The sequence below is a fragment of the Tiliqua scincoides genome, chromosome 11 (assembly GCF_035046505.1).
Source record: "Tiliqua scincoides isolate rTilSci1 chromosome 11, rTilSci1.hap2, whole genome shotgun sequence".
NCBI lineage: Eukaryota > Metazoa > Chordata > Lepidosauria > Squamata > Scincidae > Tiliqua > Tiliqua scincoides.
This window is the reverse complement of record NC_089831.1, coordinates 21786581-21929445: the sequence shown is the minus strand read 5'-3', so window position 1 is coordinate 21929445 and position 142865 is coordinate 21786581. Positions and strand designations below refer to the sequence as shown.

At 46.3% G+C, this 142865-nt stretch overlaps 2 protein-coding genes and 1 pseudogene across 4 annotated transcripts; 1 reads left to right on the top strand and 2 right to left on the bottom strand.

Annotated features, from left to right (window-relative positions):
- The first annotated feature begins 39316 nt into the window (after positions 1 to 39316).
- Positions 39317 to 120567, top strand: GRAMD1B (GRAM domain containing 1B). 3 transcript variants are annotated; one of them, XM_066639359.1, is made up of 20 exons: positions 39317 to 39485; positions 73912 to 74122; positions 85300 to 85320; positions 88251 to 88274; positions 96046 to 96130; positions 99114 to 99217; positions 99359 to 99454; positions 100408 to 100488; positions 102417 to 102532; positions 103389 to 103548; positions 104692 to 104878; positions 106424 to 106567; positions 107939 to 108057; positions 108202 to 108344; positions 109004 to 109107; positions 109392 to 109595; positions 110049 to 110139; positions 113782 to 113889; positions 115099 to 115216; positions 116145 to 120567. In XM_066639359.1, exons 1-20 carry the CDS (start codon positions 39463 to 39465, stop codon positions 116232 to 116234), a joined length of 2229 nt encoding a protein of 742 aa, XP_066495456.1. In that variant the 5' UTR covers positions 39317 to 39462; the 3' UTR covers positions 116235 to 120567. The 3 variants fall into 3 exon arrangements, with proteins under 3 accessions (XP_066495456.1, XP_066495458.1, XP_066495457.1); XM_066639361.1 differs by lacking the exons at positions 113782 to 113889; positions 115099 to 115216; positions 116145 to 120567 and adding an exon at positions 112413 to 112472; XM_066639360.1 differs by lacking the exons at positions 39317 to 39485; positions 73912 to 74122; positions 85300 to 85320; positions 88251 to 88274 and adding an exon at positions 93144 to 93801.
- Positions 120568 to 125883: 5316 nt separating this feature from the next.
- Positions 125884 to 138092, bottom strand: SCN3B (sodium voltage-gated channel beta subunit 3). Its single transcript, XM_066639686.1, has 6 exons — positions 138021 to 138092; positions 135560 to 135723; positions 133832 to 134057; positions 131385 to 131523; positions 127228 to 127326; positions 125884 to 125984 (listed from the first exon to the last, which is right to left on the bottom strand). The coding sequence occupies exons 1-5, from the start codon at positions 138073 to 138075 to the stop codon at positions 127263 to 127265; spliced, it is 648 nt and encodes a 215-aa protein (XP_066495783.1). The 5' UTR covers positions 138076 to 138092; the 3' UTR covers positions 125884 to 125984; positions 127228 to 127262.
- A 2020-nt stretch (positions 138093 to 140112) lies between these two features.
- LOC136662572 (5S ribosomal RNA) lies at positions 140113 to 140232 on the bottom strand (annotated as a pseudogene).
- Between the last annotated feature and the right edge of the window lie 2633 nt (positions 140233 to 142865).

Sequence of the window (142865 nt, the reverse complement as noted above, 5' to 3'; positions counted from 1 at the left end):
TGAAACCCAGCAAGACCTGGAGATCTACCAGGGGGGAAGGAAGCGTCTGACAGACACCCCCTTTAATGTATGGAGCCCCTGCTGGAGTCTAGTCAGTTTCGTCAGTTTTGTTGCTGCATGCCTGAAGAGCAGCTAAAGTGTCAGTTTCAGTGTCAGTTTAGCTAAATGTGTCAGTTTCGTCTAGTCACTAGACGAAACTGACATATTAACAGTTTGGAGAGACAGGACTCCGCTATCTACTCATTTTGCCTCGCGATCTACCGGTAGATCGCGATCCACCTATTGAGCACCCCTGCTCAACTTGATAGACTGAGCTAGTTAGAAGCAGTTGACATGAAGTATACACCAAATATAATTCTGCCGCACTGAAGTCAGCCAGCCACCAGGCTGAAGCACAAGTAATTTTATAGCAAATTTCACACAATAGTATTATCTACAGATTTGTAAACTCAGAAACTTCCTTGTGATATGAGTGCGATTTCTCATCTCCTATGAATAATGGTTTGAGTTCTAGACTTGAATTTCAGTATAAAAATGGAACATTTTGCAGCTTGATGGTAATCATCATCTGTTATTTTCATCATCCTCCCCCTCGGAAGATTGAATATGTATGTGAAGGGAACAAATAATGTATGGGCGTGTGTGTGTGTGTAATTATACATAAACAGAAAAAAAATGACCTGGTTTAGATGAAGGAATCTAGATCTACTCCAAGCCTGCTGTTGCTAGTAAAACCTCTACGTTCAGTCCTCAATCCAGGACACATTTTCCTGGCAGTAAGTCTTATTTGTCAATGGAACTTCTTTCAGAGTTGATATGCATAGGATTATACTGGGAGCTAAACAGAAGAGGCCTGTCTGTCTGTCTGTCTGTCTGTCTGTCTGTCTGTCTGTCTGTCTGTATGTATGTATGTATGTATGTATGTATGTACTGGTTTTCAACAAAAAAAAGCTCTCAAAGTAGTTTGCAAAGAGTGATATGCAATACTTAACTATCAGCTATATATTGGGGTGGCCAAATTTGCTTTACATAAGAGTCACATATGATAAGCTTCAGATGTTTGAGAGCCATGATATTTAAGAACTATGATATAAGAGAGACTATGAGGAACGCATGGCCAGCAACATTAAGGGGAATAATAAAAGCTTCTTCAAATATGTTAGAAGCAGGAAACCCGCCAGAGAAGCGGTTGGCCCTCTGGATGGTGAGGGAGGGAAAGGGGAGATAAAAGGAGACTTAGAGATGGCAGAGAAATTAAATGAGTTCTTTGCATCTGTCTTCACGGCAGAAGACCTCGGGCAGATACCGCTGCCTGAACGGCCCCTCCTGACCGAGGAGTTAAGTCAGATAGAGGTTAAAAGAGAAGATGTTTCAGACCTCATTGATAAATTAAAGATCAATAAGTCACCAGGCCCTGATGGCATCCACCCAAGAGTTATTAAGGAATTGAAGAATGAAGTTGCAGATCTCTTGACTAAGGTATGCAACTTGTCCCTCAAAACGGCCACGGTACCAGAAGATTGGAGGATAGCAAATGTCACGCCTATTTTTAAAAAGGGAAAGAGGGGGGACCCGGGAAACTATAGGCCGGTCAGCCTAACATCCATACCGGGTAAGATGGTGGAATGCCTCATCAAAGATAGAATCTCAAAACACATAGACGAACAGGCCTTGCTGAGGGAGAGTCAGCATGGCTTCTGTAAGGGTAAGTCTTGCCTCACGAACCTTATAGAATTCTAACAGGCATGTGGATGCGGGAGAACCCGTGGACATTATATATCTGGACTTTCAGAAGGCGTTTGACACGGTCCCTCACCAAAGGCTACTGAAAAAACTCCACAATCAGGGAATTAGAGGACAGGTCCTCTCGTGGATTGAGAACTGGTTGGAGGCCAGGAAGCAGAGAGTGGGTGTCAATGGGCAATTTTCACAATGGAGAGAAGTGAAAAGCGGTGTGCCCCAAGGATCTGTCCTGGGACCGGTGCTTTTCAACCTCTTCATAAATGACCTGGAGACAAGGTTGAGCAGTGAAGTGGCTAAGTTTGCAGACGACACCAAACTTTTCCGAGTGGTAAAGACCAGAAGTGATTGTGAGGAGCTCCAGAAGGATCTCTCCAGACTGGCAGAATGGGCAGCAAAATGGCAGATGCACTTCAATGTCAGTAAGTGTAAAGTCATGCACATTGGGGCAAAAAATCCAAACTTTAGATATAGGCTGATGGGTTCTGAGCTGTCTGTGACAGATCAGGAGAGAGATCTTGGGGTGGGTGGTGGACAGGTCGATGAAAGTGTTGACCCAATGTGCGGCGGCAGTGAAGAAGGCCAATTCTATGCTTGGGATCATTAGGAAGGGTACTGAGAACAAAACGGCTAGTATTATAATGCCGTTGTACAAATCGATGGTAAGGCCACACCTGGAGTATTGTGTCCAGTTCTGGTCGCCGCATCTCAAAAAAGATATAGTGGAAATGGAAAAGGTGCAAAAGAGAGCGACTAAGATGATTACGGGGCTGGGGCACCTTCCTTATGAGGAAAGGCTACAGCGTTTGGGCCTCTTCAGCCTAGAAAATAGACGTTTGAGGGGGGACATGATTGAGACATACAAAATTATGCAGGGAATGGACAGAGTGGATAGGGAGATGCTCTTTACACTCTCACATAATACCAGAACCAGGGGACATCCACTAAAATTGAGTGTTGGGCGGGTTAGGACAGACAAAAGAAAATATTTCTTTACTCAGCGTGTGGTCGGTCTGTGGAACTCCTTGCCACAGGATGTGGTGCTGGCGTCTAGCCTAGACGCCTTTAAAAGGGGATTGGACAAGTTTCTGGAGGAAAAATCCATTATGGGGTACAAGCCATGATGTGTATGTGCAACCTCCTGATTTTAGAAATGGGTTATGTCAGAATGCCAGATGTAGGGGAGGGCACCAGGATGAGGTCTCTTGTTATCAGGTGTGCTCCCTGGGGCATTTGGTGGGCCGCTGTGAGATACAGGAAGCTGGACTAGATGGGCCTATGGCCTGATCCAGTGGGGCTGTTCTTATGTTCTTAAGAAGCATTTAAATTCATAAATATTTACTCACCCTGAACATTAAACATATTTTGTCCAGTTGACTCTGTTTATACCTGATAAATAATTATAAAGCTAGAAAATTTTTATATTAATTGTGATGCAAAAAAGGAGTACAGCCAACGTATTTCTGGAAGTTGCACATTATCAAAGAGCTGCTTGTGTCTCACAAACCACAGTTTGGCCACCCCTACTGTATATAGTCCTTAAGAGTCTTATGTTTATTTTCATAAGGCTTCATGGACTCAGTTTTTCAAAACTCCTCTTCCAGAAGGGACCTGGAGTAGACAGGCTAAGGCAGGCGTTTTGGAAGGGGCATTTATTGAGCTACTGTTCTCTCAGCTTCACCAGAAGAGTTGCTTTGGCAGCTCTGTGTATATGAGTGTGTCTACAATATCCATTTAGATCAGAGGTCTCCAAACTATGGCCTGAGGGGCAAATCTGGTCTGCCACAAGATTTTATCTGGCCATCAGCAACTTAAAATATTTTCTTTCCAACCACACAGTCAGACAGTTAACACATGCAGTTCTGTCCGCTGCACTCCTTTCCATATCACCAGGGTAGTGTCAGCCTAGCTAACCCTCATTTTCAGTCACCTGCGTCATGTGCTTTAAGATCCTCAAACCATAATTATTCAGTTAACCTCAACTTTGCCAATCAAACAATTTGGGACTCCGCATGTCCACTTTTCCACAACGCTGTGAAAAATTACAGTGAGGAAACGGCGTCATTTTTGCACATGCATAAACATATAGCAAACTGGGTTTTGTAATGGATTGGACAGAGACAGTGTGCTATGCCTCGCTTGCCCCCGCCCTATATAAAGCTGATTTTTTTCAGCCCGTGAAAATGTGTAAAATATACAATGTGACTTTCTAACTGGAAAGTTTGGAGACCCCTGATTTACAGGAAAGAGGAAGAATGTGCAGTTTCATTTAACTGAAGTGAATTCCTGGTAGTTTCCTTGGTGAGGTGGTCAGTGATTCGATTCCTACCCTCTAAAGATGCCTGCTGGCAAGCTCTGTTGCAAGTGTCCCTTTTCCACTGCCTCTTGGTTCATACCTGGCCGTATAGGCAGTGCACCTCGGGAGTCTAGTTGACCAGGTGTTTCTGGTTGCCTACCATCAAACAGAATACTTTTGCATTTCAACTTTTTCAGGTTTCACTAGATTGAGGGTTGAAGTGGATCTGGACTCTCAGGGTATCTCCTATTTATACAGCAAATGCAGCATCGATTCCATCACCTTTCACCCAGTCTGTGGAGTGAGTTTTGTTGTGTGCTTGATCCTTGACTGCCATCAACTTTTAAGAAAGGGAAGACAGAGCAAGAAATGCTGTTTGAGAGTTTAATAGTTAAATGGGGTGGGTTAATTTTTACTTATGCTTCCTGCTAACTTGTGAGGCCTCTTAAAAACAACGTGCAGATTGAGAGTTACTTGAAGAGAATTGACTTGTAACCACAAGAAGAGGTATTGAAAGAGGTATTGGGTTTATCACCCAAACCAAGTTTGAATAAGGGAGTCAGGAGTCTATTTGTCAGAGTCTAGCCTCCGCTGCCCTGGGATATTAAGCCCTTGTCTAAGGTTCACTCACTGAGCCGCAGAGGAATGAGGTAAGGGGTCCTCTTGGTTGGTAGCTCTTTATGGTTTGTGCGTTGGCCTCACTGTTGTAAGGAAATGCCCTAAAGCAGCAAGGGGCAGCCTGCAGACAATTGTTTATAGTCTTTAGTATTCCTAGAATTTTTGGAAAATTCCAGTTTCCCCTTGTAAGAAATGAATAATGAGAGAGTTCTCTGTGTGGAGAGGGGGAAGGTATATATTCCATACTATGTATGAAATACATACCACTCTGTATGTGTACCATTCTATATATACATATCTCTCTACACAATGTGAAGTTGGAAGCCATCCTTCCTGTACTTTTGAGCATCTCTGCATTCTTATAATGTATGCCATGCGGCATATGCTTTAAATGGTTATGATGATGATGATGATGATGATGAACAGTATTTATATACCGCTTTTCAACTAAAAGTTCACAAAGCGGTTTACAGAGAAAAATCAAATAACTTAATGGCTCCCTGTCCCAAAAGGGCTCACAATCTAAAAAGATGCAAATGAATACCAGCAGACAGCCACTAGAACAGACAGTGCTGGGGGTGAGGTGGGCCAGTTACTCTCCTCCTGCTAAAAAAAAAGGAGCACCCACTTGAAAAAGTGCCTCTTACCCAATTAGCAGGGGTTTCCTGGGTAACTGTTCCCGGAAGATGTACCTGCAGTCTGCCTTCTCCCTAATTCTCCATGACCTGGAGTTTGAAAATGGGAAAGCGCTGTCCTAAGGAAACAGATTTCAGGAAACAGAACTTTTATACCTTACCTGGGAAACTCCGACTCCCCTGTCACTGTTCTGCAAAGAGTGAGAGTTCTAGCATTGCTTTCTGATTAAGCCACCCAGCTTGCTAGTTTATCCGCTTGGAGAGGTGATTAAAAAGATGAGACAATAATCACCCTTTCTATGTGCCTGGTTCCCAACATTGAGTAATTGCTGTTCTTTTCAGAGGCACTTTTCAGAGACGTTGTCAGTGCTGATGTCTTTAATTGTCAGTTGTCCAAAGAGATTGGGGAAAAATTTCCGCCTCTGAAATATGGTTCACACAAAATTTATGTGAGACTACCACTTCAGCCAACATCTTGTGTGGTCTTAAGGTGCATGGAGAACTTCCTGAAGGCCTTTTGCGGTGAATGCCAGGTTTTGTTGACACTTCAGCCAATAGCCTCTTCGTTGATACCACTTCTGAGACATCCCAGTGACGCAGGTACTCTGTAAAAGGTGTGCAGATATTTGGTTCTTGTCACTCAGTTGATTGAGTCAGGAGCGTCCGGACTTTGCCTTCTAGGCTGCTGGAAGCAGAGTTCTGAAATGTCAGAGAGCAAAACCCTTGCTGACCTTAACTTTATGTTGCTTTTCTGCAGAAGAAATGACAGCTGCTTGAAGCTTAATGTGTCAAAACCAGAGCTGTGGTGCACTGCTCTTGTTTTGTATCTGTCACAAAAGCCCTAATGACCCCAATCATGTCTCATGTACAGTTTGCTTTGGCTGTCTGCAGTCTAAAAAAAAAACACCCTGATGTTCTTAGACTTTGGGGACTCATAAAGGCTTGAGTTTTGATCTTGCAAATTTCAGTTATATAACAGAGATGTAACATCCTTTTCCTTTCCCTCCATTCCGTCTAAAAGTGTGTGCTGCCCTCTTTTCATCTCACCCCCACATCTTAACCTGTTTTCACTCTCCTGTCAGGGTCTCACCTACCCACTTTTTCCTGGCAAGAACACTTAATGTGAGAGAGGAAAGTATATTGATTTGCAGATTGGGAGGATGGCACTCTTCAGTTGTTTAAGTTAATTAATTGATTCTTGACTGCACCCTTGACTGGTGAAAGCTGTTGGCATAAATACTCTTGCAAGGAATTTGGGTGCTGTTATTGTGTGCTACCAAGGGTGGGAGGAATTGCTGATTAACTCAGAGGATGCTTCCCTTTTACATGGCAAAGGCATTGCTCTTTTTTAACCACTTGGGCAGGTTGATCCTAATGCCAGGCAGTGCTGGTGGGCCACACACTGCCCCGGCAATGAGCATCACAAATGTTGAGAACTTAAACAGACCCCTGCAGGATCAGACTAAAGGTCCTTCTAGTGTTGTGTCTTGTTTCTTAGTGAGATTTTTTTGGGAAGTACTAGCAGGATATCAAAGTAATATAACATTCCCCCCCCCCCCCCGGTGATATTCCATGCCATCCAGCCTCTGAACATGATAGTTCATGCTAGCTGTTCAAGGCTGAATGCCTTTGATAGACTCTTTCATCCTCCAGGGATTTGTCTAAAGTCCAACTAAAACCATCTAAACCTACCGTGCAATGAGTAGAACTGGTCATCTGCATGAATCATTAGTAAGCACTCCTCCAGAAATCCACCACTGAGAAGCAACTTCAGTGTAAGTGAATATGCAAATTCACTCTAACACAAGAGATGAAGCAAGTAGTAGCATTTTAGGAACCAGAGCAGGTAACTAGGGCATTGCTGCTGCTGATGGAACCTCTGCTGATGAGGTTTTTGGAACCTCAGATCAGGGAGCTGCACTTTGTTACTGTTAGGAAAGAAACAGCAATGGTGAGGTGGACCAGAAGGTAATGGGGTTCTCGTTATTATGGTCTGGCATATTGAGGAATCTCAAACCAGACCCCTTTGCTTCCCATAAAAGCCATGTGCTAAAACAGGGGTGCTCAATAGGTGGATCGCGATCTACTGGTAGATCGCGAGGCAAAATGAGTAGATCGTGGAGTACCGACCCTCCCCTTCAGGTGCCTCTGGGAGGAAATGCCGGGAGTAAGGCCCATTGTACTCAATGGGGCTTACTTCCAGGTAAGTGTGGCTAGGATTGCAGCCTCACAGCCTAATCCTAGGCATGTCTACTCAGGAGTAAGTCCTGTTATACTCAGTGGGGCTCAAGGTACACCAACATACATTGTACACATAAATGTTATATGTTATGATGGCGCGAACATTGTAAAAAAAAAACTCTGGTAGATCTCCGGGCCTTGCTGGGTTTCAAAGTAGCTCTCGAGCCAAAAAAGTGTGAGCACCCCTGTGCTAAAATGTATTGGCACTTGAAAAGCAAGCAGTGACCTCTTGTGGAGTGAGCCTGTAACATCTCAAGAAAAAATTTTGTCCACGAATTTGACTTCTTTTCCTAGCTAAAATAAGTTGCACGTTTTTCAGCTCCTTGGATTTTCCGTCAGATATGACGTGTTTAGAGTGAAAGCAGAATAGGTCACGTAAGGGGCAATGGTGGCGGTGGTTTTGGGGAAGTGGAGCAAAGTCAGATGTAGAAAATGGGGTTTGCTCAGTAGACTGTGACTGTTACATTTTTGTTCCTCTCTGTTTGTGGTGGAATTAGTACCAGAAAAGGGAGGCTGAATCAGGAACCAGTTAAAGAGATTCAGCAACAATGTCAATCCCCTCCCCACACCCCCACCCCCCGAAATATGGAATGCCCTCTCCCGAGAGCTCACTGGGCACCAACCTTAATATATTCCTGCTGCCCAGCAAACACTTTAATTTGTTCAATCTGTTGTTTCGCTCTTGGTGTCTTATGGTTCTCTTGGATTGGAATGTCGGGTTAGAGATAATACCTTTATGCAATTTTACTGATTACACAATTTTTATTGTCCTGTTTTAGGTTGCAATCATATGCACACTTTGAAATTTTGTGTCTGCCATTAACTCACCAGGTGGCCTTAGGCAAGCCATGCCTTCTGTCTTCCCCATCTGCAGTATAGGGATAATATATGGGGGGTGTTGCATATTCCCTGTCCCTGCATAGAGGGCAGGGGGCATGTTACATACTAGGCCGTGAACTCATTACCTCAAAATAAATTAAAAATGAGAATTCAATGATAGATCACGTTGGAGGGGATTTCTGCGCACACAGTTTTCCGAGTCTCTGTGAGGTGTCCAGATCCTGCAAGATCTTGTGCAATTTCCTGCAGCCAAACATAGAACAAGCAAGATGCACAACAATGAGCTGCCAGTCCAGACCTTCTTCTAGAACACACACACACACACACACACACACACACACAGACACACACACACACACACACACACACACACACACAGAGCTTTTAAGGACATTCTAGGATGCATGATTTGGGAAATAGCAGAGATTTGTGCCTCCCTGTGTTGCCTGCTTTCTCAAGAACTACATTCCCAAATTTGTTCATTCCCACTGGCAGGTAAAGCCAACAGAGTGTGGCAGCAGGATTGGGGAGACAAGCATTACAGTACTCAGTTGGGAGCATTGACAGCCAGTGCTGCTGGTGGGATTTAAAAGCCCCAGAACATATGCGAGTACTTCAGTTAGGACTCTGCTTTCTGTAATGCACAGGATTGACCATAGATTCCAGAACTTGGAAGCAGTGTCTAAAAGGCATTTGTCCTCGGGCATAATTAATATACATCCACACCCTACTGCCATCTCTGGCTATAAAGAACAAATCAGTCACTCATAAATTTGCTTAAACAAAGGGGTCTAAAGATGCTAAATCTTACAGAAGCTTAACCAATCAACCTTCTAATTTTTGATAATGAACAAGGCAGTTTGAGGGGGAAGGTAGAGGGAAGCCTGTACTGGACCTAGAGAAATTACGCTTTGGCACTGCCAAAAAGTACTCATTATTTCTAAAACTTCCATGTAGATCATAATACAGGCCAACACACGTTTTGCTTCCTTAAACGTCACATCAATTCCTGGGTATATTTGGGGTGCTGCTTCCAAAAATGCCATCTGTTTTGCCCTATCACGTCTAGTTTTGGAGATATAGTACAGCCTCATTAGTGAATGGTTCAAGCAGCTTCCTTATGAGGTAGCCTACACCATGGCTTCCTCATGAGGAAGCTGCTTGAACCATTCACTAATGAGGCTGTGCTATATCTCCAAAACTAGACGATAGGGCAAAACGGATGACATTTTTGGAATTGGCACCCCACATTCATATCAAACCACCACAAAGTTTGGGAAGAACTTTTCTGACCCTCAATTTTGTAGGCCTGTGTAATTACTGACTAATCCAGAAGATGAGGTTTTAAGGTGCCAAGAAAGTATTTTAAATATTTTATATGGGCAAACTTTCAACTTTAGGGATCCTGGACCTTTAACAATTGTGTAGGAGAGAGAATTTCAGCAGGTGCAGCTTGTCATCTATGATATGACAAGCTGCACCTGCTGAACTTCCCTCTTCTATACAATTGTTAAAGCTTTCAATGGTAAAGCCACACCTGGAGTATTGTGTTCAGTTCTGGTTGCTACAGCTCAAAAAAGACATAGTGGAAATGGAAAAGGTGCAAAAGAGAGCAACTAAGATGATTACTGGGCTGGGGCATCTTTCTTATGAGGAAAGGCTATGGCATTCGGGCCTCTTCAGCCTAGAAAAGAGATGCCTGAGGGGGGACATGATTGAGACATACAAAATTATGCATGGGATGGACAGAGTGGATAGAGAGATGCTCTTTACACTCTCACATTACAGCAGAACCAGGGGACATCCACTAAAATTGAGTGTTGGGAGGGTTAGGACAGACAAAAGGTAATATTTCTTTATTCAGCGTGTGGTTGGTCTGTGGAACCCCTTTGCCGCAGAATGTGGTGACGGCATCTAGCCTGGACACGTTTAAAAGGGGATTGGAGAAGTTTCTGGAGGAAAAATCCATTACGGGGTACAAGCCATGATGTGTATGTGCAACCTCCTGATTTTAGAAATGGGCTGTGTCAGAATGCCAGATGCAAGGGAGGGGAACCAGGATGAGGTCTCTTGTTGTCTGGTGTGCTCCCTGGGGCATTTGGTGGGCTGCTGTGAGATACAGGAAGCTGGACTAGATGGGCCTATGGCCTGATCCAGTGGGGCTGTTCTTATGTTCTTTATGTTCTTATGTTTAGGATCCCTAAAGTTGAAAGTTTGTCCGTCCCTGTTCTAGACTATTGCATCTGAGGCAGCCAGTACCACTGGGAGACCTAATACTCTTCTACCTCATTTTGTTCCTTGTTTCTCCAGCAGCCAGCAGAGCAGCCATGATGATGATGCCTGCCGATTCCTGAGCCCCCGAATGCGTGATGACAGGTAGGTGATTGGGGGAAACAAGGGCATCAATTTGGAGGGAGGAGGCATAGCCCAATGGTAGAACACATGCTGTGCATTTGAAAGATCCCAAGTTTTACTTGGCATCTCCAAGGGAAAGAATTTCAGGCAAAAAGCTGGTAAGCACCTGTTCCCATGATCTTGTACAGCTGCTGTCAATCAAAACAGGCAATGTGATCAGATCTAACAGGATTTCATTCATGCCTTGCCTGTGAACATCTCCTAGTTTGTTTCATTGCATTCTGCATGAAATTAAGCATTGATTAATATATAACATGATGGTATTTTTTGAAAGTACCAAGTTTTAAAATTTTTGGGCGAGTAGTGGTGTCACCCCCCATGCGTATCACGTGGTGTGGCCCCACACTGCTCTAGCAACGCCACTGCCTGTGTTACATTATGATGATTACATTGGGGAAACTTGTTTGTTTGTTTACTTTTATTTACAAATTTATATCCTGCTCTGTCTCCCAAGCGGGCATTCAAAGTGATTTACAAAAAGTCAATAAAAACAAAAAATCCAATATAAAAATATAAATATTAGAAATCTAAAAAACCTTATTAAAAGCCAGGAGCAAAAAGCAGAAGAACCAGTAAACAACAACCACCCCCCCTCAACCCAAAAAAGAATGCTGTGATCAGTGTGCTATAATGGTTTTGATCACTTCTATGAGCACCTGGGTCATTGGAGGAAAGCTTTTCCTCCTTTCTGTTCTGCTAGTGCAGGGGTGTCCAAACCCTGGCCCGGGGGCCACTTGCAGCCCTTAGGGCAGGGGTGCTCAATAGGTGGATTGAGATCTACCGGTAGATCGCGAGGCAAAATGAGTAGATCGCGGAGTGCCGACCCCCCCTTCAGGTGCCTCTGGGAGGAAACGTCGGGAGTAAGGCCCATTGTACTCAATGGGCCTTACTCCCAGGTAAGTGTGGCTAGGATTGCAGCCTCACAGCCTAATCCTAGGCATGTCTACTCAGGAGTAAGTCCTGTTGTACTCAGTGGGGCTCAAGGTACACCAAGATACATTGTACACATAAATGTTATATGTTATGATGGCGCGAACAATGTAAAAAAATCTCTGGTAGATCTCCGGGCCTTGCTGGGTTTCAAAGTAGCTCTCGAGCCAAAAAAGTGTGAGCACCCCTGCCTTAGGGGCTCCCAATCCGGCCCTCAGGGAGCCCCCAGTCTCCAATGAGCCTCTGGTGACTTGCTGGAGCCCATGCTGGCCCGACACAATGTTCGACCTCTCGTGTGAGCTATGGGTCAAGGGCTCCCTCCACTGCTTGCTGTTTCATGTCTGTGATACAGCAGCGGCAGTGAACGAAAGGCCAGCCTTGCTTTGTGGAAGGCCTTTTATAGTCCTTGAGCTGTTGCAAGACCTTCATTTATTCATATAAGTTCCACCTCTAATACATTCATTTATGTAAATTTATTCAAATTTGAAATGCAGATTAATTCTGACACAATGTCAGAGAGATGATGTGGCCCTCCTGCCAAAAATTTTGGACACCCCTGCGCTAGTGCATCCATTTTGGTTTGGAGAAACCTGTGGCATATGCTTGCAGACCTGTTGTTGTTCCCTACTGAATTGTACTTGCTCATGTACACCGAGTCCCCAAGATACATCTGTTCTGGAGGTTTGTCCAGAACATGCATAGGTTGAAACAGCCACCTTTTGCTGGCCCAGGGCTTTTATCTCTGCACAAAAGGACCACAACAGATGGATTGCACCTGTGCAAAAGACATGGATGTCTGTAACTGGGTGACCCATTGTATTTCACCACTGGGATTGAGTCCATGAGTAACCTCGGGCAGCCTTGCACACTTTTCTTTCTCCGATTCCTCACTCCTGGCGGATAAGATGCGCAGTCACTAGGCCTCAGGCAGCCCATGTTGCAAGAGGTTTTGCTTGTCTAGATGCTGCTTTTCCAGGCATGGAGAGTCATCAGTGGGAATTGTTTTGGTTGTGGATTTCTGCCTGTCATGCTATCGTGAAGCTGTGAATGGCAAAATGCATCTGTTTATTTTTTCATTGGAGCGGAAGTATGTTTGCTCACTCTGTTATGTGGTTTCTTTCCTTCGCTGGACTGACTGCTTTGGATTTATTCAGTACTGGTCTTGGTATCTGCTGAGCTTTTCAATCTTCTTTGTTACACCAGAACATCTGGGAGGTCAATCACTGGAACAGGTATTGCTTGGAAAAAAAAAAGCTACCTGCTTTTCATGTATTTTGCAAGAGAAAGCTATGAGTGAACTTCCCTCTACTTTTAGCCCTGAGGCTTACACAGGGAGTCTGGAAATGGAAACTTCCATTGCCACACTGTCTTTGCTGCCATACAGTAATCAATGGTCATCTTCCCCTACCTCCAAATAAAACTTTTAGTTGGTCTTTCCTTCCCAGCAAGAGAGAGTGCTGTGTAATTTGAGGATAAACTTGGATTCGTATATTTCTGGCTTTGGGGGTTGATTTATTACATCTCCAAACTGCAGCATTGGCAGAAAAGAAGCTGAACATATACAAAATGGTGAAGGTGGAGCAGATGACTTGGTTTTGTTGTTTTGGCCAGACCAGCAAAATGTGTTGTATTGTCACTATCTCCCTTTTTACTGATAGAGGCAGTATACTTGGTTGCACAGGAAATGTGGCTGATCTATTATCTCAACCCTCAGGACTCGAATTTCCAACTTGGTTGACTTATAGCGCAATCCTAACTTGCGCTGGAACAGGCAGGCTAGGAAGCCTGTACTGTATCCAGCGCAAGGTCGGGGCTGACTATGGCTCAGCCCGAGGCAAGGGGAAACTTTTCTCCTTACTCCAGGTAAAGCGGTAGCAGTCCCAATGGGTCTACTCATATCTGCGCCATCTGACAAGGAGGCACAGAATGGAGTAGTGTGGAGCTGCACCGTGCTGCCTGGGAACAGAGCTAGGATCTGGCATAACTGCTGGGTCCTGACCCTGCCTCCTGCTTCCCGCCTGCTCACCCCCAGGAACGCCTGTCACCCGCCTTTCCCCAGCCCCAAAACGCCTTCCTCTCAACTCCTCCATGCCCCCCCCAGACTCCTGCACCAGCCGAGCCAGGCCAGCGCAAATGCACCTGCTGCTGCCACGCGGAGGCTGCATCTGCCCTCCGTGGGCTAGTGCACCTCCATGCGCTTTCGCAGCTTCCTCCCACTGAGGCGCAGACATGCTTTATAGTGCGTTTGCGACCCTCCTGGACTGGCGCAAAGGACATGAGCTAGCCCAGGGCACAGTTAGGATGTGCCCATATGAACTCAGAGACTTGAAACAATTGTTTCCTATTACAAATACAGAAGCCTATTTGTTCCTTCTGACATTACCTTAAAGGAGTGGGAATCACTGCAGCATTGCTACTTTAATAATGTTGAAGACCCAATATGGGAGGTGCTTATGCTAGAGCACTTCCAGTTTCCAAGGGGACTTGTGAAGGAGTCCTACGTATTATAATCCCCTGCTATAAGGTCCAGATCTTCTGGAGTGGTACAAGAGGAGTTTGTCTTGCTGTTATACCATACCATAAAGGTAATTTTAGAAGGAACCTTGACTCAAGATGTCAAGTTGACAGCTTGTATCCCAACAAAGTGAAGCACTGTGGAAAATTATTGTACGACACTCCCTAGGCACATTGTTGCATCAGTCAGTGTTCTCCGCTGCCAGACCCAAGAGCCTCCCTTGCAGCTTTATAAGCAGTGGTTGAGTATGCTAATTCCATCACTACCTGCTTGTTAAAATCAGTTGTGTACTTGGGATGGGTTGGGGTAAGAGGTTTATTTTCTTCCTGAATCAGCTGAGGATATGCTCTCCTCTTGTTTTCTTACCGCAGTGTTCAAATTGCCCCTCCCCATACAGTGAAATCCAGTTCATGTCACATTTGTAATTATAGCAAAGTTGATGGAAGCAGAAGCTGAGAGTCTTTGTCTGGCTCTAAAGAGAATAATTTATTCTCAAGGGCCAATTAATAACCCAGGAGAGGACTTGGCTGAGAACTGCCATTTGGTAGTTGTAGCAGCTTAACCTTTTCCTCAATATGTTTCCCTCCTATTATCCGTCCCCCTGTGGCAGTGTGGATCCTGGGTATTGATAATACAAAGGAGCATGCCAGGGGAAGCCACACCCTGTTCTGAAAGGTGCAAAATGAGCCCTCTAACTCCCTGCAAGGGCTGCCTTGCACCCTGGTTTCTGTCTCACAAGTGCTGTAGGAAGTAGCCCCAGACAGCTTGCTGATGGAAGCACATGCTTCTCACTTCTGTAAGCAGAAGTATGCACAGCCACAAAGACTCCTAAAGGGAGGTCAGGAGGAAGTCCTGAGAGAGAGGAGATGCTAGATGGGAGGAAAGGGTGGGATTATTGGGTATAAAAACAACGCACTTGCTATTTGACTCTGGATAAGTGGCAGCTTAAATAGAATCCTAGAAGGTTTTCCCTTTAACTGCACCCTCTTCTCCTGCTCCGCAGACCCTGCTGGAGAACTGCATCATGTACCAACCATCCAGGATCTCCTGACCTTTGTCCTTACTCACCTAGGGACCAGTCAGACCTAAGAAGTGAGGAAACTCTGAATTCATTCTCTCCCCCTTGGGGACGTTGTTGTTTTGAAAGCAAGTGATGGTTGTGATCTTAAGGGGTCTACGGACAGATGTCCAATCAGCTGGTGGTGTTTCAGCCAGCATGTGGTCGTCTTTAGAAATGCTGACAACATACAGCATGGGTGCACCATACAGCACCAACAACAACATGGGTGTTGCCCTCATCACAAAGAGCAACCATCTGTAACAAGGTTATGAAGGAAAGAGAAAAAGGATTCTTTTTCCAAAAGGGAGTATTTGCAGCAGTACCACACTGAGAAAGGTATAGGTTTGATCTGGTTTGGCCCCAGTTATATAATGTGGCTTATACTGAAGTGCCACTTCCAAAACTCACCCTCAATTTAGACCAAAGTTCAGAGGTCCCTGAAGTTTCTGAAATCATTAGCAGCTACTTTTATAGATTGACCTTCCTCAGGGAGCCCAGAGCAGCGCCTCTGGGTTTTCCTCATGGCCTCCTATTCAGGTATTGATCAATACCAGACCTCCTTCGTCTTGGAGATGGAACAATATCGGTCATCTTCAAGCTCCCAGGTTGAGGATTGAAATAGCTCATGAACGCGTGAAGCTGCCTTTAAATCAAGTTATATCAGTCGTCCATCTACTTCACTGGCTGGCAGTGGCGGAAGCTCTTCATGGGTTCTGGGGTGTGTTTTCCAGCCCTGATGCCAGGGACTGAGTACAGTATAGAACTTTCTCTGTACAAAGCATCTGCTCTGCCAGTAAGATGTGCCACTGCACATTGACATGATTTGCTCTGGATTTGAGGCACTCCAGATTGGAAGCTTTATTCCCAGTGTGGGACTCTAAGCTTTCTCCTGGGAAGCCCCCTGGGTTCTCCTTGAAGGTCTCCTACATGCTACTTGATAAGGAGCTTACAGCTCCATCCTGTTTGTGTCTACTTCAGAGTAAAGTCCGATTAATTCAGTTCCAGGCACCACAGCCACCTGTATGATGAGGTCTTTGTATGTTCTTCTTGGTGCAGCCATTTGTTTATTTTTAGGAAGGATAAAGAGCCTGGAGAGTATTGAAACTTTACAGTTGCGAAGGCATCTTTTCAGAAGTTGAACTGAAGGGGCCTTTGCCCTGGTATGGGTGTTTGAGATGTGATCCAAGCCCTTCTTGACTCTAGTAAAAGGTGTCTCAAAGGCTCAAGTCCATAATTAAGGTCTGTACCTTGTGTATATTTGAGCTTCTGTTGTTTTCCCTGTTAGCTCAGTGGTAGAGCATCTGCTTTGCATGCAGACGGTCCTGGGTTCAGTCCCTGCTATCTTCAGGTGACATGAAGAAAGACCCCTGCCTGAAATCCTGAATACTTGCTGCATAAGAACATAAGAAGAGCCCCACTGGATCAGGCCATAGGCCCATCTAGTCCAGCTTCCTGTATCTCACAGCGGCCCGCCAAATGCCCCAGGAAGCACACCAGATAACAAGAGACCTGCAAGGCTTCCTGGGAATTGTAGTTAAGAACATAAGAACAGCCCCACTGGATCAGGCCATAGGCCCATCTAGTCCAGCTTCCTGTATCTCACAGCGGCCCACCAAATGCCCCAGGGAGCACACCAGATAACAAGAGACCTCATTCTGGTGCCCTCCCTTGCATCTGGCATTCTGACATAGCCCATTTCTAAAATCAGGAGGTTGCGCATACACATCATGGCTTGTACCCCGTAATGGATTTTTCCTCCAGAAACTTGTCCAATCCCCTTTCAAAGGTGTCCAGGCTAGACGCCAGCACCACATCCTGTGGCAAGGAGTTCCACAGACCGACCACACGCTGAGTAAAGAAATATTTTCTTTTGTCTGTTCTAACTCTCCCACCACACAATTTGAGTGGATGTCCCCTGGTTCTGGTGTTATGTGAGAGTGTAAAGAGCATCTCCCTATCCACTTGGTCCATCCCCTGCATAATTTTGTATGTCTCAATCATGTCCCCCCTCAGGCATCTCTTTTCTAGGCTGAAGAGACCCAAACGCCGTGGCCTTTCCTCATAAGGAAGGTGCCCCAGCCCAGTAATCATCTTAGTCGCTCTCTTTTGCACCTTTGCTGCCAGTCAGTGTAGACATTATGAACTGAATGGAGCAACGGTCTGACTCGATATAAGACAGCTTCCTATGTAAAAAGGTTAGATTGTTTAGCTGGCTCCAGGTGCACCCAAAACACAATCTATTCTACTCAGGCCTGTGTCAGGTAAGGAAGGATATCTCAGAAGTGTTCCAGGCCTTTTCTCCCCTGGGCACTTGCCATGAACATTTGCACATGTGTGTACACTCAGTAGGACCTCTTACACCTGGGTGTGTGTCTCAGGTGCTTGTGCAGTCAGTGTAATTGCTGATGGCAGTAAGAGGGGGAAAAAAGTTTGTGCTCCTTGGGGGAATCAGTTTCCCAGGTGCTGTGCTCTGGGAAGGCTGGGCCCCTCCCTGCAGCACACCACATCTGACATCACGTACAGGTGGAGCTGTGCAGGCAGGCTGCTCTCCTTCTTGAGAATTGGAACAGAGAGGACCTTCCCACCTCTAGGTACGCACATAACCAGGAAGCTTGTGAAGGCTGAGCACAGACACCCCAGCAGGGCTTAAATGTAAATATCCTAGCGAGGCTTTCAGCTACTGGCTGAAAATTGGGCTAGCACTGCAGGACTGAAGAGAAACTTGCTTTGGCGACTGGTTGATATTGAGGAGTCCAGTGGCATCTTGCTTAACCTGCTTGTCCCTGGCACAAGGATGGAGTCAAAGATGTTGCTGTCAGATGACTTAACTTACAAGTAACCTGATTCAACAGAGCACTTGCTCACTCGCATGCTGTGGAACCAGCCTCTTTGGACTGGACTCTGAACCAACCTTTTCACTGGGACTCGAAGATTTGGTAGGCTGTTGGCTCCAGTTTGCCTATGGGCTGCAGGCGCCTGAGTTGGCTGGTGCACTACAAAGCACGGCCATGGTCCAGAACCTGCCCCCCAAGAAGGCCTCCTCCAACGTAACTACAAAGCAGGCCTGCCATTTCCGTGTAGCCTCCCTGAGGAAGAAGCTCTCTTTCCTCAGAGTCATGTAAGTATTCAGATGGGGCGAAGGGTCTGTGCTTGGGTGTACACGTTCCTTGATTCATCTGCATGCTTTCATGTGCAAAGCGTGGTTGTGCTTGCAAGCATAAAACTGTAAGAAGAGTCCTCCTGGATCAGACCAAGTTCCCAAAATCCTGTTTCCAGTTGCATCCCATTAGCAGGGCATGAAGTCAACAGCCTTGCTCTGTTGTTTGTACCCAGCATCTAGACGTAGCAGTTCCATTTAGCTGTCATGGCTGATAGCTGTGGATACGTCTCTTCTTGAATTTGTCTAACTCTTCCTAAAACCGGTTAAGCTAATAGTCCTTGCCGCAACCTGTGACAGTTAATTCTATAACTAGGCAGGGGGTTGAATCTAAGGAACAACTGTGATGCTGATGATTAATGGGAGATACTGGGCTGGAACTTAGAAGAGTAGAACTGAATTTTTAGCTCAACTGTACACGTGCAATCTCTCACACTGTACTTAATATATGGAAAAGAAGATTATGGACCTTTTCTTGCTTCCAGTGTCAGGATGAACTGAGTATTGTCTGCAGGTTTTTCAGGGAACAGATAGGAAGGCGGTATGAAGCTGTGGAGGATGAATGTTTATCAGATCTGTCTATTAAAACAAGGGATGGCTCAAGATGAAAGAGAATTGAGCTGGGGAGGGGGAGTGTTGCAGTTTCTCCTGTGCCCTTCTCCATTTCTACAGGAGAATCTCCCTGGGGGTTTACATCAAGCCTTTCCCTCCTGCTGGTTTCTAGTACCAGGCTTACTCATTGACAGCAGCTTGATCTCATGTCACTCCTTGGGTTTATAGTGGAGAGAAAGTTTGAACTGTGGCCTTAAAAATGGAAATTCAGTGCTCTGTTTTCACAAGTATGCCCTTCTTCCCCTTTCCCAGCTGGGAGTTTGAGGGTAGCATGTCAAAAGAAATGTACACAGGGCAAGTGGGGGATTGTACAGAAGACTGAGGATGCGGGGAAAATGGATTTATTGTATGGGGAAGGTGAGAAAAATGGACAAAGGTGAATGAGAATTGAACATGGTTTAAAATATATTTGATAAGGGAGAAAATGCATGTTTTGTAGGTGGCTGGTTTGGAAAAAAAAATCCCACTGTGCCAACAACATAGTCGTCCCCTGAAGGCACATGATTTTCATCTACCACTAACACAGCACATCTCGCTTACTTTGAAGTCAGCCTATTTTTAGTCAGTGGCCAGTTTGCAAAGGCACGTGATTTCAAGATCTCGGCATGCATCGGCTGCTCCATCCATGTATTTGCAAGGAAATAAATGCTCTTGCTGCATCTTGTGAAATAATTGCATGTTCACATTTTCCCTGCGTATGAAAAATGTGATGGGTGAACTTGCCTCAAGTTTTGCAATCTTCTCCAGTTGGTTCCCTGTCTCTTCTACATGCTCAGATGCAACAAATGCCAACTCCTTGAATCCCTAATATAATTTTTTCTGCAAGTGGAGACATGGCGCAGAGATTCCAATAGCCACAGGGAATGTATAACAAAAGATACTGAATTGTGGGGTTCAGACTCTATATTGTCTCAGCTCTGAAAGTGTTAAGATTCAGGTTACAGAGGCCATTGACTTTAATAAGTACAACTTCTTGTGCTTTTGAATTTTCCACTTCTATGTCTCCTTATGATGTAGAAACAACTTGCTTTCCTATTGTTCCTATTGATTAAGCAAGACTGCTTCCTTTGTGAGAGAGTCACAGAGTAGGGGAGAATTTTTGTGTGTGTTTCACTGCCTTTGTCTTGAGCAGCTCACTGTATCCAAGTGCCTATTGATGCCTGGGTGACTGGATATGGGTGTCCCTCTAGAGCCATGGCACACTGGTGTGCCGTGAATGGTCTCCAGGTGTGCCATAGGAGTTTGGGAGAAGGTTATTTATTAGTAGGGTTGTTGGGGAATGCGAGCCCCCAACCAGCAGTGTGGTGTGCCTTATCAATTGTCAAAAATCTGATGGTGTGCCTTGACCATTTTAGTGCCTTCCCAGTGCGCCACGAGGTGGAAAAGGTTGAAAATTACTGCTCTAGAGGCCAAGTAAGACTTCAGTGATAGCATTTGGGTTGTAGGTGCTGAGGAGGGGAGCACAGATTTAGTCCTAGGGCTGGGGGAAGTCATATTGCCCTTGCTGCTTAAACTGTGTTCAGCATATCCCACCTTCCACTGCTGTTGCTGGAATGTACCATGTTGGTACTGTTGTGTTCCCGCTACCGTTTTTAAACTGGTGCAGGGGTATGAATATTCGATTAAGCCATTTCTGCCCAGTGTTGCATATACGAGGCCAAACATATGGCCTCGTATATGCAACAGGGGCCAAATGTGTACATCTGTGGGCCAGGCCAAAATGGGTTAAACATGGCATGAAGAACATGGCAGTAGCAGTGCTGTGTGAACAGGGGTCGGTGGGAAGCTTGTGAGGTTGAAGCCACAGGGCTGAGAAGAGCATGTTAGTGGCTACAGGGATCTGGCAGCACAAACCTATGCATATTTACTCAGAAGTATGGCCCACTGGGTTCAGTGGAACAATCTCAGGTGACTGTATAGAACTGTGGCCTGAATTGCATTAGCGACGCCTAAAGCTCGTGGCCTGCTAACTGCCCGAGGAATAAACTTTTCTAAGTTTCTCAGATATGCTGTCCTCAGCATGCCGGGTGCCGCTGTAAGATCACCCGCTCCTTGTTCCTCTGACGCCAGCATTGTTCCTTCTCTAAGGAAGCAAAGGTGGGCTGTTAATTATAGCATGGAGTGTCGCAAGTCCATGGCTGACATTGTTGAGGAATGCAGGGTTTTTGACAAGAGGTTAGAATAAGATGAATGCCTCCCTTTCTCCTTCTAGCTCTGAGTTTTCGGCACCTGGTGGCCCAGCCTCAGTGGCCGCTTCATTGTCCTGGAAAAACTCTCCGCCTTGAGGGGGAAAAAAAGTTTATTGTCCCTTCAGCATTGTGAATGCCTGGGATGTTCTTGGGAGAGCAGGGGCTGGCTTGTCACAGGCTTTGTTGTGGAGCAGCCCCTATCTCTGGATCTATTGCCTGCTGCAAGACTGTGTTGTCATGCCACTTGTTTTTACCTCCTCTTGGATTTGGCTCTATATTGCCTTGCTGTTCTTCTCTCTCTCCCTACAGTATGTTCCTTCCAGCTTAGGAAAGTACAGACCTAGTGGAGATCTAAGGTGCTGCCAGTGGTGAGGGGCCATACTGCTGCAATGATACCCTTCTGTCCCACAAGACAGAACCCTTGTAGTCTACACAACCATTCTGCATGTAAGGTCTTTCTCCACATATGTCTGTTTCATTTAGGTCCTTCTGGCATATGCCACTTGACCACTGAGCTGTGGCTTCTCCAACCTTGTGTGGGATGAAGTATATGGCTCAGTGGTAGAATAAGTGCATGGGGAAGGCCCTATGTTCAGTCCTTGGCCTGTCTGGGTGAAAGGATTGTGGGAGTTGGGCAGAAAAAGACATGTGTCTTAAGACCCAAAGAATCACTTCTGCTCAGCATAGTCAGTGTTGAGGTAGATGAATCAATAGTCTGCCTTGGTATAAGCTAGTTCCTCATCTATATACAGAGCATTCTCCCCTTGTCAATCAATCTTGAAATGTCCCATTCTTGTAATATTCACTTCCTTTGTCCTCCTCAATGTGACAGTTGGTATGTCCAGGTTTCCATTTTTGTCCCTCTTGTTTCAAATTTCAGAAGTACCCATACCACTTTGCATATAGAACCACTTCCCCTACCATTTCTTTCTCTTTCTCTTTCTCTTTCTCTTTCTCTTTCTCTTTCTCTTTCTCTAAAATGGATTTATACCTTTCATTTTAGTGTAGTTCTGTTGTGGTTTTCATGTAGAAAAAAACACATGTAGCACAAATGCTTTTCTCAGTGGCATTCCTGGGGGTCCCTGCGCCCGGGGCAATCCCCAGGATTCTGCTCCCCCACACCGCGTTTTGCCCCGCTTCTCCGCTCCTGCGCACATGACCTGGAAGTAATTGTGGTGACGTCATCGTCACTGCAATTACTTCCGTGCAGCTGCCTCCTTTGTTCCGCCTTTGAAAACAAGGGGGAACGGAGGAGGCAGCCAAGACCCCCATGGAGCCTTCCGCGCTGCAGAGGTCTCCATGGCGGTGGTCTGGGGCTGCTCCCAGTGGCCACAGACTGCTGCAGTGGAGACTTCCACGCAGTTTGTAAGCTGCGCGGAAGGCTCTGTGGGGTCTGGGAAGCGGTGCACGTCCCCCGCGATGTCGAAGGGGGGGCGCGCTGCTTCTGCTCCACCCCTGAGGGATGCCCTCAGCGCCGGAGCAGGACGACCCGGCTGGGAAGCAGTGCGCATCCCCTCCGATGTCGGAGAGGGCACGCGCCGCTTCCGCTCTGCCCCTCAGGGACACCCTCAGAGGTGGAGCAGGGGCGCCAAGAAGTGCTCCTGGGAGGCAGCCAGATGCTGCCTCCCAGGCAGCGTCTCGACGCCGACTGGACCGCCCCCCTCCTTTATAGGAGGAGACGAGATGGGCGCCCTAGAGCGTAAGTGCCTCTCTAGGGCACCTATCTCCTATCCTCTTATAAAGGGGGAGGGGAGGGGCGGCTCAGTCGGCGCCCAGGTGCTGACAGAGAGGCAGCAAGCTGCCTTTCCGCAGCACTCCTGGGCGGGCCTCCTGGCGGGAGTGGGGGCAGGGGCAGGGCGAGGCTAGGCTCCGAGGCGCCCCGGAGGGTTGGCGCCTGTGGCATTTGCCCCGCTTGCCCCCCAGGTACGCCAGTGGCTTTTCCTTCTTTCTTGGAGAATATGAGAGCCCCTTCCAGAAATGATTTCATAAGGGACAGAGCTTGAAGCCTTTGCTTGTGCTCCGTAGGGCACAAGGATCCATTGTGTAATTGCATACCACCTGCCGATCTTATCTAGCATTTGCTTCTTTAGGACCAATTTCTGAAACAACCTTGTGGAATTGTGGGTTATGAAGGTCATGCTCTTCTACTGGAAAGCAGAAATGTGGAAATATACAGAATTTAATTAATTCAATCCTTTCTTGTGCCAAGGGCTCCAGAAAGGGTGGAGCCTCAGTATTGTCAGCCTCTTGCATGATAGTCTTTTGGTTGCTAGGGTCTCTGCACAAAGCCTGTGGAGTCCTCTTGCTCCTGAAAATAAGAGTCATTCAGTAGGAATTAAAAACTCTAGTTGGAACAGGAAGCGCTAAACTTGTACGCCGGACTGCAGTACAAGCAAAGTATGTCCTTCGCAAAAAGTGATGCCTTTAGACTGCGTATTCCTTCCAGTGAACTTCTGCTGACCTTCCCGTTCTACTACCTAAGATTGTTTCTTCATGATTATAAATGTGGGAATAATTTTGCCGCGCACCATTTGTCTGCAGACGAATCGTCTTGTCCAGAGTTCAGTGTGCTATTTTACTTCTGGCAGCGGCTCTCTCCATTTGCTACGGCCCAGATGTGGATGTCAGAGAAGGGTGGGATGGAGAGAAGATCCTCTTCCAAATGAGTTGGTGCAGGCTGGGAGTGGGCCAGGGAGCTAAAAATAGGATAGAATTACAGGGCTGTTTCACATGGCCAGTTAACCACACGGCAATTTGGCTTAGTAGCAGATCAATTGCTAACAAGTAGTTATTTTTCTGTTAGGGAACACCCTGAGAAAGTGTTCACACAAGCACAGAATGTGGAAAGGGTACCCATAACCTGTCTAAAGGAGGCTCAGATCCTCTGCTATGGGAATGGGTAGCAATCAGTAATGGTATAATTACGAATATTTATCTCACCTCTTGAATATTTTCAGCAACAATCTTACGTAGCCTGTTAGCACCCCTAAAAGTCACAGTGGAGTAATACTGGACCCAACTAAAATGTCATGAAAAATTGAGCAAAGTGTCAAGTTCTCCAGAGCAATTTAGGCGGGACATTGAGCAAAACAATCTTGGTTGTTCCATACTTTGCCATGCTGGATTAGACCAAAGTCCATCCAGTACAGCACTATGTCCAGCTGAGAAGCTCATAAGGGCAGTATGATGACAACATTCACCCCCTGTTTCTTGTTCCTAGCATCTTATGATAAGTGTACAACATCTGGATACCCCTGGGGGCTGGGGGATAAGAATAGGCCCTCAGTTTGGCTGTACTTGTCGTAAGAGGCGACTAAATAGCCACCGGGTAGATGGGACTCGTTAGCCTGGGAAGGCAGCTCATGCGAGAGAAGGAAAACTCTGATCCCAAACCTCCACTGCCTTGTGGCTACATCCAGTTACGGAAAATGCTTCAGGAATGAACCTCGAGGCCAAATCCGGAGCCGGAGTCCCTGAGGCAGTTCATGGCTGAACACAGTCACGTTCTGGCAACTCCTGCGACGCCGCTGGAACCAACTGTATTGGCCTCTGCCTTTCCATTGGACCATTTCAGCGACGTGGAGAGGGGGGATTTGCTGCGTGGGTAACAGTCCATCCTCCACATCTACTTTACCCAGGCTTCGTGCACTGGAGAGGACACTTTGTTCCAGAACCACCATTCAGAGCACGCTACCATAGTCTTCTGAGACTGAAGGATGCCAACAATATCTGGAATATACAGATTCCACTTCTGGTTCTCAAGGCTAATCGCTAGCAATAGATTGTGTTTGTACCTAATTGTGTTCCTTCTTGGCACTTCCTTATTGCATTATTTCATTTGACTTATCAGGATCTATGCGGTTTTCCTCATTAAGAACACAATTCATCGTCAAACATGCATCTTTGCTTTTTAAAAAAGACGTTACTACACTGCTGTTTTGGCATTCTGGTGGTGTTTTGATTGTTTAAATTGCGGCTCATGTTTAATGTGAGTGTCTTGGAAGAGATGTTTTTAATAGTTCAGTTCTAGATGTTTCTGTAGACAATCAGGTATGCAGAATATCAATCCTGCAGAATATCAAAATTGTATATAAAATCTACAGCTATCTTCTACAGCTATGATTCTCAGTGGTCTTTAGCTGTGGTCTCAGGTGAGAGCCCAAAAATTACATTGTGGCTTCCAATAGCACAGACATATCCTGTGTGAAGTAATGGAGCAAGCTGTGTGGCTGCACCTGTGAAATTCCCTTCTGGAGTATGGGATGAATCTGCATTATTTTTCCCCACCTTCCCTCTATCTCATTTTTTCTGAGACCTGACTTATTATGTTCCAGAAATGCCAAGAGCTTAGACAAGGAGCTGCCAATCTCCCTGTCAAGTTACCCAACTTCCCTCTAATCTAGAGTTGTTTAGGAGGAGGAAGCAATCAAAGCAAAGATATCCATGAATGAATCATGCCAAGACAGATACTGGGAAACAGAACTGAAAGCAGGCTGTCCTCTTCCCGCTGCTTTCAGCAATAGGGTGGGTTTCCCACCTGCGCAGTATGTGACAAAATACATGTGGATTTCATCTGCTATAATTATTAGCATTATATTTTGATCCTACTTTTCAGACAAATAATCAGTGGTCTGAGGTACAGGAGCTCCTCATGTCACTGCTCTTTTGCTAGACCCCCACAGTCCATCCCATCCTAAGATTATTCAACAACAAAAATTTTTTTCATGGATGTTTACTTCTCCTGCCACAAATTTCTAACTTGAAAGTTATTGAACTCCATTTGAAAATGCCATTTATTGCATCTCAAAATCTTGGATCGAGTTGCAATAGTTTAAAACTAATGTATAAGAACATCCCAAATAGATACAAAAAGTATGTTAGGTTGCAGTCCTGCACAAGTCAGAAAGTAACTTCCCCTTCACTGTCCATCTCTCCTGGTCTACCTCATGCAATGCAATGAAGTAAACAAATCCCCATGTCCTCCCTGGGTGGCAGGATTCAGGCTTATCTTGTCATCCATCTATTCACCCCTTCCCTTGTCCATTTACCAGTTCACATGCAACTCCTTTCCTGTTCATCATTGATTAGTATCTGGGGGGCAGGACAAGCAGATGCTTCTGTCACTAGGCAGATTTCTCAGTCTGCTTCCTTCTAAACCTGATGCTGCCTTTCAGCTCGGGTCCTTTTGGAAAATGTGTCAAAGACAGCACTTGAGTGCTTCTGCTGATGGTATCTCCACTCCCACTGTAGACTATGTCCTGGCACTGAACTCCACCCTGACTCCCCTCCTCTACACCCCTGCAAAGAATGGCTCCCAACATTGCTCATATCAGTGCAAAATCCAATGCAGTGCTGATAGCAGGTTCCGTGCCTAGATGAAAAGCAGATACAGCCCTTGCACATACACACTAAAAAGACATGACACACAAGGGAAATGAAGCAGAAGGTAGGGGAGGAGATCAGATTGACCCTGGTGGAACCAAGTGGTGACTTTTACTTACATTGGGTCCAGACTAATCTTCCTGGTGTCCTTGTTTGGATAGCGCTGGTTCTATCACCTTGTGGCCCTTATCTCTGTGGGTGGTGGTAGAGGCCAGAGTGCCCTCACCATCACAGTCGCAGAGTAACTAGCAGTTGGAGCAGAGAGAGGAGATACAAGATCCTTACAACTGCATGTCATTTGGTAGAAGACTGTAGCCAGTCTGATCTTCTGCTAGTCATGGTGGTGTTTTGGGAGGTGAAGTCTCCCAGCTATGAGTGCACATGGTGAGAAGGCATAATTGAGAGCAGGTTTCCAATGTATATGCGCTTGCAAGTTCAGACAGTTGGTTTCCTGGTTCAGAAGTGAATATGACAAAGTGACAATCTGTGGCATTAGAACTGAATGCCTTCTAAGTTGGATGTTACCCACTCTCCGTGTGGCTGTACCATGGAAGCCTTTTTGCATCCTAAATATCAGTTCCGTGCAGCTCCATGCAGACAGTCGGAATTGTCAGAAGGGAGGCAGCTGTGGACTGCAGCACTCAGCATGTTTGATGGAGGGTCTAGTGCTGTATCATTCAACGACCACCTGAATCTGGCATAGGCTTTCATATGTGCATGGTTCAAAGACACCTTATTAATGCATGCTTTCCTAAAAATAAGACATGCCTGTGGCCAACAAGATACAAGGTGAGTTTCTGAGTTGTCACAGTTATATTTCCAGGTAGTTATATTTATACACAATCCGACACTTTGGAGAGAACAGCTTCAAAGTAGAGCAAAAAACATTCTATTTTTTCCCCCTGAAGAAACATTTGCTTGCCTAGCTTTCCTTCTGCGATCAGTCGCTTTAACCTTCTGCTGACATTTTGTGTGCAGGCAGGGCAGGGAGGGACATATCCTGGGCACTAGCCCCTGGTCCTAGAAGGGAAAGCAGCCAACTTGCCGTGATTGGTTGATTGGGATGGAGAAGAAGCCCGTCTTCTGAATGAGTCAGCAAGGGAGGCTGTGAAAGAGCGAGAGTGCAAAAGAGGCACCTGACTGATATGTGAGGCTGCACGCACAGATCAAGGCTCATCTTCCCTGTTTGCCAAGGGAAGAACAATCCCAGGGATGGAGCAGGAATTCACAGACAAAGCTGGGAGGCAGAAAGAAATCCCCACGGTGGATCAGTAGCAGAATCTCAACTGCTCTTCCTCCTTGCAGAAGGCTAACCAAAGCTTGCTTCTCATTTTCCCAGCATTCTCTTTTGTTGCCTTGAAGGAAGCCCACCTGGATTAGCCACCCCGATGGCCAAGACTGCCCCTTCTGTTGGTCCTTGGATGCCAGTGTGTGCTTGGAGATAAAGCACTTTAGATGAGAGGGGCTTTGTGCCGGATCGAGGAGGAGTTAGTTTGAAAAGAACTCTTAATGTCGGCTAATCCCAGTCACGAGAATTTGATTCTGATTATTATTAACTCCCAAATCCTTTTGGTTCTGGTCCAGAATTTTTTAATCTTGCTGGGCTGTGTGTTTCTCCTTCACCTCTCCCCCCTTGCAACTTATCCTGTGGTGGCAACAACAACAGCAGTTTCACTGGAGAAACCCGAAGACAGCTGTGTTTTTAAAATTGCATCTCCCATGGGAAAGGAAATTAGTGAGAGGAGAAAGAAGGCAAACTCTTCTGTGTGCAGCAGTCTCCTTCTGGAGTGCGTTCCCTTGTCTTGCCCTTTGGGGCTGACACTTCAGTGCCTTATTCCGAAAGCAAACTTTTTACATTCTTAAAAAGGAAAGAAGATCTATCAGCAATTTAGATCCATTGCAGCAGTGACTTTGCATCTGCCCGTCTCGTATGTGCTGCGTAGGGGTGTGTGTAACTGATCCTCAGTTTCATTTTCCTCCTTTTTCTTTCTTGCCCCCCACCTTTTCAGGGGTTTCAGCTGATATAGCCATCTGCAAGGCGGGTCAGGTTTCTGCAGGGGTTGTTGTTTATTTTTTGAAGCTGGGACAGGATCCTTGCAAACCTTGCAACACACATTGTTTGAGTTCTCAGCACAAGCTACGTGATTCTTCTGCTTCCTTCTTTTCTCACTGCGCTTGCTTCCTGGCCTGCTGGAAATCTTTTTCTGTGAGTTATGGTGATAAGATGGCAGCATGTGTAACCCCAAAACACCATGCACCATAACAAGGTTAGCATTTAACCCCTTGCTGATCAGACCCCCTCTCACTTGCCTCCCCAACCTTGGCTGTCCTCCCCCTGCCTGCTGCACACTTTGATCTGTAAATCTCCCTGAACTTTGTTCTGTTCCGACATCCTTCTCCCTTTCTCCCCTCTGGCCTAAATTGTCCAGAATCTGGACAATTCTGCTACTAAATTGTCCAGAATTGCCTAAATTGTCATGCTTGCTGCTGCTGCTGCTCCTGCATCTCTGCTCCTATCCCTCTCTCTGTCTCTGTTTGGGGTTTGCCAGGGTGGAGTTTCATCAGAGATCCCTCTGCTTTTAAATATACATCGGCTGAAATGTCCCTAAGAAAGGAATTGTCCAAAGACTTGGGATCCAGATCTGGCTTCATCTGTAGAAAGAGGGGATCAGTGTCCTGGATTTCCTGTATTGATTATGTATCTTCTGTATATTGCTGTGTTGAGGTAGGGGACCATGTGCCTTGTGCTAACTTCTCTCTCTCTCTCTCTGCCTGGCTCAGCAAAATGGTCAGTCAGGGTGGGGTTGAATTGGAAGTGGGTGGATGACTGAGTGAGCAATTGGGGGGGGCTATTATAGTTTTCTATGAACCCTCTTCAGGTTAGTACCTGTGACCAGTACACAAGGAAAGCTTTGGAATCAGGAGACTGTGCAGGAACTGTGAACAGAGGACAGTGACACAGACCTGGGCTGTGTCCAGAATGTGACACCTATTCCCCATGAAAAGGATGTGGAAAAATATAAATACCAAATACATCTTCCAAATGATAAAAAACCTGATGTTAACATTCCAAGGGATTGTCATGAAATCCAATACGAATGTTAGTTTGAATTTCTGATCCTTTGGGGCTTGGAACTACAGCCCCCATCATGCACTGCTGAAGAAAATCTCATGTGTTTTCTCAGTGGCTGCAGGAGTGCAGAAAGTCAGCTGTCCCTGAAGGGGTAAGAGGCAGTTTCCAACTCAAAGATGCTGTGGTTGTGAATTCACTCTCCTGCCAACACAGACTCCAGGGCTGCAGCAGGCTGACTTCAGATGCATCCATTTGTCTGCCAGGCATTTTTACCAGGCTCCAGGACCCCTCTCCGGTTCCTACCCTTCATGATACATGCCTGGCTAGTAACCCCTCTTTCTCCAACCCATATTGCTCAGTCCTTGGGCACTTTTTCTCATTATCTCCTTTCCTTTCAAATTCCTTCAAGTTCATTCTGATTTTGTTTCTCTTCCACTATTAAATGGTTTTGCTTTGCAGTGCTGTGATAGGTGAAAGACACGTCCTCTGTGAGTCACAGATAATTCCTTATGATAGTCTTTTGCAGACTTTCCTTCAACTGTCCTGTGACTGGGTACGCAGCACTGTATCCATCACGGTAAAGGTGTACAGTTACAACTTGAAGCTCTGGAGAGTTCTTACTGTATTGATGGGGATGATCTGACAGGGGGTCCTTAATGTCCTCAGAATCTTCACAGAGGTAAGGGCAGCTCCCCTTTGCTAAAACAGAATTTTTTTATTTTGTCAGCACTAGGGTCTAGTTGTATGCTCTGGCAAGCATGGCTCTCCCACCCACCTGCACTCCATTTATACATGCTGATAGTGTACAGCAGGGGTCTCCAAACCCTGGCCCGCAGGCCACTTCTGGCTCTCCTGAGGATTTTATCCAACTCACGAGGTTCCCCAGCATCTTGGAGCTAAAAATAGCTCAAAAGACGCATTTGTGGATTTCCCAGCAAGGGTGTGAATGTGGTGTGTGAAATGTCCTTAAGGGTCTAGTGCAGGGGTGTCCAAACTTTTCGGCAGGAGGGCCGCATCATCTCTCTGACACTGTGTCAGGGGCCAGGAAAAAAAAGAATTAATTTACATTTCATATTTGAATAAATTTACAAAAAGGAATATATGAGAGATGGAACTTACATGAATGAATGAAGGTCTTGCAGTAGCTCAAGGCCTATAAAAGGCCTTGCACAAAGCAAGGCTGGCCTTCCTTTCGCTGCTGTTGCTGCATCACAGACGTGAAACAGCAAGCAGTGAAGGGAGCCCTCATCCCACAGCTCATGCGAGAGGCCAAACAGTCGCCCTCACGCTGAGAGCAGTTGCGTTGGGCCAGCACAAGCTCCAGCAAGTCTCTGGAGGACCAGAGGCTTATTGAATACTGGGGGCGTCCTGCGGGCCAGATTAGGAGTTCCCGAGGGCTGCAATTCGCCCCCGGGTCGGGGTTTGGGCACCCCTGGTCTTGTGTATGAGGTCTAGTTCTAACTTTGTATATTTTAAAATCAGTGCAGTCATTTGGTTCAGAAGCTCAGTTTGTGGTTTCAAAGTTCCTCAGCTGGAACAATGTAATCCAAAGAGAATGATGTTGCCATGCCACATCTGGTCCCTTTTGTTACCCCAGGTGGATTAGTGGAGTTGGGTGGACCCTCTCCTCTTTTTTGGCACTTGCTTTCTCATTCTACGTGCGTATGCATGAGTTTTCATGCAGTTTACCCTGTCATGCGTTTTAACTAGTGCTGCCACAACCATAGCTTTACTAAGGGGCAGAGGAAGGCTGGGTTTTTTTCAGTCTTTCAGTACATTCCTGTGGGTGGAATGAGGGATTTTAAATTGTATTAGTGGTTGCTTAATCCAGATCCAAAAAATGTGCTTTTGCCGTTTATCAGCCCTCACGTCCTTGCACTCTCCGTTGTCGCGGAGCTGGTGAGGCATCCTACAGTGCTAACCGGCATGTTTACTGGCACATGTTAACCTGAAGTACCGTATTTATCGGCATATAACACGCACAGGCGTATAACACGCATCTTCATTTTAAGAGGGAAATTTCAGGAAAAAAATAAGGGTAGCTCAGAACTTTTTTTTATTAATATTATTACCACATATAAGGTAAATAATGTAAAAGGACAGTAAAAGCAACTGTTTTAACAAAAGAAACTTGGATATTTTGTTTTTACAAAAGTTTACTCAGAAATCACTATCTGGGAAACCAAGAAACTCTTCATCTTCACTGCTATCTTCAAAATCGCAATGAACACTGCTGCTTTCACTGCTACTATCTTCATAAATCAGCTCATCTTCTTCACCATCCAAAGCATTACTTATGCCACCTCACCTCAATCCCTCCCCCTCCCCTCCCCAAAGAAAGGGTCTCCACTTACCATATTCATCAGCTGCCAGCGGCTGTGATAATATGCGGCGGGCGCAGCGCTGACATCACGTCACGACGCTGCGCCGCCGCTAGGCACTATTGGGAACGGGATCCCTTAAAGAGGATTCCGTTCCCTGGACATCGGTGTATAACACGCATACATCATTTGCCCCCTATTTTCAGGGGGAAAAAGTGCGTGTTATACGCCGATAAATACGGTAAGTCCTACTGTCCACTTGGTCTTGCTTCTATGTAAGTGCATATGGGATTGCAGCCTTAGCTGACATATCTCTGAATATACCTCTGAAGTACAAGAGTGGGGTATTTGCCTACATGTCTCCCTGTCAGGTTTCCCAGAAGCATCTTGGTGGACCCCCTGGGGACAGGATGCTGGGCTGGATGGATCGAATCCAGCCAAACTCTTACAGTCTGTCCTATGCTTTCCACAGTCTTTAACTATCCCTGGCCAATCTGCACATATTCCCACCAGTCAGGACCGGCCCAAGACTTCCTTGCTTGAGGTGGCATGCCAAATGCTGCCTTCCCCTATCTGGTGATGTGGCAGTTTTTGTTCTGAAGATAATCTGTCTCCTCTCTTCCCTGCTTCTGCTCCGTACCCCCTTTCCTTTTCAAATCGGGAGGGGAAAGACCACCAGTGGAGGTAAGCAGGTGGATTGTGGGCGCCTCTTGCCAGTTTGCTGCCTGAGCGGATGAGACCATTTCAATTGGTCTCATGTATGGGCCAGCCCTGCCTCCAGAGAATTATTAACACTACTTTAGAGTAATGGTAATACTGCACTCAGGAGAGGAAACTGAACGCTTTCCACATGCGCTGCCTCCGACGCATCCTCGGCATCACCTGGCAGGACAAAGTTCCAAACAACACAGTCCTGGAACGTGCTGGAATCCCTAGCATGTATACACTGCTGAAACAGAGACGCCTGCATTGGCTCGGTCATGTCGTGAGAATGGATGATGGGCGGATCCCAAAGGATCTCCTCTATGGTGAACTTGTGCAAGGAAAGCGCCCTACAGGTAGACCACAGCTGCAATACAAGGACATCTGCAAGAGGGATCTGAAGGCCTTAGGAGTTGGCCTCAACAGGTGGGAAACCCTGGCCTCTGAGCGGCCCGCTTGGAGGCAGGCTGTGCAGCATGGCCTTTCTCAGTTTGATGAGACACTTTGCCAACAGTCTGAGGCAAAGAGGCAAAGAAGGAAGGCCCAAAGCCAGGGAGACAGACCAGGGACAGACTGCACTTGCTCCCGGTGTGGAAGGGATTGTCACTCCCGAATCGGCCTTTTCAGCCACACTAGACGCTGTTCCAGAACCACCATCCAGAGCGCGATACCAGAGTCTTTCGAGACTGAAGGTTGCCAACAACAATACTGCACTTCAAAAGTACAGCACTTTTGGAATGTGTTATACTTACATTGTTTATTCTGGTGATCCTTACAACAGACCTGTAAAACAGACTGATAACCTGCAATATAAGGAAGTTGCAGGGATGGCAACGACAGAGGAACTTTCAGACTAAGAGATGGTGGCTTTCCAAGGGCTACCCTTAAGTTCATGGCTTAAGCAAGCTTTGATTTTTGTGATGGAGTATTGAATTGTTCATGCTCTTAGCCTCCTTACTAAACTAGCTCAAAGAGAGCTTGCTATTGCTTCCTCTTGGTAATAAAGCAAAGGGGCTGAATGCCACAAGCCCTTGACTGACTTTTTTTTTAAAAACTCAGAATAGTAATTACAAAATAGTTAAGACAGCATTGTTAGGTATTTTCTTAGCAAATTGCATTCAGCTGCCAGGCTGCATCATCAACATCAATGTTGCTCGTTCATGAATGTGTGTGCACTGAGCATACTCTGCCAAATTAAAATCCACAGAGAGAACGTTGTTTATGAGAGTACTTGGTACCCACAGTTTCATGTTTCTCAGGTTCTGACTGGGAGGGCAGCATTTTCTGTACATTGTCTTTATTGAAGGTTGTAGTATGCCTTGTGGATTAGGTATTGTGCGTGTGGCTTTCCGTTATCATGTTGACCTGTGAACACTTGTGTTCTTATGTTCTCACTTACTGGGTAGCACTAACGCTGTGAGAGACGATGTACAGTATTGTGGCACTTTGTTTAGTTCAAGGCATCCTTGGTGAGGGTACTAAGTGGATGGTGATTGTATCAGTGTACATGATGCTTTACAAAGCAACATAAGAAAACCTCTGCCTGAAAGAATTTACAATCTCTCTAGTTATTTGATTTTTCTCTATAAACCGCTTTGTGAACTCTTTGTTGAAAAGCGGTATGTAAATACTGTTAATGATATTTAAATAGTGGGGGGGCATAAGGGGGTGAGAGAGTGTAAAGCAAATCCAGCGAGGTCATGCATTTAGGCTTTGTTTTAGTTGGTAAGTGGGACTAAGGGGTTAATCCCAAAGCGGTGGCTTTTGAAGGGGGAGGAGAGTGACTGGAAGCAGTGCCTGAGACACAGAGGCTGCACAAGCACCGTCTAGCAACGGTCTAGCAGGATGGTCAGGCTCTCCTTGGCCATCACCCACTCTAGGCGCTGTTCATCCTTCTGGGTCTGCTGCCACAGCTTCCTTTCCGGTCCGTTGGACTCTGCTGTTCCTGACGCTGACAGTTCAGAGAATCCCAGGTTGATTTACTGTTCTGAAGTAGGCCAGGAAGGAGATCTGCAGTCGCTGTGAACGGAGGGGAGATGCCCTCTCTGCTGGGCAGGAAACCTCGAATGATGAATGGGGCTGTATGAAGTCATCTCTGCTCCTCCAATCACAGGGCCTGATGGACTCAGAAAGGCTGGGGCCTCTGCAGATACAGATGCCTCTCAGTACTGGAGTTGGTACACATTCACCTTAGATGATGACTTGATGTTTTCAATGCCAGGGCAGACTGGGGGAAAGGAGAACTCTCAGGGAAGGCCCATCTTTTTCCAAGTGGCTTTTGTATATGTTGTGTTTTTGACAAGGTGAGTATTTTTTTTTCTTGAAGCTGTGCCTGATTCGAACCGTACCTCCTGCTTCCCTGCACCTAGATCTCTTGTTAAGAGCATCTCTGAGCGATCCCTGTGCCAAAACCCACACCTCCCTGCACCTTTCTGGCTTTTACCTTGCACTCTTTCCTTTTTTCCTTCAGAAGCTGCCCTTCCTCTTGTTTGCTTCTTTCAGAAATGTCCCCTCCTGTGTATCCTGCCTGGCCATCCTATTCACATTTCTTCCCCCCATTTCACCCTCTGTTTTCTGATGTCCAGAGCTGAGGAATGCCTGACCTTTTGGTCTTTCTTCCCCTTAGAATGACATTGGCAGGTCAGGCACTCATTCCTGGATGGGCCTGGGGCTGAGGAGGGGAAGGAGGGTGGCTCTCTTTGTCAACAGCTTCTTTGACCCCTGGTGAGCATCTCAACCTGGACCTTATCACAAGAGCTTACCTGTCCCCGGTTTTATGGCATAGGTTCCTGGTGCCCTCTCTGTGAATTCCTTGAAGATCAGGAGTAGGGGGTGGAAAGCCACACTCTCTTGCCTTCATCCTCCAGCTCTTCACCCACCTGTAGAATTGTTGGTCTCCTCCTCTGTCACCGCCTCATGTTTTATTTTCCCTTCTTTCCCCCTTCCTCCCCTCCCCACCTTCCTTCTCAATGATCTTGTTGACTGATAGGCCAAGCAGAAAATATGGAGGCGTCTGATATGGCGACAGCAAAGGTAGGATGGAAATGCTGCCGGCCTCACTGTGCGTAAGTGGCTTCGCTTGGCAAATTCTTCCTTTTCATGTGTTATCTTTACTTTCTCTAGACCCTTTCCTGTGTTGGGGCCAGGACAGGTGTGGCATGACAGGCTCCAGGTCTGAGAGGGCAGCTTTGTACTTATCCTGGAGGGGTGATGTTTCTGCTGTTTTACCTCCCCCGCCACCTTGCATATTATTAGTTATCTTGGATGCTTTCCCTCCCTGTCCAACCTTGCAAAATATGATAGAACCTCATGGAGGGGAGGAGCTGGGAGGAGGAACACCCCTCTGCCACCCTCCCCTTACTTGACCTTCCTAGTGCTGTTGCAAATGCTCCTCTGCATGCTGTAGACGCAGGGCTTTCATTGGGACTTCTTGGATGGATGGCAAGCTTGGCTGCAACGTAGTTGCAGAGCACCAGAGGGCATGTTTAAGGCAGAATCCTCCTGCTGCTGAGATGGATTTGCAAATTGGAAATGACTTTGGGGGGAATTGCGAAGGGTGTCCCCTGTCTTCCTGAGACTGACAGGTGCAGGGAGAGAGTGAGGGCTGCCTCTTACCAGCAAAAGTATCTTCAGATTGTGAAGGAGCATCTAAGGGAACTAGTGTGAGTATGATGCAAGAAAGAAAAGTCAGTTTGGGTGTGGCATGGCTTAAGGTTTTATAGGCATTTGACCAAATCTTGTCCATTTTTGTGGTGAGTCTTGTATCCTCCAAGGCAGCATCAGCCTGGCAGAAACGGCTCATTCCATATTGAAAATCCCCAACCACACAAGAGCAGCAACAGGCTGCATAGCTTCCCAATTCTGCCATGCTTGCCAGTCTTCTTTTTTTTAGTAAACTGCCCCTGCTCCTCTGACACACCCAAATTCAGCCGGTGAAGCTTCTCCCACCAGCCATCTCAAGAAGCTTTTGCTTGCCTAACTGCTGCATGTTAGGGGCAAAGAAGGACCAGTTCTGTAGCCGACATCCTTATTTACATGGGGCATTGCAAAAATTGGGATTAATGGTCCTCTCCTCCTAGAGAGCTTAGTTGCCCCCTATCTGCTGGCATGTGTTTGACAGCTTGTGAGCCTAGCTCAGCTTTTTTCTTGTGATGCTGTGGAGCTTTCAGATTCTCCACAACAGAAGTTTGTCTAATAAACTTATGTATCCCCTTTTGCTCTTTATTCCAAAAGAGCAGCTCATTTTCATTTTTGAAACACTGTTGAGCCACATGCTGATGGACATGTTCATGGATGCTTTTTTATGACATAGAGCATGCTGATCCCCTGGCTGGTTTCATTTCTCCACGAAATCCTAAACTGTTCTTTCCATATCACAAGGTATTGGGGGTCTTCTGTTTGCTTTTTCGGTTCTCTGCCTGTGGCTCCTTAGAATTAAGTGTGATTGTAAGCATGTATATTATGGGTTACTATCTTGCAATTGTTTGGGGCACATACAGTCTTTTTGCTATGATCTCTGGATCATTTCTCATTGCAGAGTCACAGACAGGTATGTTGTGTTGCTGTGTGGCTGACAGCTTTGCTTACCAAGCAGGAAGGTGGGGCTTCAGCACTGCCTGTTCCAAGCTTGGAAGGCCATGTATTGTGTGCCAGATCAAGACTGAAACCCAACTTTATAATAATTATCAACATGTATATAAGGCTTTTGAGTGTTTAAAACATGTTTCACCCAACCCTGTAAGGCAGGCTGGGATAATTACCGTACTGTGGATGCAGAGAGGGTGTAGCGCTGAGAGGATGCGAAGGTCACCATGGCTTTCTAAGGTGACTTTGAATTTCCAAGTTATCACTCTCTTTGGACACTATTCCTTACCAGCATTCTCGTGTATGCCATAAACCCCTGGAAGATGTTCAAAAAATGCTAGACCAGGACTGGTGAGAGAGCCCTATGTAGGTGCACCATCAGGAGAGCCAAGATCTTGTGACTGGTCCTTTGCAGTTCTTTCCTCCTCTGCTCCCTTAATGAATATTTGGTGGCATCTCTCCTGGCATGTGCCATCTCAGGAGCAGAGTTTGTTGCTTACCCAGGCTGCTGTCTCTCTTCACCTCCTTTTCCTCACCCCCTCTCCTGGCAGCCTGCTTAATCTCCAAAGTGATCGTGGCTGCCTGCTCAGCATCGGATATCTGCCTAGCTTTTTCCCTCCCTTTTAAATTTCTGAACATGTGATTTTTGCTGTGCTGCTTTGTCCCAGATTTCACCAGGCTTGCAAGTCTTTTGACCCATTTACAGCATTGCAGTTTGCCCCGACTCACCAGAGGGGCTCAGCAACCAGTGAGGTGCCCCAGGGCCTTGGCCTGGGGCCAAGGTGTGTAGGTCTCAATTTAGAACAACATTCAGGTGGAGAGTCTGCAATTGATTTGCAGTTTGAGGTGCTGTACCTGGAGGAAACCCTCTCTGTCCTCTACCCAGGGCAGGGTCTGGGGACATGGGATGCCATTCTGAGCTGCTTTCATGATATCTGGACATGGCTCAGTTCTGCATAAAACGTGGCCGGCTGGACTAGATAGTCATTCCCCGATTTGCAGAGCAGCTGCTCCATCTATTTGCAATATGGTGCTTTCCCAAGATTGGGCTCAGAAAAGGGGGTGAGTGATGGGAGCCCGACATGCCCATGTCAAAGAAAAGGAGCTAAACTGAGCAGTTTCCAAAGCCCCTGCACCCTGTTGTGAACTCCAGGAATCAGTCTAGGTAGGGGCTTTGTTTGGGATTCCTGCCATCCGTCTGGAACAAGCCTAGAGTCATCTTAGGACAGCTATTTTCAACCAGTTTGCTGCAGCAGATTGGTGTGCCATGAATGACTCACAGGTGTGCCACAGGAGTTTGAGGGAGGGTAATTTTTAGTTGGGAAGTGGGGGGGAGTGAACCCCCCCCAGCAGTGTGGTGCACCTCATCAATGGTCACAAAGTGGATGGTGTGCCTTGCCCATTTTGGCTCCTTGTCAGTGTGCCATGAAATGAAAGAGGTTGATAATCCCTGTCTTACCGGGAGGTGCGGTGGGGGGGGGGGAGGCAGGTGAGGCAGAGCCTCCCCACTGAAGTCCTTAGAAAAGTGCTGCTGCACCCACCGCCTGTCCCTGCTGTTTGAGTGGGCAGCTTGCCCTTGCCCGGTCCCCAGTGGGCTTCTTTGGCGCTGAGCCCCAGCAAGCATGCCTAGCCGGCAGGGCAGCACCGGGACAGTCGCGCTGCGTTCCGCAGGCGCCGCGCCCACTGAGGGAGCTCCGTGGGGTCTCCTGGCAGGTCAGCGTGGCTGGCCTTGCAGCAGCCCGCAGAGCCCTGGGCATCCTCCCTGCCAGCCCCGGCCGGGCGCCTTTAAAGGGCGTGCGCTTCGCCGGGCAGGCGCCGTGCGGGGGCTCAGCTACCCGGCCGTCCTCCCGGGCGCAGCGGCAGCGGGGGCCGGGACGCGCACGGAGGCCATGGCATGATCTCCGCCTCGCTGGCGTGCCCGGGCTGCCCGCGCTCCGCAGAGCCGGCCCCCCGCAGCGGCGGCGGCAGGAGGAGCGGCGGCGGCCGGGGCTGCGCGGCTTGGAGCGGGGCTGCGCCGCCCGCCGCCTTCCATGGGGGGACGGTGCGCCTCCGCCGCCTGCCCGGCCTCCTGCAGTATGTCCTGGGCGCCGCGCCGGAGTCGCCAGTGGGCAGCCAGGGGCAGGGGCAGCACCGGCTGGTCGTGACTGTCCTCATGAAAGGCTTCAAGCTCGCCTGGTAAGGGGTCTGGGCTGCTGGCTGGCGGGGGGGGGGCGCGACCCAAGACCCCATCTCCACCCCCGTGCCCATCACTCAGAGCCCAGCCCGGGCAGAGGAGGGGAGGCCTCCCGGGGCGAGGGGCATCCCCAGCCCCATTCCTGTTCCCATCATTCAGAGCCCAGCCCGAGAAGAGGCCTCCCAGGGCCACGCCCCAGCCCCATCGTTCAGAGCCCAGCCCAGGGAGAGAAGAGGAGGCCTCCCCGGATAGCTACTGGCTGTCTGGGCGGCCCACCCCCATCGCCATCATTCAGAGCCCAGCCTGGGGACAGAAGGGGCAGCCTCCAGGGCTCCCCTGCAGCTTCAGCCAGGGGACAGCCGCTGGGATGAGGCTCCAGTGGAGCTTTGCTGCAGTGTGTTAATGGAGCCCGGATGGGCTGGGAGGGGGCGAGGAAGGGAGGTGGGATCAGGCAAAGAGGCTCATTTTGGTGCCCGCTGCAGCCTCTGTATGGCAGCAGCAGCAGTGCCTCTCCCCTTCCCCTGCCACACCTCTCCCAGCCACCCCAGCAGGTGCTGCTGCTGCTGCTGGTGCTGCTTTAGTGCCAAGGAGGCGCAGCCTGGCTCCCCTCTCTGCTTCCTAGTCGTCATTTGGGACATGCACTGCACTCTCCCTGTTGATCCCTGAGATGCGAGGTCTGGGCAGGCGGGGGCTGAGTTACATAAAACTCTTTGTCCGGGAGAGGGGAGAGACAGCACCATCCTCTGCACAAGGGAGGGGAGAGATGCCAGTCAGGAATGCAGCATTTGTGACTATCCTGGATCTCTGCGTCAGGACTGAGAGGGGGCTCTCTCTGGTGGGTCCTGGAAAGCTGGAACTCCTTGCTCAAGAACGGGGATCTGCTTACCGATGTCATCTTCCCTTCTGGTCCCAGGGCTTGGTCCGAAGGCACGTGGTGTAACCAGCAACCATCCTGAAGCTAAACAGGTCTGGGCCTGAGCAGTGCCTGGATGGGCGATGATGTACTCCTCTCCACCTTGAGCTCCATCATGGAAGAAAGGAGGGCAGGCTGTGAATGTAATGAAATCATCTGATCACACAAATGGCAGAATAATTTCCTTGGCTGCTTCAGACTCTGGGGCCCAGGAAGTCAGCTTCCGGAGCATGGCCTGCTTAACATTCCCTCAGCTCTCCTACCAGTCAGGTTCTTGTCACAAGGGATTCCTGGGTGCCGGCAGCAGAGCTACAGAGGATGCTGGAGAGTGTTGTTCAAATTGTGGCCCTGCTGCGTTGTCACCTCCTAAAAATACGGCCACCATGAGCAGCTGCTTGCGTTTGGTTGTTCTACTCGTGTTTAGTTATTAATAATCCCATTTCTGTCCCACTTGTTGTTCACCATGGAACTTGAGGCAGCATATGGGGCAGATCCAGATGATGACTTACCCAGGTACTGACCAGACCTAAACCTGCTTAGTTTCAGCAAGGCGGCTGCATCAGGTGCCCTTGGACTATTCCTGCACTCTTGCTGGATGAGTTACAGGACTGCAATAAAATAATAAAGAGTGTCCTTCTGGTTTAAACATTGTTAACAAAACTGGCTCATGTTTGTTTGTGTCTGGGCCAAATCCACTTTATCACATGTGTCTTAGACTTGTGGCATTATTATGGTCCTTCTTCCAAAAGGAAGTAAAACTTGACCCGGTTTTTCAAATAAGCAGACATCTGTTTGACTTGCTAAGGTGGTGAGCTGATATTTTCACTTAATCTAGTTTTTCCACACCTAATGCTGATGGCAGTATCCACTTGCATTAGTGAGTTAGTAAGATGCTGTTGCATTTAAGTGCATGAAGCTCTTAGGTGCTTCTCTCAGGGGGTGGTCAGCTACCCCCTGAGTAGCTGGGTGAGGGAAAGTAGGAGCTATGGTGAGGGAAAGTAGAAAACTATTCCTCCAACACTGCTTTAATACAGTGTTTCTCAAACTGTGGATCGCGAGCCAATTTCAGGTGGATCCTCATTCATTTCAGTGTTTTATTTTTAATATATTAGATTTGATGCTACCATGAAATGTGACTGCATTTGGGGAAATGTTACAGGCTACCTGTTAAATGTTTCAACAGGCAAGAATGTGTATACAAGAATGTGTATTCTTTTAACAATGATAGTAAATGGGACTTACTCCTGGGTAAGTGTGGGTAGGATTGCAGCCTAGAATTGTTGAAAATTTTCCTGCTTGATGATGTCACTTCTAGTCATGACATAACTTCTGGTGGGTCCTGACAGGTTCTTATTCTAAAAAGTGGGTCCCAGTGCTAAATGTGTGAGAACCACTGCTTTAATATAATCGTCTCTCTGCATTGTTGTTTGACATTGTGCCACAGGAAACCATCTTGAGCTGGGCCTTGGAGTGTGAATGGGTTTGACTTACGACGCCTTTTAGATCTTTAACAGCTTAATGTTGTGTGTGTGTGTGTGTGAGTGTGTGTGTGCGTGTGTGCAGATAGAGATACAGACAGGGTGGAAGTATATAGGTAGAGCTGCACTTGCCAGTGCATAATACAGGCAGTCGCTACATGACCTAAAGTCTGAATAAACTTGCAGACTTCCTCTGTTCAGGAGGTTGTTTTTGAAATTGCTTGTGAGCACTCTGCTGGTATGCTCTTGAATGAATGAAGTGTTGGATGGGCTGGGGAGTTGCATAATAGCTTAGCAATACTTCCTGGCAGGCAAGGCCTGCATTACAGTCTGTGAGTAGTACTACCGTTGTATTCGTACTGGGCTTGTGCGCCCACTCATAAAAAGCATTTTCCATTAATTATGTAATTGTGCTATTTGTTCACAGTGAAGCATATATTTAAAATGACTGGTGGTGCAGATTGACTAGGGACTGTGATTTTTTCTTTTTTTTTTTAAAGCACACCCCCACCTGATCAGAGATGAAGAAGGATTGGGCAGGGACAATACAGGCCTGGCAGACTTCGTAGAGTCATACTCTGCATTCAGAAAAAGGACTGCTGACCGTACAGTAGGGGTCACTCTTTCCTCTGAGAATGAAGGTGCTCAGAGGATGCTAGGAAGCACTGAAACCCTATAGGTACCACCTGTACTTGTATAGTACCTATACTGCAGTAAACTTTGGTGCTTGGGTTTTTTTCCCATCCAAACATCCATTATTTTCACGATCTCTTTTTACAGAGATGTTCCAGAATGGCCTGGTTAACTTTCGGTGTCTCTTGCTGCCTTGCTTTCTACCTTTTCAATAGAAGAATCTGTGCTCTTCTTAAATAAGGCCTGCTGCTCGCACATTGGTTGCAGAGAAAGCTGGAATAGATGATAACTAAGTAGAATTCACCAGGGTCTTCCCTGCACAAGACTAACTGAAATGGATGGGCACTTGTCTCTGTGCACCTTCTATTAATGGGGCTGTGCCAAAGGCGATTCCAATGACCTTGAGTCTCTTTTAGTTTGGATGGACTGTTTCCAGGCTGTTTAAAATTGTTTTCCAGCTGTGCATTGCTCTCTGTTAGGTGTATGAATTGGGAGCAGATGTAAAAAATAATTATTGTTTTTCTTCTTGATTTGGTGAATATACAGGAGCAAAAGTGATTTTCTGATCAGCAATGAAGTCAAATGCTCTAGGCAAGGTGCTATTTCACAGTTTAGCCTATCTTGCAGAATTGAGTTTATTATTTATGTATTAAATGCTTTTCTAGTCTGCACAGTCCAGTCTATTTTCTAAAATGCTCCAAGCAGTGTCCATCAGTATAGGTATTTTCTTAAGAAATCATTTGACAGTGAGGTTATGCTGCCTTGAGTTCTGGAAGAAAGTTTGGATCACAAATGTGAGAAAGGCAAGTTGCTCCAGTACGTTTCTGCAGTCTGCTCTGTTCAGGGCATGCTGTTGTGCTTGTATTTGCTGTGCTTGCTCTCCTGGGTGCATTTGTACGTACAGTTTAGCCCCAGGAAGCAGAAATGGTTTTGTCAAAGCTTTTAGAGAGGCTTCTCAGGTGACCAAGCTCTGTGAATTTCGTCGCTGAAGTGCAAGAAATTCTCCCACTTCTTGGAGAGGAAGCACATTCGTTTGTGTAGCTTAACCTGAGTATTCTTGGTGGTTCCTTTTCAGTTATTGGTTACTTGGTGGTTACACTTCAGTTACTGCTCATTCATTTCAAGGGTCTTGCTTCATGGGATGTTTGAAACAAATTTCTAGTCTTGAGAGCACCAAATATTTCTGAAGTTGCTCTGAAGGCAGAACATTGCTGAAGTTGCTCCTCTTGATATCAGCATCCACAGACCCCTAGGAAAGTATAGAGGAGTGTTCTTCAGCCTTGGGGAACAGGACCCCAATGAGGTCATGGAGACTCGGTTGTGGGGCTTTGGCAACTTATGGGAACGAAAAAAGTTGAAGACCACTGAACTAAGCACCACCAGGTAAAGAGGGAGGCATCTGGTGTACTTCTTCAGGTACCAAGAGATTGATTCCCAGTCCTGCTCAGATTCTTAGCAACTGTGCTAAAATAACTTTCACTAGTGCCAGTCTTCACGCTAACCTTTTCTGCTCTCACTAATAAGAGTATTTGGCTATTGTGAATAGTGCTGGGAGGCTGAGTAGGGGTGGGGAATAGGCAGGCTGGGCATATAGAGCCCCGGGAGGGGGCAGAATTGATGGTGGGCTCCCAGCCTCATACTTTGCTTTAATTATTGGGGCCACGGCACAAAAAAGGTTGAAGTCTAGTATACCTGATTTGTGTGATGCAATATCCATTTTAACATTGCCTGTTCATTTGGCTGAACGAGATGTGTTTAATGGGAAACTTCTTTGAGAAGATCTTTCTTGTTCCCTTTAACAAAACGTTTCATCTGTCCAACCTTAATGCCCAGGTGGGGCTCAAGCAAAGTCCCCCTCTCTGCCCCACATTCATGTTCTGCTGCTGTTCTTTTTTTTTCTTGTTCCTCGATGCCAGTGAGCATGCTCAGTTTGCATTAGACCCTTGTGGATTTTTTCTCATTTAAATTTACAATCTTTTCTTCCCACGCAGCCACCCAAGTACGTAAGCACCGTTGCCTTACCTGTGAGTGATCCTGGTTTGCATGCAAACTGGACACCTGAGTTTGCTGTTGGTATACAAATAATTATAGACAAATGGACATTGCAGCCAAAATGTTGCATATCCCCAGTTCTAATACCCACTTCTTTAACACTTTCAACTGATGAGTGCACAACCAGGTCAATTTTCTTTCTTCCCACCCCCCTTCCCCAATTTAGTTTGCTTTTTCTGACTGTCACCTGAGCAGTCCCCTTTCCCGAGCAAGTCTCCATTAGGCTTTTTTTTGGGGGGGGAGGGGAGGCTGCCTTTACTGTTTCTCTTAATTTACAAATATTTTGTGGCTTTTGTGTACCTAGGCAATCCCAGGAAAATGTAAAAAGTAATCCCTTATATGTGGGAGGCCCTGACAGGCAGGCAGTCATCTGAGTTCGCTTTTAATATATACAATGGCAGTGGATTTTAGGGAAGTTGATGGAGGGGGGTGGATCTTCCTCTGCCTTCCAGGAGTCACTCTGTTCAGCCTTAGCATCCACAGACAACAGCCTAGCATTCCACCGCCCCAAAGGTATTTGCAACATGCAACTCTCTCATTTAAAATATCTATAATCTGCCTCTTTTCTGTTCAAGATCATGTGATAATTTTAGAATTTAAATACTATCTCTGGAAGCTTGTATCTCATGGGACTCATTCCTTGGGTGTTGAGGAGTTCTACTTATCTGCTGGAGTGAAAATCTTAGTCAGGCAAGAGGAAAAATAAGAGCAGCATTTCAGGATTCCTTGTCCTAATCTCAGCTAGCAGAATTAATGTGTGTGATTTGTGATGTTTTACTGTAAGCCTAGTATGCGGAATGTACTTACCATGAAACCTTTTTGAATAAGCATGACAAGTGGCGTCACTGGGGCTTGTGTCACCCGGTGTGGGAGGCCAGAGCATTACTCCTATGATGGACCACATCCCATGCAGTAGACAGGGCAACACTCTGGCATGGTGATGTACTATCGCCCAACACCTGCTGGTTTTTTGGCTATAACTTTTGACAGAATAGAGATTTCAATGCAGTTTGATTCATTGCATTATGCATGAAGTTGCTCATCGATTGATATTTAATACAATTGATATATAATACACCAATAATGTATCATGGTGTTATTTGAAAATACCAAGATTTTAAAGATTTTGGTGAGTAGTGGTGTCACCCCCCGTGTGCGTCACCCAGTGCAGCCTCCCAGTGACACCCTCCTTGTGACACCACTGAGCATGAAAAAAGTCAAGGATGATTTGCGAGTTCATGCTTAGCTCAGACGGCCTCTTTGGGGGACAGCAAATTCCTAGTAGTTACATAGTGAGTTGGCACATGTGTTCAAAGCTCGGGAGGAAATGCCTGGAGGAAATACTGTCTCCAAGTGGCTGCTAGGGCCACATCGGTATTTGAGGGGAGTGGATTTTTCAGTTGGAATGTGGCAGTTGGAGCTCAGATAAGGCTCTTATTTGGTTCCCATGAGCTGATCACAAAGAGTGACCAGGATAGTGGATTGACCCCAAAACTCCCTTTCACCTCTAATGGGACACTAGTTATCTCTGCTGGAATGAAACTGGTGTAGAATAGGTAGGTAGGGTGTTTTGTTTTTTCTGTTAGAAGTGTTTTGTTTTTTCTATCTAGTCACTACACTGGCACATTATATATTGCGTGGAATAGAGGAACATACCTTGAGATCTTCTTTTGAGACCCTTCTCAGCAGGCTCCCACCTTTAGGGGAGAGGCCTTTCTGTGGTGGCACCTCATATATGTCATCACTCCCTGGATACTTTCACCTGACAACGCTATTAACTTTCACGCATCAGGGTAACACAGTGCTGTTCACCCAGACATTTAAAGGTTGGTCTCTTTAAAATCCTGCTGCTGTTTTCTTTCCCAAGTTGCTACTGCTGCTAGCAGGTGTCATGTGATGGTTATATTTAGGGATAATTTGAGTTTATTGTTTGTGGTGAGCCAACCTGGAATCAAAACATTGAAAGGTGGGATATAAATGTTTTGCATAAATAAATAGTCTGGGAGAACACTTGGCGAGAAGGAAGGGTTCACTGATAGCTTTATAAGTGCCCCGTATTTGTAATGTGGGGCTAGCTGGTCTTTGAAGAGGAGATGAATGTTCCTGGTTTTGGCCTGAAGACCAAACTAAGGGCAGATGTAGCGATGGTGTTCGCCACAGGCTTATGAAATGGTGATAATGGTAAAACTGGTGGGGGTGCCACTTGCCACACACCCCCAGTCTACTTGATCTGGCGGCTGCTGCTGCTGCAAGCCCTTCTTGCCAGCTCTGTCCCATCTATTTTCCACATGCTTTCCTGAGCGCTCAGGAAAGGGGTCATTGCTGCTCCTCTGCTGCCACTTCTTGTAAGGTGGCTGGATGTGGGGGATGCAGGTAGCGAAGGGGATCCATTTCCAGGATTCTCCCAGCACTTTATGAGAAGCTGCAACAGTTGAGGAGGAGAAGGTAGTGGTAGATGAGGATGTTGTGGGGTGCTGATGTGTGGAAAGGGGATGCTGACTCACTCACTCACTAACTCACTCACTCACTGGCAGGGGGTTTAGCAGGGGGTGGCATTTGCCACCATTTCAGGCAGTGGGCCACCCCTGAGTATAAGGTAGCGTTGCATGTTCACTCTGTGCTTCCTTTTCTTCCCCCACTTTCAGTTCTGTGATGACAATTTCAGCCAAGTGAATACTGATCTCTTGTAGCTGTTTAAAATTGCACCATGGTCTTTGATTGAATTGCACCGCATCGCTGTCCAGTCAAGTGAAGGGCAGCTCCTAGGAATTCTAGAAGCTTCCATTCCACTGGGCCTTAAGTAAAGGTGTCACTGGATCTCTAGCTGGATCTTTTCACCAGAGAGCTCTTTCTCCTCCATCAGTAACAGGAGACGAGGAGAAGTGAACATGCAGAAGTCTTGCGCTGAAGCGCTGCTATGCTTGGCAATGGTTGCGCGTGGCCAGTTCCCTTGCTGTTTTGTCTTGCTCAGTTGCATCTGTCTTAAAATGCGACTCCAAAAGGAGAAGACTTGAATTCTTGCAGAAAAGACAATGGAGGATTTTGAGCAGGCAGGTTTAGAACATTTCCTAGTGACAGTTGGAAAGTGTTGTTGGGAGCAGTCGGAGCATTGCGGTGGTGAGGTGGAAAGTCCCTTGTTCACATCCTTTCCAGCATAAAGGAAAGGGGCCCTGAGAGGAGCCACAGGAAAAGGGGAGCCGAGACCCAACCTGCAAGCCAAAAATACAGTTTTGTAAGCCTTGTAGGAAATGGAAAACTCTTACAATTACAGTACACGTATTTCAGACACGAGGATGTTGTGTGATGCAAGCAGTAAATGAACACATTCACTAATGTAAAACTCAAACAACAGAAAATGTAACATGGACAGTGTAGGGAAAACCAGGTTCAATGGGAGTGTTGATAAGAGGCAAGATAATGTCTTGCTGTGAGACAACTTCTAACTTGCTTTATCTGTATATTTGTGGTTAAACTTTGCTGTATTTAAGGAAGCAGCTGAATCCAAACAGTAGCACCTTTCCAAGAAGCCTCAGACCGAAGGCATCCTGAAGGGTTTCACCTCCAACTTCTTGGAAAACAGTTCTGTTTTGGCTAGGATCTGGGGTACGCAAATGTAGTTACAGCTGTTTGGGGGATTAGTGGAGTAATACTCCAGTCCTCTGTGGACCCTCATTTCCACATTTGGGTTTGGGGCTCAGCATGACTGGAAAAAGTCATGCTGCATTTTGGAGACCAGTTCCAAATTGAAGAGGTAGATGGATCCAGCTGTTCCTGTCAACAGTGGAGCCTGCCTTCGAGAATGCAAAGAAGGAACATCTTAGACCATCTTAAAACAGATAATGAGATATTATTCAGACTCTCATCAGATCAGTTTCTGTCATCTCCCCTGCCATCTAGCACTAGACTACATGACAGGTCAGGATTACTGAGATAATGTATGTGAGGTATTCTGTCATAAACGCCAAGTCCTATTAACCTCCAAAATGGAGTGCACAATTCATCTCCCCCCATTCCTGTCATCCTCTCCACGATGTTTTGGGTCATCAACCACCTGTAATGTGGATTGTTGGTGAGCACAGGTCTGGCTTGGTTCATGTGTCCAACTTGGTGCTCTGCTAAAGCACAAGATACTCAGGAGAAGATGTGCCGGTTTCATACCTTTAGAATTCATAGGAAGGGGGCTCTCTGAAGAACCCCTCAAAGCTGGAAGGCCAGGCTCTCTTAGGTCCATGGTGTGCTGAAAAATCTATGAGGAAGAACCTACTGAATGAGCAAAGGGAAGAATTGGGACCCTACAGAAATCACTGTGCTTCATAAGGTCCCAAAAGATCAACGGAAACAAAACATTTGAATGAGGCATGGATTGGCTGAACACTGAACTTTAGTGCAAGCACAAGCCATGTGGCCCTCATAATTGCTTGTTGAGGAGCTGGTTGTGAGGTTATAATGTGATCTCCACTTCACTCCAGAGCAAATCTTTATCAGCTTCCCTAGTGGCTTATAGCTGGTTTCGTAGGTTTGAGTCAATCAGGAACTTGGAACAAGTAATGATAATTGATGTAGCAGCTTTAGTTTAGGCCTCAGTAGAGCCAATGGTTCCTTCCACCCGGCAGCTTTAAATTAGCTAGACAGATAAGACAGATTTTGGTATTCTCAGTGAGTAATTGTGAATGTGGTATAGTCACTATGTTTATTTCATATACTTTTGAGCTTTGCATGAAAATGTTACAGGCTCTACCTCTTACTGTTCATAGTCTTTTGATTTCATTGTTGATATTTTTTCCTCTCTGTAGCGATGTGAATATTTATACCTGCCAACTAAGGATGGCATTTAATGCATCTGATAAAGTGAGCCATGGTCCACAAAAATTAACACAATAAACCTGTGCAGCTTCAAGATGCCACAAGACCCTCTTTGTAATGAAGAAGCTGTAAATTGTTATAAAAATACAGAAATGGAGTACTGCTTTGAATCCAATGTATGGCTGTTTGTGGATTGTCTAGGACAGGGGTGCCCAAACCCCGGCTCTGGGGCCACTTGCGGCCCTCGAGGCCTCTCAATGCAGCCCTCAGGGAGCCCCCAGTCTCCAATGAGCCTCTGGCCCTCCGGAGATTTGTTGGAGCCCGCACTGGCCCGATGCAACTGCTCTTAGTGTGAGGGCAACTGTTTGACCTCTTGAATGAGCTGTGGGATGAGGGCTCCCTCCACTGCTTGCTGTTTTACACCTGTGATGCAGCAGTGGCAGTGAAGGAAAGGCCAGCTTTGCTTTGCACAAGGCCTTTTATACGCCTTGATCTATTGCAAGACCTTAATTCATTCATATAAATTCATCTTTAACATATTCATTTATGTAAATTCATTCAAATTTTAAATGTAAATTAATTCTTTTTTCCCCCGGCCCCCAATGCCGTGTCAGAGAGATGATGTGGCCCTCCTGCCAAAAACTTTGGACACCCCTGGTCTAGGAGAAGGTGAGAGCCCCTCTGTGTCAATAAATAAATAAGCCCCTCTTGTTTCTTCCTGTGAACATTATGCGCTTACTAGGCTGAGCATGAACAGAGCAGGGAGCTTGAATGTTCTCTCTGCTTGTTTTGAGCTTCTGACTTTCATTTGGATCATTCTAGGGGTGTGCAGGAGTTATTGACTCAGCATTATCTGGTTCAGCAACATTTCCTCGACAAGACTATTTTTTTCTCTCTCCTCTGGGATCAAAGCTGCATGTGGCTGCACAAATTCAGTGGGCCTACTAAAAACATTGCTTCCCTTTGCTTTGTAACAAGCACCCAAAACCTGGGCTCAAGCAGAGGCATGAATGAATCTCTTGATGCTGGCAGTCTTTAGTTTGAAAACCCCCAGTTCTGTGAAAATTGTCTTGCAAATGCAGTCCTGCAAAATAAATAAAATCTTGCTATTTGCATCATTTATATATACAACAATTGAATTTCCATAGTGGAAATTTTGGAATTTCCATTTTCCCAGCATACATATAACTCTGATGGAACCATTGACACTTCTCTAGCCTCGTCTACTCAAGGATGATTTTCCATGGAAAAATCGCCACAAGGTGATTTCTTTGTTCTTTTTCACATCGCATTATGATCTCCTGATTATACCACCATGTAGTGGGTCTTAACATTGACCATGTTCTGCCAAACAAAACAGATGTGTTACCGAATTGCTTGATAGATGTGTGAAAACATGGAGCAAACAGATGTGGGGCAGAAAGTCGGGAGGTGTAGTGCATAAATGCTACTTGCAAGCTTTCACCCATCTCCTATGTGAGTGACAGCAGTGGAGATGCAGCCATCAAACCCCACGCAGAAAGCAGCATATAACAAAAGCTGAGGCATTGTCAGTACTATATAGATACTCTCATCTTCCAAGAATGAGTCACGCTTTCTCCTTTAGGAGAACATATCAGGCAGATTGAAAGTCATGGGGAGTACCCTCTCCCTCGGAATAAGTTTTGGACTTACTCCATCTCATTTTGTAGAGGTTTGTTGATTTATTTTGGCCATCTGCAAAGGACAAAGTTAGCTGTGAGTGGAGTGACCCAATCCTATTCACAGGAAGTATGGTGGAATGCCATAAATCATTTTGTGGCAGCTCAAGCTGCCATCCCTCTGGTGGGAAGGTCATAGCTTCCCCCCCCCCACCTGTGGGGCCTTTCAAAGCAGGTAAGCCCGAGCAGGGGGTTGGAAGGAGTTGGGGAGGGGGTTGAACGGGGTAGGGGTGGGCGGAACAGGGAAAAGGCTGGATTGGGCCTGGGGGTGGGGTTCAGCAGTGGCAGCACACACCAAATCCCAGACCTGATCCGCCAGCCTGGATCAATGCAGACTTGTGTCGGTGACATCCATTGTGGCTTCTGGGGCTTACACCAGGGCAAGGGGTCAAATGTCACCTTATTCCAAGGGAGATCTCTCAGCAGTCAGAATTATCCTGTGGAATGCAGTGGAAGCCATGCTGGTGCTGCTGCATCATTGTGCAGGGTTTTAGGTAGGATTGTGCTGCTAGTTCCCTGTCTCTGCTGGATGTAGGGACAGTAGTCAGGAATTAGCCAGGCTCATTTTGTTATCGTCGTTGGGCAATGGCAAGAAGGGGAAATTGGGGTTAAAAAAAAGTCCAGGCTGTGTGGAATGAAGTGCACTTGTTTAAAGGGGCAGTCATTCATTTTTTTTTCCTCCTCTCCACTGGACAGCTGCCAGTTTGGATGCCAGGAGAGGGAGCGTGGTTACAAAAGACAATTGCCATAGCCACCCAAGGCCATTATCTGACTGAGAAATCTACCCTCTTCTCTCCCCCCTTTCAGTTTCTTGCGAGAATACAAAATGCAACAAGTGCATTGTTGGCTAGGTTAATGATCTGCCCAGTTATATTTTTTTATTGCATTGATGGGATTAAAAGGACTAAATGTAGGGAAATATAACTATTGCTCTTCCGGTTCTTTCAGAGAAGTGCCCAAAATCATGTACAGAAGACCCCACAGAGAGCAGTGGCAATAGGTTTGTCACAGTTTTCAGCACTGGCTGCAAGTGCTGTTATGCTTGTAAGAACGCAGTTGTCGCAAAAAGCCCAGGGGTGTATATTCAGTTCACACAAACCCAGGGCTGGTTCTCTTTGCAGTCTTAAAACAAAACAAAAACATGTGGGTTGGTTCCGAGTGTTCTCATTTGGTACAAGTTTCTTACCTCAAGGAACTGAATGAAAAAAGACATTGGCATGCAGTCCAACTGTCTGTATTTTTGGGTCTCTTTCTCTGAGAAATCTGTGTCTGGATTCAGCTTTAACACAAAACCATGGTTTAAAATCCACACCATAGTTTGAGCTTCTAGACATGTCTGCTCAGGTCTCGGCTTCATAGTTCACACTTGTCTCCATGGTGCAACAGTCCGTTTGAGTTGGAGCAGTGGCCCTAACTCTGGTTTGTCAGTGGCCTGTGGATTGAGGCATAAATGCAAATCTCAGGTAACCCATGCACATGTGCAAAACATATGACTAGCTTTAAAGACAACAACATAGATCCAAGCCTGTTACGCTGAAGGTTCACTGTGCTTATTTGTTTAAAACTAAGTTTTCTTTGAACCCCCTTGATTTCAAGGGATTCAAAATTCAGGGGATTCAAGAGAAGGAGTTGGGGTGGTATTGAACTTACAAAGATGGTTCCGTAGGAACCTATAATTTGGAAGAGTTCTCCCCCTTTCTCTTCCGTCTCCATACACAATTACTGTTGTTCTCGCTGTTTGCCATTTGTTCATCCAGCCTCTGTTTTTTCTTCCCCTGCCATGTCAGTGTTCGACTGATATTCTGCAATTTTAGAGGCAATTGCAGAGTCTTGAAGCTGTGCCGGTTGACATCCAGGCTAGATATTTGGAGTCCTCTTGAACAGTGTTATGTAATAGCACTGTGGAATACCCTGGTATAAAAAGGTGTTCGAAAGCTGTTCCTGATTGATTGTAGTGTGGTGGTAGAGCACCCCCTTTGCAGTGCAGAAGGTCCAGGGTTCAATCTCTGACAGTGTACATAAGAACATAAGAACAGCCTTACTGGATCAGGCCATAGGCCCATCTAGTCCAGCTTCCTGTATCTCACAGCGGCCCACCAAATGCCCCAGGGAGCACACCAGATAACAAGAGACCTCATCCTGGTGCCCTCCCTTGCATCTGGCATTCTGACATAGCCCATTTCTAAAATCAGGAGGTTGCGCATACACATCATGGCTTGTACCCCGTAATGGATTTTTCCTCCAGAAACTTGTCCAATCCCCTTTTAAACGTGTCCAGGCCAGTCGCCATCACCACATCCTGTGGCAAGGAGTTCCACAGACCAACCACACGCTGAGTAAAGAAATATTTTCTTTTGTCTGTTCTAACTCTCCCAATGCTCAGTTTTAGTGAATGTCCCCTGGTTCTGGTGTTATGTGAGAGTGTAAAGAGCATCTCCCTATCCACTCTGTCCATCCCCTTCATATTTTTGTATGTCTCAATCATGTCCCCCCTCAGGCATCTCTTTTCTAGGCTGAAGAGGCCCAAACGCCATAGCCTTTCCTCATAAGGAAGGTGCCCCAGCCCCGTAATCATCTTAGTCGCTCTCTTTTGCACCTTTTCCATTTCCACTATGTCTTTTTTGAGATGCGGCGACCAGAACTGGACACAATACTCCAGGTGTGGCCTTACCATAGATTTGTACAACGGCATTATAATATTAGTTGTCTTGTTCTCAATACCTTTCCTAATGATCCCAAGCATAGAATTGGCCTTCTTTACAGCCGCCACACATTGGGTCGACACTTTCATCGACCTTTGAGACATACAAAATTAGGCAGGGAATGGACAGAGTGGATAGGGAGATGCTCTTTACTCTCTCACATAATACCAGAACCAGGGGACATCCACTAAAATTGAGTGTTGGGCGGGTTAGGACAGACAAAAGAAAATATTTCTTTACTCAGCGTGTGGTCGGTCTGTGGAACTCCTTGCCACAGGATGTGGTGCTGGCGTCTAGCCTAGACGCCTTTAAAAGGGGATTGGATGAGTTTCTGGAGGAAAAATCCATTATGGGGTACAAGCCATGATGTGTATGCGCAACCTCCTGATTTTAGAAATGGGCTATGTCAGAATGCCAGATGTAGGGGAGGGCACCAGGATGAGGTCTCTTGTTATCTGGTGTGCTCCCTGGGGCATTTGGTGGGCCGCTGTGAGATACAGGAAGCTGGACTAGATGGGCCTATGGCCTGATCCAGTGGGGCTGTTCTTATGTTCTTATGTTCTTATGACCTGTCCACCACCACCCCAAGATCTCCCTCCTGATCTGTCACAGACAGTTCAGAACCCATCAGCCTATATGTGAAGTTTTGATTTTTTTTTTTTGCCCCAATGTGCATGACTTTGCACTTACTGACATTGAAGCGCATCTGCCATTTTGTTGCCCATTCTGCCAGTGTGGAGAGATCCTTCTGGAGCTCCTCACAATCACTTCTGGTCTTCACCACTCGGAAAAATTTGGTGTCGTCTGCAAACTTTGCAACCTCACTGCTCAACCCTGTCTCCAGGTCATTTACGAAGAGGTTGAAAAGCACCGGTCCCAGGACAGATCCTTGGGGCACACCTCTTTTCACTTCTTATGTTCTTATGCCAGGATAGGCTATAATAATTTAACAATATACACTAGTCAGCTAATGTCTCTGCCCCCCAGCTTTATTAGGCTCACAATATGTTACCCAGTTAACTTCTGTAATGGGCCCAGCCACTGTGTTGTGTTACAGTATCATATATCTGCATGCCTGTGCAGCATTGCAAAGAAAAGTGGTTGGTCAGGACTCATCTTTTAACAGAGAGATTTACGAGGGGCAGTAATCAGCTCTGTGTTCAAGGCTGGGGAGGGGAATCGGAAGTGCTTAGGAATTTGAAATACTCCCCCAGGTCTTTCTGGCTAGCTTGAAAATTCTGCTCAGCCTAGTAATCACAAAGCCTGTTTTGTGCATCCTTCCGAACAGATGTGCCTTGCAGTGTGAGCATCTCTATTTTTCTCATCCTTGTCATGGGAGCAAAATGACTGGGGAAAGAAAATTGTGCTGACTTATGTGTGGAAGCCGTGTTTCTTATTATTCAGGGCTCTTGGAATATTCATAGCTGAAGGCTTGCTGGCTCTCTGTAGAAACAGATCTTGCTCTCTGGCTATTGATCCATGATGGAAGAAAAAAAAAGTCTCCAAATTGCTTCCAAGGAGCAGCCTCATTCTGATAAACCCTCAAAGCTCTGTGGAGCAACAGAGTCTCCTTTGTGTTGCTTTTGCAGTCTTGGTACTAGGTTGAAAATTTTTTTTTTTTTAATAAAGTGGAAAAACTAAGTTTCTAGTACTTATGTTTCTGCAGTTAATATTAAAAATATGGCAGCAAAAATGCGAAAGGATGTCGATGACAAGTTCCTATCTATTGTTTTCAATCCTATAATTTCGAAATCCATTTTTTAAAAACTTACCAGGCTAAAGCATGGAGAACTTTGCAAACCAGCCACAGAGACTTTGGTAGCAAAATATTTTGAAACACTAGGGGCACAATCCTAACCCCTTATGTCAGTGCTTTCCAGCACTGCCATAGCGGTGCCAGTGGGCCGAGTGCTGCATCCTGCAGTTGGGTGTCACTCACGGAGGCCTCCTCAAAGTAAGGGAATGTTTGTTCCCTTCCCTCAGAGCTGCATTGCCCTTATGTCAGTGCTGGAAAGCACCCTAGATTGATGAAAATACACCTACCAGCTACAAAAATCTCCTGGAAAGGAAGAGCAAGGTAACAGAGGCTTTTAAACGAATTCATCCACATTTCTGCAACAGTGGAATCAAACCATACCCAATGACTTTCTAAACCAAAGACTCTACGAGTAGTGGTATGTTTTCGAGTACGAGTACGAGTTTCGAGTATGAGTAGAGACTCGTAGTAGTATGTTTTCTCTAGGTATCATTGATAGTCATGCCTTTTATTCCTCTATCTATACTAAAGGGATCTATTTTCAAAATAATAATTAAAAGATTTGCAAGGACTAGGGCTGAGTTTTCACACTTGAGGTTAACTATTTTAGAATGAGAACATTGCAGTCTCTGTTTGGTAGGTGTGAAATTAATGAACAAGCGGTGATAATGATGGGTGACTGAGATGTAGATCAGCTGTGGCTGCCTTGTGTAAGGTTCCCTAACCCAGGGAAGTGTGATCAAGGTTTCTACGGCTTCCTGTCTGGGACCACAGGTGGGCTTCTATGTTGCTTTTTGGTGGGGGAATTGTGTGTTGCCTGAAGCGTCTGTTTTGTGCTCTTGAGGAGGGCTAATTCATTGCTTTTAGTACAGTCTCCTTGCAGGGGTAGCTGACCTCTTGTTAATCCTAGATTAAGTTCTTAACTGAGAACGAGCTCTTTGAGTGTCCCAGTTAAGATGTTGACACTCTGCTCTTGAAGGATCTCTCACCGTCTCTCCTTACTTTCCTTCCAACATTGGAGAACACAGTTGCTCGGTCTCTGCTACCAAGTGAAGCCGTGGGCTTCTTTGCCAACCATAGCATGGTTCAAATCTGTCAGAAGCCCTCCTAAAACTTTCTTCATTGGGTATCCATCCAAAAGCTTATTGAAGGAAGTGATTATGGGGCTACCTTGTGCTGAGTCAGTCCACTGGGGTCCATCTGACTCAGCAGTGGCTACTCTGGTAGTCTGGAAAAGACCTTGACTTTGAGACCCTGTCACCAGATATCCTTTTAATTTAGGATCTTTGGGATTTAACCTGGGACTTTATATATAAAGTGTTTTATTTTTATGTTCTTAATTTTCTCTTTGTGTGTCCCTGTCAAGGTGTTGAAACTGCTTTTGTAACGGTAGCATAGCAAGACTTTTCTCTTCAATGAATAAAAATGATGAAATAGTGTTTTGAGTCTTGCACCGCTGTTCTTGACCAGGAAAGAAACCATGCTCTGCAGCAGACCAAAGCTTACCAGGTTCATACAGTGGAGACAAGGAAATAAATACTGTCAATGCAAGGATTCTTAACTTTTTTTCTTGTCATTTGCTCTGTTTGGGATTTGATTTCCTTGGGAGTTGGTTGGCTTGCAATGTCTGACCAGGTGAGTTTTGTGGTTTTTTTGGGATGGCGGATGGGGAAGATATTTTCTCAAGCAGTTTTCAAGTGCAGTTGGCTTCCTTTCCTATGTGCCCCCACCGTACTCCAGGGATTCAGGGTGGGTGTCATTTTGCACAAATGGTTTCCTTCTCTGACCGCATAAGGATGTACTTTGAGGCAGGTTGAAGGACGCATTCAGTGAGGGAAGCATCAACTCTTGTTAAAGCTCCCGCTGTGGAAAATCTATGGGTTTTTAAGCTACAGAGGGACACAATGGGTCTCTGTTGTTTGGGTACTGGCAATGCCTTTGTGAATCAGGTCTTGTAATACTGTAAAGAACTGTAGAAGTCCATCAACTTGAAGAAAGGCAAAAGGGCTAAACTGAAATACGTTGAGACCTGAGAATTTAAAGCTGGCTGAGTTCCGGCTTACTGGTCCCCTGTAACTCCTCTCCGATGGAGGTTTTATGGGGCAGACTTTATAGCACCAAGAAAGTCCATGATGTGGTTTATGAGGCAGTCAAAAAATGCCCCTCAATTGATCTATTAAACTTGCTGCTGCTGTGTCTGCAGGATCCTTGTAGGTTTGATTGCTGAGCTTTTGGACTGCCTTGCACACTTCCCTTGTCAGGCTCGGGCTTTAATTACCTGGACAGGTGAGTCATTTCCCATCACCTGAGAGATGTAATATTAATGGAGGAGCTTAAGTTACAGCTGCATCTGTAAGGCAGCCAAGCAGAAGCCTTGGCAAACAGTGAGAAAATGGACTGTCGCAGCAGTGGTATCCATGGCCTCGGCTTCTGCTGACAAGCAAAAAAGTGCCAGTCAGAGACTTCCCAGGGAACATACGTTCTGGAGTCCTCCTCCACATGACAATAATGCCTCCCTCCCCTTTCTGTGTGTGTGTGTGTTTATGGTGGGAGGATTAATTGTTCTCTGCAGTTCTCAAGCAGTAAATTCCCAGAAGATGCATGAAAAATATTTCCAATGCATTTTTGGATGAAGACTCTTTTGTTGCGAAAAAGACTTTCTAAATAACACAAATATGCAAAATTAATTTAAAATTATTACTGAAGTACAAATGAGGAATAACATAGAAAAGAAGGGTATTTTTTATAACAAAGAACCAGTGACTGAATATTTTCATTGCTCCTCATTCCAGCTTGCAATGAGCTTTGAATGTCCTTGTCATCAACTTTCCCGAATTCTGACATAATTTGATAGGTTCTGATAGAACCGATATAATTTGATCTTGGCTACTTTTTCCTCAGGATCATCAACAGTAGGGCTGAAATATTTTTTTTCAGTTCTTTGTGGTACCAATTCTTGCTTGCATAGGAAATTACTATAAACTCCATGTCATAAGTTTCCATTTTGCTTTTCTGTTGTTTAGAAACCATGATAATTCAGGCAGTTGGCATTCTTCAATATCTTTAACTGGCATGATTATGTTCCTGGAATGTTTTGTCCAGGGCTGGGACCACCCCATGTGACTGAACCCCCCAGCTGTGTATTTTATCGCCAGCATCTTTGATGATTCAGTTTGTATGTCTTCTGTACAGCTAAGTACCATTTATATATAATTCTTTTTGGAAAAAAAAAAGTGTTTCACAGAATGTAGATTGCACAACTTATTAAAACTTACAGAATAATTCTCTGAAAAATAAAGAGAGGTCAATCACCAATACAGGTGGGACCTTGATATCGACTGGTTTGATTCATCACTGATACTGGGGTCCACCTTTCGATGTCTTGTAAGAGAAAAAAGTGCCAAAAACCCATATCCTACATTTGCGCTGTTAAACTACACTGGTTGCAAGCATCTCGGGGTTAAAGATAGCTTTAGAGACCCACTTCCGGGTTTCTTGCTCCTCCATTGTTTCCCTTGAATGCATTGTATAGATACTATACATCCGTGATTTTTAACCTTTTTCATCTCATGGCACATTGACAAGGCACTAAAATTGTCAAAGCACACCACCAGGTTTTTGACAAGGCACACCGTGCTGCCAGTGGAGGCTCACATCTCCCATTTGGCCCTATTAATAAATGACCTTCCCCCAAATTCCTGTGGCACACCTGTGAACCACTTGCGGCACACCAGTGTGCCACGGCACAGTGGTTGAAAATGGCCACTATACATCATTCAGCCACTAGATGGGGTGAGTAATGGAATCTAATGGAGTAATTTCATTCCATTAGATTCCATTATTCACCCATATAGTGACTGAATGTGGTATAGCGTCTATACAATGCATTCTGGGGTGACAGTGGAGGATCAAGAAAACTGGAAGTGGGTCTTTAAAGCTATTTTCCCACTGATTTGGTATCCACTGATTTTTGTTAACCACTGGGGGTTTCAGAAGGGATAACGAGGCACATTTAAATTTAATATTTTTTTTTAATATTTGTCCTGAACGCCTTAGCAAAATAGAGGACAATGAAATGTTTCAAGGTTGAAAATAATAACGAACAAAACAACCGTTAGGCTATGGCAAAATCCAATGGCTGCAGCAGCAGTAGTGCATCCTTTTGCATTTGTTCTCCGCAGTTCTTAAGTGCTGTCCTCCTCTATAATTCATATTATTTCCATTGTTGTTTCCAGCATTAGCAGGCTGCATTATCTGCTTTAACTGATATGCAAAGTGGTGTACATAATAACTTGGTCTTGCGACTTGTGCAGTTGTCAGATCTTGCTACTAGCACATCCAAGCAAGTGGTAGCTCTGGCTTCCTGTGACTTTCCCAGCTCAATGGACTGGTTTGCTTTTCTGTTTGCACCAGTCTGTAGTTGTGATGCTAGCTGGCTTGTAGCAGGATGTGGGATTGCGCGTTCTGTCACCCTTGATCTCGGTTGGACCTGTTGGTCTTTTGGAATAGGATGTTGCTGTGTGGACTCTGTCATTGGCCTTTCTGACAACTAGAGTCCCTGTCCCAGGTTGTCAATGATTTCTGACCTTTAAGCTCACTTAAATCACACTGAACGTTCAAAAACCAGAGGATTATAATGTTCTGTTTCCTCCCCCCTTCTTTTAAAGAGATCCAACTCCATATTGCACTAGATAGTATAGAAGCTCCAAGTTCTACTTGTCACATAAGTGCCACCAGCATCTTAAAACTCCAGGAATTTTCCTTTGAGAGCCTGCCATTCTATACCCATTGACAGGTGATGTCAGAAGGTTTCTACCCCTTGTTCTCGTCCCAAGACATCAACTTCTTCTCCACTCTTTAGCCCAAGGCCTGTGTGGTTGGTGCATGTTGGTCTTCAGGGCTGATCTCTTGCCCAACTACCTGGAGGTTTTGCTTACTCCTTCCCTTAGCAATCCTAACTTATCAGGATCTGTTCATCTGACTCTGGGCGCTGCCTCTCCCTGCTCCTGAATACCCCATGGTTGTCTGCTTGTATTTGACAACTGTTACTTTGAACCTAGACAGATTACTGTTGTTAAAGTGTGCCTACAGTGTAGTAGTGGAATGCTGACCATTGTCCAGAGGCGATCCTGGGGCTTTTTCCACCCGGGGCCACCTCCCACTTTCCACCCCCACCCCCTGACCCAGAAGTAATTGTGGTGACATCATTGCATCACTGTAATTACTTCTAGAACTGTGCTGGGAGTTGCAGCCATTCCTGGGGCAATTCCCCGTTGCTCTGGGCCATGTCTTTCTTCTCCTTTAAAAAAGGAGAGGAAGGAGGGGGCGAATCATGCCCCCAGTGGCTGCAGCTCCTGGCATGATGCTGCTCTGTGCTGCGAAACAGGCGGCTTGGGGGTGAGGCTGGTGGCGCCTTTCTTGCAAGCATGGTGGCTGGGGTATTTGCCCCCCTTTACCCCCCCCCCGGCGCACCACTGCTGTTTATGTATAGGGTACAACTAAGTTTGCTGGCCCCAAATCTTTAATAAATAAATAAATAAATAAAAACAGTATCATGAAATCCGGAAATTACCTTGGAAATCAAGGTATGGTTTTCTGCATGTACTCTGAATCAGCCTTGTCTACGAACCCTTAACGCACTTTGTTGCAAATATAAGAGTTGGAGCAACTTACACAGTGACTGTGTCTGTTGTAACTGTGTAGGTCTTAAAGTGTGTGTTTCCCCCCCCTCCCCCCCAGCAAACATTTAATGTGTGAAGGATGCAGAGGTGTCCTTAGGTTCTGGAAGTTATCCCAGCACATGTGTCCCTTGCAGGTTTGTCATGTAAAGTATAGCGCTGCTCTTACATACCCATCACAAAGATCTACAAGCACAGACTGGAGGCAGTGAGGCAGTGGGTGGTAGCCCCTCCAGCATTTAAAACCAACTTTGACCCTTGATACAAGCTTTCTTTGGAGAGAAGCTGGTCAGAGTAAGAACCACCAACCTCCACCTGGCGAAACTGTCAATGAGACCTTCTGGCATGTGACCCAGGGTGCCAAGTGGCAGCTTACAAAAGAGAGATCCTGCAGCTCTTCTGAGAGTCCTCCAGTGCCTGAATGAATGGGAAGAGTGTCGCCCTGTCGATCCCCCTGTTTTAACTCCTCGAGTCCCATAGGGATGGATCAAACTGGAGCCCCTGCCACGCTCCATTCAGGGCAGGCGTGAATAATTGAGGGCGCTGTGGACTGCACCAAAGAGTGGCATTATGTAAACGGGCAGCGAGCAGGCTGTGTGTGTGCGTGCCTGGGCTGTTGCCTGTGCGCGCGCCTGTATGTGTGCAAGAGAGCAGCATCTATGTGTGTGAGGGAGGGAGAGAAGGGGCAGTCAGGGAGACCTCAGTACAGGCACACAAAAGTCCTTAGAGGGAGGAGGAGGGTGGCTGTAGGAGAGAAGCGGCTATGGCTGGGAACCGGCAGTTCTGCTGTGCTGGAGGGAGAGGGGGCTCTCTTCTGGTTTAAGCCCCCCCTTCCTTTCTTGGGAAGAAGGGCTTCATGATGGTCCGGGAGGGGCTCGGCCCTTCCCCCTCCTCACTGGTCCATCCCCTCTCCCCCCACACCCCCACCCAACTGCATGAATGAATGAATGAACTCCCAGCTGCTCCACTCTATGCCACTGGTCTCTAATGGCTTCCAGGTTAGTGGTGCTGCCTGCCTCTCTCTGTGTCAGCCTCTCTGTCGGTCTCTCTGTGTGTGTGTCTCTCTCTCTGTGTGCTCATTCAAGAGGTGGCCCGCTTGCCATGCAGGGGGGAGGCTTTTGGGCATGGATGTCAGTGACTTTTTGTGCAGAGCAGGAGCTGCCCGAGACATACGTTTCCTGCTTGACAAATCCGGAGTCCATATTGGTGGTGGCGGCAGCTGCTTCTCTTCTCCATTGCAGGGGGGTGGGGGGGGGAGAGATGGAAGGTTGAGCATGGAAGCTGCCAGTGTGACATCATGTTGCAGGGATGCCTCATTTTCTTTTCCTTTGCTTGGGGTGATGGTGTTCCGTTTTCTCTTCTCCCCCCCCCCAGCTGCATCCACAACCTTCTCTTGCAGCAGAATGATGAAGCAGTGATTTTGAGTGCTTGTGTGAACAGAAGAGGTTTATGAAAGGGACTCTCTTTATCCCCCTGCCACGCTTTCTTTCCCACTTGTTGGGGAAGAAAAGCAACAGAATGCCCCTGTTGCTTTCAGCCTTTGAATAGAATAGGAAAAAGGGAGAGCCCAGGATGGAAGGTGGACACTTGGTAGAATTATCAGTGCGTCATGCGGTCACAGCTGAAGCTGCTGTGTGTGTTTGTGTACCCCCATGTGCTTCCTGGCTACCAGCTTCCCCTCCCCCATGCTTGTTTTTTTTTTCCTCTTTTCCATGGGTCTTTGGTGTGTGTGTGGTGGTGGTGGTGGTGACGACGACGACGACGATGATAAGTGACTGTGGGACCTTGGCACATCATCGCTTTGGTCTCTCCATGATCTGTGCTGCTGCAAAGTGGTGAAGATAATGAAGGAGCTGTCAAAGATGATTAAGGACCATGAGAAATACAGGCTGCGAAGGTGCGCCTGTGTGATGCTCCTCCTCCCCCCCCAGCGCAGCCCTTCCGTCCTTACCCATTTGCTGTCTGTTGTCCTCTTTGTAGCAGTGAGCACATGTTGGAAAGACGCTGCTGTACACACCCCTTTCTGCAGTTGTAACAGCACTGGGTTGCGGATTTATTTATAATAATAAATCTCTTCTCCAGGGCAGTGGAGCTCCTCCAGGGAATACAGCTCCACTCAGCCCTATGGGATGAAATTAGACCTTCGGTATTTCATGCTCAACCTTGGGATGTTGATTTTTTTTGTTTTTGTTTTCTATTAGTGAGAGATTCTCAGGATGTCAGTGCAGTCTAAGGAAGCCTCCTGCCTTGTCTGTCCCCTTCCCTATCAAATCCTTAAAAATGAAACATGGGACCATGTGCTGCCTGTCCTAAAGTGGGGGGCAGGTATTGGTTGAGCCCTCCCAGGCCCACCTCTGACCTTTGGACACCTTAAGGGGCTGGTTAGTTATCAGTCTTTTGAGGTTAAATGTTATTTTTCTGCGTGGGTAAGATCTAAACGACGCAAAGCAAAAGAAGAGACTCAGAGACTGAAGGGGAAGAGTAGAAACAGGACCGTTAAATGAAAGAAGTGTTAGGTGACCCCCGCAAATGGAGCGGAGGTGATCCCAGCTGCTCAGCCGCTGCAGATCGCAATGTCTTCGTTAGTCCATGAAAGTTGATCCCATCGAGTGGCAGATAGTGAGTGGGAGGTTGTCAGACATTTGCTGCATCTTCCTGTCTTGGGAAAGACAATCTCTCTCCTGGCCCCCGCTCCGTCACTGTCAGGAAGCAGTGCACCCTCCAGTTGCATTTGCCCCCCCCTTCAGTCAAAGGGGGACTTTCAGAGTTGGAAATGTCCTCAGAAACACCATCAGTATTGCATACTGCAAAGAGCAGGTAGAGCTTTTATTCTGTGGCTGCCTGAGCAAGCTGTTCCCATTCTGCAACCATGGAAAGTGTCAGCAAGCTGACTTATGAGCAGGTCTGTGAAGTATTGAACTGCTAGTTGGAGGCAATAAAATCAGGCTGATGTTGTATGTGATCTTCATAAGACAGACCCTCTCAAAATCAGTTCCAGGTTCCTCAAAGTGCAATCCTATGCATGCCCATTCAGAAGCAAGTTCTATTGTACAGTATTTGTTGGATCCACTCCTAGGAAAGCGTGCTTAGGATGTGGCCAAAGAGCTCTCAGCCATAGTCTCAAAGTACTGTGGAATTCCCTTCCTAGCAGATGCTTTTAAATTCTTTTGCCTTGGTCATGTCCTCAGATCTCCCGATGAAACCTGTTAAGTGTATGCACTTTCTATAGGTTTGCAATCCTGTGTTGATAGGAGCACAGGAAAGGAATTTAATCAAAAGTGCTGACTAATTTTACCAGGCAAGGCTTCTCTTTGCAAGCCCATTTTTTTTTGGAAAATGCAAGCTAGTTTCTGATTTTGCATAAGCTAGTTTCTGAATTGCATAATAGATAGTAGTGATGTCTGGTTGACAGAAAAATGCATACTGTTGGGTAGCACAGAATTCTTTGGCAGGAAGTAATATGACACTAGCAGAGATTACACTAACATATATTGCTGTACATGTTTTGTGTCATTCTTGGGGACTGATATGGCAATAAATTTTTATTTATTGCCTGTTACGCACATGCAACATACAGATATATCTCATTTCTGTATGTAACAGAACTTTTAGACCCGATCCCTCTTTGAGACCTGATCTCAGAGGAAGGGTGGAAAGTCTGAGGTCTTGGGCTTGGGCACTGCAGATATACACATGGGTTTTTGTTTTTTTCAAATAGGTATGATCTATTTCTTCTAAGAAGTCAGAGGAGGTTAGTAAACTTAAAAGGGGGTCTCTCCTGCTTCAAAGCCCACTGTACACAAGCACAGAGGACATGGGGGCCTTGTCAGTTGGAATTCATCCTCTGTCAGACTACCTCCAACTATCTATTGTGGGTTAGAAAACAAAATCAAACAGTTTCCCATTCCTTCAGCTAGGAATTGAAAGCCCAGGAAGATGCACTTGCAATGCTTGAGGTGGCTGGTCATTTTAAAATGGGTGTTGCAAAATAAGAATCCAACTCCAAATAGCTCCAGTGTGTACAGAGCGTAGCTAAAATTTGCTGCCTGTTTTCATAACTCACCCTTTGGACATGTTTCCTACCCCACTGGGAAAGCTTCCACCTCTATATCTTTAGTATTTGAGAGGAAATTTTCTCCTGCTGGATGCAAGAGGCAGCCTGCTTAGTCAGTCTGATCCTGTTGTGTTCCTGCCACTGTGTTCTGAGCAGTTGAGGTATTGCCATCCTGTTGATTACATAATCTCTTGTTGGAGTGAGGTGATGATAGCCATCCAAAGATAGGGTTAGGTGGTGTTGAAGCTGTATAGACTGATGCTTTTGAAAAAAAAAAATGTGCAATTTTCAACTTTACTTTTGAAAGTAAGTTTGTCCTCATGGCTACAGGGCTACAGGACTTACATGAGTAAGTCCTCATGACTACAGAGTGAGGGGATAGCAAATTTCAAAGTGGAAGAAATTAGTATTGTCCAGTTTTTCCAGGACTGGACTCAGACTTCTCAACATGCTGCAGCAACATTTTGTAAATAAAAATAGTGCACAAGAGCACGTAGGTGTTGCAGATTGAGGCCAGGGGCAAGTGCCCTCCCAGACAAGTTGCTCACCCCCTAGTTGGATCTTCTTTTGGTCTCCCAGGTGTGGGTCAGCATCTGCTATGATGATGCTTCTGTTCTGGCATGAATTGACAGCTGTCGGGAGTGGGGGTGGCTGGGAGAACATAGCACTTGGGTAGCAGGAGGCAAACACTGTCAACATCAAGGGTCCCATTTTGCAGGTTCTTGTTGCTCAGTGTTAGAAATCGCAGACCAAGAGGTGTGAGAATGTTTCTTGTTAGCCTTAATTGAGAGGTAGGAAATACAGGGATTGCGTGCAAAGTCTCTTGACTTTCCAAAGTTAGACTTTGCGCAGTCTCCATGGAATGTGTATGTGCTGCTCTGTGGTGACTGTTTGAGTGGAGCATCTCTGGGGATGCAAAGTGGAGTTCTAAGACGTGTATTCCTGGTTTGTTTGTGTTTTTTTTTGGGGGGGGAGCTTCCGCCTGCCTTTGTCTCTGTGCATCTGTCTATCTGGGCTTCTGAGGACCCATCTGGAACTCTTTTTTGCTAAGTGCCTCTCTGGCGCTGTTTCTTTCAGTCTGAGTTCAGCAATTAGATGTTCATTTCTTGGTATGGATTGGATGTAGCTCAGCAGTTTTCAACCAATGTATCCACAAGTGTGCCACAGGAGTTTGGGGGAGAATAATTCATTAGCAGGGCCATTAGGGGATATGAGCCGTCGCAAGCAGGCAGTGTGCCTTGTGAGTGTGCCGTGAGATTAAAAATAAAAGTTTGAAATTGCTGCTGTAGCATATAACACCGCTTCATTCACTGCAGTATCAGAGAGCGGGAGAGGTTTGTTCCTCTGGTTCCATATGGCTGCTGTCCTGCCCTGTGATGGGCTATGTGGGGTTATCCCATCCTTCAGAGCTAGGACCAAAATGTGCCAGATGGGTAACTTAAAAAATATTTAAAACAGTTTTGGAAGAATAGCTGATTTATGGGTTGAGCCCTCTTCAGGAAGGCATATGGGCTGTGGTTCATGTGTGAAAGGGGCAGCTCTTTCCTCATGTGTGCACATATATGAATGTGAAATACCTCACATTGATTTCATTTAGCTTCTCTTTTGGAGGGCCCTCAAGCTCCACTCTCTGGCTAAAAAAAGAAGCTTACCTAAGCACCTGTCCCGGATTCTGAGATCTAACTAGACCTTTCCCCCACACACTTCCACACACTATCTATTACACACACACACACACACACACACACACACACACACACACACACACGATTACAACACCTTTCAAATTTATTTTTATCTTGCCTTTCTTGAGAAATTCAAAGCAGTTTACAAGCCTGAATACATGTTAGCAGTAAAATTGATTACAGCAGTCTGGATGGTGAGGGAGGGAAAGGGGAGATAAAAGGAGACTTAGAGATGGCAGAGAAATTAAATGAGTTCTTTGCATCTGTCTTTACGGCAGAAGACCTCGGGCAGATACCGCTGCCCGAATGGCCCCTCCTGACCAAGGAATTAAGTCAGATAGAGGTTAAAAGAGAAGATGTTTCAGACCTCATTGATAAATTAAAGATCAATAAGTCACCGGGCCCTGATGGCATCCACCCAAGAGTTATTAAGGAATTGAAGAACGAAGTTGCTGATCTCTTGACTAAAATATGCAACTTGTCCCTCAAAACGGCCACAGTGCCAGAGGATTGGAGGACAGCAAATGTCATACCAATCTTTGAAAAGGGAAAGAGGGGGGACCTGGGAAACTATAGGCCGGTCAGCCTAACATCTATACCAGGTAAGATGGTGGAATGCCTCATCAAAGATAGATTCTCAAAACACATAGATGAACAGGCCTTGTTAAGGGAGAATTAGCATGGCTTCTGTAAGGGTTAGTCTTGCCTCACAAACCTTTCAGAATTCTTTGAAAAGGTCAACAGGCATGTGGATGCGGGAGAACCCGTGGACATTATATATCTGGACTTTCAGAAGGCGTTTGACACGGTCCCTCACCAAAGGCTACTGAAAAAACTCCACAGTCAGGGAATTAGAGGACAGGTCCTCTCGTGGATTGAGAACTGGTTGGAGGCCAGGAAGCAGAGAGTGGGTGTCAATGGGCAATTTTCACAATGGAGAGAGGTGAAAAGCGGTGTGCCCCAAGGATCTGTCCTGGGACCAGTGCTTTTCAACCTCTTCATAAATGGCCTGGAGACAGGGTTGAGCAGTGAAGTGGCTAAGTTTGCAGACGACACCAAAGTTTTCCGAGTGGTGAAGACCAGAAGTGATTGTGAGGAGCTCCAGAAGGATCTCTCCAAACTGGCAGAATGGGCAACAAAATGGCAGATGCGTTTCAATGTAAATAAGTGTAGAGTCATGCACATTGGGGCAAAAAAATCAAAACTTCACATATAGGCTAATGGGTTCTGAGCTGTCTGTGACAGATCAGGAGAGAGATCTTGGGGTGGTGGTGGACAGGTTGATGAAAGTGTTGACCCAATGTGCGGCGGCAGTGAAGAAGGCCAATCCTATGCTTGGGATCATTAGAAAAGGTACTGAGAACAAAATGGCTAATATTATAATGCTGTTGTACAAATCTATGGTAAGGCCACACCTGGAGTATTGTGTCCAGTTCTGGTTGCCACATCTCAAAAAGGATATAGTGGAAATGGGAAAGGTGCAGAAGAGAGCGACTAAGATGATTACTGGGCTGGGGCACCTTCCTTATGAGGAAAGGCTACAGCGTTAGGGCCTCTTCAGCCTAGAAAAGAGATGCCTAAGGGGGGACATGATTGAGACATACAAAATTATGCATGGGAAGGATAAAGTGGATAGAGAGATGCTCTTTACACTCTCACATAACACCAGAACCAGGGGACATCCACTAAAATTGAGTGTTGGGAGAGTTAGAACAGACAAAAGAAATTATTTCTTTACTCAGCGTGTGGTTGGTCTGTGGAACTCCTTGCCACAGGATGTGGTGACGGCATCTGGCCTGGGTGCCTTTAAAAGGGGATTGGATAAATGTCTGGAGGAGAATTCCATTACGGGTTACAAGCCATGTTGTGTATGTGCAACCTCCTGATTTTAGAAATGGGCTATGTCAGAATGCCAGATGCAAGGGAGGACACCAGGATGAGGTCTCTTGTTATCTGATGTGCTCCCTGGGGCATTTGGTGGGCCGCTGTGAGATACAGGAAGCTGGACTAGATGGGCCTATGGCCTGATCCAGTGGGGCTGTTCTTATGTTCTTAACTACAATTCCCGGGAAGCCTTGCAGGTCTCTTGTTATCTGGTGTGCTCCCTGGGGCATTTGGTGGGCCGCTGTGAGATACAGGAAGCTGGACTAGATGGGCCTATGGCCTGATCCAGTGGGGCTGTTCTTATGTTCTTAACTACAATTCCCGGGAAGCCTTGCAGGTCTCTTGTTATCTGGTGTGCTCCCTGGGGCATTTGGTGGGCCGCTGTGAGATACAGGAAGCTGGACTAGATGGGCCTATGGCCTGATCCAGTGGGGCTGTTCTTATGTTTCTTAAGCCAAGTAAAACCAAAAATACCAAAGAAAGCCAGCATCACTGTACATCCGGGATAGCACATTTAAAGAGACATGTAAGAAACTGCAGGAGAGAAGGGGCCTGGTGAACTTCCTGTGGGAGTTTCACGTCAGGCTATTGTGAAGAAGGCCCCCTTGTGCATCCGCACATGCGACATCTCAGGATGACGGGATGTGCAGGAGAGCCTCCTCGGAGAATTTCAGAGCATAGGTAGCTTCTTAGGAGAGGAGACAGATATTGAGTCTGGTCCTTGATGTTGCTTGCGCTGAGTGTCATCAGCTCTTCAGGGTTTCAAGCTCAGGTGTCTTTCTGAAACCAAACTGGAGGTCCTCCCAGGGACTGAACGTGGGAATTCGTACGAGCAACAGGAGCTCTGCCACAAAGACTTCTCTCAGAACCCTAATCATAACCTTCCCAACTGTGCCTGATTAATTGCATGCAATTATTTTGTGGCTGTGGTAGTACTATTTTCTTGAGACATGCAGAACATGTCCGTTTCCATCAGTGGTGTTTTCTGCGGTTCTGCTTTCTGGTATGAGATACCCACAGCCACTCTGTAGCATGTCTGTGTCAGCTGCAAAGTTTCCAAACTATTTGTATGCTCATGTTCCTAATAACATTGGATGAACCCTGCTGGATCACACTACCCTGTTTTCCTCAAAGGGCCACTAAGGTGCCTCTTGGAAGTCCTCAAGCTCTTCCCAGCTGTTGCTTCCCAGCATGTAGTATTCAGTGCAATACTGCCCTTGAACTTGCAGGTTCCAACAGACATCCAGATTGGTAGCCCTTGATAGACTTGCATGTGCTTGCTTCCCCTCCCTCCCCAAAGTTGCTTGTTTTTTCTCCTCCTTTTCGTACACCAATTTGTGCATCCCACTTATCTGTCCTGGCTAGTTGAGCGCTTAATTGTGCATGGAGCCTCATTAAAACTAGAGATGGTGGAATAGCTCTTCAGAGTCTGGAGAAGTTCCTTCACTGAAGAAGTAAAATTGATAAGGTGCTTTGAATCCACAGTCAATTTATCTTCTGTAGAGGATTCTTTGAACTGGTTCTGGAAATAAGGGGGAAAAGCTTCTCAGTTTTGCTGCTTCTTTTTGCAACATTTTTACACAAGTCTCTGAGTTGGGATGCAATCCTAAGCACACCTACCTGAGAATAAGCCTCATTGAACAAAATAGGACTTATTTCTGAGTAGACCTGGTTAGGATTGTGCCCTCGGTGTATAAAGTTCTACATCCAGGTGCCCATAGCCCACATTGGAGAGAGAGAGAAATTAAATCTGATGTCAAGGTTTGGGATGCTTGTCTCCATTGTCACAACTGCAATATCCATGTTGGGAATGGGACCTGATGGATTATGTTGGCATTCCTCCTTTTTTCTCACTCCGTATTCCAGGATCTCCTCTATGGAGAACTCGTGCAAGGAAAGCGCCCTACAGGTAGACCACAGCTGCGATACAAGGACATCTGCAAGAGGGATCTGAAGGCCTTGGGGATGGACCTCAACAAGTGGGAAACCCTGGCCTCTGAGCGGCCCGCTTGGAGGCAGGCTGTGCAGCATGGCCTTTCCCAGTTTGAAGAGACACTTGGCCAACAGTCTGAGGCTAAGAGGCAAAGAAGGAAGGCCCATAGCCAGGGAGACAGACCGGGGACACACTGCACTTGCTCCCGGTGTGGAAGGGATTGTCACTCCCGGATTGGCCTTTTCAGCCACACTAGACGCTGTGCCAGAACCACCTTTCAGAGCGCGATACCAGAGTCTTTCGAGACTGACGGTTGCCAATACTATTCCAGAGTAAATGCTGACTACTGAATACTAGAGCATATTCACCAAATGCCGTCTGGCAAAATGCCACAATTTGATATCAGATCTTTGCTAATATATATTCTCTCTGTCCTTATAGTATTGGGACTACCAGCCTGCAGATAATCAAAAGGGTGGTATTTAAATGTGCTCATTAAAGAATAGGGGCAATAAGCATACTGAAGTAAGGCATGTAAGAAGCTTTGCCCTGTAATCACCGTGCCTAGACATTTGCTGGGCTTTTTACAAAACCTTCCATCATCCTGGAGTTTGAAGTTGTTCTCTTTGGTACCCCTGGAGTTGTTGTGTCTGCAGCAGCTTCTCAAGACTGCTTGGAGTGGGAGGGGTCACCCGGGGTTCTGAGCAGACGCTGGCCGGGAAGTCTCATAAAGCATTATTATTATTTTCTTTTTTCTTTTTTCAAAGTGGGTCAAGCTGTTTTTGCCATTTCAAGCGTGGATTCCTGGTTCTTTTGCAAGCCCTGGTTACTATGGGAACTACAGAAGGCATTTGTCATGGCTGTTCTTGGGCCAGATTCAAAACTCTGGGATTGAACAGGAACAGCAAAGGTTTTGAGAGATGGTGGGGTGGGGGGAGCTGTTGAGAAGGGTGGCAGAAAAAATGGGGCATGGTCGCACATCCCCAAATGTGTGTGTGGCTCTTGCCCCTTCTGTTCTGGAGCAGAGAAGCTGGATTGACTTGAGGTTTGCATGTCATAAGCTTGCAGCTGAAGCTCTCCCTGTGAAGAGGAAGAGACAGTGGATCATTTGATGGGGATCGCAAACTTCTGGACTGCTTCTGGCTATCATGCCACAATAGCTAAAGATACTGCCTCTTCCAGCATCTCTTCCGGTTACTATGTTACATTAACATAGTAACTGGAATGCAAACAAGTACACAGGTGCTGAAGGGGAATATCGAAGGAGCCCCACTTATTTGCTTCATCCCCAAGTTCCTCACCTGGGATAGTCATGGTTGTGGCCTTGTTGAAATCAGGCATGCAAAAATCCAGAGGGCACTGAGAGAAGATGAGTGAGGAGAAGAAATAAGGATTGTTCCTTCTTCTCCATGTTTCAAACCACCTGTGATTATCCAGAGCATTCCTGGTAGTTCTGAGGTTGATTATAATTTATTTAAGTAAGCATTTTAATGCATATTGCTTTATTTTTTGCAACTGAATCATGAGCAGTATAAGAACTCCCCCACTATTCCACCATGACTTCACTAGCACCTGAAACACCTGACGGCTGCTACTGGATGGTCACTTTTCCCTGTTGTCACTCCTCCCACTTTGCAAGACATAATAAATAATGTGTTGATTTTAACATGCTATGCCACACACAGGCACATTTTACTGGAAGTGGGAATAGTTCTGTTAGCACAGCGGCAAAAGTTCCGGCGGCCCTGCAACAGACTGCTTGAGAAGAGTCCTGAAAGCCAGTATAGTTTGTAGGACCTGGGAGTTCTGGGGTTTAATTCATGCTCAGCCATGAAGGCCATGCTGTGTATGCTGCTCTTTCAACCACTCCCCCCCCCCCCCATGTTAGAGGATAAAATAGCTCAAGGGAACACTGTCATCTGAGTCTTGTTAGATAGTCCTCGTAATCTGAGTCTTTCTTGAAAGTTGGAAATCCAAGCCAGTAGAACCTGAAGAAGCTGCTTAGGGCTGGAGAAGTTGAAATAAATGCATGTGCAAAAAATGCTCCTTTTGTCTGTCACAAAGGGTGGGTTCACACATGCATGCATGCATGTCACTTGTGTGCTGGCAAGTAAGCATGTGAATTCAACCTGTCATAAAAGATGGCATTTGATTGCGTTTGTCTGGACAATGCTCAGACACATGCCGGTGGGATAATGCACTGATCTGCAGCAGTGATGTGCTCACACAAAAATTGATCCCCAACATACAACTGGCTTCAAAAGAGGTAAATGACTGCAAGATATCACAAAAATGAAAAGGCATCTATCAAGTGTAACCCTGACTGCAACACTGCAAGTTATTATCCTTCACTGTCGTTTGGATGCATAAACCAGAAGCATTCTTGCACAAGACTGGCTCTGACTGATTGCAGAGCAGTGCAAGCAGAACTTGTCTGTCTGTAGACTGCCACTGAGTCAAGTTGGGTTTTCAGCCCATAAATAGGATTAGATAAAAACAATTAAATACACGTTTGTGGGAAGCACTTTGACCTATTCTTTTTAAGCAGTGTTAAATTGCAGTGAATCCTGATAGATCTAAGCTGCAATCCTAATCACACTAACCTAAGCCCCACTGAACAAAATAGGACTTCTGAGCAGACCTGGTTAGGATTGTGCCCCTAGTCAAGGAAGATCAATTCAGGGCGCAATCCTAACTCACTTTCCAGTACCAACATAAGAGCAATGAAGCTCCGAGGTAAGGGAACAAGCATTTCTTTACTTTGAGGAGCACTAACTACAGGATGTCAAGGCCTACAGGATGTACAGGAGTAAAGGCCTAACTACAGGATGCAGCACATGTACCATTGCCACGAATATGCCAGTGCTGGAAAGTTGGTTAGGATTTGGGCCTCAGTCAGTCTGCAGGGATGCTTTTTTGCCAAACTCAACAGCTACAACCTGCTACTTCTCACCCCCTGTTCCTTTTCTTCCTTGGACTTCCTGTTTTAGGTCATTAAGCACTTTGGGAGTCATGTCAAGCACTTTGGTCCTTGCTGGTCTCTTTGCCCCATTTTTGTAGTTCCCCAGGTGGCGGCTCTTAGGCGCCATGCTGTAGCTGTCTTCTGCCACGTTCCTTTGACGGCTCTTGACTCCGCACTCTCTTTCTCTCCCTTCAGCACTGCCAGTAACTCGAACCGCAGCACTCCCGCTTGCTCCCCTATCCTGCGCAAACGCTCCCGGTCTCCAACGCCACAGGATCCTCAAGGAGACACCATGGTGGAGAAAGGCTCAGACCATTCTTCAGACAAATCCCCTTCCACGCCAGAGCAAGGTGTGCAGCGTAGCTGTTCCTCTCAGTCAGGTCGTAGTGGGGCCAAGAATTCCAAGGTGAGTCCAGTTGCTCCTGGTTTCATAGCGCTCTCTCTCTCTCTCTCTCATGGAAAGATAGACTACCTCGCCAGTTCTGTCCTTCCTTGTCCTCTACTCTTCCTGACACACTCTGAAAGCCACTATAACCTCACTTTGTTCTCTGCTTCTAACTGTTGGTTGGTGCTTGACCTGGGGAGGTCTAACAATCTGCTTGCCTACCCATGATTACTTATCAGTCAAGGAATACACCAGTCCTGCCACACACACACATGCATGCTAGATGTTGGTGACCTTGGCCAACCAGCAATTGTTTCCTTTTTTAGCTACCCAAATCTCCTTTCCCCAGCAACTCTAGGAATCCTTTTGCTTCTTAACTAGGTTGCATACAGGTGTGCTGAACAACTAATTAGATGGAGGAAGATGTGGATTTTACTCAAGGCAAGGTTGGCCAGTGGTTGGCAACCTTCAGTCTCAAAAGACTATGGTATAAGCCTATAGCACCCGGTATTCCCAGGTGGTCTCCCATCCAAGTACTAAACAGGCCTGACCCTGCTTAGCTTCCGAGATCAGGTGAGATCAGGCATGGAAAGACTATGGTATAAGCCTACAGCATCCGGTATTCCCAGGCGGTCTCCCATCCAAGTACTAACCAGGCCTGACCCTGCTTAGCTTCCGAGATCAGATGAGATCAGGCATGTGCAATGCCCTGTGTGAAAGAAGGCTGAGCCTAGAATCCCCTGCAGATTTGACCAAGAAGTCGTTTTGGAAAAGGGTCCCTTAAAGGTAGTGTTAGTGTCTGTGGAGTTGTGATTTTCAACAGCATGTTTCCACCCAGAGGCCATGCAGAGTTAAGGCTATACTGTTGTTCTGTAGTCCCTTTTTGGCACTGTGGTAGCATGGCTGGCAGCTGGTTCTCTTGGGCCCATGCAGCACACCCAGCCTGCTGCTGTAGATTGCGTGTGCAATGCTGAAGACAGATCTTCGGTTGAGAAGGGTGGAGGAATTTATTAGGCTATATTGGAGGATGATTATTGTTCCGAAGAGGGAATTCATTGTGAGCAGCATGTGTGAGGAGAATTGGGATGTATCACATGGTTCCAGCAGCGGAGGGTTTTGGTGGTAGTGGTGTTGCTTACATTTTAATTATTTCTGCCTCTTTCTTGATTTAGTGAGCGGGGGCCTTATAAAATCTAGATCTGTGTGTGCCATGAATGAGCAGAGCAGGATATTACATCAGGTGGTTGTAGCTTCCTGCTGGAACAATGCCTGACGGAATTTAATTTGCAGTGATGAAGTGTTCAGCAGAGAACGAGACAGCTGCTGCTTGTTCCAGTGTCAGGCTGCCAGCAGGTTGTTGGCAGCCAAATTATTGTCCTTTCCCCCAAAGCACACCAAAGCACACCTTGCTCTGTGTCTTGGCACGCTCCTAGAGTTCAGTGGATTCCCTGAGTCACAACAATTCACAGTTCTTTAGGGTGAAGCAGAAAGGCATTTTGGCTGTGGAATTTGGGTCCACCACTGCTTTGCTGTGCTTGATCCCTAGGTGGGAATTTGGGGTCAAATCCAGTAGATGGTGCAGCATTCCATGTGCTCAAGACCATTCTGAACAACAAAAGGGAGGGAGATAAATATTTCCTGTTCTGTTTCAGTTTTCTTCTCCTGAACTGTGAGTTTAATTTTGTCTTCTTCCTTTGCTGCATGCTTTTTTCTGTATTTTCTTTTCTTTCCTTCTCTTAGTCACGCAAGCACCTCTCCAAAGTAAGCCTTCTTTTTACTCTTCAAACCATCTCACCCTAGACTTGATCTTTGGTTCTTGGAAACCTTTCCTGTGCTCTTGTGTCTTTCTTCCCCCTCCAAGAAGACATTCTTGCAGAGTTTCTGTGGGAATGTTGGTGACCGCACCCACCTGCCCAGTTGCTTTTGAGTTGTGTAGCTGGTTTTTCCCTGGTGATGGATTAACACTCTTTTGCATAGGTCTATGTAACCCTTCCAGTTGTTGACTCTGCTCTGTACCCTTATGATGCCCACTGGTTGCGAACAGTAGAGTACAGGCTCCATTCTGTAACCAACTTGACATCTATCAAGTTGTGTTGGCTAACACAGGCCAACACACATTTTGCTTCCTTAAACATTACACCAATTTCTGGGTTTATTTGGGGTGCCGATTCCAAAAATGTCATCCGTTTTGCCCTATCACGTCTAGTTTTGGAGACACGGCATAGCCTCTTTAGTGAATGGTTCAAGCAGCTTCCTCATGAGGAAGCCTACACCATGGCTTCCTCGTGAGGAAGCTGCTTGAACCATTCACTAATGAGGCTGTACTATATCTCCAAAACTAGACATGATAGGGCAAAACGGATGCCATTTTTTGAATCGGCACCCCAAATTCCTATCAAACCACCATAAAGTTTGGGAAAAACTTTTCTGACCCTCAGTTTTGTAGGCCTATGTTATCAGATTGAGGGCCCAATCCTGTCTAACTTTCTAGTGCCGGTGCAGCCGCAGTGCAGCTCTAGGAAAGGGAACAAACATTCCCTTAACTGGTGGAGGTCTCCATGGCTGCCCCCCTGCCAACGGATGCAGCACATTGGCATGGCTGCACCAGTGCTGGAAAGTTGGATAGGATTTGACTTTGAGATGTTGAAACTGAGGAACCCATTCTAGTCTTCCAGCTATTTTTCAGTTGTTCGTATGCTCACCCAAACAACATTGATTCTTTTTTTTTTTTACATGGTATGGAAAAACAGGTGTGAGTGCTTTCCTTCATCATGCACATAAAGTAACATGCAATGTGACTTTGCAGTTCACACACAGGTTTGTTTCATGTTCTCTTCCCTTCCACCTTTTCTGAGTAGAAAGAACTGTGTGAAAGGGGCCTGTGTTGTGTGTCCAAAGGCAATGCATTGCATTATCGTACGCACGTAACAGAGGTTGGGCATGCTCAGTTTTCCACCACAAGCAAGTTAAATTGCATGTATTTCTTCTCGTGTTACTTTCAGCACATTTAAATGACCCTGGAAACCCCCTCATGAGGCTTGTCTAAAGATATATGCAAGGATGGAAAACTCTAATGACATGGTACCTGTCTCTGAGTAGAGCTGTAAGTTGTACAAAACTCAGAAGTGTCTTCAGAAGCTGCACATTCTGCAGCCATGTTGTTGCATTGACATTGCACATTCATATACATGAACAACAGTTTCCTTTGAAAGAAATGAGGGGTGCTGTTTCAGCAAAAGGGAAGATACAACTGTAAGGCTATACAATGCTCTACCTGTGGGACTACTTAGGAGTCAGAAATAATCCCCAGATGATTCAGTGCTATTGAGACACTCTCTTCTTCATAGCATGCACAGAGCAAGAGGGTGGCAGATTGGAAGCAGAGTTGGAGGGCTTACAAATAAGTGTTATGGTTAGGCCAACAAAACTTACAACATTAGAAGAGCCAAAATAAGTAAAATTCCTTGAAGGGAGTCATACTAAATTGTAAAGATAAGAATAAGAAGAATAAGAAGTAAAATTCCTTGAAGGGAGTCATACTAAATTGTGAAGATATTGATGTATGTTAATATTACGTTTGCTCTGACAAATTCCCTGCTGAATTCCCCAAATTGCTTTGGAAAGTTAATAAGCCATTCTCCAGTTTCCTGAACTCATCCCCATGTCCCAATTTCTTCTTAATTTTCCAGACTTTCATGGTCTGCCATAAAAACCTTGGTGGTTGGCTGCCATCATGATTTGTGGGCGTAACTTTGAAGTTGCAGGCTGCTCCCTAAAGGAGGATTGGAAAAGAACAGATGGAAACTAGTGGTAGGAACAGCTAGTGGTCCTATAAGGGTTGGGGGTGGTGGTGTGCATTTGCAAACGGTGGGAGGGTTTTGGTTCAGTCAGAATAGCATCCTCATGAACATTGTAGGGGGAGGGAGGATCCCACTATACTTACAAAAAGATCTGTGGATGCAGAGCATCTCATCAGAATATTGTTTAGAAAGCACACAGGAGGTCATGACTTGAGACATTGCTGTTTCAAGAGTTGCAAAAAAGAGAGCAACCTGCAGTGTTTAAAAAAAAAAAACTCTTTAAAATCAGAATTCTGGCTCATGCAATGAAAGTGATCAGCAGGGGATTCTGGGTAGACAGAAGAAAGTACCACTTCATACAGCGCAAAATTGATTTGTGGCGTTTGCTGCCACAGAATGCTGTGGTGTTACTTAGATGTCATGAAGAGGTCTGTTGCTGACTCTTGGTTGTGGTAGCTACGTGGAGTCTTCGTGGTCACAAGCAGTGTATCTTGGACTACCAATTGCCTAGGGAAGGCAACAACAAGAGAAGGGTTTTGCCCTTCCTGTCCCTGTTTGTGGAGTTTCCAAAACATTTGGCTGGACTGATGGCCTTTTTGACCTTATCCAGCAGGGCTCTTCTTATGAACAGACACATGGAAGAGGGAATGTCTAGCGCCTGGCTGGTGTTTGGTTTCACCTATCATCTGCAATGCTAGAAGTAGGGAACAAAGAGAAATCCCTCCCCCCCTTGATCCTCTGCAGACCCTTTAGGTTGAGGTTTGGCAGCAAAGAACAGCTCAGGCAAGCTAAGGACATGACTGAACCTGCTGGGGTGACCACACATCCCTTTTCCTTTTGGAACCAGGCAGCCCTGTTCAGATTTGGTTTCATGCTGGGGAAGAGTAGGTGTCTCTTGTTCTGAAGGAGGCTCCTGTACCTCTGTTGGTCATGCAATGGAGAAAGCAGGCATGGGTTAGTCACTTTCCTGCTAACTTTCCATGATCCCTACTGATTTGCGAGGCAGAGCCCTCCCTGCCTCTGCGAGTTTTTTTTAGTCCTGCTTTGGGCCAGAAATCTGAAATGGATTCAAACTGTGGAGAAGTGTCTGATGCCTCTTTCTTCCGCTCCCCCCCCCCAAGACACTTTGCAATTCTTCTGCCACTTTTCTTTCTGCCTGTGCAGCCCAGTAATATTTCGCTTTCTCCCATATAAAAGCTTACGCTCAGTGAGATGAAACAACTTGAAGCCCATGAGTTTTGACACTTCCGGTGCTGGCTTGCCCACTTTATATTTTTCCCTCTTTTTGTATGTTGTCATGGTTCGGTTTTGCCACTAGGTGGAGCCCCCTCCCTGGCTATGGTTTGCAAAGACAAGTCATCCAGTTAAAAGAGACATCCTTTGCTTTTCTCACAAGGCAGGGTACTTGGTTTTCTTTATGGTACTTATGGTGCTTTGAGAAATGACTACAAGAAAGGTCTCTCTTGAGGGAGGGAGGAGTTCCATCCCAGTAGATCAGGGTGGTTCCAGACCCTGCTTGTGGGTAGTAAAGCCTGTTTTGGCAGCCTTTCAGAACCCTGCTGCACCCACCACCTCCTCCTGCTTCAGCAGCTTTTTAATCTTCCTGCCACATCTCCTAATCTTGGAAAAGAAGCCAGAATGGCATGGCAGGGAGATTGAAAAGCCCCGATGCAGTCATCACTGCGCCTGCCTTTTCCTCCACCTGCTTCTCCTGCTGCCACTTCCTTGAAGTGATTTCAGTGGCTCAGAACCCTAAAGTAATTGGCGGTGACATAATCACTTCACCACCAATTACTTCTGCATTTGTTCTGGGGTGGTGGTGGCACCAGGGTGTTGCAACTCCCTTAGCGTAAAAGTTGGGCTGTCGTGCAGTAGATGGCTTCTGGTATCCAATCATGCACCCTGGACAGCAGATAGCATCATCCTCTGGCCCTGCAAATCTCTGGCATGCAGAGATACACGTGCTTCGCCCAGGACACCAGCTGTTGCTTTACATAAACATAAGAACATAAGAACAGCCCCACTGGATCAGGCCATAGGCCCATCTAGTCCAGCTTCCTGTATCTCACAGCAGCCCACCAAATGCCCCAGGGAGCACACCAGATAACAAGAGACCTCATCCTGGTGCCCTCCCCTACATCTGGCATTCTGACTTAACCCATTTCTAAAATCAGGAGGTTGCGCATACACATCATGGCTTGTACCCCATAATGGATTTTTCCTCCAGAAACTCGTCCAATCCCCTTTTAAAGGCATCTAGGCTAGACGCCAGCACCACATCCTGTGGCAAGGAGTTCCACAGACCGACCACGCGCTGAGTAAAGAAATATTTTCTTTTGTCTGTCCTAACCCGCCCAACACTCAATTTTAGTGGATGTCCCCTGGTTCTGGTATTATGTGAGAGTGTAAAGAGCATCTCCCTATCCACTCTGTCCATTCCCTGCATAATTTTGTATGTCTCAATCATGTCCCCCCTCAAGCGTCTCTTTTCTAGGCTGAAGAGGCCCAAACGCCGTAGCCTTTCCTCATAAGGAAGGTGCCCCAGCCCCGTAATCATCTTAGTCGCTCTCTTTTGCACCTTTTCCATTTCCACTATGTCTTTCTTGAGATGCGGCGACCAGAACTGGACACAATACTCCAGGTGTGGCCTTACCATCGATTTGTACAATGGCATTATAATACTAACCGTTTTGTTCTCAATACCCTTCCTAATGATCCCAAGCATAGAATTGGCCTTCTTCACTGCCGCCGCACATTGGGTCGACACTTTCATCGACCTGTCCACCACCACCCCAAGATCTCTCTCCTGATCTGTCACAGACAGCTCAGAACCCATCAGCCTATATCTAAAGTTTTGATTTTTTGCCCCAATGTGCATGACTTTACACTTACTGACATTGAAGCGCATCTGCCATTTTGCTGCCCATTCTGCCAGTCTGGAGAGATCCTTCTGGAGCTCCTCACAATCACTTCTGGTCTTTACCACTCGGAAAAGTTTGGTGTCGTCTGCAAACTTAGCCACTTCACTGCTCAACCCTGTCTCCAGGTCATTTATGAAGAGGTTGAAAAGCACCGGTCCCAGGTGCTTTACTGTCAGAGCATAGGGAAATGTTTGCCCTTAAGAAAGTGGTGTTCGTGTGACTTAAAGATCTTTCTTCCTCTCCGGTAGAGAATCTAATTGATGTTGCAGGATAGTAGAGAGTGGTGGTTGTTTGTTGGCAGAGTAGGGGAAGGGAGCATGCAAAATATTGTGTGGAGAGTGGTTCTAAGCGGAATGCTCCGGAACAGAATGTAGCACCCTTGTGTTGCATCCGAAGCCAATGTCATCCCATCTAAATTCTGGGCCAGCTCAGCCCACCCCACTTCCACATTGCCGTGGATGCCCATCCTGTCACCTCTGTGCTTTTTAAATTATATAGCTCATTTGAGGCACCATGATGTTCACTGGGATGTCAGCAAAGGCTAAGAGCAGTAGGAGAGGATTTAGTGTGGTCTTCAAGCCGCTTGTCAAGAAACAGGGTCCCCCAAAGAAAATGCAGTTATTTTTATAAAGATATTTCTGGGCACTTTTCTCTTCCAGGGACCCACAAGGGTTCAGGGCATCAAAAGCATCACAAAATGAACCAAATTTAAAACTGAAAACAACCAGCTCTCACTCCCCAAATCAAAGGGGCAGCATCAAAGCCTAACTTAACATTCTTAAGGAAGGCTGCAAAAGTGGGGGCCTTACTCTTCTCTACAAATATGTTCATCCTTCCCTGGCCTTTACAGGATGGGTTGCTGTAGAGCAGCGGCCATTCAAGATCTTGTGCATCTGTGCAAGACTTGTAATTGGGTTCATTAGTCTCAGTTAATTTAGTACAGTCTAATTGCTCCACAGTAAAGCCCCAAGTATGTGCACCTTGTTGGTCGTGTACTGTCAACACACTCAGCAGTTGGCTATTAATCTTAACAGTTGCCATCAAGAGCCATTAGTTTCATATTTTGAAGTTGGGCATGAGAACCAGCTTTGTTCACCTGCTAAGAACACAGGCTGCCCAGGCCCTGTTCATCTACGGCGAACAGTATTTACTGTAGCCAAACCAACTCTGCACTGCCTTGTCTCGTTCTTCCTCTGTTTCCTCTTTCTGTTGTTGCATTGGCTGACAGCTACCTTGCCAGCTCAGAGAGCTGGTTGCTTGGGACCTTTAGAGCACAGTTACTGAACCATGTATTAATTCTTCCTCCTGCTTACCCGACTCTTTCCATGTCAGAAAATTGCTCCTGCTCTGATTAGACGAAACTGAAAGCAACCAAAGTAGCGATCACAGCTGTATTTGGAACCACGATATCAATAGCAAATGTGAGGGGCTTGCTGTGGATCCAGCTGTACTGTATCTGGTACAGCAGGAAGTGAACATTTGGAGCACATTGTCCAGGGGCAAAGTGAGTTTGATGGGAGCCATGCTGACTTTAGCACATGTGGACTTCTGTCCACATAGGTCAAGACCCAGCAGAGCTCTTAAGAGTGTCCACAGTCAGCAAGATAACCAGCATGATCTATCTGGGGCCTAGTTACACAGTTCTGATGCTTGAGGATGTTTATGTTTTAGGGGTAGAGTCAATGTGGTTGTCCTGAATTGGCAAGTTTTGTCCACATGGAAAAGGGATGCCAGCATGTGAAGCATGTTCTCTCTTCACTTCTAAAGTGCTTCACTTGGCCTGTCTGGTTTGTCAACTTGGTGGGGATTAATTTGAGTTGGCAATGTGGACAGTATGGATGTGAAAGCTGTGATGTTATGGGAAGCAAATATGACCCTTGTTTGTTGAGATCATTAGAGAACTCCGCGCACCCCCATCTAGAGATGATGAACTCCATATCATGCCAGCACAGGGTTCTTCTTAGGGGGGATTTATTTGCAAAGTACGTCGAGCCTCATTTTCAAGGATTGATACCATGACCCATGCTAACTGGGTAAAGAGGTGCTTGTTATTTTGTGTTTAAGTTGTGTCAGAGGTCCCCAAACCGGGCGCCCTGGGGAGTAGCGATGAGTCTCTAAGAGTGTCTCAAGCCACGGGCTGGCTGAGCTACTTGGCAGTGCGACTGCAGCAGATCATGGAGTGGGGGTGGTGGTTTACGGCAATGTTTAGGGTGTTTTTCCAGGCGCAAACTTGGAAGTAAGTGCTGATGCAGTCAGCATGTCACTGTCAACAGCGAAATGCTGACTTCACCAGCACTTGCTTCTGAGTTCGGCAACCAGCAGCTACAGGAGCAGGGCGTAACCGGTCCAGTAAGTTTGGCAAGCGTAAGTGGTGGTTCTGTTACAGGTATCAGGGTTAGAGTAGCTGTCCCTCTTTATCCCGGCATGCCATCCCTTCCAGGGGCTTCTTTGTTGGTGTCTCTCCTGTCTTTGTGAATCTCTTGTTGATGAGCGGTGTATAAACATTGTTAACAAACTATCACATCATCGTCATTATGAGATGAGAGGTGGCACAGGAGCTCTTGATCTTGCCAAGGTCACCTGCTTGCTAAAGACTCTTTTATGCTCCTTGGAAGGCTAAAGCAAGATCACGGAGGAATCTTCCCTGGACAGCTAATCATACAGCAAACTAACAGGCCATTTGCCACAGTCCTGGCCAAGGAGCAGCTGACCCTTTGCTCACAGTATGTTCATTAATGTGGACAAAGGCACCTGGGCAGGGAAAACCGCCATTGAGAGGTATAGAATTGTGCGCAATGCCAGTGGTAGCAAGTCCCCAGTGCCAGTGTATCTTTGTGGCCTGCTTGGCTGTAGTCCCTCTGTCTGTCCGTCTTGTATCTAACCCTCGTCTAGCCCCCGTCTCTATTCCCTATGTATCTTTTACTTTCTCTTTTGTTTTAATTCTAATGTTTCATGGTTTTCTTTTTCTAGTATGACCGATTAAACCTGATCAAAGTAAGAATGTGACTCTCACTTGTTTTCTTTGATACCAAACTGCTGCTTCCCAGCTCCTCCTTTAGCCTGTTACCTTTTCACTCCTCCTTAAAGGGGGAAGAATGATGCACTTCTAATGTAAAGCAAGGGACTGGAATCGGTTGGAAATCTCGTACCGGGTGGGTGGGTAGGTTCTCCTGGCCTCAGTGCCAGAGGAATGTTTGTCAGGTGTGTCCAAGTGCATTCACAGGGAGCACCCAGTTCCTAAATCCTCTTAGTTTTGCTGTCTTCCTCCACACTTGTTCCACTGATGTTGCTGCCATTCCCCGGACCCAGAGGCAGCTGTTGGCTTTCCTTTTGGGAAGCCGCTTATCCCATTTCAGTTGGCCATTTCTGTATCTGATTTGCATCTCAGTCACTTGGCCACAACTCTGCACCAGCTGATCATACCCACCACGATAGCATTTTATTTCCAGTACCTTTCCTTGTAATTCATAACATCGAACATTGTCCTTGTCAATGCTGCTGAATTCTTCCAGTTTTCAATGTGTCCCTCTTGCTGTTGCTTGGGGCCGAATGATGTTAACTATGGCTTGAGTTATATAGATGTGCACTCTGGAGTCTGAAGACACCATCTTTCATCATCTTGTGTCCTTGTCTAATTTGGCAGTTGTGGGGCCTGATCATCACCCAACCCCATCTAGGTGCAGCTTCACACTTAGCAACTGATTATGCCAATTGGGACCTGTGTAGTTGTATTTCTTGCCAGCAACTACATTGCCCAAATAACCTGCAAATCAGTCTAGTAGGTATTTCTGTGCAGAACAGAACAGCTTAGGAACATTACCTAGACATAACTCAGTAAAAGAATTAAGAGCTTAAAACGTGCTTGTGAAGCTAGTGAAAGTGCAGCCATGAAGAAGCATGGTCGTGACTGTCTCTCTTTGTTCAGGGACAGCTGATCTAGTGATTAGAGTCTCCTGGTGCATTCTGAGGTTCATATATGTGTATACTGTTTGTGCTCTTTTATGGAAGAAACTCATCTCCTTATTTGGCCCCTAAGCACTGAACAGGGTTAAAATGCGCAGCCTTGCACAAAGAGTCTGTTGGAGCACATTCAGGCTGGAGCAGTTTTCCTAGGTCTGCTGATGCCACTAGACTGGGTTTTTTCTTTATGCCACACACAAGTAGGGATGGCTTTGCTCTGTTCCTCTGCATGGTGGTTGGAATGTACCACAACTAAATGGCTATTTTGTGACCCATTTCTGGTACAATTTGGCCTTCTTGGTTTAAGTACTTAAAATTCCATCCTAGATCTCTTTGAACTCCATTTTTGTCTCTCCCCTTATCCTCTGATTTTAGTGGCAGTTACCAAACTATGTCATAACACTTCCAAAATCTCTCTCCTTCATTACCCTTTCTTTCTGTAGTGCTAGAGCCTCTATACTAACTAATTATTCTTTCTTTATCTCTCTCTCTTTTTTTTTTTAATTTGTCCTTACAGAAAAGCCAGAGTTGGTACAATGTAAGTATTTCAGTTTCCTTTATCCCTCAATGCATGCATGGAGGAGGGGAGGGAGGAAGAGGTGGGCTGAGTGAAATGAGATCTTGCATTGGGTGTCTAAATTTGGAAATGAAATGGGCAGGTTTTGGAACCAGCGAGAGTCTTGGCTTGTTAAAGAACGGTTTCATAGCAAATAAACAAGCTGTGAGATTGGCTCAGTTAAGACATGGCTTTCTGTCTGCCCATAAACTGAACTGCCTGCAAATCCTGCATTGTGGCTTCTTTTGGATCCTACAAAGAGGTCGATTTTCTGTAGCCAGAGTCAATAGGAGGGCAGAATGCAGGCTAGTATAGTTTTGGCTGGAAAGCAACTCTCCTTTCTGTAGCACTTGTAACACGCCCCACTCCATTCCTACTGGAATTTTCTGTCTCACGTGTGCGAGTGGCAGCATTTGCTTTGCACAACACACTTGACCTTCACACCCGTTTTGTGGCCTTCCTCAGAGTGAGAAGGTGTTCTGTCTCCCACCCTTCTTTTGAACAGTGTATGACGGTGCCCCAGAGTGCTTCATTTAAATCAGCAGTGCTAAATATATTTGCCCCTTGGTAACCCTATCCCCTGTGTCCTTCCTGGAAAAAGGACCCTCCAGCCTCCCTCTTAGTGTATCTGGAGAGTTTGCACCTATAATTGGCCAAGGCTCCCTTTTGGGTTTCCTTGTGTTCTGTGCACTCCTCAGTGGTCTTGCTAGATGGCAGACGTGGGACAGATTAGCTAAACGCTCCATAGGAAGGCTTTGCCTATTCAGAGCTTTGCCTGCCTTCACAGGGAGCTGGTCCATGCTCCTGGGAGCTGAGAAGGGGGAATTATTTTCTGTATGCATGTATGCTCAGCTACTTACACTTTCCACAGTCATCTCCTTTTGCCATAGTGGGGGACCAGGAGTAAAAACTTGCTCCTTTCATACCTTGCATCAGAGAAGCATGCCATTTCACCTTCTCTTTTATGTCCTTGGTTCACTTTACTTTGGTTCCTTCCTACTCAGTATAACCAGGTGCTAATAAAGAAAAATAAGTCAGGAGTCTCTGTGAGACCAGGCAACTGCTTGGGTCTTATTTAGTGTTTCAGTACTGTTTTTTTAAAAACCCTGTTTGTTCTACTCCTCCACCCCCACCTCTGCAGAGGCCAGGCAGTATTGGCACAGGAAGGAAAGCCATGCAAGAATGACTGAGATCCACAGCCAGGGTAGTGGCGCATATTGGTCAGTGCTGTTTCCACTGCCAGAACAGTGCTCTGAACTCTCTGGAACAGAGACTGCCTGAAGTTGAAGCAGACTACTGGACTCAGATGTCATATTTGCAAAATATCTGTCTGACTGTGATTGTGTTTGGAGTCCTGGAAATTGCCCTCAGATGTATGAATGAATTGCTTTTCTTAATTATAAGCAAAAGGAACAAAGCAGTTTTCTACAAAACTTCTTGACCTAGAGAAGTTCAGGATCATGGTTCCAGTGGCTGAGCCAGGGGGACAGTGTCACTCAGTGGTACTCTCAGACTCTACTCACTTGTCTGCTCTTGGAGGGGAAATGTGCAGGTTGTAGCTTCCCCAACAGAAGCCGCTGCAGGAGAACTGCTTTAGTATGGAGTTTTGCTTTACCTGACAGTCAAGGCAGCGGAACCTGTTTAAGCACAGCAGCCCACGCTAGTGTTACAAAGCAAATGTCTCTAGCATACCAGTGTTGCCTCTTTCACAGAAAAGAGGTAGGATCACCCTTTTTCCCACCTTGAGCAATTTGGCCGCTGTAAGGGTTAGCCTCTCTGGTTGCTTGCATTCTGCCACAGGATGGCAACAGAAGAGAAATCACAGAACACAGCAAGAACCATTAACATGGGCTCTCTCAGGGCAGGCAGTGGGCCTCAAATGCTGCGGCTGATCTTGGTTACTGTTTCTTCCTTGATCAGGCACCAAGCATTGCTCCACACAGCCCCACATCTCTCATGGGCAAATGAATAAGCAGACTTTGGGCGTGCGCGCGCACGCATGTGTGTGTGTGTGTGGAGTAAGGGCTGCCAGGATCACTCTTGGGCATGTAAGGGCTGCCAGGATCACTCATCACATGTCTGGCGTGGGAAGCACATATACAACTCAGGGGAAACCTGTTGTAATGCTTCTGTAAGCTATCCATCCCCGGTCCACTGGTGGAGTGCAGGGTAACCCCTAATCCACAAAAATAAAGAGGGTGGTGCATTGGTCTCGTTTGCATCACTTATTCTAATTATTGACTTTCAGCTTTCAAATCTTAACTTTTTAAGCACCAAAGTCTAGGCTGTACATTAAGATTACATGAAAACACAAATGGAAGCTTTTGGGTTCTCCTATCTAATGACAGAACCTCTTGCAGACTCTACTGCAATTGGGATCCGCTCCAGGTTGGTCAGAGACCAAGACCATCTTTGCCTAGGGGGAAGGGGAAGCCATTTTTGGAAGGTGATGGCAAACCTGGATAGAAGGTGACAGCCACAAGCCACATGGGAAACTGAGGAGCAGCCAGGCTGAAGGCATAGTCAACAGACTCTGGGGCCTTGTCCAGCATGCCTTAGGGTGACTTCTTGGCAGGGCAGGGGCAAGCAGCTGAAAAACTCTGCATCAGATTTGGTAATCCACATGATGTTATGCAGGAAGAACTCATGACCAGGAACCAATCTAATATCTTGTTTGAGAAAATGATCTGGGGAAAGAGCGAGAACAGAGTTACTGAGGAAATAAGACAAATGTGTGGGGTGTTTTCTGGCTAAAACCCAGGGTGGCATTTCTTGTTCCTGGGCTGCTTTTGTTGGCTGCCTTGCTGCATGGCAATTCTTGTTCATGGCTCATGTGTGCATGCATGTGTGTTACTTTGGCATGTCCTCTTTATTTTATTCTGATCTCTCGTTTATCCTCCGTGTATTTTCAGCATGAAAGACAACACATCCGGAGAGTAAGCCTGGTTTATGAACTTCTGGGGTTCTTTGGTTCTAGCCCTTTGCACCAAGTGAAAACAGCAGTGCTGAAATAGGACTGGGTCTCCGCTAAGAAGGAGGTTTTCAAATTCAGCTATTTACAACTTCACTGGCTCTTGCTGGTTTGCCCTGCGATATGTTCCTCTACTGGGTTTCCTGATGTTGAGCGCCGCAATACTTGTAAAACTGTGCAGGAGTGGAGAAAAGTTTGTCACTCTCCCAAAAGCCTTTGGAGTTGTGTACCTCCGCCTCTTCAAGGAAGGGTGTGTGAATAGTTGTGTGCAACCCCTGTGCCTCCAAGTGGGTGCAATTAATCTCTAATAATGCTCAACCTTCCAGCTTTTTGTTGGTGGCAGCTGGCCAGACAACAGGTGTACTTCAGTCCTATTTCTGCAGGTTTTCATTGATCTTCTTGTTTCTGCCCAGGCTCCTGTGCTCATAGCAGCCTTCCTTTAACCCCTCCCCCTTAATTCTGTGTTGCTTTTGCTTGTCTAATGCACAGAGGTTGCGCTTCCCCCACCTTTTATTTTTCATCCCCCTTGTTTTTCTTCTTTTTCCATGGTGATAGCAAGCCTCACCTGCGTGCACTGATCTGTAGAACACCAAATATCTGTCCAAGAATTAGTTGCTTAGCTTCTCAGTGCTTTTGGTACAGGTAAGGGCTAATGCACAGCAAGGGGACTCCCACCTCCCATGTCGCACTTGCCATGGTTCATGCGGCATTGTGACGGATGCCGTCTTTGCCTGCCACAATGGAATAGAGAGCACTGCTAGTAGGATTATAACTCCAAAGGGTGTCAAGCAGACTATGGGTCAGGAAGACCAGACGGAAACTGTGCTTCACACCCAGTGGTGCTTGCTCTTCGTGATGGGAAATGTGGATTCATGCGCAACAAGCAGTGTTTGAGCCATGTGATGCTTTCCGGTCCTCCTAAATCTTCTGTTCTTGACCAGTACAAAAGCTGAACAGGTAAAAGAAGTTACTGTTGTGTGTGTGTGTGTGGGGGGGGGTCTCTTTAAGTACATTTGGGGAGAGACCTTGGAAGGGTTCAAAAGAAAGTATTGGATGTATTCAAAACATAATACAAAATAGTAAATTTTTAAAAAAGTAAATACACATAAAATACATGATTTAAAAAATTAAAACCACCAGCACAAAAACAACCAGCAGCAGCACCTCTCCTCCTTCGATATAAGAATACAAGAACAAGGGTATAAAATTCAGAGTGATAGTAAAATATAGCCATCATAAACCAACAGAACACCCAGTACCAAAATGACCAAAATAAAACCAGAAGGCTATGTCTACCCCCCCACCCATGAGCCTTTGGCTGTGAAGTTCCAATCAGTGAGATCAAATGCTGACAGAGAACCTGCTCCTCCCCAGCAGATACTACAAGTGGACGGAATGTTCCCAATAATGGCTCAAAAGGCACAGGCGAGAGAGAGGCTGCTTTGCTCTGCTGAGCCAGGAAGAGCCGTGTGCTCTCAGCTTCTGGTGCCATCTCTCTTGGAAGAAGCAGGCCTTGACTTTGCTTTAGCGAGGTCTGGAGAGTGTGCTGAAGCATCCTAAGTACCTGTCCCTGTAGGCATTTGGCGCTTGAGCGCTCAAAGCGGTTCAGGTACGTAGTCTCAGAAATCCTTACAACCAGTCTTGCGAGGTAGGTCAGGGTAATTTCCTCTGCGTTCAGGGAAGGGCGATTGGCCTAAAGCAGCATTTTATCTGGATCAGGATTTGCATGGGGAACTTCCCCCCCCTTGTACACTGTGCTCCGTATGTTTTTGTGTTACAAAGAGCCCCAGTCTTAGACGGCTCTGGAAGCACCTGCCCGAAACGAGCAGCAGAAAAATTGAGCTCGGATCTGCATTGCCTGAGCCGCAGGCACCCGTGTGTCGATGTAGACTAGTTACTGCTTACTGAGCGGCAAGGGGAGAGACCCTCTGCTTAGTAACAGAGTACTTGTTTTGCATGCAGGTTTGGCTTTCAGTATCCCTGCATAGGCCTGGAGGTCCCCTGCCTGAAGCACTGGGGAGCTGCCACCAGCCATGCGGGTGGGGAAAATGTTTCTGAGCTAGGTGGCCTAACAGCCACTTCCTTGATTTGAGAGTGCAGATAGATTGCGTTTTAAGTTAACACTGGAAGAGTTTAATGCCGTGGTGTAATCTGAGCAAAGCAACCTGTCTGGTCTTCTGTTTGTTGTCCTCCAACTAAAAACAGAACAAAACCTGGTTTCCCGCGCACAGTTCCCTGAACCGGGAATTCCACTAGCTCAAAAATGTTGTCTGCCACAAACTCACTAGGTGGCCTTAGGCATGCCCTCATTCTCCTTATCTCAGTTCCAACCCCAGCTCCTCTTTCCCTCCGTGTAGGGACAACAAGTAGTGACTGGCCTTCGAGAGGTTTTGTAAGATTACTAAAGTGATGTTCAACTTAAGGCGATTTTGATCACCCACAGTAATGCTGTTCATCACTCTGCGTCTCGAGTCCTTTTGAGACTGGAATGAAGCTGTCCGAAACTGGCTGTACGAACTTAAAAAAAAAAATCTGCTCATAAAGTCCTTGAATCCAAATGGAGTACTTGTGTCTGTTGTTTGTTTGTTTGTACTGTGTGGACCCCGTCAGCCCTTGCCTGTATTAGAAGGCCTCTCAGGTTTGGTGTTTCTCCCCCCCCCCCTAAAGTCAGCTTGAATTTCCTGTCCAAAGATTTTATAAACACACACAGAGCAGCAATTGGCCTTTTTCTTGTGAAAACCACCTCATGCCCCCCTCTCTTCCTGTGCCATTCTGTCCTGGCTCCCTATGTTTGTGGAAGAGTTAATGTTTACCTTTCCGCCTCCGCTTCTCTGTGTGTTGCTCCTTTTCCTTCAGAGAATGTGGGTGGGTGTACAGAGATAGAAGGAAACATCTTCCTGATCTTTATCCAAGAGGTTTCTCATCATCCTTCAGTAGAGAGGAGGGGCACTCCAGAAAGCTCGCACAGAAAAGGCACTTAAACATGCTTGCCTGCCCATGCTTTATATGTTCCATGTGGCCCCCATTGCCTTGGAAAAGAACTCACACATGCAAATTTTTGCACACCAGTAATCATTCCAAGAGGGCAAAACTGCTGCATGTGTGTGGATTGACACATGGGGGCCTAATCACATTTTAAATGTGCTGTTTTTGTAGCAAGCATTCTTTTAGAGTCCCACCAGGCAGGGGCAAAAGCACTTGGGGGTGATTCAGAGTAAAGAAAGGGTTAATTTCCCTTCCCCTCTCTTTCTCCCCTCTAAATTCCCATCTCCCAAAGCTATTTTCCTTTTTTGAAAATGGCAGTGAGATTCTGTTTCTTGGTCTCTGTGAGTATAACGTGGGGTGTGCATGAGAGCCACGGGTACAGAAGAGACTGCATGTGTGATCTTTGCATGGGCACATTGGGATGGAGGATCTTCTCTTGTCATTGAAATGACTGGAGATAAGAAACCCAGATTTTCATCTAACTTTCCACCATTGGTACTGCTCATTGGTGGATTTATTTTATCATTAGGTTGTTGAATAAAGTTGAAATGAACATCCCAGTCCTGGCAGGGTTCAACTGAGTAGATGTGTGGCTAGACCAAACAAGCGCACAAAAGTGGGATTTAAACTTCTGAATAAACTCTAAGAAGAAAAGTATGATTTATAAATTGGCATCTTGCCATCCCTGCAGTGCTGTGAATGAACAACATTGAATGATGAAGAACGTATGATTTCTATTAAATTTCAGGAGTAGCAACAAAACCTTGCTAGTTATGTTCCATGAATTTCTTGAAATTCCTGATTGATTTGTTAACTTGAAAAACAGTAGAGGATTTCCTTTGCTATATTCTGAGTATTGTTGGTGGCTGCCATCAAGAGGTGTTCATGCCCAACCTCCCTTTAGCAATTCAGTTTTACAGAAATTATCTGACTGGGGTATCTTGGTTTCCTTTGCAACAGACAAATGTTGCCCTTCCTCTTCAGCCCTATGGGAATATTTTTTTTCTGAATGTGGTTCCCCTAGTTTCACATGCCATGGGAGGAAAATAATGTTACATCTTGCACTTAGGAGCCCCCCCACCCCGGTTCCATATCACCTGCCTGGCTTGGGCCAGTAACCGGCTATTTACGTGTGCTTTCTCTCTCCTTATTCCCCTCTCCGTTTTGCATGCTCTTCATTTTGCATAGCCCTTATCCTAGTCTGTATTATTGGGTGCATTTTGTCCCATTTACCAACTGCTTAAGAAGAGGCAGATAATGTGGTAACAGAACAGCAGATAATTGAGAGGTGTACATACAAAGACTCAGCAAAGTTCCAAAGCCCCATGATGAGATGGGGCATCCCGGACAATGGGACTCCACTTTTCTTGTACACATGACCCTTCTGGTATCTGGAATGTTTCCTAGAAGAAGCCCTTGTTTGTCTGATCACAGCCAAATAATGTGATCTGGGTTTTTTTTTTTTTTTTTTTTTTTGGTGACTAATCATCTCTATGCTCTGCAAATTGGCCTCTCTCTATCTTCTTTTCCCCACCCCTCAACACAAACTCTGTCCAGCAACTTCAGATTACAGGAAACATCTGCTGGGAGGGAGGGCCGAGGCTAGGTTACTTCAGGGCATTGGCCAGCAGAGCAGCCCAGAATCTGAATCTTAAGCACGTGCAAATCATTTTGGTATCTTTTCCCCACTCCCTCCTTCCACGATAAAAATTAACGAGCAAAGCTGCCTCTCTGAGAAGGAGGAGAAAGAAGAGGGTCCGGAGCAGACATCAGAGTGTGTTTTTGAAGTTGCTGTGCCTTGCATACTGGGGGGGTGGGTGGGTGAGGGAAGCTGTAACCGGACAGTTAAATTCTCCAGACTCTGGAGGTGGCTACCAAACCTGAAGCTCTTCATGTGTGTGGCTGTCGGCTCTAAAAAACCGAGGTGCTGAGAGTTTCGTGTTCTCTCGGAGACTTGGTTACTGCTGCCTCGTGACAACCCCGGAATATTGGGGCAGGGTCTAGGAATTGAAACGCAACCCCGTCTGAGCGTCCTGGAGATTACGCCTCTGTGTGCAAGACTGCTGTTTTTAGACCTGCCGTGAACAGCATTGTTGAGATTCCTTCAGCTGGAGGCACCTCTGCAGAGGCCCGGTACAACATGAGGGCGAGACTCGACGCTAGCAAATAGCCTTTTCTGAATAAACTTATTTCTTCTAGAGTGCCTCAGGATGGGGGTTGCTCTTTATCCCTGCTCCCCTGTATAGATCTACTTGCTTTTGGAGAAGGATTTTTGTGTGCTTTTTTTAAAGTCCATGTGCTGCAGGAGCAGAGAAAGGAAAGTGTTCAAGTTAGAGGGGGAACACTGATGTGATCCTCTGACTCTCACAATGGATTCTCTATTGGAATGTGGAGTGGTCTGGAGTTTTCTCCTGGATCTAGAAGTCAAGAAGCTGTTGTGGCCCCTGGAGCGGCTGCGCAATTTGTCCGAAGATTGTGACAGCCCAGGATGGGAAGAAATTCCAGCTGTGAGTGCCTTTCAGCCAAGCCGCATGTCTCTCAAGCTATCTTCCCGCTCTTGCTTGCATTTCGTTGACATACAGAAGCTTTTGTCAAATTTGAGCTTTTTAAAGTTAGTATTTTGGGGGAAACTCTTATCCCAAGGAATTTCAAACACCAAGAAGGTTAGCACCGCCCATCACTCTCGGATGTACCTCCTGCTTCACAAAATCAAACTGAGGGCAGCAGACCAGTCCCGTCATCCCCCTGGGGTGTGTTAAGATTTGGGGCTGGCTTCCTCTCCCTGGTCTGCCTAGAATAAGTCGCCGCCAAGTTTTGTTGAAATTTATTAGGAGTTTAAAGCCCCTTTTAAAACTTTGCTTGCTTGTAAATGGATAGCATGTATTTCTGTCAAAGCTGCAATGAGTTATAAAGAGTAGGGTTGTTATTAACGATGACTTAAAGGCAGAAGGTGATGCGATAAGATCCATAAGATGGCCCTGCTTGGAAGTGAAATGGAGAGCGAGTACTCTTGCCTGTGTAGCTTCCCTGGCACTTGGGAGGAACAATGTTCCTTATTGCATCCTGAGGCACCTGGCTGTTTGACACAAAGGAAGGCAGCATCACCTTCTTAAATACAGGTGGGATAAAGGCTTATTGAGGAAAAGCGTATTTCTGACCCATCTTCTCTGACTAAACTTTACTGTTCAGTATCAAATGTGCAGCTTGGCCTGAAGGAGGAAGATCTGGTTATTTTGAAGCCTGTTCCTATACAATGCATGAGAAGCATACCTGAGGTCTCCACTCCTTGGAGATTTCTTAAAGATGCTTAATAGTTTCAGCTCAGAGCAGAACTCATTGGTGCTTATCAATGCAGCCAAACAGAAGAGCTGTGGTATACTTTTGAAATATTTTGCAGATCTACTGGGTATAGGAGTCGTGCCCAGGAACTGTTTTTTTGTTCATCATTCCCAACTCTAAAATATGGTGGGAGACAGTCAGTATGCAAAACCCATGACTGGCTTCTTTCAAATCCACTGTAGATTTTGAAGAAATAAGTTATTGTTGGGGAAATCATTCAGACAGCGGATCATGATGGCTCTTTCTGTTTTGAGGACAAAAGTTAATTGATTCACACTTGTATGTTTTTCTGGTTGAATCAGAACTGGCTTGGGTGACCCTAGGGCATTAAAATTGTTGCGCTAAAAGTGATCTTTCATGTCCCACCAGTACCCATTCTGCTGGACTGAAATACTAGTTCTGCCAGCCCAGCCTAGCACTCAGCACCTCTTTCAGTGTGTGTTCCTGGCTGTCATTTTTAATGCGTCCATTTTTTTCCAGAACATGCCAAGAGATAAGTTACTGCGGCTTGAGTATTTGTTGTTTTCTTGGAAGTTTTCAAGTTGGTCGTCTCCTACAGAAAGAGACAACATCAAAACCAACAGTGCCTCCTGGGGTTGTAATAATGCCCCATCACATTATTGGGGGTTGCCAGCAAATTCTTACTAAAGGATAATCCTTCTATTTTAGAATCCCTCAACTCCATGGAATGTTATAGAACATGTGCCAGAATCCTACACAGTGGCATTTTTACACACACACACACACACACACACACACACACACACACTGCTGAATCTATTGTCTATACAAATGCTGCCCAATATTGAATCTAGAATCTGATGTGAAAGAACTTGGATTCCTGAAAACTTTATATGTAGATCTTTTTTTTTTTTTTTTTAAGAAATGTAAATTCCTAATCCACATGGCGAAAGTTTAATAATGGAGAAATTATACAATGCAGAGCAAGCATAGAGTGGAACCACCATCCCAGACACCTCTGCCTCATGTTTCCCTGTCTCTTCTATTCACAACTCTCCTCCTTCCTTGCCCCTCTACCAGCTTAGTCCTTCTCAGAAAGATTCTAAGCTTGATCAAAACATGGTGGTCTAGGTAAATATGATGAAACTGGTATCTTGAGGCTCTTGATGCAGATGGCACCCTGGGACCTCTGCTGTGATCTAGACAAAGAAATGGCCTGTCGCTCATACTCTGCTGACAAACCAAATTATTTCCCTTGAATCTTTTGCTCTTAACCATCAGTGCTTACTAATCCAGCCTCCCCTTCTATAGCATCTGTAGTGGGATAATCTCTCATGCTTCCCCCCCTACAAACGATTAAACTGTCTTCCTATAGTGTTCCCTTCCTAGGTCTCTCTGTGTCCCTTGTTAGCCCTTTTTTCTCTCTGATAGAAACTTTGTGCTGTTCACAGGTGCTGAGTCCAACCTACAAGCAGCGGAATGAAGACTTCAGGAAACTCTTCAAACAGCTTCCTGACACAGAGCGCCTCATAGTTGGTAAGGCCTCCTTTAACATCTTCCCCGATCCTGGGAGAGCAAAGGGTTTCCCCGCATTGGGAGTGCCAGCCTTCCTGGCTCAGGATGCAGAAAGTGTGACCTTTTGCAAAACTAGGGAAATGGTTCAGAATTGTCCTCCACACTGGGGTGACCCTGTTCACCAAGACTGTACTCATTGACTCTGCCTTAAAGACACAACCCTGCCTTCTCAAATGCTAGGAAGGGCCAAATTAGTTCATCCAATTGGCTGTCTCAAAAAGCTGGGCCAACTTCGCAGTACGATTTTCTTGACTTGATTTCAGTTGTACCTTTATGTCTTAAATTTCTTGCATTTTGTTAGAACCTTTGATGTTTATGATGGCAAAGAAAGAAAGGAAAAAAAAAACATTAAATATTGATAATTCCTGCTGGTACATATGAAATGTCTGTATAGGGGAATTATTTCTTGTTTATTGAGGATCAGAGCAGTCATAATGGAAGAATGTGTCTTCTATTTGTTAGAATTTCCATTCAGAAGTGGTGATTGTCGGTATAGAAAAGACTATTGTGCTAATATCTTAGACTCTTATTCTGAGATGAAGGAACAAGAAAGAAACATTAAAGTTGAATCTGTTTTGTTTTTCCCTTGCACTCAAAATAGATTTTTCCATGCCATTGACATACGGATCCCTTCTTTTCTTCTCTTCACTGTATTTTGTTCAGTTGTTGCTCTTTTTGATCTGGACAGAGAAGGTGTTTTCAGTTCTTCTAAGGAGCAATGCTTAGGAAGTCCTTCCATTGTCTCCATAGAACCCAGGAAGGGTGCAGCAGACTAGAATGAAAAATCACACTAGATGTCCCTGTTTTTCAAAAGAGGATTAGGTTTCATGAAGAGGAGAGAGGCCTTTTGGAAAAAAAGTGTATGCTACTTCCAGATATGGGAATACATTTCAAATAGAGGATTGTTTCCGCTCTGAAACACAACTCGGTGCAAACAAAAGTAGATTTTTAAAAAAAATGTTCTAAAACTCTTGGGTGGAAACACAATATTTTAAAAACACCAAAAGAGGTATTTGATTCCTAAAGCCACACCTTTTTGATTGAGGTCAGGCTTTGTTCTGCCAGAACCTATTTCTCCAACCATCCAACTATTTAAGGAATTGATTTTGACAGATCTTGAAGAGTTGGAACAACATGAGCAGGGGTTTAAAAGGGTATTTTATACTGGGGTGGACTTAATGATAACAACAACAATAATTTTTAAGGGAGCTAGCTAAGGTGGGGCTTTAGTGATTGTGGAAAGACAAGATTATGAGCAGAGGGAGGGCAGCAGTGGAGTATAACTAATGCCCCCTAAGCAAAGACACAATAAAATGCATTTAGTTTGAAATTAGAGCAACTCTCAAAGCAGAAAAAGCAGAGGGATGTGTAATGAATACTGGATGACAGTTTTTGAATAAAGGCATAGCATGGGTGCCAGTATTTTTTGCAGAGTTTATGTAAAGCAGTGTACATAGAACTTCAGTTTAAAGCCAGTTTTTTTCACCCTCCAATAAAATAGCAAAGGGACAAGATAGGATCAGAACCATGATGGAGAAAAACTAATGGGGAAAAAGTTCTAATCCCCAATTGCCCCCCACCATAGTGGCACCCCCTTGCTATTTATAGAAAGTCCCACAGGAAAACATTATGTATTCTGGATAATGTCTACTTTGACCCTCTGATTCATAAGCATAATTCCCCGCCCGCCCCCCCCAAACCAGGGAGTAGAGAGAGACTATTGCATAGAGGCAGTCTCTGAAACCTTTGCGATATGGGATGGCAGTGTGGAGGAGTCGAATCCTTTCCAAGTTCAGGGCAGCTCTAGAGATGTTAATATTAGGTTTAAAATGACCCAGGAAACTCTATTTCAGGATCTTTTTTAATATATGAAAAACAGAAAAGAAGCAGATGGACTACCATCACGGGACTGATAAGGTCTGAAGCACAGTTAGCAGCGACACTGGGAAAGTTTTACACTTGGGAGGTTGTCTTCATGATCATAGGTGTAGAATTCACTCCCCACAGAGCTGAGCCTGTTGTCTTGGCAAGTTTTCGACGGAGCCTGAAGTGTCTCTTGTTCCAATTGACTTTCATTCATTTTAAAAAAAATGACTTCACTGAGTTGGTTTTGGAGCTGATCCATTGTGTGTGTGTGTGTGTGTGTGTTTAAATTTTTGTAGTTTTGATATTGTATTTTATTTTTATATTTTATAACTACACTGTAATGTTCCGTGTTGTTGGAGCCCTGTTTTTATGGGGAAAAGGCAGGATATCGATATTCTGAATAAGGACTCTTCTGCCCGCACTGTATAAAACCATAATTCTGCCCTGCAATCCGTTCATATGTGTCAGGAAGAATTATGCCAGTATTTCTGATTTTAATTTTGAAGCAAAAATGACAAGGAACAACTTGCTCAGCCCCTGAAAGGGAGGTAAGGAGAGAGCAAGAAGATTTTTTAAGAGTTGGATCCGTTTGTTTTGTAGTTTCCTGCCCGTTCTTTTGTGAACATTTTGTTGAAAGTGTGCCCCTCTTTCTATCCCCCTCCTCTCCACCCCACCAGTCTGGTTTAGTTGTAACTTCAGGCAGTTCCTCATTTTTCATGCCCCTCAGGAGAGTCCCTAAAGAACGTCCCATTTTGAGAAGACAGGTAGGGGTAGCACAGGTGGGTCACTGATTAACAGGTAGCAAAATGTCCATTAGTATTGAGAAATGGTCTTTGAAATTGTGGCATACTTTCTAGATGATTTTAGGGAACATCACAGAATGTCTGTATTCCAGTCTGTTTGTGTTTGATTTGTAGGCATTTATTCCCAGTGCTTTCCTGTTTTCCCCCTTTATTTTTCTGTTGTCAACATATTTAGACTGTAAGCCTGGTGGGAGGGCCGTGCTTTATTTTATACCACATACAGAGCTTAGTTTTTGTTTTTTTTTTATTGTTGATGGCATCTTCTTCTCCCCCAGATTACTCCTGTGCACTTCAAAGAGACATTCTCCTGCAGGGCCGACTCTACCTCTCTGAAAACTGGATATGCTTCTACAGCAACATTTTCCGATGGGAAACTCTGGTGAGTGCCATTTCCTTGCTCTACCAGCCTTTTGTATCACGGCCCCATTTTGGGACTGTTCTGGAAAAGTTTCATTTGATTCACTAATGCTTCGCCCTTTTTAACATCCCCTTAAATGTTCTGGCACACCTCTGACCGTAGTTGACAGTCCGTTTGAAGGACATCTGCTCCATGACCAAGGAGAAAACTGCACGGCTCATTCCCAACGCTATCCAAGTTTGCACTGACACTGAAAAGGTATGTGTCCCAGAATCTTCTGTTCTTGGCCCATCTGCAAGTGCTGAGTGTAGAGGTCTCCCCTGCAGGAGAGGTGACCACTTGCGACAGTCTGAGTTGGGCACAGGAATGGACTGCTAGGGTAGAGGGAACCTGTTCATTCACACGCCCCGTTCAGAAAGTGTGTATGAAAAGGAGGTCAGTTTGTCTGATGGGTCAAAGATACGTCAAAGACCGGAGCCACTGCCTTGTATACAGTAAGCTGAGGTTTGAGAGAAGTTTTCCTTTCCATGATTCATACATGCACACAGTTTTTATTTTGTCCTCTTTTGAATCAGACTGATTTTTAAAGCAATATGAAACCTGGCAAACATGGGGATGTGCTGTTCACAGAACCGCACCAAACACGTACCCTCTGTTACCCTAATTCACCTATAGGGAGCTACACTTTTGCTAAGTGGTACGACTCTGAAACTAAGATCAAGGTTTTTGTACCTGCCCTGTCCCCCCTCTTCCAATTGTATTCCCTGCTCCATCTTTTGGACTTGTCCTTGGGGTAAGGATGCATCTCATTCACTGATGAAATTCTGTAAAGCACCAAGGCTTGACCAGTGCTGTTTATATGAAGAGTAATCATGAAGAGGTAGTTCATAGAACAGAGAATGGATGACCTTTTGTGTTAAGGCTGGTGTATTGTGCACCAGGAGTTAAATGCATGACACAGCTGGAGAAAATGGTGTTTGAACCGGCTCAGAGGCAAAAACGCATGCAAGGGTATGAGACAGACAGATAAGGTGTTGTATAAGTACGTAGCTTACCAAGTATAAGATGCGAAAGCTGTGCATATGCGCTACTTACTTTGTGGTCAAGCTTCCCAATTTGCCATGTAACCTGCCCATAAAATAGCCAGCTGCAGTCCTCTTCCTCCCTGTCAGCATTCTCTGACACAATCTTTAAATCTCTGCTCTTCACAGCACTTTTTCACTTCCTTCGGTGCCCGAGACAGGACATACATGATGATGTTCAGGCTCTGGCAGAACGCCCTCCTTGACAAGGTATGTAGATGCGAGGTGTTCTCATAAAGATGTACATTTATTTATCTAGACTCGCAGCCATCCCTATCCTGAGAACTCAGGGCAGGTAAAACAAAAGCTTCATTACGTATGTGCCTTGGCCTTTCTCCAGAGTCCTCAAGGTGGCCTATGCGAGGATTATCCCATTTTTAGTCCATAACAACCTTACCTGTGACATAAGTTTAGGCCGCAAGTAGCTCAATGGCACCCAGCAAGCTTCATGGCTGAGTGCCAGTTTGAGGGTTTGAGTGCCAGTATCCTGGGGTCAGGCCATGCAGTCACCACTGCACTCCGCTGGCTCTCAGCATCACAGTGGACAGTGCACGCTGTCAAGGCTTGGGAGAAATTAATCCTTTCCCAGAAGGAGGTACTGGATTTTATTTTTGAAAAAAAAATGAGGAGTGGTTGTTCTCTTTAAAGCAATCTGGCTTTTACTGTCCTCATGAATAGAAGCCACAAGTTCCTTGCACCCGATTCTAATGGCAGTCAGAAATGCTGGGGCCACTTCTGGATGTTGCAATGTTCACATGTCTGGCTCTGCTAATCCCAGCCACCCCTTTGGCTTGGATTTCAAGACTGTCTTTCTCTTTTCCATCCTCCTCCTCCTCTAGGGCTAATGGCATATTTGACCCTTTTGGCATTATTTTTGGGAGTCCAGTCCTTTGCAAGAATGAAAGCCTTGTACCCAGTAGAAGGCCTCAGTGTGGATACCGGGGACTGTGTCCTGCTTCAGATCTTTCTCTAAAGTCTCATTTGCTTTTTTAAAAAAAAATTTTAAAAAAGTGAATGATGGGGTCATTGAGGATGCTTCTTGCATTTCTCAACATGGGAATAAGTGCTGCTCTGTAGCTTCCACACACATGTAATCATGGCATAATAATAATTCTGGTATTTATATACTGCTTTCCTGGTCATCTGATTACTCCTCTGACTTTTTTCAAGGCGGTTTACATAGGCAGGCATATCTAAATCCCTCAAGGGGATTTTTACAATCATAGACAGTTCTCTCTTTCAAGAACCACACAACATTTCAGGTGGATCTTCCCGGTCTGATCTCACTTCTGGCCTCCAGTGCCTCCAGCGCAGGCTGACAAGCAGCTCCTTCATCTCTCACATGAAGGGCAGCCAAGGCACTTCTTCGCTCACACCAAAGAGCAGGTAGAATAACTCAGCTCAGCTTGTCAGCTGCTTCAAGGTCTTGCTATTCACGGAGCTGCCAGTGGCCTCAAACTGCAACCTTCAAATGTTATCTTCGGGCTAACGGAGGCTCTACCCTCTAGACTAGACCTCCTGCCCTCCTCCTATCATAAGCATAATAAGATGCTTACATGACAGTGTGTACAATATTTTGGGAGCGCTTGTAGTTGCAAATCGTATGGCACATATCTGGTACAAGTGTACCTTTACAGTGCAGTGCTATGCATGTTTACTCAGAAGGAAGCTCCGTTATGTACAGTGGCATTTACTCCTAGGAAAGTGTGTATAGGATTGCAGTTTTTCTACTTTACCTTTAAGCCTTCTTTTCTTGTCAGTAGTAAAGCATTAGAAAGGTTTGGAGCCAGAATCATTTTGTTTAGTGCCTTACAGCCCAATCCTATGCCTGTCTACTCAGAAGTAAGTCCCATTATAGCCAATGAGGTTTACTCCCAGGAAAGTGTGGATAAGATTGTAGCCTTAGGGCCCAATCCTATCCAATGTTCCTGCACCGGAGCAGCCGCAATGCAGCCCCAAGATAAGGAAACAAAAGTTCCCATTCCTTAAGGAGGCTGTATGATTGCCTCCACACCACAAGATGCAGTGCATGCCCCATTGGCACAACTGCACTGGCACTGGAAAATTGGATAGGATTGGGCCGTTAGTTGTCGGTGTCCTGCTATTGTGGGAGACACCAGTTCTCTTTCTCTCCCCAGCCCCTGTGTCCGAAGGAGCTATGGCACTTTGTACATCAATGTTACGGTAATGAACTAGGCCTGACTAGTGATGATGAAGACTACGTGCCTCCTGACGATGATTTCAACACGATGGGGTAAGCTAATTGCCTGAAAAAAGAGCAAAGTCTTCAGTAAACAAGGGTCGTATATCTGTTCTGCCTCAGGTAGTGGGCCAGGAATGCAGGGTCAAGTCACTGAGTTGGGCCAAACCAGCATTTCAGGCTTGTGCAGTGCAGTACAGAATTGTGTCTCCTGGCATGAATATGCATGCTCTTTAAAGTACTGTATGCTGGTGGTCCATACAGTAGATTCTTCCTATGGGCAGCCACCTCACAACTTCTCCTGGTAGAAGCCACCTCTGAATGCTGATCAACCATAATTATGGCCAGTGTTCCCTGTAAAAATTACAGGAACTGCATGGCGCCCTCGCTTTGCTGCTCAGGAGCAGCTTGGAGCACTTGGCAATGATGTCATTGTCATCAGCAAGTTCCAGAGTGAAGGAAGCCGCTGCACAGCTTAGAGGGAACAGTTACTAACCACAAAGTACTGGACTAAACCATCTTCCTGTTGCCCTTAGCTGTTGCTGGGTCCCAGCTTCCTGCCCCTGCCTGTGGGGAAATGGCCATAACCCTGTGCAGGTGTCTCACTGAATCAGCAAAAAGAGGTTCTGCCCATTGCGCCCCCCCTCGCCCGCCCACATCTCAATCTGGATTGTGTTGCTCTGGAATTTTAAGACTGGCAGTGTCTTAAGCCTGTTTTAGGACAGGTGGGAGTGATTGGTAGAAATGCAAAACAAGATCCCATCACTGAAGCAGCCCGAGAGTATCCTTGACACTATCTCCTCTCCATTGTAGGATGGGATATTCTCATTTCAAGATCTTCACCCTGCTGTGCTTAGTTCTTGTGTGAGTTGGGTTGACCAAAGTCACTAGGATTCTGTTTGGTCTTTAGATACTGTGAAGAGATAGCGGTGGAAGAAAATGAGGTGAATGATAGCTCCTCCAAAAGCAGCATGGAAGCCAAACCTGAGGCAAGCCCTCAGCTCCCCAAGAAGTCTGTTACCAACAGCAGCACATTGACGCCCACAGGAAGCAATGAAGCTCCAGTCCCAGTAGGTGTTTCCTCCTGGTTTTTTTCTATGATCCAACCATAGTACAAATGTGATAACTTATTCACCATTGTGATGGAAATATGCCCAAAATTGGATCTAGACTTTCAATTTTGCTTTTAGCCATTACACTTTTAGATTTTTGACTCCATAAATGTGCAAAATACTAATTGTCAAAGAAAATCTTACTCTTTTGAATCAAGTTCCTAGACCTTAACACTTCTGCTATAGCTGAGTCTCACATGTCATGGGTTTTTCTTAGTCACAGGTAGCAAGCGAATACAGTGGGCCCATCAAATCTCTGGGGGTTTGGTTCTGAGACTCCATGTAAATACCCAAAAAGTGGATGCTCAATTCTGTGGGTAAAACTGTGTAAACAAAATGCAAAGGCTGGAGAGAGATCTGTGAAATGGCAGAAGGCTACAACAGCGGAATTTTTTGAAGACTATGTGGAATTTTCTATTTCCGAATACATTTTTGATCCACAGTTGGTTAAATCAATGAATACAATTGGCCCACTGTAATATCAGTTTTTATGGACCATGGACAGATCTTGCCCTTGTCAGAGGCAACTACATTAAATCCGGTCACTCTAAATCAGGGGTGCCCAAACCCCGGCCCTGGGGCCACTTGCGGCCCTCGAGGCCTCTCAATGCAGCCCTCAGGGAGCCCCCAGTCTCCAATGAGCCTCTGGCCCTCTGGAGATTTGTTGGAGCCTGCACTAGCCCGATGCATCTACTCTCAGTATGAGGGCGACTGTTTGACCTTTCGCAAGAGCTGTAGGATAAGGGCTTCCTCCACTGCTTGCTGTTTCATTTTGTGTTGCAGTAGCGGCAGCAAAGGAAAGGCCAGTCTTGCTTTGTGCAAAGCCTTTTAGAGACCTTCAACTATTTCAAGAACTTCAATCATTCGTCTTTAATATAGTCATTTATTTAAACGTATGTAAATTTATTCAGATTTTAAATGTAAATTATTTATTTTTTCCCCTGGCCCCCGACACAGTGTCAGAGAGATGATGTGGCCCTCCTGCCAAAAACTTTGGACACCTTTGGACATCTAAATTCTCATCTTCAGTTGTCAATTGTGGCTGCAACCCTATTACCCTGAGGTAGTGGTAACATATTGATATGTTTTGCACTCTTCCAGTATGAAGGAATAGTTCCTGAGGAAGAGGAGATTGTGGACACTCCTGCAGAGAAGGAATTGACGATCGCAAACCTCATTGGAGACAAGATAGAGATAATTGCCCCTGTGAATTCCCCTTCCTTGGATTTCAATGACAATGAGGATATTCCAACTGAACTCAGCGACTCCTCAGAAACCCACGATGAAGGTGCACAGTTGTCCATGGGCATCATGGTGAAACTGACTGCTCCTTCAGTCTTCCTCCTGGCTCATATGTTATGGGGTAGTCAGGACCTCCAAGTGGGCCTCTGTCACTTGAAAGTCAGTGGTACCTAGTATTTGCTGCTTCTTAGTTTTCTCTAGCTGAAACATACTAACTCTCGTGTATTGCTGGTTTCCAGCTTGGAAGCAAAGGCAATAATAGGTTTAGGGGTAAGCAGTGAAGTGGCCAAGTTTTCAGATAACTCCAAACTATGTGAGGCAGTAAAAATCAAAGCAGGTTATGAAGAGCTCCAGAAGGATCTCTCCAAACTAGCTAAATGGGCAACCAAATGGCAAATATGGTTCAGTGTCAATCAATGTAATGTGATGTGCATTCGGGGGAAAAAATCCTAACTTCATATAAACTTGGATGCTTGAAGCAAACAGCAGTTGTGATGAAGACAAATTTCACATGAGGGGTCATTAGGAAACGCATCAAGAGTGTGTCTGCAAATATTGCCATGCCCCTGCACAAATCTGTGATCTGGGCTCTTTTGGAGTACTGTCTCCAGTTCTGGTCACCACACCTGAAAAAGGATATTGCAGAATTGAAAACAGATGCAAACAAGGGCAATGTATTGCTAGGTAGACACGCATAGGATTGCATTGTCGTGTACACTTTTTTAGGAGTAAGGTCCATTGACCACAATGGGACTTACTTCTGAATATGCAGGCATTCGATGATGTAGTTTGTTACTGCTCCAAGGATGACTCTCTCTAGGCAGGATCCAGAGAGCGACTAAGATGATTACGGGGCTGGGGCACCTTCCTTATGAGGAAAGGCTACGGCGTTTGGGCCTCTTCAGCCTAGAAAAGAGACGCTTGAGGGGGGACATGATTGAGACATACAAAATTATGCAGGGGATGGACAGAGTGGATAGGGAGATGCTCTTTACACTCTCACATAATACCAGAACCAGGGGACATCCACTAAAATTGAGTGTTGGGCGGGTTAGGACAGACAAAAGAAAATATTTCTTTACTCAGCGCGTGGTTGGTCTGTGGAACTCCTTGCCACAGGATGTGGTGCTGGCGTCTAGCCTAGACGCCTTTAAAAGGGGATTGGACAAGTTTCTGGAGGAAAAATCCATTATGGGGTACAAGCCATGATGTGTATGCGCAACCTCCTGATTTTAGGAATGGGTTAAGTCAGAATGCCAGATGTAGGGGAGGGCACCAGGATGAGGTCTCTTGTTATCTGGTGTGCTCCCTGGGGCATTTGGTGGGCCGCTGTGAGATACAGGAAGCTGGACTAGATGGGCCTATGGCCTGATCCAGTGGGGCTGTTCTTATGTTCTTATGTTCTTATATTTGTTGTTGAGGGTCCTGCTTACGAATTGCTCTGTGGACGAACTGTGAATAGTGTAATATCATCAGTGTAATTTTCTCATGTGCAGGTGTTAGTATTTGATCCCCCAGCCCAGACTGAGAAGAATTATCTCAGGATGCATCTGGTGACAGACATGATAATTTATTCTGCTTCTTTGTGCAGGGGAAGTCCAGGCCTTTTACGAAGATCTGAATGGCAGGCAGTACATGAATGAGGTCTTCAACTTCAGTGTGGACAAGCTGTACGATCTTCTCTTCACAGACTCCCAGTTCCTGAGGGACTTTATGGAGCAGCGCCGGTTCTCTGGTAAGTCTGGTACCCTCTGACACCCACACGCATAGCCTGATGTCACAGGTGGCTTGCTGTCACTCACAGAGGTTGATCTCCCACAAGTAATCATGTCCCCCCCCAATACTGCAATATTGCATTTCCCAGGAGGAAGGTTGCAAGTGGGGGGAAGGGACAACACCACCTCCCCCATACTTGCAAATTCATTTTGTTTTTTTAAATTGTCAGAGCAGCAGTGAGGGTCTTTGTCCAGTTTCCACATCACCATGTCAATCTTTCAACCTTATAAGACCAATATATGTTTGTTGAGAACATCTTAGGAGTTGACAGCATCACTCAGTTAACCTTTTAACTGGTGGGAAAGGAGAAACTGACAATTCTTCCCCTCGTTCCACAAAACACTTGTACTTTCCTCCTAGGACCTCTGATGGGGATTGTCAGATGGTCTCCCAGGCATCCTGAGCTTCAGAAGTGGAGCCACACCAAGCATCCTGTGTCCTTCTGGGACTCACAATTTATGCTAATTTTCTAGAGCAGTGTTTCTCAAACTGTGGGTCGGGACCCACTAGGTGGGTAGCGAGCCAATTTCGGGTGGGTCCCCTTTCAATATTTTATTTTTAATATATTAGACTTGATGCTGCCATGGTATGTGACTGCATTTGGGAAAATGTTACAGATCTGTACTTTGAACAGGCTACGGTATATATGCTTTTAACAATGATAGTTGATGGGACTTAACTCCTGGGAAAGTGTGGGTAGGATTACAGCCTAGGATTGTTAAAAATGCTCCTGCTTGATGATGTCACTTCCCGTGGGTCCTGCCAGATTCTCATGCTAAAAGGTGGGTCCCGGTTCTAAAAGTGTGAGAACCGCTGTTCTAGAGATTTTCAAATCACCTGTAAAATTTCATCACTCCTACTAAAATACTCCTAACTGGCAAAAGGTCTCTCAACCTTTGGCTATTCTATTCTGCTTGGATCTGCATCTCCTAAGGTGGTTCAGATACAAGTACACCCATTGGGGCCACTGCAGCACGGCATGGGGTAAGGGGAAGTTGCCTCACGCTGTGCTGCTTTTGGCCACAAACTTGTGCTGGATACACTGCGGGCCTGCTGGCCTGCCTGTTCCAGCGCAAGTTAGGATCGGGCTGTTTGTCACGTTTTTATGGTGAAGAACACAGACGAACAACAATGGCTCTTCTGTGTTCATCCAGTTCTGTCTGCCAGTTAGGGCAGAGGTGGGGGCCATAACATTTCATGGCCTTGACTTTGGTCATGAGAATAATAATTTTTCCCCTGGGAACTGCACTGCACTGTACTCTGCTTCCGTTAACTGAGTAGTACAAATTATCATCCAGTGGCCTTTTTATTTTCTCTGTCTCCTTCCCAGATATTGTCTTTCATCCTTGGAAGAAAGAAGAAACAGGCAATCAGAGCAGAGTGATCCTCTACACCATCACCCTCACCAACCCTTTGGCCCCCAAAACTGCCACTGTCACCGAGACTCAGGTAGGTGGAGGGTCGGACAGCTGGTTCAGTCTTCTGAGGGATCTTTTCACCTTAACCGGGGACATGTCTGGTGTGAAGTCTTTTGTGGTAATCTTCTCTGTTGGTGAACTTCTGTCCATTTTCACGTGTGCTTTGTCCCTCCAGACAATGTACAAAGCAAGCCAAGAAAGCGAGTGCTACGTGATAGACGCAGAGGTGCTAACTCACGATGTTCCCTACCACGATTATTTCTACACAATTAATCGTTACACGTTGACGCGTGTTGCTCGAAATAAGTGCCGACTCAGGTGGGTTTAAGACGTGAACTAGGAGTGTGAGAATTAAGTTGGCATGCGTGTAGTTCAGGGGTGCTCAATAGGTGGATCGCGATCTACCGGTAGATCGCGAGGCAAAATGAGTAGATCGCGGAGTGCCGACCCCCCCCTTCAGGTGCCTCTGGGAGGAAACGCCGGGAGTAAGGCCCATTGTACTCAATGGGGCTTACTCCCAGGTAAGTGTGGCTAGGATTGCAGCCTCACAGCCTAATCCTAGGCATGTCTACTCAGGAGTAAGTCCTGTTATACTCAGTGGGGCTCAAGGTACACCAACATACATTGTACACATAAATGTTATATGTTATGATGGCGCGAACATTGTAAAAAAAAACTCTGGTAGATCTCCGGGCCTTGCTGGGTTTCAAAGTAGCTCTCGAGCCAAAAAAGTGTGAGCACCCCTGGTGTAGTTGTACAGGAAGATACATGGTTTGGAGGGAATGGGACTGAGAAATGGTCATTGCTTCTTTGAATGAGCCTAGTTGCCCCTATATAACTTTGATTTGCGTTGGTGGCAACCCACAGTGTCCTGCGATTACCACGGTTTCAGGTTGCAAATCCAAGTACAAATTACAGAGTTGTGGAAATCGCTTGTGCAGCCTGGGAGTGATCAGGGTTCCTTCTCCTCTTCTCAGGGTTTCTACGGAGCTGCGATACAGGAAACAGCCATGGGGGCTGGTGAAATCCTTCATTGAGAAGAACTTCTGGAGTGGTCTAGATGATTATTTTCGTCATTTAGGTGAGAGCTTCAGAAACGAGCGGAAAGGTGCAAGGCTTGGCTTTATGACGGATGGTATTTTAGCTTTGCCTGCAAAGAAAAAATATTTCTTTAGCTTATACACACACGTGCGGCATTAGACCATTACTCCGTTGTGTTGTGATCCATGCCCTAAAGCTATTGACACCGGCCACCGTCTCAATGGCCGGGCTAGAGATGAGAACTTGTTGTCTCTGATGATGGTGGCCTTTGGCAGAGCTGCCTTCCTTGCGTGTTAAAATGTGCCACCCTCCTGTCCCCGGCAGAGAGCGAACTGACCAAAACAGAGAGCATGTACCTTGTCGAGCTTCACAGACAATCCCCCAAAGAGAAGGCAAGCAAACAGTCCACGGTGCGCAGGAGAAAACGACCCCACGCCCACTTGAGGGGGCCACACCTGGAGGAAGCCCTGAGCCCTGTAACGACTCCCACAGACGAGGAGGCTGTCGGTCGAATCAAGCGCGTGGCAGGTAGAGAAGGCGCGTCTGACGGGGCGGAGCGGGCAGCGTCCAGGTCCCCCCTTTGCTGTTTTATGGAGGGTGCAGATTTGGCTAGGGAAGGGATTTCCTGCAAGGTTGGTTGCATGTAGCACCAACCTGGCAGATCCAGGTGATCTGTTGGTTCTCTCAAAAAGTGGTCCAACCTGGGGATTTATTGTAGAATGTTTCTGTCCTGGCTTTTGTTGCAGGTTAATTATCTTGAAGTCATTTGTGTTACACAGTCTGTGCCAAGAGCCCCCAAGCTGCCAACCCCCAGTTTTCACATGCAGTCCTTTTTGCGAGGGTAGCAGCGTCGGAGAATTACCGCAGGGCAAACAGCCAAGGGTGGTGCCCCTCCGGAACAAGGCCTAAGACAGAACACTGTTTGGGGGGAGGGAACTCGCCTCTTCTCAGGAAGTGCCCTCAACAAGTGCTGCCTTTCAGGTTCCACTCAAACACGGCACATCCCTGAGGAGAGCTCCAGTGGCTTCCACCTGCAGAGTGTCTCCAAGTTGCTGCTCATTATCAGTTGTGTGTAAGTGATCTTGCTGCTTTGTCACTGCAGTACATGCTCTTCTCTCTCTCTCTCTCTCTCTCTCTCTCTCTTCCCCCTCCCCCCATTTTATTTTACAGTCTAGTTTTTCTCCCCAGATTGGAAAAGATTTTGCAGGGATTAGCGTAACAATGTCAATAAGAAGTTGACTGTCACCCAATAAGAATCCTCCCCACAAACATTATATTTAGAGTCCATCGCTATATTTTGTGACATCCAAGTGCCCACACTTTTTGGCTCAATTATCTACGTGCCCAGGAGATTAGTTCTGGCTGCAGGTCCGTGTTAGACAGGGAACGGTTGTTCTCCAAAAGTGGCATTTCCTTCACAGATGCACAAAAACTCACTTTGCAGCACACAAACCTTTTTTAAATTAACACATTAATTGGTTGTAGTGATTGTGATTCACTCTATCAGGGCCACTTCTTGCCAAGTTGAGGTTGGGAACCTTTTCGCCACGTCGTAGTCCATCCTGAAGGCAATAATTAAGATTCTCTTGTACCAACGTGGAGGAAAGAAGCGCAGTCTTCCCTACCCCGCCTAGGAGTTTAAAGAAGCCTTCTTCAGTGTTCATGTTTAAAGTGCTGTGTGTATCTTTGTCAGTTGTGGTAGAAAATGAGACTGTGTCTGTTCCTGGTTTGTAAGAATGCTGGGTAATTTGACTTCAGTGGTGTTGTGGAGCAACTTGACAATTTGCTCTACTATGCTCTTTTGCCTTTAGGACTATTGAGTCCCACACACTTAATAGGATGGTAATGAGTTAAGTCTCCCCCCCCTTCCCACATCACCAGGTACCAGGTTGATTTGGTCAGCCTGCTTGTCAGGAAGCTTCCTGCTTAGGTCTACTGTAATTCCTTCCCCCTCAGGGGAAATGTTGTTGCCAGTGCAAACAGTGCCACCTGCTGGAGAGCTGTAATCCAGGGCCTCACACCACTAAATGTGGGTTCCCAAATCCAGGGATTGGACCAGGGGTGGGAGCAAGCAAAGGGGATTAATTGCCCAAATTAGCTTTATTTTCGCAAGCTGCGTATCTTTTCATTTTCTAGCATGACCTTATTTTTACACGCACGCGTTTTGTTACACTGGATGTTTTGTTCTGGGGTGGGGTTCAGCAAGAGAATAGATAAATAATGCTTGTGGGTCATTGTTCTGAGAACAGTGGGTACGTTCGGGGCAGGGTTCTCTGGCCTGTAGGTGGAAGCTGGGAATTTAGCGAAGTGAAGATGTCGCATCCTTGCCCCTTGTGGCGAGAAGCCCCTGCTGTAAATTTTCAGTGTTCTTATGATCATGAGGGCTAGAAACATGTGGCATTTGAAATCCAAGCTTTTCAGCATCCAGGGCTAATTATGTTCTGCGGCACATGGCATAAAAAAGGCTACACACCTCACCAGCACCCTAAGGCCCTAGCACAGTATCCCAAGCTCTGAGTGTTCTCTCCCTTTCCTCTCTGCATGCTCTGCCAGTATGTGTGTCCTGTGTCCTGTAGAATAATTTCCCCTGCAGTTTCTCCTCTCTCTTCTCTGATGTGCTTCTAACCTTCACCTCCTCCATCTTTTCTCTTCCCTGCTCCCATTAGGATTTGTTTCAGGTACCGTCTCCTTCTCTTTCTACCTCGCTTCTCTCCCTGCCTCTCCTTTTCTTCTCTTCCTCTGCATTCCAGCTGGTGGGTTTTTGTTCCTTAGCTCTCTCTGTCCACTGACAGCTCAGACTCCCCTGGGCCTTGTCCATGTCTCTGCCTTTCTGAAAGCATCAAGTAGAGTCCACCCCTTTCCTTCTCTGCTCCCCAGACTTGAAGCTTTTCTACCCCATCTCTTGTTGAGCCCCACCTGCTTATTTTCAGTATTGTATTGTTGTGTCATCTCTATGCATGATGCTGTGCAAAGGAGGAGGGCAGATCTGGCTCTCCGCCCCCCAACCGTTTCTGTTCTCTCTTTTTATGTTTTGTGAAGTTTGTATTGCCCTTTTCCACCCTTTTCTCTGGCCTCCAAAGATGGTTGTGGCTGTGGATGGGGGTGGAGCTGCAAATAGAGGGTGTCTCCTTTTTCTTACTTTTGTCTACGCCAGGGGTGTCAAACATAAGACCCGGGGGGGGCTGGATGCAGCCCCCCCGGAAACTTTTTACCCGGCCCTCAGGCTCTCAGCTGCTGAGTAGTGCTGAGGTGTTACTGCTGAAAAGCAGCCGACATGAAAATTGGGGACCCCCCATACCTTGAAATACTATTAAGATTTGGTATTTTCTCTTCTGTCATTTGCAGCTAATGAGTTTTTTTGTGAGAACAAAGTGCTGATTTCTGGCCATCAGCTGCTTAATGATGTCACTTTCTGGTTAATGACGTCACTTCCAGCCCTCAGCAGGTACCCTGAATGCTAACTTTGGCCCTCTGTGCAAAATGAGTTTGACACCCCTGGTCTATGCACTTTCTCTCCCTCCCCTTTATAAATCCAACCACACTGCAAGGTAGACTGTAGACGGGCCGTCTTAGGGTACGAGTGGGGCCGGCCGGCTGGCAGCAAGGACAGCAGGCCGGGTGTGCAGGAAGGAGCTGTGCAGCGTTGCTCAGTTGCTCATCTGATGAAGCCCAGTTTCAGGAAAGGCATGGGGAGAGCACCTGGGCACATAACCCTTCCTTTGACAGAGGCCTGCTGCAGCCCAGGCCTATGCACTGCTGCAGCCTGGTGCAGGCCACCCCCCTTGCATGTTTGACAGGTTAGGAACCAGAGCGCAGACAGAAGCCAGAAATCTTCAAGAAGCAGAACAGAGTCTTTCTTTCAACTTACAAGTGCTAGTTGCCAGTGCAAAACTGGAGAGGTGGCCACTCCAAAAGACCCAGCTGCTTTCCCCTCCTCATTCGCTCATGCACATGTATGCTTTCTGCAGGGAGAGGGTCAAAAGAGCAGGCGGTTGAAAAGTGCTCCATTGGAAAGAGGGCGATACCTGTGAAAAGGGTCTGGCGCACAACCCCGCACCTTCTAAAAGGACAGTTTATTTTCTCTCAGCACTCTGCCCATTCCTTGCTTCCACATAAGAACATAAGAACAGCCCCACTGGATCAGGCCATAGGCCCATCTAGTCCAGCTTCCTGTATCTCACAGCGGCCCACCAAATGCCCCAGGGAGCACACCAGATATCAAGAGACCTGCAAGGCTTCCTGGGAATTGTAGTTAAGAACATAAGAACAGCCCCGCTGGATCAGGCCATAGACCCATCTAGTCCAGCTTCCTGTATCTCACAGCGGCCCACCAAATGCCCCAGGGAGCACACCAGATAACAAGAGACCTCATCCTGGTCCCCTCCCTTGCACCTGGCATTCGGACATAGCCCATTTCTAAAATCACGAGGTTGCGCATATACATCATGGCTTGTACCACAAAGACTGAGAGCACTAGAGTGAGGCATATATAAAGTGGCCTCAGTTATAAGCCCTCTGCTGATGCTCTGTGCTGCCTCCTTTTACGCATCGCCTCAAGCGTGGAAACCAGGGCTTGGCCGAGCATGGATCAGAGTCGTTCACAAGCCGGCATGCATGAGGGAAGTCAGGCTGAGGTCACTTCTCTGGGGTGGGAGCAAGGCCCACGGACAGCCCCAACTCTCCCTTGGTAACTTGGCTTTGTTTTCCTCCATAGTCTGGTGCTTTTGGTAATCCTCAACATGATGCTGTTCTACAAGCTCTGGATGTTGGAATACACCACCCAGACCCTCACGGCATGGCAAGGCCTCCGGCTACAGGAAAGGTGATGCACATTGAGAGCCAGTCTCACTTGGCTCAGGGGCCCAGCTGCTGGCTGAGGTGCGGGTGGAGAAGACACCTGCGGGTTTAGTTTTGTGGCCTGCATCTGGTGCTGCAGCATGACCTGTGTCTGTGCTCCTGTTTCCGTTCTTGTTCCTGCTTAAGTGTCTCAAAAATCCTAAGGATTTGCCTCTTCTGAGTTTTTTATTCTGAAATCTTGGAAAGCCCTGGCTCATTCCAAATGCTTCTCTGTAGACATTTTCCTTCATCTCTCCCTGCTTGCAGGTTCCCCTTTCCTCAATAAGGGAAGGATTGCTCCTCAGATCTTCATTACTCCTGAACATCTTACTTACAGGAAGGGGGTACAGTTTCCAGGGATCCTTGGCAGTGGAACCTTCCTGTTGATAAGGCGTTCAGGCCTAATGAAGGTCTAAGGAGCACCCTCCAACCTGTTGCTGCTGCTAGGAGGTGAGTTTTGAGGGGAGGGGGAAGGACAACTTGGAATGGGATTAGTTTATTTTCAAGTCAAGCTAATGTTCAAAGGGAGTTTAGCTCAGATTAGGAAACACCAATGTCATTTCTGAATGGGAGGGTGGGATTCATTCCCAGCCTTCACCTCATAGCTGCTGGTATCACATTTAGGGTGCAGTCCTAACCCACTTTCCAGCACTGACATAAGGGCAATGCAGCTCCAAGGTAAGGGAACAAACATCCCCTTACTTTGAGGAGGCCTCTGTGACTGCCACCCAACTGCAGGATGCAGCACACGACCCATGGGCACAGCTATGTCGGTGTTGGAAAGTTGGTTAGGATTTGGGCCTTATTTAATGAACCTCATGATTGGGCCCTGTGATGGTTCAATTGCAGCCCTCTGCATCTTAGTGGAGTCACTTTGTGCATTGCATTCCTTTTATGCAGAGGGAAATCTCTAGCAAGAACACTCAGGTGTGTAACAGACACAGGGCAAGCCCCTGATGTCAGTACCCAGCTAGTCCATGCTTCATATGTCATGACTTGCATTTCTTTTTCCAGTGCTCTGGTGATCTCTGTGCAAGTCTAAAGTGCAAAGTAGTTTATTGGTTTGCCACCATTTTTAGCACAGAATTAGTCTTGCTGCATTTCATTTTCCCCTGCCCCTACTGTAAAAAATAAAAAAATCCCCAAACTTCTTGCTGAATTTCCAGAGCTCACTGTTGTGTCTTTGTCCTGACAGGTTACCCCAGTCCCAGACAGAATGGGCCCAACTATTAGAGTCCCAGCAGAAGTATCATGACACAGAGCTGCAGAAGTGGCGGGAGATCATCAAGTCGTCTGTGATCCTCCTAGACCAGGTGAGAAAAGCAACTGGGAATATTGCATGTAATGAATTGAATTGCACAGATGTTGAGGAACAGGGTGTGGTGCCTGCACTGGAAGACCCCTTCTGTCTGCCATGTTATAATGCGGGTGCAGTAGAGTGGCTAAGAGACTGAGCAGCGAATCAGGGCTTCCTCATGGTTCAGACCTCACCTATGCCACCCTGTCAGCCTAGGTCTTCCCCATCTGCAATAGGGGGATAATAATAGTTAGCTTACAGAATCGTTCTGGGGATTCCACCAAGATAGCGGACTCAAAAAATAAATAAATAAAAATCTTAAAATCATTATATAAATGCCAGGTGGTGTTAGAATCCTGAAAGAAGCTTGAAGCTTCAGAATCAGGAGGTTGGAACATGACTTTTGTGTGTTTAGGTTTAATTTGGTTGCTGATTCTGGAGCACAGTTTCCTGTGATCTCCAAGAGGGCTAGGCACATTTTCTTCTTATAAAAGTTCCTTATTGGAACGAGGCTTCTACCTTAGGGTTGCAAATTACCTATTTCACCCTTTCCTAGATTCCTTTGTGAGGCTTAGAGCCCAATCCTAGGCATGTCTACTCAGAAGTAAGTCCTATTAGAGTCAATGGGGCTTACTCCCAGGAAAGTGTGGATAGCATTGGGCTGTTAGTTCCTTGTTTCCCCCTCTTCCCAATGCCCGATTTGCTGGGGAGGGAGGAGAATGAGACTTCTCTGTGCTCCCCAAGCTCCACAAATGCAGGGGCTATTTCATTGAGGTCAGGAAGCCACTTCTCTTACTCCTTCCTTGCTTCTGGATAATTGTTTCCCTTGCTGAAAGAAATGGGGAGCTGCATATGCGCAGGAATTCCACATACCCATTAGGACTCTATGAGAAAGCCCTGCTGTGTACCTCCCAGTGATAGTTGTTTGTTGTTGTTGCTTACAGATGAAGGACTCGCTCATAAACCTCCAGGACGGTATTGGGTCTCGCGACTATCAGTCAGAGCCGGACGAGAAACGGAAACGGTTCCACTAGCAGGCAGGAACGCAAGCGGCCAGAGGATTGTGTGCAATATGTGTACATAGAATATATATATATATATACAGAATATAAATATATATATATATTATATACAGATTTTAAAAGAGAAAACAAAGCCTATGTACTGAGAAGAAAGAGCGGTGCCGACCGACCTCCAGCACTGGATGAAATGGAGTGTCACTGGGGCAGGGACAGGAGGTGGCAGGGTTGTGCTCTTCCAGCACTGAGGCATTGTGGGAAAGCACAGCCCACCACCCTGGGCCCACACACCTCTCTTGGTATTTTTCCTGGCTGTCTGTTTGTCTGTCTGTCTTTGTTTGTTTCGTTGGTTGGTTGGTTGGTTGTTTTCTTTTCCAAAGGGAAGCATCAGAGGGAGTGAAATCCCCTTTCCCCATGTTGAGCTAATGTTTGAAGGAGACGCTGTTAACTCGGCACTTGGGGTAGTTGCTGAGGACAATCTCCCTTCGTTGACGTCTTTTTCTTTTGAGATTTTGTTGGCAGGTTCTCCAACAGGGCCTCTAAGTTAATAGTGCAAACCAGTGTTTTGTTTGATAGCATCCTTGTTCAGGGTTATGCATTTATCACCTGTCTGGCAGTGCATGCTTCCCCAGCCTCTCCCCAAGCTGAGTGGCCCATCAAGGGTGTGGCGGCACCAGTGCATCATAGGATGGGAGAGGTAGGAAGGTTTGTTTGAGGAATGCCCCCAGATTCATTTGGTGCTAACTCTCTTTGTGCGGGAGGAGTTACGCAGGTGTATTTTCTCCTTTTGTTTGATGGTGTCCCCTTATGGTGTCCAACGATTGTGTCTTTGCACCCTCATCCCTCATGTTTCTTAGAGAACTGCTGCTTCATTGAAAGGGCTATGCATACACACATATATCCTTACTGGAGGTGGAAAAGAAATCCAAGCCTGGCTCAGATGAACACGGTGCCCCTTATAATAAATTCCCAAATTTTCCCCTGCCAAAAATGAAGAACTTCTAGACCTGGGACCAAACCTCAGAGCTTATTGAAAAACACCCAGTCCTGCTACTGACCTACCCAGTTATTGAGGTCCCAGTGTGTAGATTTATGGTTGTGTCAGCTTCTCTCACACCCTGACACCTTAGGAGAATGCTTAAAGAAGGCACTGGACAGGGATTCTGTGACTGCCCAAGTAGATTGATACATCTACATTAATAACCCAGCTGCCTTCCAGATTCACACTTGGCTTTTGAAAAGGTCTAAGGAAGAATAGTGTGGGAGTGACAGACCAGGGCAATGGAGTTGCATTGGACAGAAAGTCTAAAGACTTTACGAAAATGTTTGGTGGCTACTGGTGACCTGGAGGTGAAGCCTTTTGGCTCTGGGAAGTGGAGAACGGGTGGCATTTGTAAGCCTTCAAAACCATGCAAGGAGCCTAATCTTAAACTGTTGTTTGAAATTTTCTTTTAATGAGCCAGTCTGAAAGACCTGAAATTGACAAATGTCAAATGACTGCTATATTTATTTTTAAGGGCTTTGTTTTGTTTAGTGACAATTGTATGTTAGGGCTGAGCCTAAAGGGCAGGCATGTTCCCTTTTTTCTTGCAGAAGACAACGGAATCTGGGAAGGCCACACCTGAGCCAGTGGCTTTTCTAACGCTGCGGGGGGGCAGGGCTGGAGGGGACAGGGCTGGAATAAATACAAAACAGGTGGCGTTTTGTATCTTCTCTTGACATACAACAGTCAATCCGTTTGAGTGATGAGGAGAGTCAAGGAGTTTTCCACAAGGTTTGAGCAATGCCATTCTCACTCGACTAGATTAGCACTGCAGTTGGGTAGACCGTGCAGTAGAGTAGCCAGACCTTTGTGCAGCACTGTTGGCCCAGGCAGAAGCAACGTGCCTTTCCTTAAGGCCACAGGGTAGTCTCCAAGCCAGTGTGTTTCTTGTCGGTAGAGCATTGAGGAGCTCCTGTTCTCTGGTGGTTTTCTGATTTGGGCTCCTGCTCAGGAAACAGCATGGGCTTCCACGGAAGGAGGTGGGTGAATCCATCCATATGCACTGGCATCCCTACAGAGGAGGTGGAAAGGATTACCCTGGAACCTAGGAAGAGCTGGCTCTAAAGGGCTGGGCCTTTCTGGCCATTCTTAGATGGGGCAGAGAGGCTCCTTGCTGCATTTTTCATACTGTGAACACCAGGGTAGGTGGTGATTGATTGGGGTGAGGAAGGTAGGCTGTTGAAAGAGGAATAAGAAATTGCAGGTGGGAAGATGGTGGTTGGTTTATTTGGGAGCCTTGTGTGGGTGGGGGGGTTGGGGGAGATTTATTTACATAATTTATTGTATTTATAGAGAAATATGTAAACTTGCATAATGCTGCTGATTCACTGGCAATCTTTAGAGTGCCCCAGTTTGCTGCTTGCATAAACTCCATAGAAGATTGAAGAGCTTTGGGGAGCGGGCTTGAAATAGTGGGCTTCCGGACTCAGCAGTTCCTTAAACTCAGAAGTCCCAATGAGCACACTCCTCTTTCCTCCTCACAAGGGCTTTTCAGTCAAAGCGCTTAACTGGGTCCTGATAGGGGACTGCGAAAGGGGCACAGGGGGGGGGGGGGAAGGGAAGAAAGATAGTTATTATTCAGAGCACCAATGGAGAGAGAAAACTGTTCTCACCTTTTATATGTCCTTAACAGGGAGGATCTTTTAGGCTACTTTGTAGGACCAGATTGGAGGAAAAGAAAATCTGGCTGAGGGTGACTTTTATGTGCTGTATAGGGCACAGTGTAGAAGCCCTCGGCCAGGTCACCAGATGTGTCTGTGGTGCTCCTGTGTGCAAGTCCACATGAATACTCTATGGAGTATGAAGATTTGCACACAGAAGAGTGTGTGTGCAGTGCTCTTTTCTGTTGAAGGGAATGGAACTGTCACTGCATCAGATAAGCTGCTGGCTTGGGAGACATGAGAGTGTTCTGAGAGCGTTCTGTGGATTTGAGAGAGGCTTAGGCAGCTGTTATTTTCAGCGTAAAGCCAGGTACAGTCCAGAGAAGGCAAGCTTACCTTTTGTTTAATTTTAACAGAGTCAAAATGTATTTAGCGCTTTTTTTTTCCTGGACCAAACCTCACCTGGTTATGGATGTCGTGCTTGGTAAGAAGCGTTGGCTTCCCTTCCGCCTTGGGGGATGTGATGTTTTGGTAATTGTTGGCTGTTCTTTGCTTGTGCTTGGCAAAGGAAGGGTACAACGAGTATCATGTTTCTTCCTTTCTTTGCCCTCCCACCAGTTCTCTAGAGGAAGGATTCCTCCTTAAAGGCAAGTTAGGCAACCAAGAGCGGCATTCCCATAGTTCTAGCAGATTTTAAAACTGCATTTCCTATCAGTGGCTTTCAGTATAGCTACATGGGAAGGCAGCACCCGTAGCTGACTCTTTATAATTGGCTACAGTTAAATGAATTCCTTTCTAGTGCCCATTGTTAACTTCTCAGTTTGATATGTTGAACTCTGCTTTAAAGTACCTGACAATTGTTAAGCCTTAAGTTCTTGTTCTGTTTTGGGAAATGGTCAAGCCGGGTGCCCAGCCTGGGTGCTCACCTTCCTGTTCCACCAGACAGGATCAGTTCTCAGATTCTGCTCCCTGCTTGCGTAATTTCTTCTCTCATTCCCAGGCATCTATTTCTTGCTCTGCCGAAGTACAGGTGAATCTCTTTTTGTGCCATAACACCCCCTTCTCCCCCCATTAAATGTGCAAATCAGCCAAATTGAAATATTGATCCTCTCTCCCCCCCCCCTTGCTGAGTTGCAACCATGCCTCTTCCTTAGGGCAAGAGGGTGCTGATTTTTTGCCAGGAGCAACTTGTGCTAGATTAGAGCATGGCCTTCCCTGGAAAGAGGCGAAACCTGATAGCATCTCACCTTTCTATGCATTCTGCTGCCTCTCTGCCTAGGTGTGGTTCTATCACGCTCTGTTCTTTGGTCTCTCCAGCTCTTGGCACCCTACACGGGCTGACCCGGTGCTACACCCTGCCTCTGCGTTCCTTCTCATGGTGGTGGGGTATTCTGAAATGAGTGTGTGGTATTGTGGTGAAGAGTATAAACAAATGTATTTCCTTCCAAAAGGAGTTATGTTTGTACATGGCTTGGAGATCTTCTCTGACCTTTTTTTGTCGTTGTTGATTACCTCACTTATTTTGGTCAGTTTTGTTGCTAAGGTTTGCAGAACTGGCTTCCCCCACCTGAGCTTTGCATTAGATTTTTGGGTGGTGCCGGCAGTGGTGTAATACAGCTCAGGACTGCAGCCTGCTTGAGTGGTTCCCTGAGCAGTGGTGGGTCCTGGAGGTGAGCTTCTGTGGCTGCTCTTCAATCTAGCAACAGAGACAGAGACAAGCGACTACTTGTTCCCCCCTTGTGTAGTGGTGATGATGATGACTTCTCCGCCCCACCTTAAATGTCTGGCCTACACCCTGCTCCAATGAGCAAGTCTCTCCAGCTGTATTGCAATACTGTATTTCCCCTCCAACCCTCTGCTTAAAGGGAACAGACCTGAGGCCAATCAGCACCCCCTTTCCCCCCTCTCAACTATTTCTTAAAGCTAGAATGGACTGTGGAGACTCTGGAGCAAGGCCACATGCCGAAGGAACCCTGGTCATGTCTGTAGGAGCTGTCTGGCTGTCTGCGTGTCTGATTCTGTAATTATAATAAGCTTTGCGCTGTGCGCAAGGTCCAATACAAATTGATTTTAAAAAAACTTGACAGCTAGAATTTAGGCGTTATAAAGGCTACAAAGCCAAAAACTTAATGTAAAGTAGCTAGGAAAAAAATGGAATAAAAGTATGAATAAATATAATGAACAACTGACAAAGCATCACGTGGGTTTTTTTGCTTTTAATTTTGCTGCCTCATTCTCTAAGGCGCCTGCATCTTTTCCACATACACAGCGGGAATCTTTCTTGAGTCTGGACAGGAGACACAACCAACCTGTGAAACGAAGACATTATACAAGCTTTTCTCTGCATGCCAACATAAGGCGCTCAGCAGTTGGAAGATCCCCATATGCTACTGGTTGACAAGATGGACGCAAGAAAGTGTCCTTTAAAATGTATATACATATACGACAGTAGTTGAGATGAGGATAAAAAGCAAAGGGATTATCTCTATTGTTATTTCTTTTGGAGAAGCTTCCAGTTTTAAAACTATTTAATTACTCCATCATGGGGAGGGGGATAGTAGTTGGATTTTATTATGTCAGGTGAAGAACACAGAGCTGAGATCCAGACAGGACTGGATCAGGAGAGTGACATTCAGAGCTACGCTGCAAATTAAAAGCAAAATAAAGACAGAAGCCTTAGACTTAAGAAAAACCCTGCCCAGCCACTTCAAGCAGGGTGTACTGTACCTGTGCACATGCATGCATTCATACAGACATGCAACTCTGAGCAAAGCTCAGGTCTGGAAGTTCAAGTGCAGCAGAACCGCCAAGCTCAGGAGGCCTGGCTTCATATCAGGTCAACCACAAGGGAAAAATCACACAATCAAGACACGCCCATCCTGGCTCCCCTTTCTACTGTTTCCTGCCCCAACGCACAATCCCAGGTGCCTCCGTTTCTCTCTTACCTTCCTTTTGGTTTAGGAACATGCTGACTGACCTGTTGTAGGATGGCTGGGTGCAGCAAGTGATGCATTTGTGATCTGTGGTGTGTAGATGATGCTAGCGCGTCTTGATAGCGGGAATATTATGTATGGGGTCTGTGACAGAGAAACTATTTTTTTTACCTATTATGAAAGGGTAGGGTGAAGTGCTCCATAACCTTTCCTAGTAGTTTACTCCTAAGTAGCTTGACTGTGGAAGCCATCACTCACTTCAATGGCAGCAAAACATTTTTAATCCTCTGGCAAGTGGGATTGTGCTACATTTCCTGTCCCTGCTACAGGGCAAATCACTTTTGAAACTGAGGGGACTTTCAAAAGTTGTTGGGTTTTTGTTTTTGTTTTGTTCCACAGGTTTTGTGCCACATCCAACCAACAGCCGCACTGAGCAAGCCCCAACTCCCTGGGGGTGCTTGAAGGAGCCCTTTATGCACCAGGATCGAAGTCTTCATTCTGGTACTGGAGTAAGTTGCAGTAATAACTCAGCTGGAGCCTTTAAAACTAACTCATGAACCTTTCTTGCAACAGCAGATAACCAAACTTCTGTTCAGTTAATTCATGGCAAAGTGAAGTGTGTTTAACTGCAATCCATAGATTTAGGGCTGCAATCCTATACAGAGTAAGCCTCACTAAATACAATGGGTGTAAACATGTATAGCAGTGTTTCTCAAACTGTGGATTGGGACCAGGGATTGGAAAACCCAGCACAGCTTGAGTCAAGTCACCGAGTCACCATCCCCACGACTTGACTCAAAGAGTTCTAATGGGGGCATTTTCCGAGTCGCCAAGTCACCCTTTTAGTGTCTCTAAAAGACTTGAGTCTTCCCCCCCTTTAAAAAGTCTGCCACGGCTCCATTGAAAAATGGGGCTGGTGCCGGGGTGTTTGTGTATGTGTGTCGAAGTTCTCTTTCTCACTCACTCGATGTCCCCACCCATCTGTAAACAGGACAGGAGTGATGGGAAGGACTGCGAGAGAGTGGGGACAGAAGTGGCAAGAGGGAGGAGGGTCAAAGGCAGCAGCTGCAAGGCTTGCAGTCCTGCTCAGTAGTAGTTCCACTGTAGCCAGTCATTCAGTGAGACTTCCTCTGCCCAAGTAACAACAGAGCTTTCAGTAACCATGTGGAGGAAAGCATGATCGATATCGACAGCCTCCCCCTTTCCCCTCCTCCCTGGGCTTCTGCAGCCAAACATAAGGCAAGAACCCCCTTGGGCTCCTCCTCCTGCCCTCCCACAGCCAATGGATGATCCAGTGTGCTCATCCATTCCTTCCTATCACAGAGGGCAAAAAACCCGCTTCTGCCTCCTCTCTCCCACTTGGCTGGGAAAGGAAGCATTAACTTTTCCCTGCCTTGTGGCTGAAACTCCCTGCTGCTCACTGAGTCAGAATGCTGGCCCATGTGGTTTTTCATGCCACAAAAACAGTAAGCAAGGACACCCAGGCACAGGCAGACTCAGGTCAGCATGCATGGGGACAAATGTGGAGTCAGGGCGCCTGACTTGGTTCTTTTTCAAAGTCTTCCACGCGTGTGCCTCACAAGTTAGCCGTCAGTGAAAAACATGCATTATCGTGACTCGAGTCTGAGTATTCCGAGTTCCCAACCCTGGTCGGGACCCACTAGTGGGTTGTGAGCCAGTTTCAGGTGGGTCTCCATTCATTTCAATGCATATTTTATTTTTAATATGTTAGACTTGATGCCACCATGGTATGTGACTGGTGTTGGGGAAATGTTACAGATCTGTACTTTTAACAGACTACTCTGTATGCTTTTAACAATGATAGTCAATGGGGCTTACTCCTGGGCAAAGATGGATAGGATTGCAGCTTTTGGGATGTTTGGAGAATTTTTTTAAACAGGTCAGCAACTGCTTGGGAAAGTTAGGAGGGTTCTTTTTAAATAAGTGTTTGAACTTATTCTTATTGTAAACTTCTAATTGGCTTGATTTGATTTTGTTGTATAGGTTGTTAAAAATTTTCCTGATTAATGATGTCACTTCTGGCCACAACATCACGCCCAGTGGGTCCTGACAGATTGTCATTCTAAAAAAGGGGTCCCAGTGTTAAAAAGTTTGAGAAACACGGATGTTTAGGATTGTGCTGTCAGAGTGCTCAACATAGGCCTATGCACATTTATGCAGAAGTTGCATTGTGTTCAGTGGGGCTTCCTCCCAAGAAAGCGTAAGAACATAAGAAGAGCCCCGCTGGATCCGGCCAAAGGCCCATCTAGTCCAGCTTCCTGTATCTCACAGCAGCCCACCAAATGCCCCAGGGAGCACACCAGATAACAAGAGACCTGCAAGGCCTCCTGGGAATTGTAGTTAAGAACATAAGAACAGCCCCACTGGATCAGGCCATAGGCCCATCTAGTCCAGCTTCCTGTATCTCACAGCGGCCCACCAAATGCCCCAGGGAGCACACCAGATAACAAGAGACCTGCAAGGCTTCCTGGGAATTGTAGTTAAGAACATAAGAACAGCCCCGCTGGATCAGGCCATAGGCCCATCTAGTCCAGCTTCCTGTATCTCACAGCGGCCCACCAAATGCCCCAGGGAGCACACCAGATAACAAGAGACCTGCAAGGCTTCCTGGGAATTGTAGTTAAGAACATAAGAACAGCCCCACTGGATCAGGCCCTAGGCCCATCTAGTCCAGCTTCCTGTATCTCACAGCAGCCCACCAAATGCCCCAGGGAGCACACCAGATAACAAGGGACCTCATCCTGGTGCCCTCCCTTCAGGCACAGGATTGCAGCCTTTGTTTCTGACTTACAGCATAAGTCTTTTTAACGCTTATTGAATGTGATGTCTCAATGTAAAAGAAGATAGGTGCTAACATGCCTAGGCAAGAAATGTCACACTCTCCTGCCCCCCCTTGGAGCTGCCATCCTGGTGGGTTCATCCAGCAAACTAATTTGTTCGCGTTTCGCTTTGCTGCATTACGCACGTCCCCTTCACGTTTAGTAGAAACATTACAGTAACTCAATTCAAACTTCTCTCTTCTAATAGTTTTCATCCTGGGGGCTGGACAATACAGCAAAGGTATTACTAAGCAAATACAGCAAATACATACTAAGGTGGTATGGCTTGGCCATACCACCTTAGTAATGAATCAGTTGCATCACCCAAGGGCAAATGGCTGATAGGTTTGATTACAGCCATCAAGCACAGTACTGTGAGAAGCAGAGCAGAGCTGCTGCGCCTAAATATCTCCTCACTAGGCACCTATTTTAAAAAGCAGGAGTTTCCTCTTGGAAACAGAAGCTGCCAAGTCCAAAGGTCACCTGGCCTGAGCAAACCCATGCACCTCTGGGATGAGTTCCCTTGCTCACCTCTGGGTGACCTGGCCAACTAGAACAGTACTAAAATGGCCACCTGTAACTGCCCCTGTCACCTGTAATTCTTTTCAAAATGTGCTATACATGTTTGACTGAACACCTGGCTAAATTTACACTGTCCTACATGCACTGGATGCAGTATGATGTAGCATGAAGTGGTGCAATATGGAGCTAGCATATCATACAAAAAAGGGTGCTTTCAGGTGCCACTCTTACCCCAAGTCTAAACCTATACAGTACTACTACCCTTTTGATCTATCAGTAAGAACCCCAGAAATGTCCCCCACTGCTGGTGCCTTGTTTTCTTTTTATACCACAGCCTCAGGCACAGCTCATTTCCCATACCTGCTCCCTCCTCTGGTCATGAAGGGATCAGTCAAAAGACAGAACAACTTTCAGCCTCTCTGCTGAAAGCCTGGGAGGGAAATGCTTTGATACAGCAAAATAGGTGAACATGAAATGAACACCTGTGCACTAGCTGGCACCCAAGCACTGTCACCCCACTTTGCCCAGAGTATCTGCTATATCTGAAAGCACCTAAGGAAAAGTGTGTGTTAGTAAGAGATGAGATGAGTTAGTATATACAAAGCTGTTGGGGAGATGGTGAGGGAGGCACTGCTCTATCTTTACCCCTTAGCCTAATTCAAAGGCAAGTCCTTTAGCAAATGGGCAGATAGCACAAGGTGGCTGGGAGAGGCATGAAGTCAAAGCTGTGCAGTGTCCCAGAAAATGGATTTGTACTTCCTTTGTAGTTCTTGTTTGGCTCCCACAAACATGCCTGCAGTGACTTGGTCCTTGTGGCTGCAGCACCTCTGAAAACAAGATTCAGAAAAGGCAGATCTTCCACATTCAGAAGGCTGGATAACAATCTCTTTGTGTAAAATTCATTAAGTTCAACTGCAGTGCAAATCTACAGTGATACGTATGCACAATTTACACCCTTAAATAGTGAACATCAGCACTTTCTAATCCCACTTTTCACCGGTGGAACCAAATGAAGAGAATGCTTAGAACCGACCACCAGTAAAAGAAGTACATTTGTTTTCTCTCCCACCCATTGATGGTTGGTGGTATACACCTAAACTAAGCTCTGATTCATTTTCACCTGTCCGTAGTCATATACGAGCAATATATTTGCTATGTATAGGAATGGCTGTGTCAGTATATTTTTGGCCTTTTAGCTAGCCATTCCTTTACAATTTTTTTTTAAAAAGCATAGATTTGCAACTCTGATTTGCATTGTTTAAAAAAAAGTTATATCTCTCTTCTATGCATAAGTATACTCAAAGTACACTTCAACAGAACTTTATACATTAAACGATGGCAGGAAATGCTAACACCAGCACTTTTAATTGTATTTAGAAGTGGCCCGGAAATCAGGTGAGACAAAATCCCTAATAGTAGCCCTATATACAACATGTTCCATGGAAGCTGCCAGAGCATAGGTAACACAACAACAATTTACACAAACAACAATTTGTGTAAAATAATCCATAGTCATTTTCCACTGGCACTAGGTTACAATCTGAGAAAAAAGGGAGTTACAGCTCTATACACTAGTGGGAGGGTGCCCGTGGGTATTGAAATGGTCTCTGAATTCCTCAATAAATGCTACACTCAAAGGTATATGACCAACATAAAAGAGGAATATTGGGTAGGGCTTCACTTATTTATCCAAGCACCTGATTATCTGCTATATCTGGGCCACATGACAAAATCAACTTAAAACCTACAGAAAGGGGAGAAGCAAGAATTCCATGGAATGCTGTAAACACAGAATTCAGAACCCAGCACATTGAGACTCAGGGGAAAGGCCTTGCACATGTCCAGCTGGATCTTGCAACCATTCAAGTCTATCCCACAAAACTCGTTACAGGTGTCACTTAGAAGCAAGCTGAAACTGACAGATCCATCCACGGATGCCCTTTTTTCTGTCTACGAACCTTCCCTTGAAACCCTTTTCAAAGTGAAGCTAAGTGATTTCCTCGGGATTCCAGGATCTCTAATGCTGTACACATTTCACCTGACTAGCCAGCTAGTCTTGGGCTTTCTTACCTTTGTTGCAAATCTGTTCTTGTGATTCTCATCTCCTACTCTTCCACAGGCACAGCACAGTTTTCCTTGTTCTCTGAAGGGATGGCGAGGTAGTCGGTTCTGTAAGTCAAGGTGCAGAGAGCACCATAAGAAGTAACCCAAATGGAAGCACACTTTAAAAAAAATAACACTATGGTGAGGGACTGTGGTTCAGTGCCAGAACACTGAAATGGTCGCAGGTTTGATCCTTGACATCTCCAGTGTGGGATTTATTTATTTAAGTATCTTGGAGAGTAGCTAATGAGAAAGAGGACTGGTCTAGATGGGCCAAGTGTGCAAGGCAGCATCTTATGACCATTGCTCCAATCCAGAGCCACTTGCATGTGCTCTGATGCCCATCAAACCAGGGCCGTAGCGGGGGGAACCAGGGGGGATTTCCCCCCCCCCCCGAGCCAGCAGTTTGCCCCCGCTAGCATTTTTTCCAAACCTGTTCTCTTTATTTAATCTGGCGTCAGTTGGGGGTGATTTGAAGCCCTTTTGGCAACATTTTTTGTGCACAGGAAGGAAGACAGCTGGGTGCCTCTGGCAGGGACTGGGGAGGAGAGAGAGAGTGCATGTGTGTGGAGTGAGTAGAACAGGGTCCTTGGGGGTTCCTTGGAAGTTATGACCTCTGTTCACCCTGCCCCCATCCAGAGCACATGGAGAGTGGGGCTGGTCAAGAGCAGCTACAAGAAGGTTGGGAGAGATTTCTCCTTGTACTGGCTGGGGGAAGGGAGGGTGCTGTTTCTTCTACTGTGGAACATGCCAATTACTATAATGGTACTGCTGTGGGGGGCAGGGAGAAATGTTTCTGTTCGGATAAATCATGGGGGCAGGTTCTTGCCTTTCAGATATACTTTTAAAATTAATGGCTGCTGCTTGGGGGCTGGAGAGACCCTTTTTCTGGTGGGAGAAAACATGGAAAGCATTTGAGCTAAAGAGAACCAAGAACTTAAGTGTGGGAAAGGTTCTAAGTAGGGGCAGATCCAGGGGAGGCCATGGGTGGATACCCCCCCAACTGTCCTGCCAGCAGGGAAGGGCGCTCGCCTGAGGGGGGACATGATTGAGACATATAAAATTATGCAAGGGATGGCTAGAGAGATGTTCTTTTCTCTCTCACATAACACCAGAACCAGGGGACAGCCACTAAAATTGAGTGTTGGGAGAGTTGGGATGGGCAAAAGAAAATATTTCTTTACCCAGCGTGTAATTAGTCTGTGGAACTCCTAGTCACAGGAAGTGGTGATGGCAACTTGCTTAGATGCCTTTAAGAGGGGATTGGACAAATTTCTGGAGGAAGTCCATCACAAGTTACAAGTCATGATAGGTATGTGCAACCTCCTGATTTTAGAAGTAGGTTATCTCAATGCCGGATGCAGGACAGGACACCAGGATGCAGGTTGTGTCTTGCTGTCTTTTGTACTCCCTGAAGCATTTGGTGGCCCACTATGAGATACAGGAAGCTGGACTAGATGGGCCTTTGGCCTGATTCAGCAGGCCTCTTCATATGTAGGCTATAAGCTCAAGCAGGAGCCCAGGTCTACCGAAGCAGGTAGACCTGGGCTCCCAGTCCAGGTGGGAGCCGAGACCCAGGTCTGCCTGCCCAGCAAATGTCCACAGAAGTGTTACGCCCAGATTGGTTACCAGCTACCTGCCTGTTTGACCTGGGCACTGAAGGTAGAGCTCATGGCCCCTTCCCAAATACAGACACTGGATCCACCCTGGTTCTAAGGAGATTCATCTCTCAGAAAGCTGGGAGAATTCAGCTCAACCAGGTAGTCAGTAAATTTAACTCTTCTGTACTTTCCTTTTTAAAAGTAATGAACACTAGCTAAAAAAAAACAAAAAACCTAGTGTTCCAATGGCGTTACTGTAGTTGACTAGCATCTTTCCTCTTGCTTTTATGTAAATAAATTTTATTTTAATCTGTATCAATGCATCAGCAATGTGTCATCGACAAATGTTATATAGTTGCTAGAGAGGCACTATATAGGTGATAGGTGTTAGAAAGGCGCTATATAGATGTAAAATAGGCACTATATAGGTGTTAGGCATTATATAGGCGCTAGATAGGTACTATATAGGTGTTAAATAGACACTAATAGGCACTATATAGGTGTTAAATAGGTGTTATGTAGGTGCTACATAGGCACTAAATAGGTGCTATGTAGGTGCTAGATAGGCACTATATAGGTATTAAATAGATGTCATATAGGCACTATATAGGTGTTAAATAGACGCTATATAGTTAGAAAGGCGCTATACAGGTGTTACATAGACGCTAATAGGCACTATATAGGCGTTAAATAGGTCTTATGTAGGTGCTAGATAGGTGTTAAATAGACCCTATATAGTTGTTAGATAGGCGCTAAATAGGTGTTAGGCGCTATATAGGTGTTATAGGCGCTGCATAGGAGTTAAATAGGTATGTAGGTGCTAGATAGGCACTAGATAGGCACTGTATAGGTGTTAAATAGATGCCATATAGGTGCTATATAGGTGTTAAATATACGCTAATAGGCACTATATAGGCATTAAATAGGTGTTAAGTAGGTGCTAGATAGGCGCTAAATAGGTGCTAGATAGGCATTATATAGGTGCTGTATAATTGTTATGTAGGTGCTATTTAGGCGCTATATAGGCATTAAATAGGTGCTAGATAGGCATTATATAGGCACTGTATAGGTGTTATGTAGGTGCTATTTAGGCGCTATAAAGGCGTTATGTAGGTGCTAGATAGGCACTGTATAGGTGTTAAATAGATGCCATATAGATGCTAGATAGGCATTAAATAGGTGTTATGTAGGTGCTAGATAGGTGTTAAATAGGTGTTAGATAGGCGCTATATAGGTGTTAAATATATAGTTAGATAGGCGCTATATAGGTGTTAAATAGACGCTAAGTGGCGCTGTATAGGCGTTAAATAGGTGTTATGTAGGTACTAGATAGGCGCTAAATAGCTGCTAGACAGGCATTATATAGGCGCTGTATAGGCATTAAATAGGTGTTATGTAGGTGCTAGATAGGCATTGTATAGGTTTTAAAATATGCCATATACGTGCTAGATAGGCGCTATATAAGTGTTAAATAGGCACTATATAGGTGTTATGTAGGTGTTAGACAGGTGTTAAATAGGCGCTAGATAGGTGTTATGTAGGCGCTAGATAGGTGTTAAATAGATGCTATATAGTTGTTAGATAGGCGCTAAATAGGTGAGGCGCTATATAGGTGTTATAGGCATTATATAGGCGCTGTATAGGCGTTAAATAGGTGTTATGTAGGTGCTAGATAGGCGCTAACTAGGTGCTACATATGTGCTGTATAGGTGTTATGTAGGTGCTAGATTGGTGCTATATAGGCATTAGATAGGCGCTATATAGGTGTTAGATAGGCGCTATATAGGCACTGTATAGGTGTCAGGTGCTGAATAGCTGTTAAATAGGCGCTATGTAGGTGCTCTATAGGTGCTCAATAGGTATTGCATAGGCACTAGATAGGCATTATATAGGTGTTAGATAGGTGCTATATAGCTGTTAAATAGGCACTTTCAATACAAGTAAATACTACCTGCTTCACAGTGATATGTTTTACTTTTGCAGGGTTGCAGGCCTGTGTATTGCACTGGTGTGTAAATGAAAGGATATGTTGCATGTTATTTCTGTGTAGGCAATACATTTTTACATTGCATGCAGAGATGCATTTATTCTATGCAAATTATTGTTCCATTGCTTTACAGATAATGAATGCATCTTTCAAAAAAAAACAACCAAATTATTTTCTCTTCATGACATTTGGGGGAGTTTTGGGTATTTGATGTTTCTCCAGACTTACCCTTTCATTTTGCCCACCAGCATAGATACCTGACAGCATTGCCCCCCTTTAAAAAAAAATAGTCTCCCCCCCACCTCTAGAATCCTGGCTACGGGCCTGCATCAAACTCCAGTGGGCTGTCTCTGTCTGTCACGCCAATGGATGCCCACGCATATGCAGAACTCCACTGAAGTGAATGGGAAACTCCACCAGGCAGAGCACCAGCTGCGCATTACAGCCTCCATTCCCTATTGCTTGTATAGCGTTTGTAACTTGCCCCTGCCTGACACTCCCCCCCATCCTAAAGCAACTGCAGGGTTTACACATACGCATTTTCCTGGGCTGCCTCCTCTGCTTTGGCGACCTTCCTGTAGCAATAAATCATTTCTATCAGCAGCCACAAAGTGAGGAAGACCAAGAGAATATACATCATTATTTCAGAGATGACAGAAGTTAAGTCTTCTCCAGCTGTTGGGGGGAAAGAACAAAGAGATCACTGAGGCATTCTAAGAGCCAGACGAGCAAAACCACATTTATGGGATCTAGCACACTGCATATCTGTGATAGCCATGTGGCTTTCTATGTCTTCCTCCATTGAAGCACTGGCATGCAGAAACTGGGTGGTCAGCTTTTGTTGCCAGACTCTCAATTTCTGAGGCAGCTCAGGAGGCCTACTGGCTCTTACAGAACGGGTGGTGCCAATGGAAATCACAGCCTATTGAAACCCTGGAATCTAACGGTGTCCGCTTCCCATTCGCCAGTCAGCTGCAGTAAACCACGTGTGGATCCCTTCTGACTTGGCTCTATAGAACAGTACAACCTCAGGGCATTTGAACACATACATATCTAATACTGCTTTTCCACAGACAAAATGCCTGTAGTGGTTTTTACAGTTTCCATGAAATAATCATCCAAGACAGGAAAGACGTTCATCACCCAAGTTCGCAAACGTTTGGCTAATCAGAGCTTTGGATAAGCAAGAATGCTGCAAGGCTATACGAGGTGGTTTCAGACAGGACTGAGTGAGACAACTGAGGTTCTACTGTCTCCTAAAAGACCCTGTGATGCCACACACACCCCCACCTCCTGCTAAACCTCTGGTACGAAAGCTGACATCAAACATGCACTGCAGCAGTGCCTTCTCAGCGCATGCTCAGACATGCAGATCGCTCCGATGACATACTTCACTTGGCACTCATGTTTATTCCAGCCCATCCCGGAGGGAACCTTTCCTTTTGGTTTCCTGTTCCTTTATTTTCCCCATCTGTAGATGTGGTACATTTTGCTGAAGACAAGGAAACAGAGAGAACCACCAAGAAACAGAGACAATTCAGCAAGGAACAAATACAGAGGAGGGGAACACAGAGACAAGGCTATGCAGAGGTGGGTGGAGTGAGTGGGGAGAGGGAGGGGGTGACACAGAGAGAGAGAGAGAGACACACACACACACACACACAGAGAACAATATAGACACAGTGTAAAGGAGAAGAGGTAACAGGAGAACGCCATCTTTAGTTCAACCACCAAGCAGCTCTGCTTTCTTTGGGAAGGAAGCCACAGTGCTTTCAGCAAACCAGTGGAGAATTGTCTGCTGATGATCTTTCTCCCTGATGACCCTAGTCTTGTTGACACCTTACAATAAATACAGCACATCAGAGGCATGAATTTCCCAAAACTCTTAAGGCGGCGGGGGGGGGGGGAGCCTGCTTGGGGAAGTGAGCAAACAGAAGCAGAAGCCTCCAGTTTTCAACTCACAAAGATCTTTTGCATCAAGCCCCCACAACATATGGTGGGTGTGGGGGAGGATGCCAAACAGGATGACTCAGCAGGTACATTTTAGTTCCTGGTTTTTAAAAGGTCTGTCTGGGCTCACTGGTGGGCTATTTTAGGAAGCAGTGAGAAAAGAGTGTGAGAAGAAGCTTAGAAACAGCCCAAATATCTGGATGACTGCAAATGTTTCCTAAGGCCAACACCATCCAGGAGCTTAAGTTGGATAACTCACTTGTCCCTTTGACTAATGATGACAGTCTCTCATGACTGCTATAACTTCGAGTTGTCAGGTTTGCAATTGTAGATTAAAAAAAAAAAAAGAAACATGGCTTTTGAAAAGACAGAACTAAATAAGCAAACACGCACACACTCCATAGGTTTGAGCTGTGCGCCTGCCATGGGTTGCAGGAAATTTGGTTTTGCCCAACCGTATATATGTATATTGGCAACCTTCAGTCTCGAAAGACTATGGTATCACGCTCTGAAAGGTGGTTCTGGCACAGCGTCTAGTGTGGCTGAGAAGGCCGATTCGGGAGTGACAATCCCTTCCACACCGGGAGCAAGTGCAGTCTGTCCCTGGTCTGTCTCCCTGGCTATGGGCCTTCCTTCTTTGCCTTTTTGCCTCAGACTGTTGGCCAAGTGTCTCTTCAAACTGGGAAAGGCCATGCTGCACAGCCTGCCTCCAAGCGGGCCGCTCAGAGGCCAGGGTTTCCAGGGCAGGAAACCCTGCCCAACCAGACACTAATCAAAGTAGCATAAAGCTTTTAATGGCAGCAAAATGTTACACGTGGCTTGCCAACCACACAGGAGGATTTGGTGGCCACCAAGAAAGTCTTCTTTATGCTTGTGCTGGAAAGATCACTGAGCTAGCAAGGGGTGGAAATGGCAGGTGTAAGAGAAGTGGTTTGAAACCCAAGTACTCCCTCTTCCTCCATTTTGCTAGCAGTGGTCCAGACCATTGGCAACATGCCCCATAAATAACTATACAAGAGACAGTCCATCATACCTGCCTCCACCACTGTGAGACGGATCAGCGTGGTGCTCGTGAAGACTGGCCGATGGATCTCATAGTCAAATTCCCGGGTAACATTGCAGGTATAAATCCCTGAATCATTCAGGGTGATGTTGAGCACAGAAATGGACACGTCCTGCATGTCTTTGCTCCCATTCCACTGGAGCCGGCCACTGAAGCGGCTCTCGAGTTCCCGTTGCTCATTCCGATACTCGTAGATCTACAGGGATTAGAAGGAAGAAGAGTGCGGTCAGTTCCAGCCAGCTGCACTGCTTTCTACTGCTTTGTGGTTCCCTTTAGGGAATAAAACATGTAAAAGAGATATTTGAAAGCAACTTCACAGAGTGCTGCCTTTGCTCAGACGTCTTCTTTTCTAATGCACGCTCTGGAAGCAAGAAAGCAAGGCAGAAAATTAGACAGCAGCCTCAGAGGTAATCAACCACCCTGGACTGGTGGAGCTGATGCCACAGTGACATCTAAGCAAACAGGTAGCTGACATGATGCTTTGGCAAGTGGCATTAAAAAAACAACACAGAAGAAACAGAAATAAAAAGAGAAGGCATTGAAAAGACCTTCATCCCACCAACTCAACTTCTTTGGCTATGCTATGAATAAATCAAAATTTAATCTTTTGTTTTGCCAGCACAACTTCCTTGGGAATATTTTGGATCAAGATGAAGATCTAAAAGAGTAGCATGGAGCATAAAAGAGTAGATGGAGCAAATGAAGATATAAAAGCGTAGCATGTGCACAGATATGTACACCCTCCCCAGCAATAAACTCTCCAGGATTTATTCTTTCCAATCCATTGCCTAAATAGTTGGTAATTCTCATTCACACTCTGTAACTCTTGCAGGAAAGAATCCCCTACATTCTTGCCACAAGGCCTCATGTACAGGTAACCTCAGCAGGTCGTATGCACCAGTAAAGGATGCACCAGTGGGAACAGCCCTCTCAAAACTGTCTGGTAATCAACCAACACAAGAGAGAAAGAGGGAGAGGCCAGATTCCACTTTGATGGGCCAAGAACTGTTCAATGAAAATACAGTCAATTCAAGGCTGTCTCTGTCAGAGACTTTCTGGGGCTGGAAAGTCTAGTAGGTTAATGTAGGAGACAGATGCACTTTAAGTCTCTTACCTTGTTCCAATTCTTTCCCCCTCAGTTCATCCATTTCCTGCCCCATCCAATCTGTTTCAGGAACTCTCTTATACTAGCTGCATAAGCACATAATGGGGGTCCAACCCTAATGTATGGAAAGGAAACCTCTCTTATAGGACAGTACTTGAGGGCGTAGTGGCAGCCTGGTATTCATTTCTGACGTGGCAACTAATAGTTGCCAAGAGGCAAGTTGCCATTCTTAAGAGACTGAGAGCCCAATCATATGTATGCCTACTCAGAAGTAAGTCTCATTAGAGTCAGTGGGGCTTACTCCCAGGAAAGTGTGGATAGGATTGGGCTGGAATGCTCCCAGATCAGGACTGGAGAACAGATTCAGTCTGCACTGCTGGTTTGTCACCGGGTTAGTGGGTAGTGAATCAAAGTCACACCTTCACTGTGTGCAAAGTCGTCTGTTTCTATTTCTGTGGAGTCATAAATGTTACACAAGTTTTCCCTTTGTACCTTATTCCTCTGAGCAAGGAAGGGAACAAAACAAGCTCTGTCTCCCAATCCCATTGTCCCATCTCACCTGCTCATAGTTTCAGCCACCCGCAGTTACTTACTGGCACATCTTTGCCTCCATCAGCCTTGTAGTACCATTCCACCAAAGTGGTGGCAGAAACTTCTTCCCGTTTCATACAGGAGATACACAACAACTTCATGTGCGATCCCTGGACTGCCTCTGTCTCTGATGGTACTTTTACACAGACGGCAGAGCAAACACCCACTGCAGGACCACGGAGCAGGACCACCGAGACACAGAAGTAGCAGTTTGCATGTGTGAACGTAAGGGGCAGAAGACATTTAGGGGAAAACCGGGGAAACAACGAGAGAGAGAGAGAGAGAGAGAGAGAGAGAGAGAGCAATCTGTTATTCAGTCTCTTCTAATTCTCAGTGGAAACATAATATGTTAATTCATTGCTGGCATTTATTCATTGAAAATGGTTTAGGCAACCGGATTTGCAAAACAGCTTCCTCTCCAGGCTGATCTCATACTAATAATCCATATTTAACAGTAACTCGGTGCTGGATTGAACGGTGCTTTACAGCTTTGTGAGGTGTGCTTCCCTTCTGAATTGCTGCCTCTGGAGATTTCAGAAAGTGCTTAACTCGCTAAAACTGAAATGGACACAGCGATGGCTGGGTGCATTTGACACACAGCTAGCCAGAAGTTATGTAAGCCAGAGTTACTAATTTACATATCCCAATGTGACAAGTTATCTTGTGACTCTTAAAGGCAAACATGGTCTTTCTACAGAAAGCTTTGAATTCAAATATGCCTCATACAAACACAATTTTTTTAAAAGTCTGTGAATCTTCTGTTGTGATTGCACCACCACCATTTTTATTTTATTTCTTTTAACCAGCATGTGCTGCTCCATTCCCAGATTTTACAGTATTCTCAAAAACAGCTTAACATCTGAATGAGAAAACAACCCAACTGAGGGCTCCACAAGGCACATAGACCCACTGCTAATAGTATCATCTCAGTGCTCTTTATCAGTATTCTTCCCCAGGAGCTCTAAAGGACTAGGATGCCTTAGCACTGTCACCACCAGAATATTGTCTCAATCCCAGCAAGTTTATAGACCTCTGGGCCACAATTTGTACAAGTTCACTTAAGCAGCCAGTGCCAAGGTTGTGGGAATGAACACTGCACAACAATCTGAGTGCTCTTTCTTGCAAACTGCCAGGCACGTAGAGCGTACTAACAATCCAAAGTGACTTTCTTAGTGCCAAGCAAACTGTGCCCACTGAATCCCCAGAGGTCTGGTGTCCAAGAACAAAACTCTGGACTTCCCTGAGCCAAGAAGCCAGTGCTTTGTTGCGCTGTTTCGTTTCGGCTCATTTTACAAGCACTCCCGAGCCTTTCTTGCAGGATTGATGCACACGCGAGCATTGTTTGGGCACAGAGGAAACAAAAGAGAGCCATTTTTTAAATGAAACGTGCATTTTATCTTACGGATGTGAGATGTGAAACAAAACCCTACTAAATAGCAATGGATAAAACTCGTGCGTTGCAAAGCATTCATGGGCTGCTAGAATTGGATAGGAACACTGTTATTAAAAATATTATTTATATACTGCTTTTCGACAAAAAAAAGTTCACAAAGCGATTTACGGAGACAAATCAAACAACTAATAGCTCTCTTTCCCAAAAGGGCTCACAATCTAAACTGATCCAAAAGAACACCAGCAGGCAGCCCCTAGTAAAGACACTGCTGGGGTGAGACGGGCCAGTTACTCTCCCCTTGCTAAAAAGAGGAGCACCCATTTGAAAGAGTGCCTCTTACCCAGTTAGCTGGGACGAATGCATGCTTCCTTCCCTCTCCCCAAATCCTTCCAATTAGGTTGATACCAAAATGTGCATCTCCCCTATACATTTTGTTGTTGGCATCCTTCAGTCTCAGAAGACTGTGGTATCCCGCTCTGAATGGTCTCCCCTATAGGTTAGCCCACAATTAGGCACAAGCCTCTCTCCTCAGCCTTGTTGATTTCCCCCACCCTCCCACTGCTCCCTGCCACAAACTTGGGATGGATTCCTGGCTTAACTGGGCAGCCTGTGCCCGGGGCAACCCTACAGGTGAGCATCTCTTTCTCTGTGAGGTGCCCCATCTGATCGCTGCCATTAGGAGATGCAGCCCTGTGCCCCCTCCCCCAATAATCCGTCCCAAAGCACTGCCAGGTCCAGCTTTGTCAAAAGGAGAAGACTTGAGAGAAGTCCCTGGAAAAGAGGTGGCGAACAAGCAGCTGCAGACAAGCCCTCCACACCCCCCAGCCCACCTCGCCCACCCTGGCCAGGAAAGCCCAAGGGCAGGTGCAGAGCCTCGCAGCCCACCCTCCAGGGGCTTCGCCTGCATCTCCACTTGCCCTGCGGTCTCGGAGCCCAGTTCCACGCACTCAGTGGGGCTTACCCGCAGGGCAGCGTGGCCAGGGAGGGTGCAGGCGGGCTCTCCCTGGAGGCGCGCGGACTCTGGGCAGGGGCTCCCACCGACCCCTCCACCCGCGCAGGGAGGCACCTACCGCAGAGCAGCGCCAGCAGGGAGGCGGCGCCGGCGCCCCGGCTCAGCGCGGCCATGGCTCCCGCAGGCCAGGCGAGGTCCCTCCGGCGCGCTCAGCACCCTGGACAGCGACCCGCGGCGCCCGCCCAGCCCAGCCTCAGCGCGCTGGCCGCCCGCGCCTGCCGGCCTCTCCTGGGCGGGCGCGCATCTTCGGGGCTGCGCAGGCTGCGGGGGGGAGCCTCGCTCCGCCGGCCGCGCCTGGCTCGGGGACGCCTCCCCGCAAGAGGCATGCGCACAGCCAGCCAGGGCAAAGGCCCCTCCTCCCTCCCGACACCCCCTCCCTGCTCGGCCCCTGTGCCCATCCCAGACCTGGAGGGCACTCCCCCCTTCCCCCACCTCTCTCCTGACCCCCACAACTCTGCCTCCCTCCTGGGCTGCTTCTTTCTGGCTGGTGCCAGCACACCCTCACCCCCTGTGCCCACCCCAAACCTGGCGGGCAGTGCCTCCCTTCCCCCCTCCCGACCCCCCCAAACCCTGACTCCCTCCTGGGCTGCTTCTTTCTGGCTGGTGCAGCACATCATCGCCTCCTGTGCCCACCCCAAATCTGCCAGGTGCTTTCCCCCCCCCCCCAATTGGGCTTTCACATCCAGCAGCAGCCAGGCTCAGCCCAGAGGACACTGGAGCCTTCCCTTTGGCCTCTGGAAGGAGAGCCAGGAATAGCCAGCCCCTGGCTGCTGCCCAGCCCATCACGTCGACACTTGGTCCGCTCCAAAGGTCACTCTTGCAGCTGCAAGCGCAGAGCAATCCGCTCTTCTCCGGTGTCTGTCGGGCTTTTGCCCAGAGGTTTAGTGACAGGCGCAGGCTGGAGGGCAGCCACAACTCCCATCGCACGCAGTGCCCAGTTCTGTGAGCCCTCAAGGTCACGGCTGAGCAGATTTAGAAAGAAAGGGTGCTTGCCAAATGTCACATCTCTCTCTCTCTCTCTCTCTCTCTCTCTCTCTCTCTCTCTCTTCAGCCTCTGGTTCTCAGACTACAGCAAGGACCTCCTGGATCCCACTGGCTGGTCCCTGGACCCAAGTCCCTGAACCCTAAACACACAGGCAGCTGTCAGGTCTTTTTAAGTCCAACTTAACTCACTAATTATTGTGTTCCCATGAAAGGGACTCTCAGAAAGACTGGTCGAGGGAGGGGAATGCTTTTTCCTTCCCTGAAAGACCACCTTCTCTGCACAGACTACAAACGGGGAACAAAGCATTCATCTCACTCACACACACCCCTCCTTTAGTGTTCACTGTCATGGGCACCCACCATTTCAATATTCCTGCCTTCCACAGATTTGTGTTGTCTGCGGGCCAGTTGTACAGCTAAACACTATCATTCCAAGGCAGATCATCCACTTTGTAGTGAGAAGGCTCCAAGATCAATCGCAGGCTCAGCTCAGAAACGTCTTTTGCCCAAAGCCCACACCAGACACACAACAGATCCATGGAAAGCTACACCTGTGAGTTTCAACTCATGGGGTTCGCAACCATGTTTGCTCCAATGCAAGGGTTTATTTGTGGGAAAAGCCATGCCAATTCCTCCTCTAGTGTCTTCCTCTGTCTGCATGCACCCCAGCAGCACTCACCTGCTGAAACAGGTGGGGGTTTTCACCTGAGGTTCCCCTTCCTGAGGCAGTAAACTTCCTGGTCCTGCAAACCTTCCCTTGGAGTCAGCCTAGGATATCATCTCAGCTCCTCGGAGGACTCAAAACTCACAGCTATTTGACCATGTGAGCTTTTGCAAGAGATAATCAAAACCCAGGAGGGAGATTCCAATACAAGGACTGAGAAGTGAAGCAGGTACTTGGTTTATTGGAGGGGGGGAACACACCTCACCGATCACTCTGGACAGAAAGGCAGCATGGTTGGCAACCTTCAGTCTTGAAAGACTATGGTATAAGCCGACAGCACCCGGTATTCCCAGGCGGTCTCCCATCCAAGTACTAACCAGGCCTGACCCTGCTTAGCTTCCGAGATCATGGTATAAGCCGACAGCACCCGGTATTCCCAGGCGGTCTCCCATCCAAGTACTAACCAGGCCAGACCCTGCTTAGCTTCCGAGATCATGGTATAAGCCTACAGCACCCGGTATTCCCAGGCGGTCTCCCATCCAAGTACTAACCAGGCCTGACCCTGCTTAGCTTCCGAGATCAGATGAGATCGGGCATGTGCAGGGTAACAGTTGCTGCAAAGGCTCACCGATCACTCACAGATTTGGAAACCCTTGTGGGTTTTGCATCCAAACGTGTGCCACATCTTTGGGAAATGCTGGATCCCACATGGGGTTCTGCATGTTTGTTCGTGGCCCAACACTCCTGGGATTAGGCAACACTAGGACTGGCTCAGGATAAAGCAAAAAGCAGCTCTGCATTCTGTATATATCCACAACTCTTGGAAGAGATTGCACAGAAGTATTTTTCTGGGGGTGGCAAGCAGGAGAGAGAATCAACTCTGCTTCAAATAAGCTTGATATTGGATCCACCTGGTACCTTCCACATCTGTGAAAGAGGCAGAAACTGCTCCTCATTCAATTTCCCACAAAAGGTTCATCATTGTACTGCTCTGTTCAGTCTCCTCTTGGCCATTTCCTTCTTTTTCCCCGAACTAGCCCTCAAAGCGAAACAAAGCCTTGGAACGGTGAGATGCCTGACTGTTTGCCCCCTGAATCACCTCTGATTTGTCTCCAGTTCACCTGACGCTATCTGGCCTGTGCCCAGTGGGCGGGTATCGCTCTGCAGAGCTTTGTACAGACTTTTGGAATCCGTCAAACCACATGGCTTGCCTGAATCCTCACAACAGAGGCTGGCAGCACCACCTGTTCACAGCAAGCCAGGTGCATGTCAAGAAAATATCGGCTTATGGCCGTGGCAGAGAACCTGAGTCAAGAGAATGCCAAAGCTGCTCCACAGCATTCCTCACTGGGCAGAGGCAACAAAGACAGAGGGGTTTCACAAGAGGATATGATTAAGAGGACAAGCAGATTGATCACCCGGTCATCGACTAGCACAAGTGGCCTCCTTTCACCTCCCGAATCGCCTCGGGCAGCTCATCCCTCAGGCTCGTGACCCACATTCATCTCCTTAGAGGAAGACTTCCTGTTCCATCAAACTCTCCAGTTTTGGGGGATTATGGCAGGCAAGAGTGGGTTCTTCTTCATGCTCATGTTGTGACTTGTCTGCTTCACACCAACACTTTTAACAATGCACAGTCATCATTACCAGGAACAAAACTGAGCCTTCACTATTTTTTAACTAACTTTGGTGCATCATCACAAGAAAACCCTCGCAGGTAAAAAGAGAATCATGGGCTTCATTCCAGTTCAATGTAAGCTTGCGAGCTACAGTTAGATACACATTCTGGAAGGAATCTCTAGCCTTCAGAAAATTCTCCTAACACACATCATTTGTCAGAATGGAAATCCTGCCACCCCAATGTTCTAGTCCACCATTCTTCTCTGCCCCACTTTTCCACAGCAGCCCACTCTTGTTCTCCAGTCTAGGGTGTGAGAGTGAAGGAGAAGCAACAGAGGCAAGTCAGCAGATGGAGGTGGGCTTCCTACAACTATCTGCTGCCTAAGGCAACTGCCTCAGTTGACTTGATAGACGGACCGGCCCTACTGGTGACACTGCACACCTGTACTTAACTCCTGCACCTAAACAGAGCATCTAAGGACATTCACACAGCCCTGGGAAGGGCAGAGCAGGACAGGCAAGAATCGGCTGTGGAAGCAGGTGGAGCAGCACAGATGGATGGCAGCCAAGGGCTTTTTTTTTTTTGTCTCGGGTGGCCACTGTTCTGATACAGGAACTGCTCCTATATTTGTTCTGCCCACCTGTGAAGGAAGGGCGAGAACTGAGCTGTGAGGGTCACCACTCGTGCTTCCCCATCTCCCCAGCCTTCTGTGCATTTCTGAAGCAAATGTTGGTTACAAGAGAGCATGGACAGAAGCTTTCCTTCCCCCAGAGGTGAGGGGACCTCTGCAACCAGCGAAGAGACAGTCAGACCTCTTTGGCCCTCCAGTCAGAGAAGAGAAGGAGCTGGGAAAACACTGATGGATATGAATCGTGAAAGCTACAGAGAGCAGAACCACTCTCTGTGCAGGGGTTACTATGGCAACTAGCCCAGCCAGGCAACACAGACACAGGAGCATGCGCGGGAACACGCACAAAGGAGAAAAGGTGGCACTTCTGTATCAGACCAAGGAGGCTAGGGATTAAAAATAAATAAATAGACCGGACGCATCCATCACTAGCAATCCCCTAATTTCTCAGTGATGCCCTCTGGGCTGGGGCAGAGACAGAGAATGCAAACAGGAGGATCCAGGTCTTGTGTAACTGCTGCTGGAGCCCTTCTCCCAACCATTGCAGCAATCACAGGAATGCTTTTCATTGTGCAAACAGCAGTGTCAGCCGCGCCTTGCCATGTGCGCAGCCTCTCCATGGCTGCCAGGGATTGCGGGAGACCCAGTTCTATCACAGCAGCTGCTCACCGTCAGTCATGCACAGGCTGTGACTTTTTAATGTGGTTAAAACGGGGCACAGGAGGGGTCTGGTCTGCAGTTTGCTTTCAACAGGGTCTTTAGGGGAGTAAAGAGCTGCTGTTCAGATCAGTCGAATGCTCCATCTAAGCCAGCAGTAGCCTCCTGGAGACAGGTCTGTGAGAAGGGGGGGGGGGAGTCAATATCCACCTCTCTTTCCATTTCTTATTTTCTTTCTAATAATCAAGATCCCCTCGACACTTTCCATAAGAGGCTGAATTCCTGGTTGCCCTGATGCCAACAGACTTTCTCTTAACTGTGCTCGTAGACGATCATGAGGCTACACTCC

What these genes read in the sequence shown, in the direction of transcription:
- SCN3B (XM_066639686.1), bottom strand. Translation starts at nt 138,075, where the DNA reads ATGGCCGCGCTGAGCCGGGGCGCCGGCGCCGCCTCCCTGCTGGCGCTG. An exon ending in CCTGCTGGCGCTGCTCTGCG is followed by an intron (nt 135,724 to 138,020) that starts GTAGGTGCCTCC and finishes GTGGTCCTGCAG; the next exon opens with TGGGTGTTTGCTCTGCCGTC. An exon ending in TCTCACAGTGGTGGAGGCAG is followed by an intron (nt 131,524 to 133,831) that starts GTATGATGGACT and finishes TCCCCCCAACAG; the next exon opens with CTGGAGAAGACTTAACTTCT.
- GRAMD1B (XM_066639359.1), top strand. Translation starts at nt 39,463, where the DNA reads ATGAAAGGCTTCAAGCTCGCCTG. An exon ending in AAAGCCAGAGTTGGTACAAT is followed by an intron (nt 85,321 to 88,250) that starts GTAAGTATTTCA and finishes GTGTATTTTCAG; the next exon opens with CATGAAAGACAACACATCCG. An exon ending in CTGCTCATTATCAGTTGTGT is followed by an intron (nt 110,140 to 113,781) that starts GTAAGTGATCTT and finishes TTTCCTCCATAG; the next exon opens with TCTGGTGCTTTTGGTAATCC.